The 144,179-nt window shown below is 37.7% G+C and overlaps 1 protein-coding gene across 1 annotated transcript; it reads right to left on the bottom strand.

Moving 5' to 3' along the window:
- Positions 1-16,360: 16,360 nt before the first annotated feature.
- Positions 16,361-72,961, bottom strand: LOC141963383 (uncharacterized). The gene is made up of 7 exons (XM_074912673.1): positions 72,888-72,961; positions 56,694-56,782; positions 51,756-51,969; positions 42,776-43,004; positions 27,240-27,320; positions 17,578-17,605; positions 16,361-16,559 (listed from the first exon to the last, which is right to left on the bottom strand). Exons 3-7 carry the CDS (start codon positions 51,962-51,964, stop codon positions 16,390-16,392), a joined length of 717 nt encoding a protein of 238 aa, XP_074768774.1. The 5' UTR covers positions 51,965-51,969; positions 56,694-56,782; positions 72,888-72,961; the 3' UTR covers positions 16,361-16,389.
- Positions 72,962-144,179: the final 71,218 nt, after the last annotated feature.

Here is a 144,179-nt window from a genome sequence, read left to right on the forward strand (position 1 = left end):
CTACCTTTCCATTTCCTAAAAGTAGAACCAAGGTGTAAGTACCCTCATTTCCAATTGCCCTTTATTTTTCTATTTCCCCCCATGACAACTTTTTTCCTGAAGACCATCAAGATAGTTATCAGTAAGTTGCACATTCCTACACCCCCTGTACAGTGTTGGGGGAGATTCCTTCAGGCTTAGGAGCTTAATTTGAAAAGGGGATCCCCTTCTTCAGCAATTAGGGGGCAGTATGGTTGACAAGTAAAAAGATAAACCTGCCATATGCCTTCATCCTAGGGTGGCAGCCTCTTTTCTGGTTGCTTTTCTCCCCAAGTTTTGAAACATATGAGAAGTGAGTCTCTTGCTGTCAATGAATATTGTCTTTGGAATGTCACAGCTTTATGTATTACCAATTTGTCTGTAAATGTTTGAAATTTGAAGTAATTGTAGAAAATTGAGGCAAGCAAAGTGGGAGCCACTCAGAACAAAAGGGCATTTTTCAGGCTAGCAAACTGACATGTACACATCCCAGTGTTCCTTTCTTCATGACAGAGGTTGGCTGGGACAGATGTGCTTCATGCTGTAAGTTCCTGGATGCTGACAAACAAATCAACTTCCAGTAGGCTCTGAGTTCTCATCTGCAATTGAACTAATTTACCATCTTCATCTGCTATGTGAATGAAATACAGTAATTGATTTCAAAAGACACCAGCATGCTAACAAATATGGGCTGTTGAATGCCAGTCTTTTTCAATGAAAAATTAGCTTACCCTTAGCAGTGTCTCAGTTCACTGATTTCTTTTTGTTTGGTATGGTTTTTTTTTTTTTCATAGAATGCTTAAATTCACAATGCTTTACACAAAAGAAAATCTGCACTGTAATCTCTAATCACTGCGGAAAAGGCAGGGTCATTTGACTTCATCTTGGCTTGACATTAGAAGTAAACTTACAGCACACAATAAAACTAAAGCTACAGACAGGAAGAGTTAAATGGAATGTTCTGGTTATGGCTTTAACAGTGATATCAACATAGAAATGGAGCAATTAAATATTTTAAAAGTTTAATAATACGTGGAAAGTAAGTTCAGCATCAGAGCTGAGACAAGAAAAATGGAATCATCCAATTAAACATGAAAAAACCCCATGAATGTGAGTGTCTGAGATGCTGTGGTTTATTTAAAATGCTGTTGTATGCTGCATATTTTAGATTGAGCTCAACGATTATTGCAAAATGTTTTGTCTTCACTCAAAAAAAATGTTTAGCTGGAAATACAAAGGCAAAATGTAGCAGAAGGAACTGTGGACCCAGGGTGGTGTGTACATTGCCTCCAGACGAGGCAGCTGCTGTGGCAGGGCTACCTATCTATCAGTGCAACTTCTGCAGCTGACACAGCTTCTGGAATCCATCCCCACCTTCAGGAGGAAATTCTCTGAAGTGAGACATGAACAAGGGCTCTAACTCCTAGGGACATTCTGTGTTTGGGGAAATCTCCTCAGAGCCTTTCCAGCCCTATCTGTGTTTTTTCTGAGATCCCATTGCAGCCCCAAGGAACTCATCAAGGCTTCAAGAAAACGCTATGGTGGAAGCTGACCTTTTATTAGTAGAACAGAAAAATTTGCACTGAATAGTGTTCCCGGGTGCTGCTGTGGTCCCTCAATTTTAGTCAGATGTTATTCAACCCCCTATTCATCTCAGAAGCTAATCAGTGCCACAAAGTCTATGCTATCCCTCCTTTGGAAGCTGAAAATTACATCACTGAAATGATAACAAAATCAAGGTGTGACTTTTTACACAAGAGTAAAATTCATGAGCCCACATATGTATTGCTACTTATCTGATGATTTATCTAGTGTAGTAGCTGCTGTGCTCTGCTGTTGCTGTTTCTCCTTCCTGTAAATGCAAACTCATGTAGCAGAACTCATAAGGCTTTTTAAGTGTAAATAACATCTTTCACCAATGAGCATTCTTGGTTCTATGCCCCAGTTTCAGAAATACACACAACTAGGATTCAACAAAACTTTCCCAACCACAAAAAGTACCAGGAGAGGGGCAGAAAAGCCACATTTTCTTTTTTAAAGCTCAGACTATGGGTAGTTTGAGTCTTTGTTCTCTTTTATTCTGATCATCAGAGGTCGAGAAAAATCACATTTTTCCTCAGTTCAGAAAAAGGTTTTATTTTTGTCATTTCTATTATGAGCAAACTGGGATGAATACGATTTTGAGTTGGGCTTAGAAATAGCTCATAAGTTAAGTTTTGGTTTTGCAGAACAAAATCTGAGCTTGTGTTGGATAGAACACACTTTTTATTATCAAAATCATTAGCTTGTATAGATGTGTATAAAAATAAGATTTAACCTTTTTAATCTTTCCTGACAACCCAGGGTACCTGAACTTTTTGCCTTCTCTCTGAACCATGACTTGGTTGAGATTTCCAAAAGAGGGAAACAGGATTAAATTTGATTAAGGGTTGCAGTGGTTCAATGTAGAGTAAATTATTTTTAGTCACTCTGATTTGATCTTGTATTGAGAAACTAAGCTGATCTTGTACTTCAGCTACCCATCTTTTCAACAATGAATTTCTCTATACAAAATTTATACAGATGACATGCACCACTCCTTTATCAACTGTTCAGCAAATTATTATAAAACCTTGGAACACTAATTTATCTTTGACCTTAATTTTTCTTGAATATACTGGAGTAAAAATCTAAACCAAAATCAAACCTACCTTGAATGTCATTATACAGCCAAAACTTGCCCCCCAAAACCTCTGTGCATCTTTTAGTGGCCTTCGATTTAGATTGATTATGTCTTTATCCTGGGAAGAGGGCCTGCCTGATAAAAGAATGGCTTAATCTTTATTTGCCTAGAGCAGTTAGAAAAATAAGTGAAGCAAGCAGCCTCCTGTGACTGATTTCTGCTCACTTAAGGCAATTCACCCTTGAAACAGAGAATGATTGTTCTCTGTCTTTTTTCAGATATTGTCTTCCCTTTCATGTATTATATCCAAATAATCTTTAAGATTTTGAACATTAAACGAATACAGGGTGAATCAAAACCATACACCAGGCTAAATTCCTCCTTGAGAGGCATACCCACAGTTTTCATAAAAGCCAGTGGAAGCCATGCACACATCTAGAAGCAAAATTTGGTCCCTAGTCTCCTTAAATTCTGAATTAAAAAAAAAAAAAAAGGGAAAAGAAAGAAAAAAAAGGTAACCTGTTTCAAGCAACAGGATATGAATGTGTGGGCTTTGATCAAACTACTGGTTGTAAACAACATGATAATCTTCAGAATTTTACATTATAAAGGAATTTAATTCCTAGATGGTACTCATCTGGACAAGAACCATGGGTTTGACTCTGGAAATTCCTTACCTGAGGTACCTTTTGCTTCTGTACATCAATTTTGTGTGGAAAAGGTAGCAAATGTTTCCCTTCAGCACCCACAGAGAAGGTGGACCATACCACCTTTCTTTCATTTAGCTCTATTTTTAATAAGAACATTTCTTTCCTTTCTACAGCTGGTCAAGTAGTTGGCAATGACCAACAAGTTATATGCCTTCTCTTATTCAGAAGGAACCTAGCAAGCCTTTTCATCTAGTTTAAAACTAGCCATCATGTCCTTATCATGTCAGGCTGGTCTTGAGACTGAAAAAGCTCCTAGCAATCCCAAGATTAGGAATCCGTATTATAAATATTTCTCTTTAATTGTATGTACATTAAATTATTGGTATCCAGTAACAAAGGAAGCTTGTAATTCACTCTGAAACTTTTTTTTCAATGATTTCTTCCTTAGACCTGCATCTTACAAATTCCTTTCTATCAGAGGAACTGAGGACACTGTGATACTGCAAACTAAATGTTAAGAACTGTTTTTGAACTGCAAAGGTTCATCAAGCTCTATAAGAATGCTTAATTTTAGGGTTAAAGTATGACACAAGGCAAAAGTAAACTTTCTGATAAGCAAATAATTAAAAAAAACCAGTTATAATCTAAACTTTGGAAAGGAATGTTTTTACATAGCTATCCTTAGTAAGTGAAGGCTGAGCACCTGCAAATGTATTTGTTATAAATGTGTAACTAAAACTAGGAACAGCAAACTGTTCAGAATTATTCAGCTGTGATTCTTCAAAAGCTGTATTTATACATCCTGAAACTCACTCTTCTCTACTGCTTGGTAGTTCAGTTGGTTATACTCAATCAAAAAATGGAACGCTTGAGCTTTTCACAGGAAGGGTCTCCCAGTGTCTCCTTTGAAAGGAAGACCTGTATTTAGGAAGGGATCTACTTCCACAGGGGATGTATACCCAAAGCTGAAATTGTAAACACCAAAATGGAGCGAAGATAAACTGCTGACCTTATAAAAATTATGGAAGTTTCAATAGGATAAGGATTTCAGTTGTGTCTTCCCTTTATTCAGTCATACCCACTGTGCCGGACAAATTTGTGTCAGCTAATACAGTTCTCTACAGATGATTTACAATGTATGTGTTTACTACAGATTTTGCACTGGGAACTACTGACAGCTGAATTTTGCTATGTCATGCAAGGTTCTTTCAAATGCAGAGACCCACAGTGAGCTACCAGGGACCAATTCTTTACCAGCTGATGCTGAGGAGATGTTTGTAAGAGAAATCACTGTTTCACGTATGTAGGTATGTTATCAAGGAGACATTGAGTTTTTGTATAATGATGTTGAAAGACAGAAATTTTACCAAAGCTTAAATTAGAGAAAATACAAAGTTAAATATTTGTCTCTGCATGAGTCCAGACCTGCAAAATGACTGCATGTGCACATAAGACTCTGAGCAGATTAGAAATAGGTGTCATTAATCTTAATTTATAATATAAATTCAATTTCTAATTTTTTAGGAGTACCGAATCAAATACTTTTGACTTTTCAGACAATCAAACTTCCCACTACAATAAAACATGCAACATTTCTGTAAGGGGTGGTGAGTAAGGGCATCATCTGCTATGCTCCCAAGTTGCACCAGTACTTGCAACTGTGCTATTTGCGGTTCTTACTTTTGCAAGTATTTCCCTGACACAGAATTTCTAAAACATTATGTAATTTTAAAAAGTAACGGTTTAAGAAACAGACACAAATGAGTACGTAGTTTTTAAAAAATCCAGCTTGCTAGCAGTTCATCCTTTCTTAGCCTCTACGGTTAGAAACGAGACGTAGTTTTACTGTGACACACTGTGAGAATCTGTATCTCATTGTTGCTTAGATCATGGATGAGCAACAATGGCTTTTTTCAAAGTTTCACAGACTAGCAAACTTAAAGTAGCTCCTTTTAATTGAAACCCAGACATACTTTTAGGTAAAAACAAAACTGAGCTGGCTTGAGTTTTTCCCAAGCCAAACAAAAGAGATTGGAACTTTCCATTGTTTTTGTCTGCCAACCATGCATTGTTAAAGGAATCGAAATAAAGAGGGAAAGGGGTCAAGGGTTATAGAGCTCATATTTCCACTCTACATGACCCCATCTCAGCAATAGTGGGACCCTCGTGATCAGTTCCTGTTGGTCTAATGGAACAGCCATTTCTTAAGAAAAGGAATTACTGCGTACAGTACCTTTGTGACTAACAGAAGAATACACTAGCTCTTCAAAGGTCCTTTCATTACAGCCTCTGAAGAGGACTCTGACATTACTTTCTTGAGATTATAATGAAAACAGCTGTACTTGTACCAATTCCCCTTTTTATTATTTTTTGTAACAAAACAAGATTGATGTTATGCCACTTTCTGTTCTGTCATGAGAATAAGGTATCACAAATGCTAATAACTACCACAGTAGCAATATGCACTACTTTGATCTTTTCACTATTCTTTAATTTGGGCAGCTGGCCACTGAATTCCTTCCTAAAAATCTGTGCTGCCTATAAACAAAGGGGAAAATGGCCAACAAAATCAAATGTGCACATTTAAAACTGTTCATCTAACTAGTCCAATTCAAAGCCTACATGAGTAATGCAAATACGATACTTTGATTTTGTGATTCTAGGCACAGAAATCTTAATACACATTCTTCTGATGATGGATTGTGGCAGAATGAGAAATACCACAAACAACCAATTCTCATTAAAATCTAAAGCTTGTAATCCCTTCATTCTTATTGGTTGCTTTGCCAAAGACTTCTTAAGAGATTATTAAGCTTATTAATGAAAATCCAGAAGTGATTTTCCCCCTTATGTTTATAAGACAGTAAAATTAAACATGCTGTGGTTGTTATTTTTTCCAGCATCAAAATGAATGCAAGAAGGCAGGATTTGGCAATAGCAGCTGTCAAGATTCCAAAACCAAGAAATTCAAACACCTACTCTTCAAATTATTGCTGTACTGGTAGAAACAGGGTAGTAATCTTTAGTGTTTCTGCTAATAAGCCAGAACAGAACTGTGTTTTGCCAGTTAAATTTATTTTTCACCGAGTCAACTTTTCACAATGAATCAGATGCACAACTTTTCTATTCTCTGCATTTCAGTTCAATCCTCCATCTATCTTCACAACAAGCAGCACTGGCCTCTTGACATGAACACCGCATTGAAAATGATAAGGTGCCTGATAGTGCTCAGAATTTGTGAGTAAAGCTCTCTAAATGAGGATTTTGGATTCTCAGTTCCAGCCATCAACAATGATTTAAATACTTAAGAACTTTGCTGGAAGTCAGAAGACAAGGTTTCCAAAAGCCAAATAAGTGCCTTGTGGGAAATTCAGAATCAGCTGAAGACATAATTTTATTGCATAAATGCTTCTGAAAATATAACTATTCTGTTCATTACTAAATGAAATGTAATAATTTCAGAAAATTTTAAGTTTAGTAAAAGTCATATGAAATGGAATATGAGGAACAAAGTTCTCCAAATACAAAGTGAAAGCATCATGAAAGAACATCTACATGTCAAAGTTAATTCACTGTTCGGAGTGTTTTCATTCTTGGTTTCATTTAAAACAGAAACATTAAAATAATATGTAAGGAAGTAACAGAGAAAACTGAGTTGTTATGTTTGTGAGTAATTGGGAGACCAGTCCCTGCTTAAGAGCCTTCTGAAATGTTCAAAAAGACAAGAATATTGTATATGCTATAAGAAGAAATGATAAAGGAACAAAAAATGTTTAAGATGCTTAATACAAGAGGCATAAAATGGGAAGAAGATCCTAGAACCTCTGATCTTTTGAGAAATAAAACACGGACAGGACAGGAGGTTTAGGTTTGCTATATTGCATCTGAAGTGGTTGCATATATGCTTATGCATATGTTTATACTCAGATACACATAACCCAGCGTATCTTGCACATTTGTGGACATATATTAACCAAAATCCTCTGCAGGCTGGGGAAATTTTGTTTGTACTGATATACTAGCAACTGTGGTGGTTCTGCAGCCATGGATATTGCATGCAGTTACACTTAGGAAGGGGAAGGAGAGAATGCAGCAGAGTGAATGGTGCATTGTAAACAAGCGATTACAGGAATTTATTTCTGTTGTATTGCAGGGGTATTCATTGTTCCTTTCTGATTTCTGTGCAGATAATGTATTTTTTGACTACTGGTAAAGCTTTGAATATGCATACTTGTTACTTTTGTCTGAGCACTATTTTGTGCTGTAGACCTGGTTGTGCTGCATAAGCAATTGCTTCCTGCAGGTGGTTTGGTCATGCAGCAGAGTAGCTGCTTGGCTAGGTATGTTTGACATTCAGAGCAGGTGGTTATGACTGTGAAAGCCTTCCAGAGGCCACACACCACTGGGCATCTATACTGAATGGTGCAGCTGTTTTCCAGAGCTTGCAGTGCAAGAAAACCAGCAAAATGAGAAGGGGACACAATTGTACAGACTTGAAATGGCCACAATCGTTCTACAAATTCAACGTAATGAATTAGGAGTGGAGCTCCTTGTGGTTCCAGCATGAGAAAATTCAGTTCATGGAGCTATTCTCACTAACAAATTTCTTGAAACTGTCTTGTGGAGACCTCCTACCCCAGGTTTTGCATCAGTGATTCAAGCCCAGAAACTTGTCAATGAACTTCAGAGATCAAAGTGTTGGTATAGATTTAGTACTAACTCTTTGCAGCCAATAATCTCCTTCTAAATAGCAGAGGAGACAAATGTGTGATGAACATCCCAAAATACTCAAATTTGCAAAAGCTTATTCATTATATTCTGTAGATACATCTTATCAAGACAGGCACTGCAGCAATGGCAGCTAGCAGAAACTAGGTATAAGAATACACAAAACAGAGGCTACAATAGAAGCAAAGAAACAAATTGCATGACTGAAGAATATTGAATAGAAGGACATAGATATGGGGCAATAACTCAAAAGGTAAGCAGGGTAACAGGACCTGTACAGAAAATAGTATCTGCATAGTGCCAAGAGTAGAAGAAAGCCAGCTGGGCAAGAGAGGTTCAAATGTAAACTCAGAGGATGTTGTAAGATAGCAGCTGGTAGGGAAAAGGATGTAGTACAGAAAAAGAGCATTACTGGGACATTCTCAAGCCCAGTGATTGGCTGAAATGGAAGGATATAACCAGAGGACAGCATTAAAGACAACAATGGTAGAGTATCAGAAAACTCAGTTACCTTAGGCTGAAAAGTAAAAAGACACATGCAGAACCTCCCTGATCATTCCAGAATTTGAGAACAGATTTAACACTCCGGTTTTTTTTTTTAAATAATATGTTATCTCCATATTAACAGCTTTTTCTTACAACAGTTTATTTACTCCTATCAAGATGTGTACACATGCGTATGTACACACTGCCTCACACTCCTCTACAGCTAAGAATGATCCAGCAGTACACCATCATCTTCTGCATTTGTTCAGATTCTTGGAAAAATGCTCAAGGGAGGCAATGCAGATCTGATATATGGATGCCAATTTGTCCCTCTGTTTTAACAACACAGTCAAGGTCTGACCTTCTTCAGCTTCCAGTGGTTTCTGAGTAGAGGAAGGAAAAAAAAAATCACCAGACTATTACAGATGAAAAGAGCTCTGAAAATGGAAAGAGCTTAATTAATATGTCATATATTTGTAATATATTTGGATTTTTAGTTACCTTGACAGTTTAAGATTTTGGATGAGACACTGGGATTTTATATGCTTATAAAGAAAGGTGTATACATACCTGTAAAGGAAGTTGCAGCATATGTTTTTTCTAATCAGAAGAGATTTAAATGATTTTTAATATCTTTTGTGAATCACTACTAAACTGGCAACTTCTCAAGCTTTAGGAGAAAAGGAAACAAAAGAGAAGCCTTTAGATGCCCACAGTAGGTGGCATCAGCTACTGACCTATCTACTAATAAGGCAAATGAAAGGAAAACAGCCTGAGAGGAACTAAATAGCAGAGAGCTGAAGTCTTGAGGGGAGAACAGGCAAGGGAGGCATACAGTGCTAAATTCACCCTGACTATAAAGCTCTGTCAAACCACAAGTTGAAGATGCTACCATATATAACAGCATTACAACAGGAAAAAAATATTTAATTGTGTTATAGTCCTTTGACTTGAATACAGCTGATATTGAATTGCTGAACATGGCTGTAACTAGGAAGTCTAATAAGAGTTTTTAAGAAAATAACATATAGCCTGGGAGCAATCACTAGGGCTAGTCAGGCTTCTGCTTGCTGTTATAGGATCTCAGTCCTAGTGGATGATCTATGGGAAATAGCTCTGAAATCAAATTAAGCTAGCTGGTCTGGCTTCAAAATCAGCACCTTATGCAGTAAATAGGAACATGGGACAGAATAAATTAAACAGAAAAGTCAGAATCATAATTATAAATGTCTTCCTTAGCTGCTTTGGAAATGTGTAATGCTTATTATAGTTTCTATACATGTTTCTGTCCCTTAAAGACTCCTTAGAATATTTAGAAGACAGATTTCCTTAGAACCCGAATACTTTTCTGACATTTACTTTTAACCAAATAGATACTTTTAATTTGTTTTAAAAAATAATAAACTTTTTTCCTAAGAAGTTCATTGTTCCTTTTTTACATTTACCATAAGATCAGCATTAAGGGTTAAACTAATCTAGTTATATGTTTAATACCTGGGTTGATATATTTTGGATAATTATAAATTATTAAATTTAATCTATAGGTAATGGCCGGCTAACACACTATTCTGATAAGTCTTTTTAAGAACTTCCTCAGCTATTGGACAGTTATGCTACTACTGGTACAGCCCCATGTTGTTTCTGGTTGTTTATTTTTCATGGTAATGTTGTAGTGCAGAAATTAATCCCGGTTACTTTGGCATTTGACTCATTTTACATTTATAACAAGCATAATTTGGTTTGGTTTTAACTCTGAAATAATATAGGAAACACAATGAAAATATTTTAAAAACATGCATGTATTTTTGTATTTTTTTATTGGCTTAGGGGACAAGAGGATTAAAGCATCAGTGTTTTTTTGCAAGTTCCATAGCAAAAAAATAAAAAGAAACATCTATATAGAATTCTTGCCTTTTTGTTTGGACAGATTCCTGCAATTTCTTCCCATGGCTTTAGTGACTCCTGGAAATTGCTCATATAGTCCATACCGTCAGCAGGATTCTTTCCCAGATTTCTCACCCTTTTTAATTTGTATCCCTTAGTTACCTGCTCCATCCTTTCCTTCCCCCTCCCTTCTACTTCAACACTAATAGGCCCAATGGAATCCACCTTCTAAATGAAATCAGTCAAGTCACCTCAGCTTTGATTGCTTTATTCCCATGCTGTAGAACGAAAGCACTTTGTTGAATCAAAAATGTTCTACATTCAATTGTCATAAATAACAATGTACAACAAAGAACTTAAGCTATCAACATAAACAATACAATATGAAAGTGTGCTTCAAACCAGATGCTGCTTTATTTCTGCCCAAACAGTTTGAAGAGCCTGTTAAAATGCTTCAAGTTGCTGTTTACAGAGGGTCAAATGAACATTTTTCAATGAAATGTGTCCCTTCTGGTTCCTTAATGATTAAATACAGTGGAACAATAGCCATTTAAAATAGCAAAAGAATATCCGATGATTTTTTATTGTTAGGATTGTTAAAATAGGAAGAGTTGAAAAGCTTTGTGTGAGGTGAGAGAAAAATGCTCTGACAGCATCAGAGCCACCTCAAAGATTTTGACAATTTGTCAGAAATCACTGCACTTTCCAAGTAGCCTTTTGCAGGACTCCTGGGAAAATAAACAGCATCTTCCCTTCACTCAGACTGGCAAACAGTTTTTCCCACAATCCCCTCAAAATGTTGTGCCACGTTCCCCCCGCCCTGAAACGAGCATTTCCAAACACAGATCTTCCCTCTTGGAGGAAACAACCTATCTAATTAAATTCTGCATACTTGTGCTTTTGGAAAAGGGTTCTCTCTAACTCCCAAGGCTCCAAATTTGCCTCCTGGATCTTACTCCTTCTCTCCCCACCCACCCATGTCAGGATTCAGCCTACTCTAGGTATTCCATTTGATTGCATGTCATTAAAATTGCAGTTGTTTTGAGTTTTGTTGGTAGAATTTCAACCTTTAGAATCCACTTTCATCTATAAAATAGAGATGATTTTCATTGAAAAATAGTCTGCTTTTGTGCAAAGACACTCATGTTTTTGGAATGTCAAATGTTGACCTAAGACTGAAGCTGCTCTTGTCTGATAAGAAACCCACCATTTAAAAAATAAAAAAAATAGGGAAAAAGAAGTAAACAATGCTTTTTTTTTTTCTAAATGGTCTGGGACAAAATTGTATTTCTTTTCATGTTTGCTGAAAACCTCAGTAACTTGTCAGGATTTTGAAAATCAGAGTTATCCAGCTACTGCACCTCTGTTGAACTCTATGGAGGAATACCACTTGGCATTTGTGACTTTTACTCCATCCAGCTATCCATACTTAAACCTTGCAGAGCAGGATTTTGCTCTATAGTGGAAATGAAGTCAGCAACATTTCTGTTAAATTCACATTGTGTTGGAGAGTCTGACTTTTTGTGTAAACATACCCAGTATGCAACCACCAAAACAGTCAAGGAACAGCAATAACAAGTAGTAAGTTTTTGCTATGTGTACGTCTGTACTTAGTTGTAACTTCCTCATGTGCCAGGACCTTTATAAGACGTATAATTAATAAATGAGATTTTTGTTAAACTGGTCCATTTAGATCAGTCATATAATTGTTTTCCTTACGAAACTGCAAGTTTATGATGAAGTATGGTAAATTTCACAGTGCTTCTTTCTAGATAGAATGCTTGTTTCAAGAGATAAGTCCTTAAAACTTCTTGCCTCTACTGAGGTATCTAAGTTGATCCTGTTTGGCCTTTATATACATGTGCAGTGGGGCAAGAAAATATAGGGAGCCTTCCCCACATTGAACTCTTATTAGGCAGGACAGAGCTCCAGATGTCCCTATTTCTGGTGAGAACAAGTTCTTCTTTCCTATGCTTGATGTCCTAAAAGAACCATAAAGGTGCTGGGGGATATTAACTATAAATCAGTCTGAAAATCTGGCAAGAGCTGAAGTGGTTGGTGGTATATGGGCGGGGTTATTCTCAGGTGGATTTGACTGCTGGAGTGTTGCAGTACGTGTGGTACTGATGTGGGACAGGTAGGCACAGTGGGGAAAGGTTTTCACTCTGTGTAGTGTCAGACAGCATGTAAAGGTCTATGCTAGCCTATTAGCAGATTTACAGGAGTTTCTGGTTATTTGGGAGAGAAATAAGCAAAGTGTAGAAAGTGCTATATGTATATATGCGTACATATATGTATATATAGAAAGCTGTATGTATGTATAAAAAGCTATATAAAAATGTGGGTGCTGCTTGGCTGCATAGGTTTTTCAGCAGCAGTCCTCACTCCCCAGCCTCAGCTTTATGTTTGTAGACTCCCCCTCTTCTCCCTCCTGCTTCTTACTAAACTCTCACCAATGGGCTTAGACTGCACAATATGGGGTTGGGTGGACCAGTCAGATGATGGCTTTTATTGGACGAAAATTCATCAAAATGAGTAAGAAAAGGTCACTAGTGTGTTGAAAAACCCACTAGCCATCACAGATAGGTACGGTAGCCAGGCTGCCTCTAACATACTCCATTTCTGCAGATAACAACTGATGTCCATTAGGCCTAGCTCAGCTGCACACATTAAGCTCTTTGCACTGCATGAACTCCCATGCTAAGTGAAGTGCATCACTGTAACTGATTTTCTACACCTCTACCTTAGCTTCCTTCAAGAACTATGGCAAAAAATAATTACTGCTTTAGCTCTCTTTAGCTATATATAATGTATATATATAATATAGATACGTATTTATCCATCCCTGCCTTTCTGCCTTCAAGAACAAATTTTTAAAGTACACAGGAGACAAAAATACATTGGTTTTACATTATAGCAAAAGTTTCCTGTTCTCAGGTACTGTATTCCACCTTCAGTGGAAATGTGGAGTAAAATCCTTGCCTTCCAAGAAGTTATGCCAAGTTTACACTGTTAAAGTGAACAGAAATCTTGGCCTGGATCCTTTGATATGTAGGGTACAAGCCATTTAATTTTAGTTAGGTTTCTTTCCAAACTCCAAAAAGGATCTAAGGAAAGAAGAAAGCATATTAAGGCTGTGATGGACCTCCAGTATTTGGCTCGTATTAGTTCTAGCTTAATGATGTCATTCAAGTGTGCAGAAATAGTAGCTAAACTCTGGAATGGATTGTTTAGAGGATAGTAACAGGTGCCACTACTATGAAAAATAATTGAATAATTAAAAAAATAGAGTGACAGAAGGCTATCAGAATTTACTTAGCTGAAGTTAATCCTGCCTTCAGGCAAAACAGTGGGCCACATGATCCCCCTTTCTGACCATTTTATTATGATACATTCTATGATTTTCTGATCCACTTTCCTCGATTTCTTTTGGGTATTCATCATGTATCCATCTATGAATATGTACAGGGCACTAAAGAAGTTTCCGCACAACTTTCTGAACCTTCCATGAGGAAGACAGAAGTGATGGACTATTAGTCTTCCCCTTGCACAGAAGGATGTACAGTTAAGGAACAGATAAAACGTGGTGTTAGCTTCTTTCACCCATCCTTCTTTTGACCCTATGCCACCCTACACAGACCTACTAGTCACCCACTAGCTCAAAGGAGAGGCTCAGTGGAAAAGAAAGGGACAGTATGTTTTGCTTCTCTTTAGGAAGGTTACAGTTCAGCCATTGCATGCACACCCACCTTTCTCCACTTAAACTGAAAGTCATTCCTGTATGAATTCACATCCAGCAACATTTCAGCTATCCACAAAATCACCTTTCTCCTTGATGTTATTTGGACTCATGGACTTTTTTTTTAAAGATATCTTTAGTACAGAGCTGATAATTACCTCTCCCTCGTAAGTTTATATGAGAACTACACCAATCCTTTCTGTGGATGCCCAGAAGGTTTGTACTATTCTGCACTGTATAAATCTCTGTCAATTATTTTTCCCTATGTTTCATAGAACTTCTAGCGAGATCATAAGTGGTGGCTTGTTGCCTCAGAAGTTTGAAAACACTGTCATCAGTTGAGTTTTGGACTGCATTAGCTTAGTTCGAGAGTCATGAGTTTCTGCTGCCAGCAGTCAGTTATTGTCTTCAGGATGTTCACATAAGAGCATCCTGAAGATGCATCAAAATCAAATCCCCCAAACTGCCAATATTAAATAATAATTTCATAGCTTTTTGAGATATTTATGTAAGAATGGTTGGCCTACCCACACACTGTACAGAAAAAACAGCACACATCACTCACTTTGCCTGAATTGGCTGAGCTTGTGAATGAGCTACACATGCATGTACTCAAAAGATCTTCTATACACACAAACTCAACCAATATCTTTAGCAGCTCCAATGGAGCATGGAATACGAGCCTGAACTGAAAAACTTGCATATACAAGGAGGATTCTAGTTCTTCTTTTGCGAACACAGATGTAAATCAGGAGTATGCCTCTGACAGCCAGTGGTTCTACACTGCACAGGCAGTGTTACTGAGCAGGGAATCGGGGCCAGGACAAAGATCTGGAATATTGCCAAGTTGAAGCAATATTAGGTTGATACCTGCTCTGAAATTCTATAGAAACCCTCATCTCCAAGTTTATTAACCCACAACTACAGATGCTTAAATAATAAAAAAAAAAAAAAGCCCCTGTGTGTTTGTAAAATCTGGCCTTTATTTTATATCACTTTCATGATAAAAAGTGTTAGAAAAATGTCTTAAACCACTACTTGGGGATTTCCTCCAAGCACTATGCCAGCTGCTCTCAGCCTCCATTGTGAAATGACGGGCTGCTGGCATAGCCAAAGTACTTTACACTCCAGCAACCACTGGATGCATAACAGCCCTTTGGGAGTCATTACCAACTGGTGTAATTTAGGGCAGCCCTGAGGCAGCTCTAAGTCACAGTCTCCAGGAACTGGAGGCTATAAAGGTGGCATAACACCTCTCTTCTAGGTCTATAATCTGCAATAACATTTACAATACAGCCTGCATCATATTATTTCCATGTTTAATTAGAGTAAAGAATATCAAACCTTTTAGTTTAACACTACCCCGTGTACTGTTACCAGCTCTGTATGTGATTTAATGGGTGATCAATCATTCACATATCAGTGGTGATGTAAACCTGATGTTCATTTGCTCTTTTTCACTTCATGCATGGATCTCATGTAACAAGAAAAGAAATATCTACCAGGAATGTGGTAGTTCTGCATTGCTGTTAAATCTCAGCAAGCTCTCCTAGGATCCAAGAAAAAAGGTAGCATCAGTTTACAGACTGACTTTTCAGTGGCATTGTTCCAAATCTGTGCTATTGGCCAGCATGGCTTATACTTTGCTTTCATGGCCAAATATGTGATGCATGACATGTCAAGTCAGCTGCTATTTTTTTTAAGACAGTAGATATTGTTGATACAGCTGTGAAAGGATACTTTCTCCTTTCCAAAGAATTATCGCTAAATTACATTAACCAGAGACCCTCTTCATTGCCTAACAAACACTCTGAAATGAAAAGGTTGAAAATGTTGGGATATTTTTGCCCCATCATCATTTTCCTTTCAGCCTCTTCTCACTACCCATCTGATCTGATGCTGCTGTCCACTTATATTTCTAATGGGTATTATCCTGCCATTCGTCTTCAGATACAATTTCTGTTGGAATGAACAGGAAAATCGCTTTCATTAAATCTGAAGGATTAGACCTCTTAAAGAAAAAAATTGAGATTTATTCCACTGTTTTAGGCCAGAAAACTGAGTCCAGCTGAGCTCAGGAGGAGATAGGACCAGGGTCAGTCAGGGATGGTGGTGTCCCGTGCCAGAGGAGGGAGAGCTGCAGTGTGTGAGGGAAGATGGGTGCCTTGCAGAACTGTCCTAGGGAACCCAGGAGCTGGCATAGTGTGCAAGTGTCTGTGTGCTCAGGGGCTGAGGAAGAGTCTGGGGTGTCCCAGATAGATACCCCAGTCACAAAGAACACACAGATACCGTTCCGACCTCTGTGCTGCTCTGCAAGTGCTTCCATGTAGCTCTGAAGGACAGCTTCCAAATGCTTCTCTCCAGGAACAAGAGCAGGAAAGCAACCTGAAACCTGCCAGGGAAAAGGGAGGAATTATTTTGCCAGTGATAGCAATGCAACTTTGTTGTAATCATAGTAATAAAACAAAAGCTGACAAGTGATGACTTCTCTGAGGTGCTTTTAACCTTAATAAGAGCTCCATTAATTTTTCATATTATTGATAAAGCAAATTAATACATATCTCAAAACAAGCAAAACATTAAAAGGCATCAAAACCAAACTGAAATAAGTGAATCTTATTTGTAGAGAATATAATTAAAATAATGTAAATCTTCTTCTGTAAATTAACTTCATGCATAACTAGAAATGATTAGCATGTATAGATACCAACCTCTGTGTTTGTAATTTTAACACACATCCTAATAAACTCAGAGGTTTTTATTCACTTACACTCTGAAAATACTACTCTGTATAAACGCACAGTGACTCTGAGAAAGAACTAGTGGGAAGAAGTGAGGCTGGTAGAAGAGCGGTCACTGTGCCTCCCAGGCCGTAAGGGAGAATCTCCTCCCCATGGCAGGGACAAGTGGGGAGAGACCAGCCAAATAATAACTGTTCCACATACCTGTGGGTACCTGGGCACGCCTGAAAGCATGGGCAGTGCATATTTTAGTACAATGTTTAGTACAAACAACGCTTTTAGACATCTATAACAGTGGAGTTCATACCCTAATCCCATGGCAGCAGGGAATTTTCCTAAATTCAAAGAGGGAATAATACTTTTTAACCAGTATTAGGGCGGGTGGAATAGGAGACAGTCTCCACAGCAAAACCCATTATCTTCTTTAGTTTTACTTTGTGAGGGACAGTGTGGAGCAATGACTGCAAATAAATATCACTAAATATACATGTATATTTTCTTGGGTCAGTTTTCAAGACCATTCAAGCAGGTATCTAAAGGCTGTGTTTGGATGATTAGTGGGAGGTTGATAAGAAAGTGGTAATAATCAGGTTAAATTTTTCAGAGTTTTACAGTAGATTCTTAAGGAAATGAAATAAAAACATCCCCAGTTTGTGTAACAGCTCTTACCTGAATCCACAGATGTGTTATCTGCTTCCTGGAACAAAGACAAACAAAATTCTAAGTTCTGTTATTAATATATTAGTCTCAACAGGAATACAGCACCCCAAAAGAATTAAACTTTAACAAAATATTTTGTATTAATTAGTTAATTAAAATAATCTACTTGTTTAATATATAGAGCCTTAGAAGTTCACAAATGCACATCTGAATGCCATGATAAGTGGCTGGGAAGAAAGGCTATCTACTTTGAATACTTGAAAATGTCAGAGGAGGAACCTAGACCGAGATCCCATTCACCAGTATCTACCTGCTTTGCTGACTTCAGGTAGTCAGAGTAGATGTGAACCCAGCCTAAGCTCAGGCCTACCACGCACCAGGGAATTTAGCCAGCTCTCTGGACATATTTCTTTCAAAATCAGGACTAAAAGACATTGCTAAAAACCTCTGTCAAGCTCTTGGAGTCTTAAGAGCCTGAAAGAATCAAATCCTCCCTCAAATGTGTTCATGACAGACTGTTTTATTTCTTGTTCTTGTACCCTCTGTAAACAATAATGTTTATGAGCTAGGAATGGGCATTTGGGAATAAAAGGATAAACAAACAGGAATATTCAATACTTCGAATTTATTTATTTATTTCTCAGATACAGAGATAAAGTCTTATTTTAATTAAGCATTTTCTACTTCTGCCTGCATCAGTATTAAAGTTGCAAATTTATACAGGGCAATTTAATGTTTGAGCATAGAGATAATAATCCACATTTTCTGAAACTAGCCAAGAGGATAGGCTCCTGCCTAGAATTATTTACATTCGTTGACCCTTTAGGCTCAACTCTTTATCCAACCAAATTTATCTAGCAGAATTTGTAGCCTAACTTGTTTGTATTTTATACATTTGGCATTAAGACTGCAGCAGAATTTTACAAGTATCTGGCATATTCTTGATGGCACATCTGGTGAGTATGGACACCGTTCATTAGAACAGTTTTGTAAACGAATAACATGCCAGAGCTTTGACAAAAGTACTTATGGTAGATGTCAATCATTTTTCTTTGCCAGTTTAAACATGCACCCTTCTGGGAATAATTTTTATCTATTCTGGCACATAAAACATTTTGAACAATATCTCCAGGCTTTTAAAATGAATGCAGGTTACCATAGTATGTATGCTACATGTGAATCACTAAACAAATATAACAGAGGAAGGATGATCCTTACATATATTATCAGCAAAAATCTGTGAGAAACAGCAGGCAAAATAAGTAAATCTCTGGCAGATAATGACTGTATGAAGGACAGGGAGGACCGTGGTCATACAATACAGCAGTCTTTAGCATCACCCACATCTGGTGGTGCCATTGGACAGGTTTCTTCTTCCCTTGCCAAAGCATGAACTTTTTTTCTATTACAAAAAGATAATAATTATCATAGATAAGGAAGGACAATATCAAAAAAATTAACAAAAATTAGAGGAACTGAATTTGTGCAGAAAAGAGATAAAGCAATGAAATAATCATAACCTAATTTCTGACACTCATAGAGTCTTGCATTATTCCTCAATTTGTTCTTGTCTTCTCCAAGGAGAAGGGACTCCTAGTGTGAGTGAGGGAGCCAGAAATGGGCCCTCCAGGAAGGATGAGACATCACACTGAGGGATTACATGTGGGATAGACTTAGTATAGATTCTGCTCCCTTCATTCCTGTTCTTTGCCTGTAGATTTTCACTCATGAATTTCCTAAGCTACGTTTCAATAGTGATGACATGTTAATAATGAAGTGGGAATAAACAAGAATTCAAAAAGAGCTATAAATCTTACTTTTGTTCACTAAGTTGCACAAACAAAGTCCAGACCATTTTGGTCTTTCACACAAACACATCGAGTCTCTTTTAAACATGTACTGGTAGAACATTTCAGATCTGCTGAATACAGTAGGTATTTATGCTTTTATTTTAAATGGGGATTACAAATTATTCGCCTTTTGTCATGCACAATATGCATATTATGGTGTGGATATTGTGTTACCAATTCACTGTAACTAAGTACTTCGGCACTTAAAAAAAAAGCCATTTTTGACCCAATAGACCATAATAGAGCCTTTCAAAGTTGTTTGAGGCAGCTGCCATGAACTGAAAAAGTCATACAAAACGTGCTGTATGTAGAGCAATTTAATATGTAGAAACGTGCATTTTCAGTAAGATACAATGGCTGGTTCAGACTCTTTTAAACAAACAAAAGTACTGGTTGTCATCATCTTCTGATGGTGAGGAAGGCTTCACATCAGCCCTGTCAATAGCTACTAACCAGCAGGTGAAATTACCAAACTACCTCCCCTCCTTACTGGTGAGGGTGGTACCGCATATGCCCAATGAGAGCTTCTATGGGCGTGTTAAAGAAATGCCGTAGCACTGAGAAACTGTAAGAGAACTAGACAATTCAGCCAAAAATGTATATTAAAAGTATTTTTAGTGTTTAAATAAAAACACATTCTTGTTTTTTAATGTGGTTTTCAGTATGTTCCATCTTTTTAAATTTAGCCTATTGCGTCAATATTTTATACGCCATCATGAATGCTGTCCTCTTGTTAATGAAATAATGATTCAAGCCACAAAATTAAAACCAGTTGGTTTGTCAAATTCTGATCTTAAAAGAAAGTCTGTAAGATGACTACGGAGAAAATATACAGAATCTTGATAATCCATTTTTGGTAATTAACTACTGAGATTAAGGGTTCCTTTCAGTTGCCTTAAACCAGGACCTGATGCCATCTGACAAGACCTGGGGATGCCACCAGGCCTTCTACTGCCAGTTCAAAAGAAAAAATTACTCTTACAGACCCTGTGTCATGTTTGCCAATCCCACACGGGTGTCACAGATACCATGCAGCACCATAGACGCCACTGGACACTCCTGTTTTGGCCAGTGTATCAATCCCTAGAGGTTTATATCTTAAATTCTTAAAATTATTTGTATTAGCATGGAGGGTGTGTGTGAGTGTGTGTTTGTATGTATTATGCAAGTTTGTGTGATTCCCTATAAATGTTCATAAATGTGTGTGTGTTGCTGTACATATGCATTAAATAGCAGAGTAATTTAAACTTGCTATATAAACTAGCATTTTTCCCCTAAAAAATTATTTCCTTAGAGATTTAATTTTATTTTTAGCAAGAGGACTGCAGCACCCAAAGCTCACAGTATTGCCTCTTCCACTGAGTAATCATTAGAAGGTCTAAATAAAGAATCAAGTGTTGGAGCCAAAGCACACTGAAGTCAATAGGAGTCTTTTCATTGACTTCAATGGGCTTTGAATCAGAGTCTAAATTCTAACTGTTGCTGAACATATTTGCAACCACAACATTTTGTGTGGTACTCTCTGTGACACAATGGTGGAATTTACTTGGGAAAACAAATGGAAACATATTCTTAGATGGTGTGACCAATATTATTACACACAAAAACTAGGCCTTGCGAATCTCAGTTTTATCACTAAAAAAATAATTAAATGATTCAGCTGTGCATGCGAGGATGTATAGCTAGATAATGTCTCTCCAGGCCAGAAAACAACTCGTGCTGATGCTTCTGAAACCACTGCCAAAGAGGAAGAGATGTTGTCAGTGTCAGTGTATTCACATATCAAAATTAGAAGCAGTATTATTTTAAGCATGTTCTTATAAATCATAGTTGCTGCAAAATTTCTAAACAGAGTGAATTGGTGTTTGTTGTTTCCAACACTAATTAATCAGCAGTAGTCACACTGGACTTACATAGAGCATGCTAGTATTGGTATGCCTGATTTCAATTTTAGAAACTACTGTGAACTTATTAAGTAATTTGCCATTTTGTAATATAGCGTGTCTAAGGAATATGCAGAGTATTTCCAGCTAAAAGCTATCTGATGCTTGTGCTTTGTAGGTAAACTGGGGAGGTTTTTCCTCATTCCCTTCCTCAGATATGTAATACAATAACAGACATTGCACATTACAGTGACATTCCATTATGTTGCACAGCGTCATATATTCTTAGCTCCTGAGGGAAAAAATGACCAGTGGAAACTGAAGCTAACCAGTGGACTTAGTCAATAATTCACTGGATCTCAGCCAGGTTTCTCAGCCAGATACATACATACATACACATACCTACATAACTCTGAGTTTTAGTGATTTTTAGTAGATCAGCGCTGAATTAAAATTTGATCCTGTTGCAATAACGTAACCAAAAATTAGTTACATAGTACCCATTAAAAAAAGAGACTAATTTCAATGGGCGTCCTTTGAAACCTTTGAAGACATTACCAGCTCTCCAAGCATGTTGACTATCCGGAGAATGAATTATATCCTTGTCAAATTTTAAATATCATGCTGTTAAAAATATTAGTCACAGGAGCTGTTTGACAACAGTGTCACAGTAAAGTTATCTTCTCTATATGAACCTGATAGATAAAACCACGTCTCGGTGTATGGCATCCAGTGGTAAAGGCTGAGCACTGAAAGTTTCCTTGGAGCATTGGCAATACCCTGCCAATAGCTGTACTGTACATGCCATTTAAGCCAGCTGAGTACTGCTTTTCCTCTCCCTCCCTCCAGTTTTTCCATTCCCCAAGGGGCAATCCTTTGGCGAACAATCCATTTAAGTCAAACAGCTATCATGTAAAAGTGAAAATGAGCAACAAAGCACATCCAAGGGAAGCAAGTTAAGATCTAGGCCCCCAGGTTCGAGGGGGGGGGGCTAAAGAAACCGAGCCAAAGAAATTCTAAAAAGGCACTTTTTTAGCTTAAAAAAATAAGATTAGAAACTGGCTTGTATGAGCCCAACTGTGATTAAAAAAATAAACCTTTTATACTTAAGACAGGATTTTTTTTCTTTTTGTTCTTTGACTTTTCCTTGCAGAGAAAGAGGCTATCTTCACTTAATCAGAGCAAAGAAAGAGTGGCTGAGGCAGAAGCAGCATCATGTGGGTGAAGGTCAGGCCAATTTTCACCCATGTGATGCTGCTTTATCACTCATGGAACAAAGATTAAGGCCTTTCTTTTCTTTATCCTTTTGTGCTTTCCCCCATTACTTTAACAGATCTGAACAAATCCCAGGCAGTTCATCCAAAAGTTCCTTTTAGCTACATTTAGTTCAGATCCTCTAAATTCCACATAAGACTTCATGCTATACCAACATGAAGAGGATATAAAACCCACATGTGTAGGGAGAAAAATGTTATAGAAAAACACAAAAATCATTGCAGAACATGATGACAGAAAAGGCCTTTTCAGCTGCAAGAAACTAGGCACATCCAGGAATCAGAATTATCCGTATTACTATTCCCTTATTTTTAAAGGAATATGCTTTCCTGCTACACCAAAATGATGTATGAATATTGATGTCTGCTTAAGATGATGTTAATATGACAAAGCTCTAGTTGAGCTCTGAGGTTCTGAAAAAAAACCCACTAGAAATGCCACTTCATCGCTGCCCATGAGTAACCGCCAAAATGTTATATCACAAAAAACTAGCTTACATTGCATATATTTACACATCTTGTTGGTATCCAGCTTAATCAAACATATTATTCCAGAACAGCATCAACTGCAGAAATAGGACAGGATGTAATTTTTACACAAAGTACCCAGAGGACTGATTGAAAGGGCAGTTGTTGGATTTGGTTTTATTCAGGTAGGGGCAAGCAGCCCTTCATAGCTTGCTCTTTATCCCTGTTTCAAACCGGCTTAAGGAATGCCTGTTGATTAGTGCATTTATTTAATTTATCAATCTCATGATATTTTGAAGTACTTAGTACAATATGTTGAAATGAAATAATAGCAATCAATTACATAATCATAATGACAAGAAGGTGTATTTCTGGGACGGGTCACAGCTATCCATAACATTTACAGTTTCACATATACTTACTCCATAACATGTAATGTATTAAAAGATATGGAAAATAAAGCACTTAAGCATTTAATAAGTGAGACAGCTATCTTAATATGGTTCCTAGTGTGATGCCATTGGTGCTAGCACCAGGGCAGTTATCAGTGTCCTTCCAGAGTTCAGATTCCCTGTTTTCCCACCACGAGTGTAAATGCTGCTCTTCCCATAATGTGTTTTAAAGGGGTAGGAGAAACCCTGCATAAAGCATCAGCTGAAGCACGGGATCACTGCAGTTTTTCATACAAGGCACCAAAAAAATGGGCTTATTGTCCTGTACCATATATTAACATGTATCAGAATGGTTCTCAAATTGGTGTTTTGTAAGATTCATGTCTACCAGACTATGGTCTGGGACTCAGTGAAGTGAACAGAAATGTTATCGTTGACTCCAGTGAGCCCTGGCTTCATCCAGTGTGTTTGAGGGAAATGTTTCAAATGTGGGTCCTTTTTACTTCAAGTACTTTTGAGATGTGTAAGTGTATTTATTTTGTATATGTATTATGTATAATTTATATCAATTCTCACACTAATGTAGGTGTGAGAAGTCAGTATGTAAAAACTGCTTGCTGAGACTAATAGGTTAATAAATGTTGTTAACCATACATTTCCTAAGAGCATCATATTCATATTGCTCATACCTGAAAACATCTTCCTATGCATAGTCAGGATTTCTGATGCAGCCCAAAGCATTCTCATCATATGATAAAAACAGAAGATATCAGCACTTTTCTTGGACCATCTGGAGATTTAGACAGAAAGTGCAACAAGTCCAGGAGATATGTTTCATGCTCTCTGAAACACAATTTGGGTAACAAAAGCTGCAAGAACCTCTTCTGTGCCAACCTAAATCCTACCTCCTTTCTTCAGAAAAGAGCTCTGAAAATGTGTTTCCTCTGGCTGTTTTGGTAGGCTATAATTATGTTGCTTTTATCAGGTGACAATATATCACTCTCGTTGAGATTCCTTTAGATATTTGTAACAAAGATTAAATATCTTTCAGTGTAGGTAAACCCAGATGGAAAATTCTAGATATTTCTTAGTTTTTAAACCCTCTGATTTTCAAGCAATGTATTTTGTCTCAACACAAGTGAAGGGCTAAGAGCAATGGCTACAGTCAATAAGACATGACAAACTGGGAGTGAGGCTTAGCTGCTCTAAAGATGCTTCTGCCCTCAATCCACCCATTTGCTGTACGCTTTTCATTCTCTATTGGAGGAATATGAATTTGAGTAAATGCCATGTGACAGTGTGGCTGCTGTGGAATTTATTCATTTTTCTTGAGTAGGAGATCAATTAGTAATTACTTAAGGGCAGTCCTTATAGGCCATCTAGGTTGGCCCTTAATTAAGCAACAAGACATGACAGGCAATGTATTTCTGGGCAATTTAGCACATCTCTTAGGGAGTTTTTAAAGCATGAGGCCGAAGGTCAAGTGACTTTAACCACCTGAGAAGTGCAAAAATCCCTTAGAAATGCACTGTCTAGAGTGACTTATTGCTGTTATTAAATGGAATTTGTGAATAAAAATAAGAAAGACTGTCAGCCCCAGGCATGAATAGGGCATTATTAACATAGATATGACATTGTTGACAGCTAATCTAAAGCTCCATTTGTGTCCTGAGCTCTAGAGCTATTTCTTTATACTGTATATTAATACAAGGAAGATATATTACATTCTTCATACACTTTTACCAGAGCCATCCAATAAGAATGAGGGATACAGTTTTTTGAAATTTGTATTGCACATTACTTTTGGGGGGCTGAAATACAGCAATTAAACCTTGTATGCCTAAAGTCCTGTTTTTGTATTATAATGTAGAAGTCTCCTGAAAGAACAAAATATCCTGAGTTGTAAAATCTCTATCCCTGACACACTCTCCCCTGCCATCCTGAGATCTGCCCTGAATTTGTGTCCCTGGCTCAGCTGCTTCCCCTGTCCCCCACTGCTGGGCTCAGTGTGCCTGATGGTCTGTACATGTCAGTGTGTCCAGGTTGAAGAAGTGCACCAGCAAAATCAGTGTGTAGAGATGAATAAACAGAGCCAATTCCAGTACCATCTTACCTGTGTCTTTCTTTCTATTTTTTCTTTCTCTTCTTTTTTAATGCCCCCTCCCCAACATGAATGCTTTCTAAATACCTTGCATTAAACATGTACAGTAACACTGACAAAGCAATTCTTGTCTCCTGAAATTCTGAATTGCAGAAAATGGATGAGAAGCTGAACATCTGTTGTAAATATTATCTTTCTCCAGAGTGATTGTGTATAGATGTTGATATTTTCGCTTTGCTTGTTTCTATTGGCTTAATTCATTCTTGGATTTCTTGATATGTTTGTTATTATCCTTACACTGATGCATGTTCTACCCTTTGTTGGTTCTGTTTGTTGATCTATGGTAACACCCAATTCCGAAGACCGAAGTCTTCTCTTGAGAGAAAAAGTGGCTGGGTCAGATCCTAACGTTACTCTGATCAGTATAGCTCCATCATTTCTACGGGAATTGCCAGAAGGCTGCGCGCGTGTGATCTTGCATTGCCATGGGGTTTCTACCTGCCCAGGGGTCTTCCTGTTGCCACTCTTCAGTCCCGAAACGCAGTGCCTGGTGGCACTGAGGAGGCATTCTCTTTCTGAGGTGTAGTGCAGCCTATGTAAGTAAGTGCGCTGTATGTGAGCGCTGTGCTGGGAAGAGCAGGTTCACTGTCCTGTGGGACAGCGGTGCTGCCTTAAGTCGGATGACTCCAGAAAGTACTAGATTGCGCTGCCAGGCAGTTCTGACACTCACAGTATATCTGTATTTTCCAGGAGGCATAACAGCTACTGAGCATGTGGTGTTCAGTTCTTCTGCACATTCACAAGTATGTCTGACATGTTATGAAAGTAGTGGATTTACTGTGCATACTTCAAATATTTTAAGGATATGTGAACACTTATTTGTGTCTGGGAAATCCTGGGCAGAAATATGGAAGTACTGATGTGGATTCTTTGTTTAGGCTCATAGGAACTAAAGTAGGTAAATCTAGAGCTCGTCATGCATGCAGATAATTTGGGGGAATTGTTGTAGGTTTACAATGCAGAAATATTGTGTATATTCCCTGAATCAGTTCTAATTACAAGGGAATGTATTAGTTTGTCTTGATATGCCTGATGCATGGAAAGGTAAAATACTCACAAGAAAGGTCTTGAAAGAGACATTTTGAAAATAATATTTTTAATAGCAGTGATCCATAAAGCTGTATTAAATTAGCTTCTTTAGTGGGCTGAGTGCACTGCAGTTTGTGAAGTGTTCCACATGCTGCAGTTTGAACCAAGTAACCTGAAATCTAAAAGCAGCCTGACTTGTCTAGTACCACTGCACAAAGAGAAAATTTCTTAAAATTGCTAATAGCAAAAAATGTTGATATCATCTAGCGACAAGGCTATCCTATTAAGTCTGAGCTGAAGAATCCTTTTTATTGCAACTTTGAAAGCAAGTTGGCCTGACATTCTGACTGTCCTGAAACTGGTGATTTACTGTAAAACAGCAAGAGACATTATGGCATCACATACATGTGATGATATATATGCAGATATTTCTGTGTTATAGAAAAATTGAAATAGCAACAACAACAAAAACTATATATCACGTTCAGGTATCAAAGACGAATGTATTTTGCTTTTTGTGCACCTGATAAAACAAGCAAGAAAAAATACAAACAATAAAAACTGTAAAAATGCTTGATTCTAATGAAACAAAGGAAAGATAATTAGTGACTCACATTTGTGGTTTGGATCATGCTGAAGGTGATATTGAGCCACAAGGAATGACTAATGAGTTGTGCTCCACAGTCCAAGATTTCCTGGAAAACAAAGTAAACCATTAGCCCTGATGGTAGCAAACCTCGCCCCCCGCCCAAGTCTGTACCTAGAGCAACCCTTATCATCCCACATGTCCTAATACATATAGGAACTGCTGCCATTTATCTGGATTCAGCATTAACTGGCAGTTCTCAACTATTCCAGAAATTATCAGAAGCATGCAAAACAAAAAAAAAAAAAAAAAAGGAGGAATAAAGAAGAACATACACTTCAGAGCTCCTCATATTTTACTGTGCATTGTTTCCCTGCTGTGTGATTTCTGTGTTTGAGCTTCAGTACTGTTGTGGCTGCTGCCTATCTTGATGTAAAGGTTTATAGGTTTGACTAGTCTTGTATCCAAACCTGCTTCTGCCTATATTTGATCAACCACACCTGACTCTGAGATGTATAAATGCCCTCGGCAGGCATAATGACTGCTTAATCAAGCAGAAATATCCAAAACACGTTTATATCCAAATGTTTTCTTTTACATCTAAATATTTTCTTTAGTGGGACTCACAGCTATTGCTGACCACTGGCCCTGCAATCTCAGCTGTTGACTCCTCTCCTTGTCTGTTTTGGCACTGGATGGACACAGCACCTAAACTAAGTCTGGCAGTTAGCTACTGCCAATGTGGGCAAAGCCAGATGACTTTCTGCTATTTTTCACAACAGAAACGAGTGTTAACATAATACAGCTGTTCTCATTAAAGGACATTACTCATAGGTACTTATTTAAAAGAAAAGATCTTAATAAGGGGTTGAAGTATTTCAGACCGTGGTGTTTACAGTTAAGCTCAGCTGTTGTTTTTGATATAAGATCTAATGTAAATCCTCCCCCTTCACTTGTACCATCATCCATTCTTTTCAAAAGTAAAATACAGAATTATGGTAGACAGAACTATTGAAAAAGAAAAGAAAGGGGAAAAAAAGTAGAAAAATCCATTACAATGAGGAAAGATATTATGGTCATCTGTTAAAAGAGAGAAATAAATTAATAAATGCTGTGGAAAACAAAATCAAGAAAAATATAACAGAAAAGCAGAGAGAGGAAGGAAATTAGAGAGCAGTGAAGAGCAGGTTAAAAATACTTTGTAATTCTGACAAATTTGGAGAAATGAAAACATAATGATTATTTCTATTACATGAGAAAATGAAGTCTTCTTTCAATTATTTGGCCTTGCAAAATTAGACTTCATGCTATCAGTAAAGATGTTCAGTATGAGTATCTGCTACGTGTTTCAGTATCGACACATCTACATTTAGAAACTTTCAGTTATAATGCATCCATACTAGAATCCAGATAATAATAAAAGAGGCTTAGCACATGGTATCAATCCTAGTTTATGTTAATTTCCTTAGGAAAGGCCTATTCTAGTTCGTTTCTTAGAAGAAAAACAGAATTACTTGCAGTCTTAGAGGGAGGACTGGGTAAAACATAAGCTAAATATCAATACCCTTGGAGTAAAGGGCACAAACCCTTGTTTGATGGCAGCTTAATGCAAAGGTTTAAAAGAGCATACACACACAGAGACAATGCTATATATTTGATATATATTGTCCTAGGTAGTGTGCTGGCATATCTACTATAGCATAGCAATTTTTCTGTGAAAGTCTTTCCATTAAAGTAACATGGGCTGTACTGTCGCCATAGAAGGTACTTCAATATTTTCTTTCACCTGCCATAGCCAGATCACTGAATACCGGATATACTTGCAGGAAGGCAAGTATATGTGATAGGAATGTGCATGTGAGCACTGGCGTGAAGGTTAGGGAGGATGTACAATTGAAACTAAAGGCCACTCATTATGCCTATTTCCTTATTCATTACTTATTTGAATTAATTTTAAGGCCATGCTGCTAGGTTTGTTTCTTTGCACTGGATTAAAGTGTTAGAGAGAAATCTGTTCATTACTGTGTGAAGAAAGAAAAAAGCCCCAGCAATCAAAGATGGTTGTTGCCATCAATTTTTGCTAAATGATGTGAAAGACATAAATCTTTGAACTTGTATTTAGCTACAGAGAGTTTACACAGCTTTTAAAGACCTTTTTTTTTTTTTTTTAAATAAAACAGCTCACGCTCCTCAGAATTCAACGTGCACCAATTATTTGTACTAACCCTATTTACCCTTTGAAACACGAGCTGCATTCAGGAAAATTTCCTGTCTCTAAAGACAGCTTCCTAAAAAACAATAGAAATGCACTGAAATTAGTTATTTGACACTTCCTGATATCTTGCAAAGAGTAGTAATAGCCATATGTGCTCTAACACATCTCTAAAACAATTTTTACCAAGAGATGTAGTTTTGTACGTTAACAACTATGTATTTTAATGAAGTAATCATTACCAATAAAGAAAAGGTCTACATTTTTCAGGGAGCATTTGAGCATCTTGCCCTTTATTTCATTTAGAATTTCTGAAGATTTGCCATTGAGGTAACATTTACTTTTGAGATGCGTAATTGGGGCTCAGCATGTTCCATGCTGTATTCCTTGATGTTCACCAGTACTGTTTAAGAAATGAATTAGAACGCGTGGTCTGGTATCGGCTAGGGAAATTCTTAAACTCACAGGATGACTGCCTATTTTTTCCTTCTCCTTTTCTGTGTATTAGAGCCCTTTTCCTTAGGATTCCTGAACGGACATGATATAAGCAGGGTCCCAATTAGCTGGATAAGCAAGTCAGGTTTTTTTGTGAATTAAAACCATATAATAAAGCCAGGCAACCAGTCGGTTAAATTCGTACTCAGAGGAACTGTGGTGGTTTTGGTTTGGGGTTTTTTGTCATTTTTTAGCTTCATCCCCCCCCCCCCCCCCCCCCCTCCTTTTTTTTTTTTTATTTTTTTGTTGCTTAACTCAAAGTGTCTGATGAGATACTGATACCTCAGGGAATAATACCACATTATTTTTCCTCCTCTGGTATAATCATTTGTCTCTTTAAATTGACATCAGCCGAGGCCACTAAGACCCTCACACCAAAAAAACTTGTGACCCCCTGCACTGCCTTCAAGGCTTATTTTATACTTCTTGGTCTGGTTGTTTTTCATGTGAGTCACAGTACATATTTTGGAGGCAATTTCACATATGGCAACCTAGTCATCTCAGTTCCTTCTATTGGCCCCCTTTAAAGTGCTAAGATGAGTCCTTTTTGGACCGTAAGTTTTCCTCTGAGTAAGTCTTTCATTACCATAGAAGAAAATGATGCCGTCCAGAAGCAGTAAGTTGGCAATGGTTTTCAGTCAGGCTTCTTAGCTGCTGTTTTCATTCTAGGTGAGGTTTCTTAAGCTGTATTTCTGTATTCAGTTCTTCTGCTTTATCTCATCCCAGGATTGTCTACCATATAGCTTGGACTATTCCTCTAATAGCAGTCTTCAGGGAATCATCTTCTGGCTTTATCTCACTTACTTAGCTTCTACTCAAGACTACTGTGCGTTGTAAGTTATCCCACAAAATCTACATTCTTCCTCTGCAAAACATGTGCTTTTGCTCCTGCATCAAAATCAATCACAGATCTGGGGCCCCTGACAGATATGTCTTTTCAGAATACTCAGAAAATGATGGGAGGAGACTGCAGATGAAGATCACCTTATCCATCTGTTTTACACAGATGTTCTCACAAGGGATGGAGGCCCAATACAACAGAAACACAGTGGTGAACTTGGCAAGAAGCATCCCTAGGAACTTCTTCAGGAAGCAACATTTAGAGAGTGCTGTTTCGCAGAGTAAAGTTGCAGTCACACGTTAAATAGGAGATGGTCATCACTGAAATGGGGTTATCACGTCCATGCTTGGGCACAAAAACATAGCTATCTAATTTCTTCTTTTTTTGGTGATAACTCACCTAACCTAATTGAGATAGTCTCTCCAACGCCATCATAAAGACTTATTTCATGTCAAGAAGCAAAGAGACCTTATACCCTTATCCCTTGAAAGGATGATATACTTAAACACTGACACATACTAGTCTTAAGAGTTAAGTTTGGCAGCTATTGTGCTGATGAAACAATATAGAAATGGTAAAGTAAGTATTTAGATAGAGGTAAAAAAACTGTACACAAAATATGTGGATCCAATTCCATCTCAGACACTGTTCCAGGAGGCTGTATGGTGCATGGCATCCCACTGTGTCCCTACTGGAGTGCATTTGGCTGCAGGACTGGTATTTCTTGCAGCTGGAGGAATGGCTACTTCTGTGGCATTCATCAAGGGACAGAATGCAAAATGTCTCCCAGGTAATTTTCATAGCCAGTCAGTGATGTGCCTGAGCAAAACTTTATGGGAGACCTACTTACACAGAGGAATAGATTCAAATCTGTGTACTCTGCTTGGCCTCCTCTGTGTATCAACATGGTATCTCTGAACATGTCTTTTCACCCTTGTTCTTTATAGGTAGTGAACACATATTCACCACTCTCACAGTCTTCAGTTAACGGGAACACTTCAGTCTTCTCTTAGTCATCACAAGGATTGCTTTCCACGGACAAAATTATCCAAGAATCTCCCCATCACTTTCAGGATTCTGTTATAAAGAAATGGTGCCTGGTAGGTGGATCTACTCTCCCCAGGTCTATACCTTATAATTTATTTTGCATTTGGAAGCACTTAAAAATCAATTTATATAGTATTTAGTGCAGTGTTCTATATAAGAGTTAATGGTATATTAGTTCTGTTATACAAGTTATAGCACTTATTACAGTGTCATACATTGTATAAGACTAAATGATCTACTGGAGTCTACTAGCTGCAGTGTGGACAGCCCCATACCACATAAAATGTGGTGAATGTTATGGTTAAATCTGCAAGGAGTTACCATTTTAAAAAAGGGTTTTTTTAAATGGCCGTAACTTTCTAAAATGTTCCCCATTTTTGGTTGTAGGTCTGGCCTGCCCAGCTGGGAATATTTATGAAAATTTGAACAAAAACAGCTTAGCTGCTAATAGATGAAATATAAGTAAAAAATATGCTTCCTGCTTCTTTAGAAAATGCAGCTTTTGGTAAAAATAGAAATTCAGCTGACGTGACTCTGGTATGAAAGCTCTGTTTGGAAAGGAAATAGTCTTCACCAAGGGGTGTGAACAGTCTCATTCCAAAGGAAATGGTTTTGATTTGTCTGAGGTTTTAAAAAAAATGTTCAGGACCTGATCTGAAGCCCATTGACGTCAAAGGAAAGATTCACAGTGACTTCAATGGGCTTGGGATCAAGTGTGAACTGAGCATGGGCAGCTGTTTGGGGCCTTTACATCACCACCATCCATTTAGCATCTGATTCTCAGGATGATTTTTGATTTGGCCTGTGGCTTGGGGGTAGTGCATAAAATTGCATCTCCAAAAGTAACTGCAGGTGTAAATTGGTGATGAATTATTTTTTGTACCTAGATCAAAAGTTCCATCTCAAAATTAAGCTTTGGTGACAACTTCTGTTATGTCAGAGAATTCAGACAATGGGATTTAGGGGTTACTTCAGATTCTTATTGGTGCCCTAGATAATTCCAGATTATTAATTTTCGTAGCAACTGCAGGTCCTTCAGCCAACTAAGATATCATCTGGGCAAAAGCTTTGACGAGACAAGGGCTGCTGAACTGGACTTCTAAGTTGCTGCATTCAGTACTTGTAGAATTCATTTAGATGAGCTGAAGAGGGCATTCCCACATGAGGAATGAAGGGCATTATACTTTAGATGACTGTTTATGAATGTGTGAGATGGTAGCCGGAATAAGTAGGGATGCGTTCTACGAAGAAAAAATAAAGACAGACGGACATAAATGCCTACTTTTACTGCCTGTTAATGAGTACAATTGATGCTTTGCTGTGAACACTTAATCCCCAGTCTAAAGTGGTGTCAATGTAGATTAATAAAATTACATATACACTCTGCTGGCCAAATGTGAGTAAAAAGGACTGCAGAAATATCTGTTGGGCTATATATTTTGGTATCTAAATGTTTTTCAGGTGGAGAGTGTAAAAACACTAGAATCTCCACCTGGGATAAAGCTGTGTGTTCAAGTGCAGGAATTTCCAGAGACCATGTTGACTGGATGAGAGTGGACAGGGAATAGACTGTTGACTGAGATTCAGCATGAATTTTTCCATGCTACTATGTGGTCTGGGGATGATAGTCAGCTCTCCTAAATTTGATCAGCCAGTTAGCTGCTCTGGTTGACTTGTGAGTCTGGGTGCTGGAGGGAGAGTAAGACAAGAGAAGGAAACTGATTTTCTCTATGATGGAAAAATGTTTCTTGTGCTGAGTATATCTTGTCAGTAAAAGACATAAGAAAGACATAGAAAAAATCCTCACCCCATCCCATTGTGATTACTACTTTTTTTCCAATTGACTGTCTAAACTATTTAGTTTCCTTCAAAATCTCTATAGCGCACTGGCACTAACAACAACCACACTTAACTGGTTGCTGGAAAGAATGTGCTAAATCTCTCTTAAATAAAATAAACATTATCCAACTGACCAGAAAGACAAATAGAACATTTTCATTTTCTTCCAGTCAAGCTCTGATGCATTAAGAGAGCAGTTAAATATTCTAGATTAATTACTGGTGATGTTGAAGCAAAAAATTTATAAAATTAAATACTACTGGACACTTGCTCATTTTGAAACTAATAATGATTTATTTGGCTTTTTAGTACTGAAATATGGGACTGAACCACAGATAAAAAAATGCATCTGCTGAGTACTACAGATCTAAGTTATGAAAAGTTTCTAAGTGTGTATTTCATATATTATTAGACTTGTCAATCTCATTGTTCAAATAAATACTTCTTGCAAAGCTTACTTTTATAACATTTTCTTAATCCTGCCTGCTTATTTTATTTTACTTTGTGCAAATGTTGAGCCTCTACAAAGGACCTTGGTTCTGCACTTTTTCCAAATCAAATATACACAATTAAATGTTGTTTCTTGTATAGTAACAGTGAACAGCTTCTTGTGAAACAAACACCTGCTGGTAAGGAAAGAATGCTCAATAGCTGGTTTAAAAAAAAAATATTCTATTCTTCTATTTTCTTTATTTTCATCAACTCTTAACAACTGATCTACTTTCTCTTGGGACCAATAATGACAATGAATTACCAAAAATTTTTGGCATGATTTTTAAATTTTCCTTTTAGACATACCTTGGTAGCAGTTTCCTTTAAGTGGACGCAATCCACAGATCTGTTTTGGATTGTGGACTGAGAGTGATTCTGTTTTCATTTTGCATATGTGGATAGTCTAAAGCACTATGTGTGGTCACATTTTGTTGTACAAATATGCAAATTTAGGTCACAAGTTCTACTTGAACTGCATCATATAATGTGCAGTTGTTCCAGATCCACTAACAAATTTAAAATTTAAGGTTAATACATCACATTAGTAATATCATACTGCCTATGGAATCATTTGTCAATGTTACCATAAAAGACTGATGATTTGATAACTGAAGAGTATTCATTATAGTGGCAATTTGTACTATTATACTATAAATAAGAATGTCTTGGCACTTCTATAATAAATCCTATTTTCAGTGGTCTATTACTTGGTCATAAAAAATCACCCTGGGCTGAATTAGATACATTGGATGTATGATAACAATAATATATTACCAAAATGTACATTTAATCCAGTGAGTAATAGGGCCTTGAAAAACTCTTAAATGTGCATTAAATTAATCACAGGCATTATTTACATAGAGATTGGAATATGTCCTTTGGATACTGTCAATATTTTAAACCAAGGGCCTATGGGTCTGATGCTGATCTTATTTGCACAGGGGTAAATCATGTCTAAAACTTCATTGGTGTCACGAGAGCTACCTCAGGGAAAAATGATCCCTGATGAAAAATATCAAGGAGAACAAAATCAGACACTGGATATAGAATTATTAAAAATCAGCTATATAGGATAGGCTCAGGAAAGATGTAAGAAGCTGTCAAACATCATGCACCCTGTCAGACTTTAAAAGACCTGTCTTGGAGTAAAAAGAAAAACTATATCTAGGGAATGACATTTGGCAATTTCTGTTTATCCTTGGCCAGGTTGCATCCAGACTCTGGATAGTTATCAGCAATGATAAGGATGTCAGCACCACCTCTCCCTTGGCATGCAGGCACTGGTCAGGAGAGCCAAGACTGCATCTTCCCATTGCCCCCTGGGTCTGAGCCCCAGGAAAGTGGATGAGGAGGTGTGGGAAGGAGATGGGCCCACAGAGATGCTGAGCAACATCAATGCGGGTGGTGCACAGCATGTGCATTTTACTTACATGCTGTGGTGCACTGGAGGCATTGTGCCTCTCTAAGGTATAATCCCTTCCAGAGTTCCCCTCAGAGTGGTACGAATCCACATCATCCTTTAATTAACACTGTGCCTAGGAGGCACAACTGAGCCTTAGTATAGCCACAGGCTTTACATACACCTTAACTTGCAAATTGCAGATAAAAGTAGTTAATTTAAGTATAAACTGCCTCTTTTTTTGAGGAAGACCTTGATTTACACATGGAAGAGAAAGTAATTACATTTAACAGATTTCACAGCTCTTAAAGAATATTTGATAATAACTAATCACTAAGAAAAAAAATAAAAAGGAAATTCAACTTAGTTCAGAGTTGTGGTGAAAACCCCAACTTCTGAAAGGAAATTTTACCCTGTTCTGTTCTACTCTATTCTGTTCTATTCTTTCCCAGGTTTAACACTACTCATATCATTGTAACACTGGAGTACCTTTCCAGCATACTACATTAAACAATGTGATTACATTCCAATGACTGTTCCATCAGCTATATTCCATTAAGTCAATCAGAGCTGTGATTGCTCAGCATCTTTCAGGACTGCCAAGTGACTGGATTTTTTTTTTTTTTAATGTAGACTTCATCAGAGTTTCTTCTAATTTTAACGTTCAGGGAGTGAATCCTAAACAGATCTAATCCTGACATGCCCTCCACCATCAGCATGCCAGAGCACTGGGCTTCTGTACTTATAAATGGCATTTACCCTCCTATCCATTTTTCTTAACTATCCTTTCTGCAGAGTGCAGAGAAGCAGAAGCAGGATGCTCACAACAAAACCTCTGCTTGAATATCCTGCTCATAATCATAGACAGACACCAGGACGTAAATGATGTTTTTATGCTATATCAGTGCATATCATGTGTGCCTACATTCATAATCCAGACAGTATGGTATTTCCAGGAGTTTGAAAAGTGTCTGTTTAGTTGTTATTAATTTTTTTTCCCCCAACATTTTATTCTTCTACATTTTCTTCTCTTTCATCTAATAGCTATTAGCAAGTTTTGGTTTAAATGGGATTGTGGCATGAAACACAAAATATTCTTACTCTGCTATTCGATGTTTTTCATCTTTTAAAACACGTATATCCAAAGATGAAAATGTCTTTTTTTGGAGTCCACATCAAAAGAATGTTAGAAGTCATCAAAGAAAGTGGAGAGCAGAGCATATGCTGTACTAAGGATGGCTTCAATCCTCTTAAAAATTAGGGGTCAGATTCTGCTGTCATGATATCAGTGGGAAAATTTCCACTGACTCCAGAAAGTGAACAATCAGGCCCTGAATATTAAAACACGATTGCTAAGGAAAATGTGCATGACATTTTTAATAGGTGTCAAAGTATAAATGCACACATCGTAAGCCTAAAGGACACGTGATTATGTTTTCTTCTTTTCTGACAAGAGAATAATGAATTAATCAGACTCTGTAAAGATCATACCATTAGCTCTTTAACCTTTCTGAGTATCAAGATGCATTTTGTTGCTTTGCTTTTATCACAGGAAGGTTTCAGCTGTAACATTGCTACAGATGCCCAAGTTACATGGCATTTTTTAACTCCATTTATGGAGTTGTACTAAATGCTAGCTCTTTTTGCTGTTTTTTATAGCTTGTTTATTATAAACTACAATGCAGTAGAAGAGGTATTTCACTCAGAAAGTGCGAAGAGGTATGGGGTTGCTAACTCAGCTTTCTCTTTCAAATCATGATGTCAGCAAAGAAAGTAGGCAGCCCAGTTTCTCTCCCTCTCCCTCAGAAAGGCCAGGTAATGCATCTTGGTTGTCTCTGAAGTTAACACAAGTTAACTGTCATTCCTCAATGTGCAAGAAATCATCTATAAGCACAACTTTGGTCACTACATACATCCCAGTCTGTGACAGAGGCGGCAGTGATGTAGTCAGGCTGTTGGGCTGTTTCATTGCACGTGACACAGTTCTTGATTTCCTTTAACAGCAGCAACAGACAAACTTGTACGTTCAGAGCATAGTTCCAGTCTACCTTCCACATAATTTAATTTTATTTGCTCTTCTAATGCAAAAGGTAATCTTGTTTTAAAGAAGTTTCTGAGACCAGGTAATGATGGACATTGGATGGTAAAGCCAGGTTTTCTTTCCTATAACAGCCTACCCAGAAGATCAGTCACAACACCAGTCCAAACACTCAGCAGCGTACTGGAATAACTCCCCCTCTGCCTCTCAGGAGGCATCCTCTCTCAAGGATGGGTCAGAACCAGCAATCACACTCTTCCTGCAAATACATGTGATGATCTATGAGTGCATGTTGTCCCACCTTAACCAATGGGAAGCTCAAGGTGAACTTGTATCTAATGGAGTTGCAAGTTAATGCGTAGCTGCCTTAGGGCAGCCCATCAGCTGAAGTTGAATCAGTCATTAATAGCTTAGAAACCACAACCAAGCAAGCAAAGATTAAATGAGCATAAGAACAAAGAACAGAAAAATGAGCCATTGAAAGCAGGACTTTCTGAAGTTCATGGGCCACTGGTTTGACACATTTTCCATCTTGGGCCCCAGATGACTGGGTAAGATTGTGTATGTTCAAAACCATGAGGGTCACACATTCATTCAAAACTGAGTAGAAAAAATGAAATCAGATTATTTCACTGATGCCTCTGACTAATGAGACTCCACGTATTTGCAAGGGGAATATTTTAATCTTCCATAAAAAAAAAAAAAAAGATCTCTCATGGCACGTCTGATAATTTAGAGTCTTAGGTTTTTGAATTATGCTGCTGTATGTAGCTGAAAATTGTTTGATAAGCATCACTAAGTGGTCTGGCTTTAAACCAAGCCTGTCATCTAGTGGAGTGCTATGCTATTCCAACTTTAATCTAGATAACTGGCACACATAAAATAAGGAAACACAAATGTGACACAGCTGCAGCTAGTCTGGTGGAGCTAAAATGCTTAGCAGTGTTTTATGCCTGTAATATAAGACTGCTTACTAATGGGAGAATCCTATATGCAAGAGAGTGACAATCAGATTGCCTTTGATATAACTGGTTATAAAAATGTTGGAGATTTAGTATTTATGGTGCCTGCAGGTTACAATAAAATGCTTCTTGTGTTCTGACTTTAGCAGACATTAAAACCACTGTATAACTATGGCCAAACTTCACAAATTACTGCCCAACACACGTGGAGCAAGTGAGGTTTACAGCAGAGAATGGGTTAATGATCAACAGTTTACACAAAGACTCGTGACATAACAGAGACATTAGAGTGGTTTGTTGTGCAATCCATGTGCCCTTTCTGAATAATGTATCTGAATGTGCCAGCAAAACACAGTATATGTATTAAGTTTATTAAATGAGAGTCAGTGTAGTAAATTAAATAAATAGTGTGTGATTCAAGTGCTTTTGTCAATAGTGCATTGATTATAATGCCACATACTGTACTAAAAATCTAATAAATACAGAATGTCAGCTGGATAACTAGAGCATAAGTACGTTAAGTTCTGACACTTGAGGCAAATACAAACAACCTTATTTGTGCTCTAGGAGTAAAGGATTTTCCCCTCAGGAAAAAAATATACACTATCACTTACCCTACATTTCAAAACAGGAAACAGGTGCTCAGAAAAAAAAACAAAACAGAGAGATCTGCTCCTTTAATTATGAACCAAGAGACTAATACAGGGAAAAATAAATTATAGTAGTATAAGAGAAGATGAACAGACATGTAAACCAGAAATTATTTGTTCAGTCAAGACATATTATACACATCAACCTGTTACGTACTAGGACAATATGATACACTTTGTGTCTCGAAAAGTATCTCTGCGCAGGTGTAACATGCAGTTGCGATAAGAACACTGCTTGGAAAGTGCTGAAGTAGCTGCCTAATTTAGTGTGGCATGTCACTGGGATGCTAACAGACAGTGGCTTTGGCTCCTTGCTTTGCACTAAACTTAATATTGTACACAGTTGAGTAAATACTTGTGCACAGACTTGCTTTCTTGGGACAGTAGCACCCTATTGTCTCTGAAATACTTGTAGAGGTTATCTGAGACTAATAGTCTAACCTGGAGGCTGATGTAACCTCTCCAGTTCACACCAGACTGCAGAGAAAAACTCAAGCTGGGTAGACCTTGTGCCACCAGCAGATGAGAAAGATTTTTCCCTGCCTGTGCAAATCAAAACTGCATAATATACTCAAAATACTAATAGCTGGCACAGAGCTGTGAGCTAATGAAGACAACAAGGCAAAAATATTGAGGGTGAATGCTGACAATGACAGTAGATTTCAGTGCTATAGATCAACTAACAGACTTGTTCTTGAAAAGATTGTAACTTTACAGAGAAATTCTCCATGATGTTTTCTTTTAGCTGCTATGCAGTGTCACCAGATATAGTAAAAGCTGGCATGTTTTGTTTTTTCTTGGGCCTCTAAGATAACCCTCATAAAAACTCGTATATTTTCAAACTATGTCAGGATTTTAGGGCTCAATTGGTAATCATTTGTGACTAATCTGATTTAGTAAAGGATGGCAGGCAATTTGGCTGATGATTGGCTTGCAGTTTGTGACCGCTAAGTCTCTACGAAGATGGCATTCTCATTTTTATGACCTGATCACCCAAAAAAAGTCCAAGAAGCTGTGGGCCCAATTATTCACAAGAGCCTGATCCAGAAAATGAAGCATTTGAGAAAGTGTGAAATTTTAAGGATTTGAATAGTTCTGCCAACTTCAGTCTACTCATGTGTTATGCTGGATCAGTCTCAGACTAGAGCGAGATATCTGTGAGAATGCAACTGCCAAGTATTCTGCATCCACTCCTCCAGTTGAGCTGTGCAGTGGTTTCTGTTGCACCTGAGTGTAATGAGGTGATCATCTGTTTGGAAGCTTGAGTGCTAATGTAGAAGAGTGACATTTTCTCTTAATTAGATATATGTAGTAAATGTTTGTTGGATGTTTCTAAAGGTAAAGCATTCTTCCTCTATTGTATGTATGTTCACCCAGAAAAGATGTGTTCCTCACATCTAGAATAAGAAACAGTGCAGAGTTTGATGAAAGTGTCTCTTTGCACACAGACATGAATGTATTTTATGTTTAAGCTAAGTACATATTGTAGAACACAGACCAAAACTGATTACTTGCAAGGATGGGTAACAGTATGTGGCTAAAGTTTAGGCAAGCATGTAATTGTGTAATGAAATCACTTAAATGCATTGGGAAATCCATTTTCCTTTCACCCTCGGAAAAAACGATCCACACAGGAAGAACTGGCATTTTATAGTGAGGTTTTAACTCCTGTTTCCCCAGCCTTCTTGCATACCCTCCCGCCCTTTCTCCTGGGTCTACAGCTTTTACATGTCTCTCCGTGACTCTCTTCCTTTTGTCTGCCTCCTCAATGGCTCCAGAGTCCTAAAGAAATGTTCGGCTTTGAAGATTGGCCTAAAAAAATGGTAATTTTCCAGACAAAGGCCAGGTGTTACTTCCGATTCATTCAGTATCCATACCCATTATCCTGCGGGTCAGCTCCTGCCGAGCACGCTCCATGGGTGTCCTGACTGCGTAAGGCCTGTGAGATTTGCCCCGTGTGACTGAACTGCAGATGGTACTTTCATATCTCTTATTTTAGCAACAGTCAATTTGCTAAACTTTCTTAATAGCAAGCTACAAGGTGATTTCTGTGTCACAGCCTCACAGCTTTCTCACGCCAAACAGAGGAGGAAACATAGCGTCCATCGTGACAGAACGGGGTCAGACATGAAATCTCCAGCCCCATGGACAGGGAGCCCATCGGCACAGCTCCCACCTGCCCAGGCGCTGTGCTGAGGTAGGCTGTGCCACTACAGGGGGCATGGATTTTGTCACATTGTGCCTTTCCCTACTCCCTTTGGAGAGAGACAATATCGGTTCCTCTCAGAAGAACTTCAGTAGGAGGAGACGTGGGCCAGGCTTTGCAGAGTAGACTTCCCCAGGCACACTGCTTGCCTATCAGGGCTGCACAGCTTCTGATCAGAGCAAGAACAAAGAGCCGTACAACTGCTTGCACAGGCGTTGAGTCACTTGCCAGAATTCCCTAACTACTTCTGGAGGCATGATCATCTGTGTGGATACATCTTCCTAGCAAGGTCAGCCATTTCAAGCAAACAGTGAGTTTGGATCATTGTTTGCTCTCAGGACAGATTATTTTTTCTCTATCTCCCCAATCAGGTTTAGATAAAAAGGGAAAACAACCCACCCTTTGTCAATACACTGTATCCAAACCAAACTAACACGTTTGATTTCTGCAAGAAAACAAAGTCATTTCAGTTTCTAAATAAACCACTTTTTGAGTCATCGCTCTGGAATTTTGCTTTCCTTTCCTGCGTTGTAACGGCTCCTCTTGGAGAGAAAATTCATCTTAGACAAGTAACACAGTCTGCAGCTTCTTATCTCCAGTTAAATCCAAATTACTTTTAAAGAAATGCTGAATGCTCCTGAAATTCCCAGAAGTTAGAAGCTTAGATGTCATTCCAAACCTTCTTTATGAATTCTCACTGCCCCAGATTCAGCCATTCATTTTTATCTGTATGGTGATAATTAGGCATTGATCCCCCCTACACCGTATTGCCAGAAAACCTTGTATCAGCTTCAGTGATGGTTAGATCAGGCCCAGGGTACTTTACAGAAATTTCTTGGCCAAATCAAATGTCTTATTACACAGCGGATGAATTTAAAACACTATGTGTTTATGTGACCAATAGAATACTTGATTTTAACAGTTTCATACTTCTTCCCTGAAATTTCTAGAATAGGGTAAAAATTGTGCATTAGTAATTTCTTAATTTTGAATTAGTTGATTTATTACTGCCTTTATATATTTTTATTTTGTGCTTTTGTGAAACATGTATATGCTGACACAAGGCTGAGTAAAAAAAATAAGGAAAAAGAGAAAAAAGATCTTAAACCAAGATTGTGACGTCAGAAATAAATAACTTATTGCATTAGAAAGAGAAAACGAGAAACCAAATTCCTCCGAAAGGCACCCTAAACCAGCCATGTTCTGTGGAGGATCAAGGCAAGGTAACAAAGGTGTTGGAGAAGTAAAATGGGCAGCAAATGTGACTAAATTCAGAGATTAAATAAAACCTAACGGTTATAATTAAGCATAAAACCCAACAAACCCATGCTTTGAATGTGAGACAGCTGATGGCCATGAACTGCTTTGAATGTGGCTACTCACAGCTTTTTCTGAAGAGGGTGAGGAGAGATGAGCAGCTGAGCACAGGACAGCAAACCACAAATTCATCTCAGTTTGATGCAACACTTGGACTGTTGGTTCTTTAAGACCTTGTTCAGATTTCATTACAGTCAAGAAAGCTAGCAGGTGCCTTTGCATAAAAGTGTTGAGCAGGACAGAAATAGACTTAATCATGGGCTTGGATGCTCTTCTGTGTTTCAAGTTGATAGTGCTGAAAATGAAGGTGATACAAGGCCTGTAGTTACAAGGTTTTGAACGTCTAAACATTATTTCACAACCTTTTTTTCCCTATCCAGAGTGAGTTTTTATAGTTTAGCCATTAATCTCATGAAGCAGGAATTTAACATGTCAGTGCTGACAGACTGTTAACTATAGCAGCAATGATGAAGCTTCTATAATATTAACCTTTCAAAAAATAAAACTGCAATAATGATGTTGTTTCCATTAGACCTTTCAGATCACTTACAAATTATCTGGAACTCCTACTGTTTATTTGTTTTTACTTTAGATTGTTGCCCCAAGCACTTAAATAATTGTAATAAAATAATAATAGAATTAAGATTAGATAAATTAAGTGGAAATGAAACTGAATACATTTTCCGTGACAGCTGGCAAGTCCCATTCTGTGACTGCTCAGAAACAAAACTGGAATTTTTATGACAGTAGACAATAAGGCGATCGTGTACAGGATGTAACCCAATGCTCAAGAGGAGCAGTGTGTAAGTGACACATCAACAAAACCAAACTTGTTTCATTTATGTACTGTTAATTACCATAACTTCCATAATCATGGACATCTGTTCTCCCTTTCTCATACATGTACCTATACACAGATAATTGCCACTATCTATTGGTCAGAAAAGCATAGAGATAGATGAGTTATAGCATATAATTATATATATGTATAGATATTTTTACTTATATATAGATATGCCCATCTCTGTCTCATTTATTCCTGTATCACTTTGCAAGTAATATTTATTTCTTAAACTTCACATCCAAACTATAACTAGGCGTCCTTGCATAGATGGAGGGACATTATACAAAAGAACGAGCAGACAATTTTTAACTAATCAAAAATTAAGTCTGACAATATTAGTGTAGTATCTTTTGTCATGATTTTTCCGAAACATTGTTTCAAAGGACTTTTTTTTTTTTTTTTTTTTTTCCCAACCAGACTGTAAAGGATTATCAGCTTTAAAAGAGTTGCATAGTTCCAAGAGAAATAGCCATTGGTTTATTGCATTATTCAGTTACAAGAGAGAAACAACCAATACACAAATTACAACCCTTAATAGAATTTTTTTTCTGTTCAGTCTTGAGTACTTAAGGGTGATATTTCTTCCATGAAACACTTTCTGATTGCCCCTTTTCAATTACTATATTTTTGGAACTTTATGAAAGAAGCCAAGAAAGTTAACTGATTTGCTTGAATTTCATATCATTTCAGTGTTTATTTTTGTGCCTTAAGTCTGACAGTCACATGTCTTGTATATATAAATTAAGGATTATTCAAGAGCATAGCTCTGTTTGAAGTAACATTTTATCATAAAGAAATGGAAATACCTGCATATGTAAGGTTAATAAACATCCTTTATATTGACAAATATGTAATATTGTGAGATAGGTAAAATCAAATACAGTCTTTAAAATATATTTTTAGAAGCTTGGAGATCTTTGAAGGCTATTGATACTATTATTTTTTTACTAACGTTATAAATTTTGAAATGAACATGAAATTGTACACCAGAAATTAATTTAAAATTTCATCATACCTAGTCAACGGGCCTAACTTTGTTTGCATTTCTGTTAACTGCTCTTGGATGACAAGTCCAAAAAATTGTTATGATCTTTTTTCTGTACGTGTCCTGGATAACACATCCTGGGTTAAATAACACTAAACTGCAGGTACTGTATTACTGCTCCCAGTTTTGAGAAGGATAATTCATTAAATCAATCTACTTGTCCCTTGATTAGAGGAATTCCTGCAGGTCACAGAGAATTGCTGCTCCATGTTCAGTCATTTCTAGAAAGACTATTAATTGTACATTATTGAGATCTAGATATTTACTCTATTTTCCCATTCTCCACCCTTTTAGTTAGTGTTCTGGGATTGTGCCACCAGCTGGAAGGACCTGGGGAGATCAAGATGGCAAGCAGAGCTTGCCTTATTGAAAGTAGAAGAAACTATTTCCAGACTGCCAAATGCTTATTAGGAAAAATGAGTATTATTTTCATACTCTCATTCATCAGTGTTAACATTATTCTGATTTTGCCTTTCTATGTGTTTCTATTTGTCTTTCATCTATAGGATCTTAACAGAAGCATATCTGGGGGACAATATAGTGCATTGAATTGTTAGATAAAATAGTGCATAAATGAGCTGTCCCACACAGAAGAAAACAAAAATTTAGCAACCATTCTCAGTTAATGAATTTGGGAATTATTCTACTTTACAAAATGCCTCTACATGATCAGGAACAAAATAATTTTCAATCTGAAACTTTTTATTAATTATTTTCACCAAAAAATCATTAATTTATTTCATTTAATGTTTTTAAAGTATTTAAAGGATCTTCTTATTTGGGACAAACAAACTTTAAAGTCACATTTTTTTCTATCTGTGTAATAATAAATGCATTTATTTATTTATTTATTTTCAGCCTATATGGAAATAAACTTTAAAAAATGGTTATTCATATTGACTCACCTACAATTCAGTTTGACAAATGGCTTACAAGCCTTGATAATGAATATAACTGCATCTGTATACAGTTCAAAGGAGAAGGCATTTATAGCTTTTCACTTCGGTTCTCAGTACAACATTTTAGCTTTGATAATAAAATTCCACATCGAAGCTTTGCATTGCTAAGGCACCATTGCTTCTACAAAGCAGGCATCGTGAGTTAAGTAATGACTTAAAATTCTAGCACTAGACTATTCTTTTGAGTGCTTTAGGAAAACAGACTTCTGAATCTGGTAGTCTTGCTTTCTACTATCAAGCCATAGATCAGTACCCTTGCAAGGTGCTGAGCACTCTCACTTCCCTCCATACATCCAGGGAAACTGAAAACTTACAGCACCAGGACCCTCACTGTCAAAACGGCAAGCCCAGTATAAACTCCAGATTCATCTTTACACCTGAGCAAGACACAGACCATAAAAATCCTGCAACTGTTGGCCATTCAGTCTTTTGTTCTGTGACAGTCATCACGTGGTGCTGGATATTACAAAGAAAAAAAAGAACAAAACCTCTACTGTGGAGTGTATGATAACCTACTGGATATTTCTTCCCTGTTAGCCAGTTAAGCAGAAGATTAGTCTGTACCCTGAGGCCTGAGGATTTAGATCACATCCACACTTTTTTTTTTTTTTCCTTTCTAATCTGTATCTGTTTTCAATCTCTAGTGTAATAATCTAGTAATGTATTCATTCAAATCCTGTGAAACTATTTATATACTGTACTTCTGTTGTATTTCGTTGGAGATAAGAAAACTCAAAGGACCACCACTCAGAAAGTCAAGTCATCATTTCATGGTCCCACTGTGCCCATGGAGTTAAGGGGCAAATTCTCTGCTATTGTACACTGGTCCATAAGGAGGTTGATGACAACAGGGAAGGAGAGAATGATTGGGAAATAATGACATAGTATACTGGTTTATGTGTCCTGAGGAACAGGCCCACTGTTTTAAAACAGTAAATTGTTGCTCAGCCTTTACACCTCCACATCAAGAGTCTGATATACACTGGAAATAAATAGAAGACAATATTTGAGGTGATTCTGTGGTCTCTAAAAGCCAAAGGAGACACAGACATAGATATGTAAATAAAGCTATAGATATAGATGAAACAGATCCACACATTTAATGTTTCTGCTGAGTCAAACAAAGGAGACTGAATTTGGTTCATACTAATCCATGTACCACAACTTTGGAGGGGAGCAGAGGGCTTTGATTTTATTTCTGAGTTGGCTTGTCCTCTACTGCAAAGGAGAAAAAAATCTGAAGCTAATTTACTGAGCTGCAAAGCCTCCCTCCTCCTCCCACTAACTGAAAGTGTGCTAAAGTAAGGGCTGGTAGAACAAGACAGATATGACTGGGTATGAGTGGTCTCTGACCTCGTTAAAACTAATGCTCTGATATATCCTGTATGCTGCACACTTTACACCCATTAAAATCCAGATTAACTCCAGGGAAATCAATGTCGCTTTAGGGTGACTGAAACAGAATATGTTTTTTTTCTAATAAAACTTTTGCCAAGTAATATTAGTATTAAATATAGTGTAAGCTCATTCCTTTCAAAATGTAGTGCCTCCTATGAACACTTTTCTGAATAAAAATATTTTATCTTTTCCTTAAAAATTGCTGTATTGGAAAGAATTATTTTTTTCCTAGCACCTGCTTAATCTTTTGTTCCATAGATAATTTCTCATTACCCAGGTGTCCTCTTATGGAACCACAGAAAGATTGGGCCTAGTTTAAGTGTGAAATAATCCTGTTGCTTCTATCTGAGAATGAATGAGTCCAGGATTAGATCAGATAAAACACACTTGAGGTAAAGTGCACAAGGTGGATTATATGGGAAAAGAGGATTTAGTGAAGAACATATCCACAACTTTTTGTTAACATAGAGAATGGTAGCTTTTGTAAGCAACATTTATGGAAACTCAACTGGAGGTTTAAAAGCTATGTCTTTTGTTGTACATTTCTCTGCATACATTTGCTTTGTAGTTGGTAGCTTTAACTTTGGAAGCCATGCTGGGCCTTGACTCATGTTCATTTTGTTTAATGAAAAGCTAAGGATGTACTTTTACTCATAGATTCTTGTTTTGTTTTCTTTGAAGTTTATTAAGCCATCCAGTAAGATGGGAGGTTCATTAGGTTGTTATTATCATGGCCACAAATTAAGCATCTGTTCCCTGGGGAGTTATAAGCTTCAAGTGGATGTCAGGGCCATACTTATTACAATATTTACTTAATTACCAACTTACTGCTTCTTGTCATATAAAATACAAACATGGACTCTGCTGTCCACGTTAGACACATACTCTCCACCTGCTGAATGTTTAAGATCCACTCATTCCATTTAAGCTCTGTTTTAAAGTATGCACCATTTTTTTTGTAAAACAATAATTAAAAAAGGTAAACCAAGAACAATTAAGCACAAAAGTGAATTTAAGATATCATCAAGAATATTCAAAAATCATATGCTATCTGACATTACCACTGATTTTGGTTTCATATCTCAGGATGTTGGAAGCTTCCAGTACCAACAAATGCATAAAAAAATTAGCTAATCATAATTTGTCAAAGCACCTCAAAAGTCATCATGTAAGGGTGTTTTGTCATGTAGCTGGTTGGAGATCACTGGAGTTGATAGCTCTCCTCTGTAATAAAATCAGGCTTTTCAAGGCTGTAGCACATATCTTTTATGAAAACTCAGGGAATTTCACATGAGAGGCAAATGTGCCATAACAAATGTCTGAAAGTCACTCTTCATCATAATTTTGTTAGTTTTTTTCCTCCTCTTCAGTGCTTTAATTATCTAATGTTGTAAATAACAGAATTACCAGATCTTCCCCTGTCTAGTCTTCCAAAAATGTCAAGCCATATAAAACTGAAAATGTTATTCCCTCCACTCAGACATGACTTGTGTAAACAGATGTGACTGTTGGAAGAATGTCAACACCACCCAACAATGTCTCTATTTTTGGAAAATTCATGTCCTTTTTTACTTCAGATGTTACATTTGGACTTTACGTTTATTGTCTGTCAAACTCATCACTGGAATGCTATCTACCATGTAACTAACACTTCACTGCAAGGCCTTTCCATATCTTATAGACATAACTCCAAATCTTTTCATATTTCATAGACATAACTCTCACTCTTCTAGTAGTATACTGTTTGACATGGTCCATTCTAGCAGCCCTTTTCCCTGTAAAGAAATCCTGTAATTATTTAACTTTGACAAATCCTTCCCTGGAGATGCCTGTGTCTTCCCCAACTATGGAAGGAACACAGGCGTCTAAATCCTGGTCCCTCAAACCACAGCACATGAATAGCCTCCATCATTTCTATAAATTCTACTTAATATAAGAACACTATTTTAAAATCTAGGTTTATGCAACCCCCAATTTTAAAGGAATAATGATTACATCCAAGCCTTAATGCTTTTCTGGTTTTCTCATCAGAATAAAAGGCCAGCTTAATGAGATAGTCACCTACCAATGAACATGACTTCTGAAATAAAAAATATTACTAACTTGTTTTGAAATTGTCAACATGAAAGATTTAGCTTAATAAAAGAAGCCATTTTCCAGCTTAAATGCTGCAAGGAAACTTTCGATAGTTCTGGTAGATCCATATAACCATTTTCAAGTAAAATACTGAGATTTTGAGCTCCAGTGTAGAAGAAAGATGAAAAACTTTTAGGTTCCATCTTTTGTAGAAAATATCCTAGAAATAAGTCTTGCCTAGGAAACTATATACGCTAAATACAAAATCTAATACTAAAGTGCTTGATGTGCATTCTTGATGTTTATATTAATTAGCAAGAATTTTGAGAACTTTTCCTTAAAAAAGTAAAAATTAATATAAATATCTGAAAATATGATGATATCAATATTTTGGTGACCAATGAATCTCAGCTATTTTAGGCTAGTGTAAAATTCAAACCATCATCCAAAAAAACCCCCCAACAACCCAGCCTTTACATCTCTTAATCTTCCTTGTGGGTTTTTTTAGAGTTTTTTAAAAACTTATACTCTTTGCAAAGATGACCTTAATCCATTTGCCATTCAGTTCTGCAAAACAAAGATTACAAAACATTTACAAAATTATCTTACAAAGCATTAAAAAATTTGTTAATAATTTCATTCTCTTTTGAAGGATGAAATGATTTGAAAAGTTTAAATAAACTGATTAGTTTCCATCTTGTCATGCAACAATAATTAAAATGAAAAAACCAACAATGTCAGTCATTATTTCAGCCATCAGGGACTCCATTATAATTTTGCGTAGGACCAGACATTAGTGAAGTTATTTACAGTTATATTAATGTCATCAGAATATGACTCTTCCTCTGAAGTGTCTGGGATTTCTCAAATCTACTCAAATACTGGGAAATAAACCAACATTTTATATAATCTATTAATGATTATAGTAAAATAATAACGAAAATATTCTCTGGTGAATTTTATTTTTTTACATTTTCTTAAAAATAGGTTTGTGATTAAAAATAATAATCTATAATTATATCCACAGAGCTGTTTTTTTATCCATGCTAACAAAAATATGGCCATGCTTTCTATGAAAAGTGTATTTCGCCATATGATGTGCTGTAAACAACATGTCTTTAGGCTATTTTTGACCTTTAACCAATGGGAAAGGTCTGTCTAGTTGATCTCATCTAACTACACAGCAGGTACAAGGAATTAAACCAATTTAGATTGAGCCCTGGTACAATATCAAGTATCAGACAATGTTTTCCAAAAGGAAATACTTAACAAGTTTGTAATCCATTATTATACTTATCTAGTGAAAGAGGTAAAAGAAAAAAAAAATCTGAGCTGTGTTCCACAGAGTGGAATCCCAAGTAAAAAATTATGATATCACATTGTTTGTAAAAGTTGGCAAGGAAGGCTGTTATGAGCAAATTAAAAATAAACAATCTACTCCGGTCCTACACTGTGTCAGACTGCTTATAAGGTCACACAAGAAAAGTAAAACATTAAGTAGTTGGCTCCAGCAGCCTTAAGATATTTGCCTGACTTTCAAACAAAACTGTGTTTTTCACTGTGAGAGCATAGAACGTAACAATAGTGTAATAACTCAGGGTTTTTTTGTTTAAATGAAGTGGGTTTTGATACTAATTATGTCCTGAACAACACAAGCATAATCTAAGGGGACAACTTTGGTTTTGGTAACAATGCAGGCCCCAAACTGACAATTCTGGCTGCGATAGAGCCTGATGCCTCTCCAGGGCGCTGCAGAAAGAGTTGAGCTGCTTCATCAAGGGACTGGGAACATGGGATACACACTGCTTTCTCAGCAAGCAGGAAAACCAACAAAATGATTCAGGAGGATATGGTGTCATCACGTGAGGAAAGGGTGTATATATTTGGGGAATATTCAAACGTTTAAAACTGGAAATGGAGCATAATGCAAGCCACTATAGAGCAGATGCTAAGCTTGAAGGGCTCTTAGGAATGCATATACCACATTTTAATTTCACCTCCTATTATTATACTAACTAGTCACAAAATGGCTTCTTATTTATGCAATATGTTATCTGTAATGTCACTTAAATTGAATAGATGAGTGCCTTCTAATAATGTATGTTTACTTCATGAACTTGTGGGCAATTACATTGTAATTATGTCTTTTGTAGGTCTTTTTTTGCTGACACATAGTGCACCAGTGCATTTTAAGTGTAATTGCAGTTCTCCCTACCATTTAGGAAAGCTGAACATTGTTAAAGGTTTGTAAATTACCTACACTTAGACCATAGGCAACTAGGCAAATTAAATGGCAGTGTCAGTAATATTACAATGTAAATTGGTGCCAAGCATAATCCAAGGTAGAAGCATTTTTACAGAATAATGTTTACCTAGCACCTCAAAAAAATGCAACAGAAAAAACAGATACTCCCAAACTTGCAGAAGTGCCTATTTCTGATACCAGAATAAACAGATACAGTATACATACCTATCAACTATCAAAAAAAAAAAAAAAATAGTTACATACACATATTCTGTACAACACAGTCATCTTATAGAAAAGTATGCCCAAATGCCAGTATATCAGAATGCCATCCTTCCCACACCTCAGGAATAGTGCTTCACCAGCAAAGCAAGCAAATATATTCCTAGCAGCCTGTAATGCCTGGGAGGGAGGGAGACCATCCTTTGCAGTGGAAACTAGATCTTGACTACTCCCTTATTGTGAGACCTTGTACTCACCTGCACAAAGGAAAGAAGCAACCAACCTCACTGACTGTGTTTGTTCTTCCCCCTTTCCTTAGGGTAAAAGTATAGCACTGTGGGGACTTGCGGGAGCACGTGGCAAGGGGATATCTGTGTGTCATCATCACCATTTCAGCTTCTCGACAAATCCATGGAGCAGATCCACAGGTAAACTCAAAATTGGGGGTCCAGTGATATTTAACCATGATCCCTGCAGCAGGAGGAACATTTTAAGCCTAATGAAGAGAGAAGAATCCTTTATCCCTGTCCTTACTCCTGCTGAGCAGTGAGCTGAATCCCCTGGGTGACTTGAAGAGCAGAGGTAGAAAGAAAACTGTCTCTTGTCATGAGCATGAGGCCATATCTTCTACAGATGGGACACCAGGACTGCTTGACTGGCGCATAGAATTCTAAAATTAGGTTAATACATTTTCAGTCTGATGCTTTAAACCTATTCTCTGTGTGCTGTATCATGATTCACCTCAACATCTGGATCACAAGATTGCATTTCGGTTTAATTTTTTATCTACTTTGAGGATAAGCCTGAAAGCAAAGAATATTTTTATTTGCCCAGCTTTTGTAATAATTCATGAAGCACAATTACAAAAATACAATTTTTTTACTAGAGACATGACATACTGGTGTTGTTTTCAAGAATAGAAATTTGGAGAGTTGCTGGTGTTTTTACTATAGGAACATGAACTATCATATGCATGGACATGTCACTACAGAATTTTTTTAAAGTAGATTTATGTCGCCCTATGGGGCTTAAGGGGATAGTGATTATTATACACTGAGAAATGTGCATTTAGCTTACAAAATCAATGTCCCACAGAGGTGACCACTCTAGAAAGACCAGCAACATCACTTAAGTAAATTAATTTTGAAGTACTGTCCTGTCACTTCATGCCTCTAGGCCAATCACTCACTGGTGGAGACATCCTAGTTTTGGATGAAACCAGCTCAACCATGCAAACTGTAGCTACTGCATGGGAATGAGCATCTGGGATTGACAGCTCACAGATCTTGGCAATAGAGGCCACAAGTCCAATGACATAATTTTTATTTAGAGCAAAATCCTACTGGCGTTTCGGTAGCATTCAATCTTCAGTAAGTATTTATCAGAATAAACCCAGGAGGACAGATACTGATCTCAGTTGTCTTCCTTGCAACTTGGAAGTAGCAATGGAATTACACCGGTGCAAATCAGAATCATATCCTATGGCTGAATGCAAAAATTGGTATGATAAAATGGAAACAATCACATTGCAAGCATGTGCATCGTAAGGTCTCTCCTGTCCATTCAGAGTTGCCAGGAACTTTGAATTCCTCTTTCTATTGGTGTTTCTAACCAAAAGCAAGAAAAGCAAAATACAGAAAGTGAAACAAAACTGCGGAGTGGCTGGTAGCCACTTCCCCATGATTAGCTTGGTCAGAAAGAAAGAGGCTTGCAGAGCAATGGCGTGACATGGACATGCCTGGCTTTACAAGGGGCAGTATGCAAAAGGCAAAACACACAGTCATTTTTAGCTACTGCGCATCTCTTGTCTTCTTTTTGGTTTTCTAAATCCATGATAATCAGCAGGACATACTGCTTAAATTAAAGGCTCCTTACTACAGTCTTACTAGGAGCTTTCTGTGTGACCAACTGAGATGGTTCAACCACTCCTGGCACCATCTCTAGTAACCTCTCTTTGGCTGGAATATACCTACTCATGCCATAATTTAAAGAAGTCAATTGACTTGTTGAAGACTGATGATTTGCACAGGCACAATAATAATCTCATGTTCACAGGCCTCTCTGTACCTCTTCTGCACCACTTTTGTTTTCACCTTTTTACACTAAACACAAAAAGGTTTTCAGTAAACACCAGTGCTAAGTGCTATTCCCTTTAAATGGACATAAATTATTCAACTACTGCAATTATTGCAAAAATGTAACTTTTAATTTGGGGAGGAAAAAACCCTTAATTGCTACATTCAGTAACTATTCTTCCATCCTCACAATGGATTTAGAAGAGAACAGCAAAGAAGTGAGGAATCCTGTTGCCAAACACAGCCCTTAAATTACCAGCTTGTCTATGGAGCTTTCTACTTTAATGCACTTAGGGGGAATAGCTCATCACTAATGATTTGGAAATACAGGTCACATAGATCCTCAACTCAAAGTTGAACAGTAACCTGAGTTTTAAAAAACATGTTATGTCTCCTTCCTCTAATACATATACAGATTTAAAAAGAGTCATATTAATAACACCAAAATACCATGCCAAGCGCAGTGGTTTCCCTACAAACTCTATCACCTGTTTATCTCTCACCCTCAGTACTAACACTAAATTGGGCCTCATGAATTATTCATGGGGGCCCTCTAATGGGATAATTTTTCCTGGCTAGCACTGACACTAATGCTAAGAAAAATCTCTTGACATTAATCTTGGGTTGAAGAAAGCCCCAAATACCTAGTTTTCTTCTGAATGTTCCCTTTCCTCCTATTTAACACATTGCAGAAACCAGTCATTCTGTGGTGCTGTTAAGCATGAGTGTGGGCATGGGAGGGTAGAAGGGAAGCTATGAGGTCAGAGAGGGAATTTGTAACATTAGGATTTTCACATTGGGAACTCTGGGTCTGGTCCGGCTCACATTAAATTTAAACGAAAGTTTCTCATTGCCATTCCTGGATAGCTGAATCAAGTCCCAAGCCTTGCTTTTTTTTTTTGCACATATGCATAATCTCTGAGGGAAACAGGAATATCTGCTTGAAAAAGATGAGAAAACTATGAATCTGTAACTGCATTATTTTAGTTAAACTGCCTGGAGTTGATTAAAACCTTTTTTTTTTCTTTTTTTTTTTTTTCTCGTCCTCATTTGTTTATAGCTATTCTGATGATGAAGTGATTCAGGGTATTTTCGAGGGCTGATTACAGGAGTAATGGGCTTTGGTCTTGCAATCGCAAATACGACCATTGATAGAAGCATAAGAAGCGCAAAGTAGGTTTTGGTATGTCCTAAAGACAGAGTTGTTTTTAATTTATGCACAAAGAAGACTCCTACAAAATATTATCCAAATTACAATCCCTCCCTTAAAGAAAAATCTCTTTAAGATGTCCTGATATAAAAAAGTATCTATCTCAGAGAACGTGAATTACAGTCTAAACTGTAGCTTGTTAGCTAGTACTGTATGATAGGGATCCCTCCTCCCTCAGCATACACACTCCTTTGGTCATAGTGATAAAACTACTCACTTTCCTCATTTTTCTAAAATAAAATACCTAAAAAGCAATACATTTATTTTTTCAATTGTAGCTTTTTGACATCTATAATGGTTTTGTGTCTAAATCTGACAACATTTGTAACAAACTGAAGTGACTGTTACTGCTGGAATGTGTCCTGAAGGCTTTTTCTGTCGGAGGAGATGACAGTAACTTTTCCCATGCAGATTAAGCTGGTGTTTACAGATTTGCCCTGGGTGTGCATTTTTATCCAGCTGTGATCAAGTAACACTGCCTGATGAGTGCCAGACAGATCTCCTGATACGCAGGGCTTGCATGCCCATCACTTCTGCACAGAACGTGGTTCTAATCTGGACACCATGGCAAAGATCAGCTATTATTTGGTTTTTATTTTCCCTTCATTTATATACTAAGGCAGATTACTCACATGAGAATGCAAAAAGCTTAATAATTTTAAAATCTCGCTGCCATTTTACAGAAAATAGCACTATGTGGATTTAAAAACATTTTTGTTCAGCCTTCCTGTTCCCTACACAGAGCCCTAACTGAGGGTTTTAAAACAATAAGCAGTAGGGTGGGTGTTTTCATAATTTAGAATGTAGGATTTTTTTAAATTGTTTTTTCCTGATAAATATCTTTACCTTACATGCTGTAATAATCTGTGATATGGCAAAATATAGCCTCAGTAACATATAACCTTTTTCTCATCAATGAAAATGTGAGGTCAAGAGCTTGTTTGCCTTTGCAGGACCTGAATATACACATTAAAGAGATACTTTGAAAGTATCAGTGGTTGAATATTGCTTTCTCAGAACTCCTGGCTATTCAAGCTGGGAGGGAAGAAGTTCTGTTTCCTAACATCTGATTTCCTGTTCAGAATCTAATTCATGAAAAGATAAGGAAAAAAACCCCACACTATCCTTTTAATTTGAACCTAAAACATATTTCTAAATATTAACAAAATTAGCATTGCCTGAAGTACTAGTGACTTATTTCACATCCACTGTGTGGTTTGAAGATCTTACTCTGGCATATCTGTGTGTTTTTAGTAACACCTGTAAAAGGACTGCTTAAACTAGTGGGTCAGATTCTGCTGTTTCATCAGCATTTCTACTGCTTTCAAAGACCAGTTGATCCATATTTATGTTGGTTTACGCAAAAATAACTCTTGCCATTCAGTTTCCTGTTTGCTTCAAAATCCCATGCAATTTGTAGAACTTTCCTGCTCTAGTTCTAATTCCACTACAGGCAAGTATTAAGAAACTGATCCTCCATTCCATGCAGCAGTCAGCTCTGTATCATCTAATTATCCTTACAAATTGCAAGGAGGCTTTTTCCAGAAGCCAGCAGTGAGAAGGCACACATTAAATATAAAAATTAAAAATTAAAAATCAATGGTTTCTACCAAGAGCTGGTGTAGATAATTTTTATATTGGCTATACAATTTATATTTGTGCTGATGTCACTGAAGCTGCAGAAAAAACAGAGGAAAAACTGATTCCAGAGTCTGGTACATAAAATGTCTGCAGAGTGTTTTTATTCTTTTCTGACTGTATTCATCAAAGTGTGAACTGGTGAGGTACTGGTGAGCTCAGGGGAACACGGAGTTGTAGAAAGCCTTTCACCTCTGAGTCAGAGGCTGAAATCTGGACAGGCCCTTGGTGACTGAAAGTCATTACTACGTGATGGTTGTCTCGTGACTTACATGGAACATGTTGGTGGGCTTATCCAGATTCAGTGGGCAGATGTCCACATCACAACAGACACCACTAGAGTTTGCTCTCTTCTTGGCAGCTGTAGCAGAGAAACCAAGGAATAAATAGGCATAGCCCTCCTCTCCCCGCCCCTCCCCATTACTTTCATTCAAATGGCAGGCTATTACAGAGGAACCTGCACTTGGAAACTGCAAGAATAGAGAATACACAACAATTTTACTCACCGCTGAGTTCATAAATTACAATATAAGCAGTAGGCCATGACAGTTGCAAGTTGCTATTTGGAAGGCACAGTTTGAAGCCAAACCATCCCAGGGGGGTGACAAGAGGCTTGCAGTCTCCCAAATAACTTCCCTGTACGGAAGAAAAGTGCTACTAGTACTTCTGCAAATTCAAGCATTCAGTTGTGAAGGCCATTGGCTAAGGATGAAGTCCATGGCTCTTCTCCCATTGCTCACTCACCCCTGGGGACCCTCTGCTCTGAAGGGTGCAGAACCAGCAGAGCACAGGAACAGGGGAGGTTCTCTGCAGTGCATCTGCACCCGTGTCATAGGATGGGGGAAGAGGTACCGCCCCAGGAACCTGTTGGAGCATTTTTCCATCACCAGCTAAAGCTGAGTCTACTTTATAAATGTTATCTATATAATGTGAATGTATTTTACATGTTCATATACAGATGTTTATATGTATATATGTGGAACCTCATTGGCTGACAATAATTTAGCTATTCCATAAAACCTGAAACTATGTTCTCATCTTTTTAAAGCAGCTTATTAATATGTCACCCAACAATTAGCTCACAGAAAGCCTATCAATTTTTGATATTCTGTTTTAACTTACCAAGTTCATAAGCATTAAACCTATAAGGAGAAAATAAAAAATTCTAACCAGATTTTGAAAAACACTAATTAAGTTGCTCTTTGAGTACATTTAAAAATACAGAAAGTTGGAAGATTGTTTTCCTGAGAATTGCTTCTCCGGGTGCACTGAAAATTCCGTATAATGTGATTGTATGATTGTGGGTAATTCTTTAAATTGACAATTACACTTACAGGCCAGATTTCAAATGAACTGTGGCTGGTTACCTAAATACAGTAAAGGCTGGTTTTAAACCACATCAGTATCAAATTTTATTCTACCTGAGGGCAATGAAGTCTAGAAAGCTGCTCAAGCAGCCTTACATTCATTATAGTTTTTCTGCTACAACTGTACCCATTTGGATCCCAATTCATGTTAAAATGTAGGTGAATATTTTTGAGCCATTTTCCCAGCTGATAATACCCGGAACTCAATTAATGACAGTTTGAGCTCTGAAAAATAGTTATATGGTTATATATTACTACCTGATTTACCAAAAAATCCACCTATTGGAGCTAATCAGATGTGTCATTCAGCTAAGGATCAGGTCCAGAATCATTATTTTTTAAAAAGTGGCAGAAGCAGCACAGACAAACATATATTTAACTAATTTATTTGTTCTTCCATCTCAATGAACATTGAATTTTATCCTTTTGTGCACAAAAATAAGTGTCCACAGAGATTTTTATAGCACTTATTGATTTAGAAGGACTTGCTCTACTATTGAATTTTGATTTGCCAGGGAAGATGTGTTTTTTAGCAGTCACCTGTCTATTATTCATTTAGCTAGGTTCTTGTATGAGCTTTGCACTTTTTAAAATCCCTTTCAGGAGACTTAATTTTCACCTGCATATACACTAGTTGACAGCTCCCTGTTCTTCTTCACTGTACTGACAAGTAAACCAAGAATCCCTGTACTCATTTCATTATAAACATTTTATAAGCATCACATAAAGATTACTTCTGAGCACAATGGTCAAGGCTAGACATGAGCTGCTATTCCCTGTGATGAAAGGCCAGTGTCCGATCAAATGAGCCATCCAGGCCCTAAAATGGCTTAAAAAAAATAGTTTTAATCTCTTCATTGTCTGACTTCACGGCATGGTAGTGCTGCCCTTAAATAAAACTTACATAAAAATGGTTAGTACAGCTGGACAGAAAATGTGCTTGAAGTTTAGAATCACATATCATTGTTTATACAGATGACTATTTGGGATAGACTTCAATAGAATCTGACTTTACTAGCAAAGGAGAAGGCTTTGGCAATAGCACAGGGTGATCAGCAACAGCAACTCATATTTTCCAACTGAGATCAATGTGGACTTTAATCCATTAATGCAGACCTAAATATCACCAGACAGATATGAATAGATGACAGTGAAAATGTGAAGAAGAAAAGTCTGGAGTAGTCAGATTTAAGAGAGTTGTTTCATATTCCAATTCATTTTAGTACTCTACAGGAAAGCAGGCTGTTTCTAGATTTTCAATTAGCATACCCTAGATATGAACTGAAAACACTTCTTTTCTGCTAACACAGATGCTTTTTTGTTCACCCATTTTGAGCCTGTGTTCACAGAATTGGATTTTTACAAAATCCTTGGACGTATGTTAGCAATACATCTTTTTGAAATGTCAAGGAACAGGTTTGTTTGGAATGGAAAGTTGCCGACAATCATGCCAAGTCATTCAGATGCCAATTTAGATATTTAAATACTAACGCCAGGCTGGGGGAAGGGGAGAGGACAACCCCAAAAAACCAAAAACACCACCCGAAATGAAAGAGCTCCCAGCTCTGTGCCTATTAAACTAAAAATAAAGATGACGGCAGTATCTGCAAGCAATTTGGGTGGTCAAAAAACAATGGTGCCCTCTGGTTTGAAAACAGTGTTTAGTGTTTGCACTGTTCTTACTTGTCACAATAAATTTGGACAGGGTTCCTATTTTCTGAATTGACTGAAGCTTTTCATTCTTTAAATTTCTAATGTGTTATGTCACGTCTTATTGTATTGCATGGTGTCACATTGCATTATTTTGCATCGTTGTCTCTGAAGTTGATGAAACACAACACAACAGCACATGAAAAAAAGGAATAAGCTGTTGGTTACACAGACTAAGTGTTGTAATTCTATATTTGTCAGATGCAGTAGTCACTGCAAATAATCTCAAACTTTTAATAGTCATATCTCCTCAATCAGATAGTGAGAAACCTGTTCAGTTTACTGGTTTATCATAAAGGAAGGACCCTCCCCTAGGAAACACACGGTTGTCATTATTTACTCAGTATCAGAGTATGCTGCTGCTGCTGCTGCTTTTCAGCCTCTGCATTGCTAATTTATAATGACTAGAATGAGATTTGAGGCATACTAGGTAGAGAATTTCTCAGAATACAATAATGAGAGTATCTATTTGAGACAGTATTAAAGGCACAATATGACTGTTTTGATTTTACACCACAAATACATATCCTTGGGACTATTTCTATTCATTATGATTAAGCCACGTCATTCAACAGAGAACTAAGGGCTTCTCCCTATGCCCAATTGCTTTTGTTGATAACAATCCCATAAAACTAAGGAATTATAACCTAACAATAATGGTCCCATGAAGAAAAGAGAATATTTATATTCTGAGAAATAAACCAACTAATTGTTATAAAATAATATAGAGTCTGTAGTCCTCACAGAAGAAAATTCCTGTTGATATTGCAAGTGTAATACTTGTCTGAGATGGAACTGCGTGAATATAAGAACTTAATAACAATAGCATCGGGTCATTACAAAAATTGTTTAGTCTATGTACTGACTTTAAATTTGGAAAATACTCGAGGAACTTCCAAAAATATGTACAAATATACAGAATGGAAACAAAACCTCCCAAATCAGAGACTGGCTTTCAGTGCAGTTGTTCTTATTTCTGAATGTCTTTTTTGAGTGGATGTGGCTCAAAGTGGTTTTATTCTGAACTACTTTATTTTGATTTTAGATTTTTTTGCTGCAATACAACAAATTTGTTATAAAGAAACAGCAGTTTTATTTCTGTTTCATTCCATTGTTCTGGTCATTGCAAAATGTCGAGTGTTGCTGCTTGCCTCTCAGCAAACAAGAAAATAGATAAACTAAAGATATCATGTAATATTTGCATTATATCAAGGAGGTTAAAATAATAAAATATATCCACAAGCACAACCAAGAATGTGCCGGAAAATATAATATGCCAAACTAAGGATTGTGAAGCAAAGCTGCCTGAAAAACAGGGCATAGGACTGACCAGGAGTCATCAAGTTCAAGTGTATGTCAGCACATGAATCACATCACATATACCCAGTTAATAAATCTGCCTAGCTCTGTGTTTACTCCCACACCCGTGTATTATGGCTCTGGTGTCTAGAAAGCTTTTCTCCATTTCTTGTCCAAATGTACCCATAGCCAATTTATGTCTATTTGTTCTCATGTCAAAATTATCATGTGAATTCAAGAGCTTTTGTTTCTCCCCAGTGTTTACCTCATCATCTATTTATAGACAGCAATCACTTCTCCCTCTCAACCCCTGTTTTCCTGGGTACAGCTTCTTTTCAGACAGGCCATCATTTCCTCTGATCACCATACTAGTCACTCTGTGCACCTGTTAAAAATACCCCAAACATTTGCACCCCAACTATAGGGATTCAGAATTTCAGGTGATATCAGACAAGCACCTTGGTCAATGGCATGAATACTCTCTTTGCTTCACTAAAAATATTTTCCTCAATATATCTCTAAATTGCATTTTCCCTTTCTGTGGTCTAAGTGCACTGGTGGTTCATAGTAATTCTGTGATTGACTGTTACAACTAGGTATTTTTTCTCTCCTGTCATTTCCCACTGATGAGCCTACAGTTCATAGCAGATACTTTTCATTAGTCCCTAAGTGCATGACCTTGCAGCACATGACCTTAAATTTCATTCCATTTCTATTACCCCAGTCTTCAAGGTCATTTAATTCTTCCTGTATAATATTCCAATCCTCCTCTGTATTCATGACATCTACCAGTTTTGTATCATCAGCAAATTAATTAGTACACTCCTACTTTTTCTGCCTAGGTCATTAAGGAAAATATTAAATAAAATTAATCCCCAGACCAATCCTAAAGTAACTCCACTAGTAACTTTCCTCCAGGGAAAGAGAGAAATCCTTTCAACTCTAGTTTCCTCTTCAGTCACTTCTTTAGTTATCTTACAGTCCTGATACTTGCCCTTATCTTTTCCAATTTAACTAATAATTCCCCATGTAGTAATGCATCACATGCTTTACTGAAAGGCAAAAAAGTTGAATCTACTGTATTTGCTTTATCTCAACAATCACAGTCATTAAAATAAAGGGAGTGTGATCACAAGTTTACCTGCGTGATTTTTTAAATAAATAAATTTATGTTTTACTTGATCCCATTTTCCTATGTTAATCTTTTTTTAATTCTCAAAGTCTTAATCTAGTTTTTGGGTCACACCTAGGTTATCTTTAATTTCTATTCTGCCCTCAGTGCACAGTTATTCTCTTGGTTATTTTCCCATCATATGACTTAGAAAGGTTTTGCCATATGTTTAATTTGGTTTGCAAGGTCTGACTCTGCTTGACTTTCATCAGTTCCTTATGAAGTGACAAGATGTCCCTTTTTCTGCTAAACTGTCTTTCCCCAACCTCCATTCCTTGTCAGACTTTTATTATTTCTTGTATACTGTCTGAGGTTGTAATTTATCTGCTAAGGCATACAGTGTCACATTTAGTCCTCCTGATTTGACACATCACCTTGTTGGTCCAGTAATTACCTAGTAGAGAAATAACTTGAGTGAGAAATAACTGGACCTTCCCATTTTTGGCATTCATTGTGTTGGCTAGACTGGGCAAAAAAGTCTTCCACAAAAATAAAGAATAGACTTTATCATATATTTCTGGGACTGCCCTGCCTATTTAAGTGCATCCCTGGTGCTCCTTTGCACTTGTCCCAGTACATTCTCTTCTGCCTCTCCTTGTGATACCAAACCATTCGGTTTTACCTGCTATAATTACTTCATAGTTCACTGCAACCTTGCTGCATGTTGCTACCGTATTGTGTCTTTCTTTGCTCCTAGCTTTTCACAGAGATTGAAAACCAGCAACCCAGCAAAGCCTGAGTGCCAAAAATGGCAAAGGGCTTGTCAGCAGGCAATGTTGCTGCAGCATTGGCAGCTCTCCCAGTGTGCACCCAAAGCTCTCTTTAGCGAGGGAGATCCAGCTTCGTTGCTGTGGGGATGCAAGCACAATCACAAGATTATCAGTTATGCCTTTGACTTACCTTTCTCTTGCTCAGGAAATTAATTTTATATCTCTATCTATCTATCTAAAAAATGTGTATATGTGTGTGTATGTATATACATGCATATGCACAGTTGTCTACAAATTTAAAACACATTTACTGAGATGTATTAGTAAAGAGATTAGCAGATATTACAGTAGAAATGAATCATGATTGCCCTTAGGAAATAGTCTTATCAAATATTAGGAGCCTACTTTATTCTATTACTTGTTTGTTTATGGTTCACATTAGAATTTTGGCTGTAACCATTACATTACCTTGAGTTGTAACAATTTCTAAGTTGAACACTCTTCATGTGTACTCTGTGGCTAAACAGAGCTGCATCTCTAAAGGTTGTCAGTGGGTGTCACTTGTCCTTGCAAAGAGCAGTGCATTTAACTGGACAGGCAAAAGCTCGGAACAATCCCAGATGGCAGGAAACATGTAGCAGGCACATCAGAGAAAGATGACTTCTCATAAAGCGTTCCTAGTGGCATTTGATTTGACATGAACACCGTAGAGCTCCTTCAGTGAGTCAGATTCACAGAATCACAGAATCATCTAGGTTGGAAAAGACCTTGAAGATCACCTAATCCAACCATTAACCATTAAGATTGCAGAGATGCTTCCTCCAGTGCATTTTTGAATATACCAGAATTGAGTATAACTGCATTATGCGAGTATGAACAAGCTTTAGGTGCCTTTGCTTGAATGGAAAAGGCTTTGGAGAACCTATAAGAGGGACAAGCACAACACTTCAGAGCGGAGTGCGGAAGTGTTTTTGCATGGGGGTTTCTGGTGCCAACCAGAAATAGGAGCTATGGAATCAACAACTAGTAGCTGTGGTAATTAAAACCCATGAAGATTTTGACCTTTGGAATTATTTTTCCCGTGTTTCTGTTTCTCCCCATAGTGGTGTTATCCCTACTCTTTTTACTCCTGCATGTCTGAATTCAGCATGTGCACCTACCATTCTCCAGAATTTCCCTTACACAGCTGCTTTTCTGAATGGTTGTGTAAAGTCTCTGTAACTGCTCAAAAGCTGTTCTCTTCCAGCAGTATCTCTAACTCTTTGATGATTTCAGGCTGTTTGTGCAGTCAGAACTGTCAGTACAACGTGCATTACATATGTTCAAAGTTAATATAGCCAAATATGAGACAATGAATTTTTGGGGGGGAGCCTCCTGAAAGTTCATTTCTTTCTCTTAGCATGTTCTGTTTTTTAAAAATTTATTCTTGGCTTTCAGTGGTATATATGTAGAAGAAGAGACCTTTACTCCGTGTTCTTAAGCTACAGATAAGCTAGTGCACTACAGGTCAAAGGCAGGGATTTCATAATAAAAGTGCAGAATCAGTCATGCTGGATAGACCAAATTTTCCATAACTGTTTCTTGGCTTCAGCACTGGTGGTTGATTGTCTAGAGAAAACCAGACAGTGGCATATATAAAATGATTTTTCCCTTCAGTTTCTTTTCCTGCACTCTGGATATTAATGTCTTATGAACATACTAAGCTCGGTGTTGCCTCCAGGTCATCTTGTTTAAGAACCACTCATGAACCAAAACTACATAACTCTTACTGATTTTTCAGCCCATCTATACTTTTACCTCCATAGTTTTCTGTAGATGTGAAGTCCACAACTGCCAGCATTTTCTCCATTTTAAACCTAAACCCCTCATTTTGCTGTCTTTGGAGTCTTGCATCTCATACTGTGAGAAATAGTGAATGATGATTGCCTGTTCACATTCTGATATAATTCATAGTTTTTCATAGTTTTCTGTCTTATCTCACTTCTGACATGGCTTTTGCAAGATGTAGAGTCCTAAGCTACTCAAACTCATATGAAAGCAGTTACATTCTTCCCATCTTCCTTGTAATCCTTTCCCCGTTTTCCTATATCTTTTTGGAGATGGGAAAATCCATACTGAACACAGTATTCATTACATGGGTTTATAGCAGGTTTATGCAGGAGCACATTAATTTTGATTTCTCTTCTTACTTTTTTTGCTAATATTGCTTAACAATCAATTTGCAATTTTGACCATTACTGATGTTTCCAGAGAATCACACACATTGGCTCCAAGACCTGAACATTTTGCAAGCCATTTTTGTATAAGCCTAAGATTGTTTTTCTCCATAAGTATTACAATATATTAACAGGCACTAAGGATGGGATTCAGTTCCCCAAACATAGGCATTTAAGGTCACAATCAAGGACAGGCTATGTGTTGAACTTCTGTCACCGTCATGTGGATTTGTCAAGTATCCTCTCAGATGACTCCAGGTGTCTATTTTCAAGGAACTAGAACACACCCTGAATGTCCCATACCATTCTGTCCCTCACTTGGCTAAGAAATCTTATTCCAAACCTTCACATCAACCTTAAATAATCTTGTATCATATGTAAACAGCAGGAACTTCTGAATCATCCCCCTCCTTTGTAAAAGTTATTTATGAATATACAGACTGTACAAGTCCTCTGTGCTTCCATCAGCAACCTCTCTTTGTTGAGAAAATAGTTATTTTATTCCTGCCCATTGTCTCCTATTTTTATTCAGTTATTAATCCAAGCCATTTTGTTATTTCTTAAGAACTTAGTTTCTTAAAGTTCTTTTGAGTTAGGGATCCTTTACAAGGCTTTTTGATCATACAATCTTATCTCACATTGTTCATTAAGCCCCTACAAAATTGAATTTGTTCTCATAGAAAATGTATTCGTACTTAACTAATTTGGTAACTTAACTAACTTGATATCAGAGTTAATCTTCAGCAATTTCCCCACTGAATTCTATTTAGAGAAATACTGTCAGATCCTTACAATTAGATCCTGTTGATTTTCTCCTATTTGTTCCAAAATCTCTTCTATTGACTCTTCAGTTCAAAACAGATTCTTACATTCACGTCCTGTAAGAGTGAACCTGGAAGAGTCTCCTGATAACCTTAGTGCTAAATGCTGATTACAAAGTTTAATTTATCCTTTCTACTGTGACCTGATGTTAATTAAATGTTCCATTTCTACTTTCAACACCGAGTTCCAGGAAATCCTTTCAGGACTTCCAGCAAACTCTGCTGCACCCCTTGCATTGATTCTGAAGATGAACAGATAATAAACCAGGTTTAACACACTTACTCAATACCACACCCAGGTCACAACCCTCCAGACAGATCATTCTTCTTTACAAACCACTCCCAGTATACACTTACTATTGGTACTAAATTTTATTCAGGAAAAATTAAATCAAAACAGATTAGTGGATAACAAGGGAACATTTTTTTTATTGACAGAGAGAATCCTACTCATTCTTAATATAAGACAGAAGTAGATATTAATTTTCAGTATGTCACCAACCTTTGATCCAACCCTCTGTAAAAGATTTTTTTCCTTACTCATATAATTCTATCATTCTTACATACATATTCAGTGCTAGTCATCCACTGTCTGTATCACAAATTAAAAACAAACCCACAACTGTACACATTTCTGCTCTTCAGAAGGATACAAAATGCCTATTTATTATATATCAACTATGCGTATGCGACCGTATACAAAGAGTTTTATGATAGACATACCATTTACTGAACTGAATGGATATTTAAATCCCGGTTGTCTGAAGAAGGGGGAATTGAGTTTCTAGTGTCTGTCTGTAGTATCTCATCGAAATGAACAATACTGTGCACTTATAGAAGGAGAAAGAAAATTGCTTGGACAGGTAATATGAATTCCAGACATGTTAGTGATTGCTTTGCTTTGCCATTTCTGGAGTGTCAGGTTTTTGAATCAGCATTATTCACCTCTAATTAATATCAATACCCTGAACCCAAATTTTTCTGTAATTGCTTTTTCATGTATTTTTTCCATATATTCTCACCCTAAGACAGTATGTAGGCTTGAGAGGCCTAAACCATTTATAGTTCAGCAAAGACCTTAAGCTGTGCTTTTCAAGTTTTATTAACAACAAGTTCCAGTTCTGTACTGATTTTCCTGCTGTGCATACAAAAATGCCATGAGCATTTTTGGTGGATATTAACAAATTTCAACAGTACAAAACCAATCCTACATTTTGCAGATAATTAGACCATCTGAAATAATTTTGAAAAGGTGGTTTCTTTTGTGATCTGTGAGTAATTCACTTTCATGGACACATATCCCTTCTTAGAACTGGCTAGGGTAATTTACACATTACAAGGCTTCTAGACATAGTTGGCCACTTATCCAGTGCTAATAAATTGAAAATGTGTGTGCATGATTTAACAGAAAAAGGAAGATGTGAATGTAATGCAGGTAATTGCTGAACTACAGTTCTCCTTCTGACAGCTAAAGAATACATGAATAGAGCTATCTGGAGGACACAAGTTACTTTGCATCAACTTCCAAAATGTTGATTTTTCTTCTAACTATTTGAGAACAATGATATGACAATTTCGGGGAAAATGTGTTGTGTCAAAACATCTGATCGCAGGCAAAATTATTCTAGATGTTCAAGTGTGACTCTGCATGTGGGGAGAGGATGCAGGACCACATTCCTCCTCCTTCAGCATCCATATGGGACTTTAGAGTAAAAGCAAGCCTTCCTGTAAAAAATAGGATGATTTTGTTGCACAGTGTTTCACTTTCAACAAAAGACTGTTTTCTTTTAAAAATCATTTCTGGTATAGCTCATTTCTGCCAGGCTTTTCAAGTCACCATTCACTGGCGCAACTGGTGTGTCATTTCCAATGCCTAACATTACAAATTGGATCTTCTAGATTTGATTCCTGGTTACTGGAGATGAACTTCTGCAGGTTCATAAAGACCTTCAGTTTTGAAGAGCTCTCTACTTCAAAGGATGAACCTTCCTTTTCTTTAGCAAGGTCTCATTCCTGCCTCTGCCAGTACCAGGTATTTTGCAAGGTTTGCTACAAAGTCTTATGGGGAAAACAAGAAGTCTAAGAATTCTTAACAGAGGTGGAAATTGGGGAGAAAAAAAGGAACAGGGTTGGAAGTGTATAGGAGTGCTGTACCCTGACACATTGGTGATGCAGCAAAATTTCCTCTTTTTTTTAAATGCATTTTTTCTTTCCTTTTACGATCCCTCTATTTTGTTGTTGTTGTTGTTGTTGTACTATTTGATGCTGGTTTTGTCCCATCCCAATCAGTTTTTAAACAAAGATGTATGAAAAAATATAAGCTCAGAATTAAAACTCTTAAGCAGAAAAACAGAGAAAGAAATTGAGATGCGAGGGGCAAATGTCACAATTAAAGTAGTAAAATGTTGTAAATTCCATAACACTGATATCAACTTGAAATTGTGTCACAGCTACTAGCACAGATATTGAGTTGTAATTACTGAAAGACTCAGCAAATACAAGCATTGTGGTTCTTACTAAAACAAGCAACATTAGCACAGTACAGAGAAAGAAAAAAAAAAAACAACAAAAAAAAGGAAAGGCAAAATGCATACACATTCTTATCTCTAGGTTTTTTTTTTAAATAAGAAATTTCTTTAAGTATGAGCCCAGGATTCAGTCTCCACTCAAATTATGGAAATTAGGAGAAACGTCCATGAGGTTGGGTCCTGTTACAAAGGCATGAAACAAGTGTAAAGAGTTGGAGAATTAACAGGAGTTTATATAGTCCTATTTAAAGGAAAATATTTATCAGAAGAAACACTTTTTTGTTTGTTTGTTTGCTGTCTAAAACCACTCACTCTCGTTAAGAATTGTAGAGCTAAAATTTTCAGCTCATTTTAATTTTTGAGGCACTAGTAGCTGAAACGGTGTACAATTACTTGATACTGAGCTGACAAAGTATTTCAAACGTAGCTCAACCTCTCCTGCCTTCCTTCTTAATTCAGACATTCTGGAAATGGTGTCATTCTTACCACTCCTCCTATTATTTCTGCTCCACATCTCTGGTGGCTTCAGATCTTCCTGCCGCCCATCCAACATGGTCTTTGAATATCCCTCAACAACTCACACCAGCCACTGACATCAGAATCAGCCCTCAGCAGCCCAGCACTACCTTGGAAAGTGGATGTCATTATTACCATTGATCACCAATGGAGCAGGGGATCTGTGTCAGCTGAAAAGACGCTTAACTCTTCAGTATTGCCTCAGTTCACGGCGGTTCCTTTTCTGTCTCCTGATATTTTATTACAGCAGAATCATTTTAATTGGCACATGCTGGTGGAAACAAAACTGCATCTGTTGAGGGCCAGATTCTAGCACTCCTGCTCAGGTGGTACAAGTCCCTTGTTCTGGAGGGTGTCCATTGAAATCAAGGGATCTGCCCAATTGTTAGAGGTTCATAGGAACACATTGTTCTGATAGGTATTCACTTTTATTCCATAATATGCTTTAAAAATACACACAGTACAAACCATTAAAAAAACTCCTATTAAAGTAAGTTTTGCCATAATAGAGAAGGGAAGCAGCAGGAAGGGAACAAAGGGCTACCCAGCACGACACTTATGCTAGCAAACACCAATTCACACCTGTTAACTACTGTGAATAAAATCTTTGGAATCAGTTCCTCAAAAAAGTCAAAGAAAGAAAGAAAAACTGTTCACCATGAAAGAAAATGGGAACCTCAGGTGTGCTGCTGAAAGCTTACAGAGTCAGATCAGCATTTATAATCAGTCACTTCTGAGACTACCTGAAGGAATGGAAGGAGAGGACTTGGCAGGTATACAAAGTATACACAAGCACAGAAGAATTGGTCCTTGTAATTTTGAAGTGAAATGGAGGATAACCCCACCAGGTCCCAGCAAAGATACAATGTTCTGAACTAAAAGTTCAGCCAGAGCTTTGGTCCTGGGAGATAATTATAAGGCTGCATGACCTAACTGACCCAACTTAATGAAATGAGTATGGCTGAACTGAGGACAAAAGAAAAATATACAGTGAGCATCAAAATAGGGTTCCTGATCTGTCACTGCTATTCAGATTCTTGCAAAAAGAGATGTGTCATTGTCAAAGGCTTTTCCATTAATAGATGTCAGCCTTCTCGGCTATAGGCAACCAAGCAGAGTATAGAAACATAAGTGGACAAATTCTTATCTTATATTTATATCCACAGACATGACGACAGTTGCCTGAAAACTGTCACTAAAGACTGAAGTGTTTGTATTCAGGACATCTGCTCAAGATGAGTGTTTAATCGTTATTGTTACTTATCAGTCTAAAGTCCAATTACACATCCTTACCTTTGTGAGGATTGCGCACTTGGGCGATATTTCATCAACATGAGTAAGCATTACAAATCCATCCCCTCATTATTAATAATAATATTTCATTATTTGGAACAGAATGACCCTGCAGAGAGACCTAAGATTATTGGAGAACCTAGGGATTTATATCTTACACATGTTAAATCTGCTTTACATTTGCCCTGGTCCCAGAGTAAGCTTAAACTAGAAAAATCCAGCTGGGGGAAGTTGGGCTTGGTGAATTTTCTAGTGGTATGGGGCTGCCTTCCCAATCACGTTGCAGGAGCACACCACTGAGAAAGGACGATATGGTTTGCATATCCACAACCCAGCAATAACTCTTGGCTCCCCACACAGCCCAAAGGGCCTGTTCACAGATGACACAGCATAAATCCTGAGGTTGTATCCCATTTTCCTTTATTTACACATACAAGTAGTCTTAAACAAGGGATGCTTTAGCAGGCAAGAGCAAGGTACAGTACTTAATGTGCAAATTCAGTTCAGCAGAACTCCAACTAAAGCATGTCAGCCTCAAGGGCTTTTCTCTCAAACAGTGCTCCTAAGTTCTCCACAGAAGGAAACTTGCTGAACTACATCTTTCTGAACTTTAAAGAAAAAAGTCCTGATTCTAAACTGAATGAAGGAGGAAATGAATGAGTAACTTCACTGAAGGAAAGGAGAGGCCCTGGACAATTGGTAGAACAACTATAGGGAATCCAGACAACACAGTCATGACGGGAAAATGTTCCTACTTCTTTTTTTTTTTTTAAAAAAATCTCTTTTGTTGTAAGAATATTATCCATCTCAGTGGCTTTATTCTCAGCAGCAAACCTGAGACTGATCTTTGAGGACTCTCTTAAATAATCTCTGGTATGGATATATAAACGAGAACAATCAAACCTAAGGTTTATTTTTTAATATGTTTCTGAGCTATCTTTTTATTCTCAGCCCCCCCCCCCCCCCCCACCCACCCTTTTCTCAAGTCACTTTTATTCCCATCTTTTTCTCCCTCGTTGATTCCCTCACAGCGGGCAGAGAGGCACCACTTCCAGGCAACTCCTGCTGTGTGTCAGTTGTTCCCCTGTAGTTTTTTTTCTCCTTTGCATGGCTCAGCCTCCCCAGACCTAAAATTTACTCCTGCCACAACTACTTGTGCCTTAATTTCCATGCTTCTGTGTCCTTTAGTGGTTGGCCACAGTGAAAGATCATTTGGTTGGAGGCCGATCTGCTGCCTTTTCTCAATAATTAGACTCAGTCCTGGGATTTGACTGGTATTCTGTGTTTTAAGATTCCTTCCTTTCTTCCCTGGGGATTAATAAACCTTTTCAGATTGCTTCATGTGGTATAACATCATGAGGTCCCTTAGTTTTGCCAAAAAAATATCCAGAAGAATTAGTATTTAGCTGTTAAATATCTGCCGGTTTTCTTATTACTTCTTTGAAACTACAAGCATCTGGGAAATTCTGCTGTTCCCATTCTGGTACAGCAGACCCTTGATGGACTGACTCATATAATCTCACAAATTTGGATTCATACTTATGTTCAAATTGGAAACTCATGAGAGCTCTTGGCTCTGGTAAATAAATAAGCCCAAAAATCTGTGGAAAACTCCTGGTCTTTATAGAACTTCAGTTGTCACTACACACTTTTGCAGATAACTTGAGGGACTGCAGGTGAGGAAGGAATGAAATTCAGCGGTTACTTATCAGGTATGAGGCTGTTGTTTTGTTGTTTACTGGATACTCCAGACTAGTAGACTAGTCATGTACTAGTTTTGGGTCAGTTCCTTTAAGCCAACATAATTTTAAATCTCTGCTGCATTCAGTTTCTAATTGTTTCTGGCTACACCCACATGCTGTACAAATTTTTGCTGAGGAAGAATTAAACTTATTTTTGAGACAGTGGTGAGATAGGAGAGGAGTAGAAGAAGTCCCATTCTGAATAGGGATGAAAGGAATATTAGTCACACATCTGTGACTTGATCATGCAGCAGAGGAGCCATGCCAGTATTGGTGGTGGAAACTGGACAGAGTTTCCTCAGGCTCTACTTAGATGGAGTGCCTAGATTGGGTTTCCTAAGACACTGGCCTGTCACTAGTGCAATGCATCTACAACACAGAACTGAACCGTTGTCTTTGACCTTGATGTAATCAGGATTTTGTCTTTGAGGTGAGATTTATCAATATCATCTGGTTTCTTTCATTTAGCAGGTTAAAATGCCTCCTAACACACACGGAGATATTTTCCTTTTTCCCCCAGTCCCTTCACATGACTGCTTAATTATGTCCTTAGTTAACAGTTTTCTTGAGTACTTATAAGTATCATAAGCTGTTTCTAGGTAGACCACTCTTTCTTTGGTCTTCACAACACTTTCACAGGTGTTAACATTTTTTCTCGGGAAATATTAAAAAACTAGTTGCTGAGATTGTATAAAGTAAATGAGTCGGGACAACTAAGCTAAAGCAATTTAAGAAAGAACGTAAAAAATTACCTTCAAGAGCACTTTCAAAAAAATTCCTTGCCTAAGTGTTTAAATAAACTGCCAGTATTTCCCTTCTGTACTGGAAGATTAAAAAGGCAAATATAACCATAGCAAACTTCAATAGTATACACAGTAAGGCTGAATATCCTGCATTGTCATCACAATATTAATGTTATCTTGTGTTATTAATTTAAAATAGTCTAAGAGAATTATCATTACATATTTACTAGCAGATTGCTCAAATGATTTATAATCTCAGAGATCCCTGTAGTACTGCTGAAAATTTTTCCATTTGTTTTACTGGGCACAACAGCATAAAATGACACAAAGTGCTTCTCTTGTTTACTTACACTTCTCTCAAGGTTGTGTAATCTTTTCATTCTGCCACCAGATAGATCTCCTTTCTTTTTGTCCTTAGGACTCCTCTACACAATTTCTTGAATATGCTTGTCTGAAGAAGGAAAAGGGAAAAAGCATCAATATCATTAGTTCAGATTTTGAAAATACCTTACACTTGCAAATCTTTTTCACATTAAAAACCCCATTGTTTTGGGGAAAATTCTTTTTCTGTAACGTCTCAAAAATAAGAACTTCCAGGCTCAAAACCTAAAGAAGACACTCTCACAGTGCAAAGATACTGCTGAAAGTTTTTATCAGGACTGGAAACGGAATTGGCAAATTGATTTAAATTAGTCAGGCCCGGCTACATATTGGGGAGTCTATGCTTGCATATCCATTTTTTTTACGCCATTGCTTCTTTTGGATTCTTAGATAAAAGAGTATAAAGTGGGCATTCTCCACTTGATGCAATTTCACTATACAGTGATTCCCATCAATGTATAATTAAAAGTGGATTTCCTTTTCCCTGTTTGGTTGAGGTGGGGGAGGGTCTGCCTAAACCTGGTTGATGTGAAGTGAACAAAGAGAACTTTCATGAGTTCTCCTGCAAACAGTCTATCAGTTACAATTCCTAGTGTTCACACTGCTGCACTGTTCAAAAGGAGCTCTAAAAAAAAAGTCAAGCAGGGGGTCCAAGAAAAATTCAACCCGCATGCCAACTAAGGGAAAGAAAGAGAAGGCAGGAAAAAAAACCTAGCTTTTGTTGTAAAAAGAACTAATGAAGCTGCTCTTAGAACTGTCCATGGTGACACAACAAGCCTGTGCACCCACACACATTGTGAGAATGCCAGTCACCCACGGTAATGAGAAAAGGAAACACTGTGGGCAAAGGAAATATATGAATACATTGCTTTTATGGTTTAACTGTAGGGAATCACAACGCTGGCCCACAATATCTTGTGCCAACTGCCAAAAGTGGTAAAGTAATACATAACGTCTGCTTAAATTTTTCTTACAGACAAGATGGACTGGTGGGGGGTAAAATCCCATTATCATTATAAATTGCTAATTAAATAATTATCAATTAGATGGGCAGACAGAACTCATTCCAATGAATTCCTTGGAGGGCTTTCAGTAAAGAAAAACAGTAATTTTGATTATTTTTTTTATCCATACTTCCTGCCTAGGGGCTCTAAATAGAGATGATATATGGTGTATCCCATGTTAGACTTTCACACAGTATATCCCATGTTAGAGCTCAGGGACAAACACTGAACTTTGGAGCATATATAGATCTTTTTTCAGTTTTTCAGATAAATGGCCTTAATTTCACGATATTAATTAGAAACCCAGGGTTATTTCCTAAGGAATAAAAAGAATACTTTCCAGACTTTTATGTGGCTTTGAGAAATCATTTTTTTCCAAGTAACTGATAATATTTTCTAATATGTCATTGCATTTTCTTTTACGTTCTTTTCATAACCCAGAATTTTATTTGAAATAAATTATTAGAATATGTAATATAGATAAATATATAGATGTTAGGCATGACTGAACACAGTACTAGGAGTACTTTTAATGAACTTTGCTTTATTCATTAACACAAAAACCAATGCAAATCTAAACTCTATGCCTGTAGGTTTTAGCTGTCAAGTTTTCAGATCAGACTCTTGAGCAAAAATACTGTTGTCGTAGTGTTGAGCTACAGAAATGATCCTGTCCCTTCCTGTACCCCTTACTTGTGTGAGTAAACTTTCCTGAGGAGAGCTGTCCCACTGGCTTTAGTAAAATTTACTCACCAGTCATTACTCACATGTGCACAGAGTGGTTGTACCCACATTTTTCTTGTCCTAAATGAATTTTCCACAACAATTAAAAGCTATAATGATGCACAACTGCTAGTTAAAGCCTCAGTTGTCTGTGACAAGAAGTATTTTCTAGGAACAGAAGTTTTGCTGACTGAAGAGTCACAGTAATGTTTGGGACGTAGTTTTCATTGCCGGCAAACACCAACAAAAAAGTAAGGAACGGAAATGGTAACATGAAAGATGGACTTTTAATTCCAAAGCCAGGAACATTTAAATATGAATGGAGCTTGCTGCAGTCCTCTATCCTTTGTCAGGAAATATGAAGCTCTGGAACTCCTTTTGTTGGCTTCTTTGTTAACTGTATGAGGCTGAAAGGAGCTAGATGGCTTGTTTCATTTTCAAGCCCCATCACAATGAGGCTCTCAAAAATAAATGCTGATAAATACATGAAAATGCTGAAGGGTTCATAAAGGAGAGAAAACTTTCTTTTTCAGAATTGTCTGTCACTGGATGACTTACCAGGGACAATCATTATTAAAACGCAAGTAGCAAGTTAGATTTTTAAGGTTTAGAAAGGGGAACTGAGTTACAGTATAAAATTAAAATATCATTATAGGAAGATATCTGAGAACAAAATCAAGTGATATAAAGTACCTTTAGCAATATGCACATCTTTTCTTTCCTATTTTGCTATTTTTCAGTTAGTTTCTGGGAGATCACAGAATCCCAGGGGAAGGTCCTCATGGTGATGTTCTCTAATGTGATTTACTTTGAGGAATACTTAATGGAGAAAGGTCCCTACTACATTTTGTTAGTGAGTTTTTGTTCATGGTTCAGGATTGATCCACTTGAGTCTTTCAGCGGGGAGTAGTTTTCCAGTGTGGCACAGCATGACTCCAAATCAATAAGGTTAATAGATGTGGTGGCCACACAGTCAGAGGTGATGTGCCTGGCATTTTCTGTGCCAGTGAAGAAAATTTCTGATGACGAGATGTCATTTTTGTGCCGGCAGTAATGTCACCCTGATTACCTAGAGCACATAGCCAGTTAGTAAGTTAGCAAGACTGTAAATGGCCCATTAATCTGAATTATCTTTACAGGAACTGTTTCAAAAATTTTGCTCAAACCCAAATTACTGGCCTCTCTGTGATTCTTGAAATGCCAACAGTACACTTGCTATAGAAAAATAGCATTGCTGTGTAAAAGTGACTAAATGGGAATAGCCAGCCTGGAACTTCACTGTATATTTTTAAACTCTCAACAACACACTATAAAACATGCAAAATGTCAGTATTAAAAAAAAAAAAAAAAAAAAAAAAAGTTGCAAGTTGTTTTAAAAAAGAAACACATGAGCAGAAGGAAAAAAATACAATGCAAAATACCACTGGAAAAGAGGTAATAACGTTAATGTCAAATCTACTGATGTAATGAGAATGTGAATGTGTTGGTCTTCCTGCAGTTCTAATTTTCTCCGGCTTTTTAAAATATGCAAACTCTTAACAGTGACTCCCAGAGCATTAATGGGTACACATTCCCAGATGGCCTGCATTGTGAACAAAGTGTTGGACTGGACTGGAAAGAGAAATCTGCTTAATATTCCAATATCTAAATGTCAGGAAGGTGTAATTCAGAGTGCCACTGAAAGATGAGCTGAACAGAATACAATTGATGGTGACTTTAGTTAACAAATGGCATTAAGGGAAAGATTTCCATAATTAAATCATTAACTAATATGAAATATTGATTTCCTCTCTGATATTACTGTATTACCACTTGTCAGAGTTACAGATACCCAAAGAGCACTCAGTGTAGTCCCTACCAGCAACAGGAATTTGCATTATGATAATACTGTTGAGCGCTATCAAGCATAGAACAAGGTATCATGTGTACTAAACCATTCCTGCCCCAAAGAATTCACAGATAAAATTTTAAAGAAAATAATAGGATGGCTGCAAGGGAAGTCTGTCCAAACAGACCGGATCAAGTGATGATTTGTATTAGGAGGCTCATTCCACACTGGCTTCTTACCTCTCTCTACTGCTTGGTATGAATTGGAGCTTTTCCTAGCCATCTTTACAGTGCTTCTAGATAGCTGCTTATCTGAAGAGCTAAATTCTATTGCAATTTACATCAAGAATTCTCCTTTTCTAACAGCAAGAGATTGAATTTTTTTTGGTTGCTCTTTAGATGTTAGTGTTGTCCAAGAGAAGTTGAGTACACACCATGGAAGCAATAAATGATGAATTTACTCATAGGCCAGTATGCTCATTAAACATGTTAAATAGTGAAACGTATTAAGTTAACGTGAAATTGCAGAAGGACTGGAAGAGGCAAGATTTAAAAAAAAAAAAAATTTACAGTGAAAAGATCCTCCTTAATTGAGTTGTAATCAGTTAGTATTGATCGTTAGTCCCTTCTTTTATCAGCATGATGAAGATAATGATGATAATGATGACAATGATGCAATGTGCAGCATTTGGATCATAAAGAAAAGATGAAAAATCGTTTAAATATTTGATGATAATTCTGTCTTGAAGGTGACATAGGCTGCACAATATCACATACTATTCTCAAATTCTTGATAGAGCTTGAAAATAATTTGAATAAACAAAATTTCCTTTTTTTGGTATACTTTTCCAGATCTACTTTTAAAGAACTGGTCCACTCTACTAAAATGAAAAGGGGCTATATTTTGGAGAAATGTTTTTTAAAAAATGTTATTTTTTTACCTCAGTCTTTCAGCAGGAAAGCAGTTCTTTTGCCAGTTAAACATTCAAAAATCATGTCTCATTTGAATAAATTAACATATTTTGTGGCAAAAATTAATTCCAAGGAAGGAACAATAAATAGGAAAGCAATTTAAATTGTGTATTTTACAGAGGAGGAAAAAAAAAAAAAAAAGAAAACCCAACATTGTCATGCGTATGACAGCTCAGCTAATTTGATGGGCTTTGATGTTAATTTAGGGTTTACTTTAATTTCAAAACATATTTTTTCACTTAATAAGGGAAACAAAAGAAACTTTCAACCAGTTTGTTATCTGGGAATGTTTTGGCTTCTCAAATGTGAGAACATGATTGTTTTTATTTCCAGGAGGAGATAATAACACTGAAGCAATAAAAAAGAGTCAAGGCAGCTTGCACAGCACAGGAAGTTCACAGCCAGAGACTTAATTTCCCACACAATGTACTGTGCAATGGGCCCATTAACATAGATGAATAGGCTCTTTAAAGGGTTTTTTTTCCAGATATGCAGCTGCCGCTGAATGGTGCTATGTTAATAAGGTACTCACATGCCTATTCTTCAGGTACTCTGGCATTCTCTACCTAGGTAATCTCCATATAGGAAAAGCTATTAGGGGTTGTATCTCCTACCACACCTTCAATTATTTTAACACCTGCACTGATAATCCAGGCAAGGTAAACTAGTAGGGGGCCGAGGGTCTAAGTCCATCCTCTTCCCCCCCAAAGTCACATCTCGGGAGGAGGGGCTGAGGGAGAGAGGGGAAGAAAAAAAAGTAAAGTCACTTTTATTACACATCAGTGGGAACATTCTGAAAAAGCTTTCATGCCTAGGAAATTGTTATTTCTTCAAACAACTGACAGCCTGCAGAGGAAACTCTAATGGAAATCCAGCTCATGCATTGTTATGCATGGCCCTCATGTAGATACATGGGGGTGGATTAAGTTAGCTTCCAAAGGGTCTATTGTGTGCAGCATTAATTTGCAGTGCTCTTGATATTTGAGTTTGAAGGTTTTACAACCTTTGTGTTTACTTAGATGCACTATATCCTAGGTTTGTTTATTTCCTTCTACAATCTCTTATTACCCAGTAAATGTAACATTTATCTTTATTAACTTTCAATATGTGGCTGTAAGTCACAGAGAAGGAAATAATTACAGCCTCCTTGAGATATATTCGTTTTAGAAGAGGTGGGTGGGGTTTTTTTGCTTCCTGGTCAGTTCTGATTTATCCATCTGTTAAAACACTGGCCTTCCTTATAAAGCCAGTGGAGTAAAAGTGTAAGAACTGTGTAATTTATTATTATTATATGACTATTACATTATAAAGAAATAAGTTATATTTCCCTTGTCATATATGTACAAATAAGCAAACTAATCAATGGTCTTCCAAAAGAATCTGGTGCAATTGCCTCTTACTACACAGGGATATAAGAAAAATTGCACATACCACTCTTGATGATAAAAACAATCTTTCCACCATTCCCTCAGAATCCGTTACAAACTTGCTGTAACATACAGTTCTTCTCCCAATGTTAAGATGCAAAATGCAATAAGACCTTTCCTGTGCTGCCTTAACTTGTATTCTTCTTTTCCTGTAAAGATTCATATGCACTGGTGATAGGCATTTTTGTAAATTCAACTTTCCAGTGAGATTTAAATTCAGAAGATCCTAATGGATTTTTATTTGAACTTGTCAAGGATATCTAGAATGTTAGTTTTTCAACACTGAACTAAGAACTAAGAACTCAAAGTAACTTGTACACTCACAGGAAGCTATGATCCTAATCTGAACTAAAGGGCTCAACTGAATAAAAATAATTTATGCTCAAGTAACTGAAGTTATGTGTGACTTCTTCCCCTCCCCCTTTATATGGAAGTCAGTCAGTTAGACATTTTTGTATTTTAATAACACAAAAGTGTTTCCCGTAGAAAGGACTAGTGCCTGATTTACAGTAATTAGGGTCTGAGTAGTATCAGGTGTACAGTTTACTCAAAAATCCCAGCACTAAGGGAAGATCTCTTAAAACTACAGAAAGTTTTGAATTCAGGTTTTGATGCTACATAATGGAAAAGAAATTACCCTCTTTAGGGCTCACTCATTAGGGGCACAACAGCAGAAACAGCTGCCTCTAAGACCTGCTTGCTTGTTAGGTTGGGGGAGTCTATTAGTAACCTGTCTCAGACTGAGTAAGAAGTGGAAACCAAATGACAGGAGCCACTGACCTCAGCTGTTGAAGAAGTGAAGATCTTAATCCAACCTTTTGGGCTCAGGATCTTTTCTAATGTCCTAGGAAATGATAACAGCGGGAATAGAAGGAACTGCATTTCACAGAACTGTTTGAAGTACTGTGGTACTACTGGCATTGTATAAAACAATAGCACAGCTTCCTCTGGAACATGATAAAAAGTATGTGAAACAGTCTCTGGTTTAGAGAATATAGATCTAGTGCTTCTGTTCTCCTTGCTTTGTAACACAAGGACAAGGAGTGATAATAGAGAGATGCAAATTCAAAACCAATAAAAGGAAACCCTTTTTTTCCCCCCTCAGTTTGGATATTTAGGCTGCCAATATGCAATACCATGATATTTCACCAAAGTCAGATTAAACCAAACAGAATAAAAGAGAAATATCCAATGTTTGCATAATACAAGGATCTCCAGCATCACAACAGTTAACTTAAATCACTGGTAAAAAAAGAGATACCTGGGTTTGGAAGAGTGTAGTCCTCATTTGCTGTCATAAAATTCTGTGTCTTCAACTGAATACTCAGACCCTGGCTCCTGCCAGAGATATGGTGCTGCAGTATATGGACCACTTCCCTAGTGGTCTCTATAGCAATTCACACCTTTAATCATTGCTGGGTTGTGTTCAAAGATATCTTTTTAACCAAAACTACAAGATCTAGGGAGCAGAGGTGGTGGGGTTTTGTTTCGTTTTGTTTCATTTTTAAATGATAACTCCAAAGATTTTCAAAAAAAGAGCAAAGAACTGAGTAAACATCATAAAGCCCATTTTGCTCTCATAAGAGCTGGTAAAACTCTTCTGGTCATAGCGTCCATGAAAGACTCCCACTGAAGACAACCCACAAGTTATCAAAGACTATATTAAGACAAAAAATACTCCTATCCACCCATCTCCATTAAAAGGGAGAGTGGGGGTCAGGAGTTACTGCTGCAATCAAGCAGAGACTGCAGGCTCTTCTTTATTACTTTTGCAACTGTGAAAACATTTTTGATCCCTGATCTCATTTCTGGAAGGACAGATATTATTCTGTGGGTCTACTGACAACAAAGTCTTTACAGGCACATGAAACTGCCTCATATCTGTATATTTTTTGAACGTTAACATATACCCTGTGTGTATGTACTTCTCTAGAAGAGTGGCTATTTATTTAATATATGAGGTATGAACTTACTTATCTTACTGCATGTTAATTCTGTGCAGTTTTTTTACAACCTCCTCATATTCCACAAGAGGAGTCATATACAAAGAGTACATTATACACCTGGACTCCTCTATTTTTTGTCTGTGCCTTCTTTAAGCAGTCATTCCAAGAAATATGTGATCTGAAATGTGGTGATGAATACTCAGCATATTAAAGAAGGAGACTGATTTGTCTTTGGTTTCAAAGTGTGCACAGTACTTTGATTGACTAGATCTCCACCAAGCCCTTGACAAACCAGGGAAGGACAATCTACGCCAATGCTCACAGTAACGCAAGCCTATCCATTCACTGCACTCACAGCATCACAGGGAGGTGCAGGACACACAAGACCAATCCCTTCTCATTACTGAAATCTTCCAAGAAGGTATGGAGGTGTCTATATCACCACTTTCTGACCTCTCTGGAGACAGTGAGGAGCAGGCAAAATGAAAAGCATTTACCATTTTGTGCACCTTTTAAAGACAAGAAATAGTCTATCTCATAATTTCCTTCTGACTCATAGAATGTTGAATATTGAATGAATATCTGGAGCTAACTGTGGTAGGGAGGAGATGAAACTTGGCAGTTTTCTGTTCAGGAAATGAGCAGGTAGCATGAACCTTCAAAGCAGGTTACCCTTCCAGGGTCTCCGAATATGACCAGCTGACCTGTGGAAACCAGGAGGGGTTAGAGGAAGTGTATGATGGAAGATGAAGATAAATTAAGGTACACAATCTGTACTAGCTGAGATGGTAAAAGACACTCTTCAAAGCTGAGGAGTGGTCAATCAGAGGTTTGTTACTAGCCCAGGAAAATTATAGGCACTCTCTAGAGGGTAAAAATGATTTGAAAGGAGCTAGTCAAGTGGAAGAAAAAGTTTAATAAGAGAAGCATTGTAAAGAAAAAAGTAAACATAAAGAGAGAGAAGCAGAGAAAATAAGATCTCAAAGTAGAGGAAACAAGTAGAGAATAGAAAATATCTGCTCAAAGTAGAGCACAAATTGTGGGAACGGGGTGCATGGGTGACAATGAAGAGCAAATGGGGTGCAGTAAAAGGATGCCTACCTCACTGGGAGAATGACATTACTCTGTCAAGAGAAAGGAAAACCTATTTTCTTTAGACTGATATGAAATATAAAAATGTAAGTAAACCTCTGCCTCTGATTACTCTCTTTGGTGTTCATATGCCCATTGCTCAGGGTCATCAGCACCTTATTAACCAGGATACATCAACTTAGAAGCCTGTCAGGAATGGACTGTTGATCACAACCCTCTTCTGCGTGTACCATGTTGCAGTCACACCATCCTGCAAGCTGGGGCTATTTGTGATTTCATAAAAAAAAAAAAAATAAAAAAATGGAAGAACAACATAGTGAAAACAGCTGAGCAAGGATCCTCTGCTCACCAAGGACATTAAAGCTGTCTCACATTCTGTTTTGTATGGAATGTGGATATTACAGCACTCACAAGAAAGGACCAGGCTCTTTTCCCTGTGTGCTAGTGATCATTTTGCTCTGAAGGGCTGAGCATCGCTGGCATGTACAACTAAAGGCTTAACTGCAGTCCTGCCTTCTCCAGTCTTTGTAACAGCATGGTCTGAAGCACAAGTTGTTATTAATCAGATGGGAAGAAGATGGGACCATGATTCCCTAATTATTTGTAATGGCTAAAGAATGAATAGCGTATCTGCTGCCTTTCCTGGTGCACTGAAGAGCCCTGCTCCCCTCCATAAAGGTTTCACTGTCATGAGGCTCCTGTTGTATAGCATACGACTGATAAATCAGCCCAATTTAGATTATTTTTTGGTTGTTTAATGGAAAGCTGCCTTTACCTGGTAACATTGAAGTTAATTAACTATGAAACTACATATATTTTTTTAAAAAAGTGTTTTTTGGTGTTTTAAAGGGCAAACAACGCAGCCTCAGACTTGAAGGACTAGCAGTTTTGGGGGTATATTCTAGTAAGAAAACTCAATAGGTCACTGCTCATTTTTTGCACCCTGAAAATTTGGTGTCTATATATGCAAAATGGGCCTGTGCTTGTTTCCAAAGTCAGGACTGTTTCCACACACAGGCCAGGACCAGTCACCTTAAAATGAAAGCTCACTTCCCCATCACTGTACTACATATAATAGAATATTGGCCCCAATTCACCTTGGTTTCTAATTGTACCTGACACAGCAAAGGCCACCAGTGAGAGGCAGTCCCAGCCCCATGCACCTTAAAATGCAGTACAGGCAAAATTCATACAAAATCCTTGCATAAGAGGAAGCCTAGACAACTCATTTTCTTCCCTACTGAAGAATGCTTCTATAACTTGATTTCTTGGGGACTGATGAAAATTACAGGATCACGGGTGGTTTTTTACTTTATTTCTCTGTAAATACAGACTTACTCGTCTAACAGGAGAAGGAAGAGAGTGATCCCAGCAGTCTGCATCTTTAACACTAGAGTCTGTATCTCTGTCGCTCTGCTGCTCCTGGAGGCAGCTCTTAACTGCAAACTGCGGCGTGATGTGGCTCAGAGACAACCAGCCTCGTTGCTGAGCACCGTGATTTTTTTGCAGCAACCAGGCAGCTTGTTTAAACCACCACAGAGCAGGGGCAGCGCCTGCAAGAGCTGAGGTAATAATTTTTACATTCAATATCTGGCAAAGATGTGGGATATGGACAGGGAGAAGGGACAGGGAGGGAGGGAGGAGCTGCAGAAAATGACAGTGAAGAATGAAGAAACAGTCTTTTAAAATAAATCCACTGTTTCTCAGGAATGTGTGACACTGCAAGCAAGACTGGAGATAGAGTGGGGAAGGCAGGAAGACTGCACATCTGCATTCTGCACATTTTGTTCTAATATGCTCTTTTGCCTTAATCTTTTTGTTGTTTTTCAGGCTGTCTGCAAAGTTTTGCAAAAGTCTCCCGCTGCCAAAGTCAACCAAAAAGACAGGGTACTGTGATGGTGCTTCTTATCTAGAGACTTTTTTTTCTATTTTGTTTTTTCTGAGATGGGCTGCTAAGGAAATAAATCCCCATGTAATTTCCAGCAATGACAACTGAATCAGTTCTTTTGCTTAAAAAAAAATCCCTCATTTTCATATTTCCATATTTAATTTTTGCACTTGCATGTACGTTTCTGTTATCTTCTAGCCACATGTTGCTATTTGTCTCTGTAGTGGAGAATTTCTTTTTTTTTCTTTTTTTTTTTTTTTTTGACTGTGGGCTATGTGAAGCCTGACTTGCATGTAAAAGATCCACAGGGAAAAAAAACCCTCCAGTCCTCACTGAACTAAAGAGGGCTGGCATGCTGCATGCTTTGTGAGAATACTCCACACTCACCACCACCTTGGGTAGCACGTGGTGCATACGTGCAGCACCAGACACCTACAGACCAACATCTTGTGGCCAGTACAAGGCCCCAGAAAAAATCAACAGGCATAGGCAAAGAAGGGATGATGGGAGGCTGAAAAAAATTAGCAGTCACTGGCTGTTCCAAAAATCAGCCAGATTTGGCCAACTAAACACTCTCTAACCCTCAGCCAGCCACTATGCAACTTCCACAGAGTACAACTGCCAAAACTTGGGTAGAAGGAGAGCTCTGGGATTTATGAGACCATTCCAAGCAATCTTGCTGCATTTAGACTGTTTATGTTAGTCACCCTTCAGCTATCTGACTTTCAGTGAGATTCAGGCTCCTAAGATATTTGGGTGCTTTTGAAAAGGTTACATGCAGTCGCAAGCAGGCAGCCAAGACTCCTGCGTTCAGTTAGAATTAGTGAGGCGGCTGTTGTTATGATACATCTTAACTCAGTGGCAGCAGTGCTTGGACAGACATAATTTCTGTGGTGCTTGCAGGCAGACAAGATTTCAGACAGACTCTGGTTATGATTTAGTTTCGGTCTACATGTTCAGGGCTCAGTCAAACTCCTTCTGCAGCCAACACAGAGACTGTCTTCAACAGGAGAGAGAGTAAATGCAATCAGTTTTCTGTTTGAATAATATTTTGGTGGTTGTTTTGTCAGTGGACCACAGCTACTCATGTTCTGCTCTGATCTGCTCCCAGACTGCAGACAACTCTGGTTTGTTCACATAAGATGTATTCAGTGAATCTGTCCTCTGAGTTTTTCTTCTGCAGAGGAGACATACCCCCAGCTCCAGCATCTTACTGCTGCTTCTGGTGCCATTGTGGGGCTGCCAAACCCACCAGCGTTCCTGCTCTCCAACAGGCATGCTCTGTCCCTACAGCAGAAAAGAATGTTTAATACAAGGGTTTTTTTCCCCCTGATGACAGAGTTGGCAAGTGATACTCAAGAAATACAACAGTCCATGGCGTGTACTTGCCTGGTGTTGATCTCTCTCCCATCTCAATTTAGTTTTCTGTATCTCCATATTTACAAGTCTTCCCTCCGTGGCATCCAGATGCCAGCCAAGTCACTGAACTGTAGTTCCCAGTGTTTGTGAAGTGATTGTTGATAATTTATGAAGACTATGCTATCTTGTATGGCAATTGCCAGGTTTTGAACTTAAATAGGTTATAAGTAAAACAAGTGTGAAAGTAAGACTCTGGAAAATACTTGAAAATTCAGGAAAAATTAATGGGCTTTCGTGCAGTTTCTTCAACTTGTAAATGTGAATCTACCTGCAACTAATATTGAATTGCCACTATAAACATGAGATATGATAAAGTCCTTAGATGACTATTTCTATTAAATATAATTACTAATGGGAAGAAAAAAAAAAGTGGGTTGTTTTTGTTTTGTTTGGGTTTTTTTTTGAGAGGGTGTGTGTGTGTGTGTGTGTAATTTGGGAGTTTAAACTAGCCCGTTCCTATGAAAGTCCTGAAAATCAGCCAAAAATATCATGGTATTACACACTTTCCTCCTGCATCTCTATTCATGTTATGGCAAATGCAGCATTTTCCTCCTGGAGCAGTTAACATCAAAGATCTTGGTTAAGAGAAGCTTTTCTTCTGGAAAAGATAATCTGCCTTCAAAGTTATAAATTAAACAATCCAGTGGTCTAATTGACTGAACATTTACAAATAATAATTGAATTTGTGCCAAACTATGTGAAAAAGATTTATGTTCCGGTTCCCCAAACTGTTTCTCCCTCATTTTTTTTTGTGTGTGTGTGCATGTGTGAACTGAATCTTTGGGAACTCCTTCCAGTTGATGCATCATTCAGGTGGTTAAACACATTGCATTATGGCAGTCTGTCACATCAGTGTTTCACACTGAAATACTGGACTTGACACATCACTGGAAAGGGAACTCATACAATCCAAAATCCAGAGTTATGTTTCTTTTTAAACTTGATTCTGAAGACAGAATTTTCACCTACTTAACTCAAATTGCAGAAAAAAAAGAAAAAAAAAAAGAAAAAAAAAAAAGAAGAGGTTTAAGTAATTATGATACAGCTTTTTAAACATTAAAAATAATTTGCATGAAAATAATATCATCTTGATGGTCCTGCCATTGAGTGGAAGCAGACAATGCTCTGTAAATACTCCTGTTTATTTTGGTGAACATTTTAAAAGTAGTTACAGAAGGACAATACAGGGGACAGAATCTAAATCTGCAGCAAACAAAATGTAATGCATTGCCATATTTTTATGCAACAATTTCTTGAATATAAGGAGTCCTTAAAGCTTTCAGTAGTAGATGAACTCCTACCTTAACCCTTGACGTTGACAGAAATTTAGCCTATGAACAACCTTCCTTAAGACAATGTTTCATTCAACAGCCGTGTGATCTACTATTCAGATGAAGACCTGCAGTAGATGGTTTCAGGGCTGTATCTTGTATTTCCAAAGGAAGAATTGCAAATCCATTGAAATGCAAAGCTTAACTTCAAGAGTTGTGCTGAATATTTGCCATTCCAATGGCATCACAGTAAAGGAGGCAAAGGCAGAAAATCTCTGACTTTGTAAAATGGCAGTTTTCTTATATCTACAAAAAACCCCACAAACAAAAAAATCTTTTACCGCATTCTGCAACTTTATCTGTTTGCACGTGGTAACCTGCCACATTGGCCAAACAAGTGTGCACTGAACATACACCAGATTGAATGTAATCACCATTAACTTTAACTACAGCGTATCAGAATATCTTTGTGGTAATTTCACCATGAAAAAAAAATGTCAAGATTATGAACAACCATGTTTCAGCACTGTAGTGCAAAAGAGTTAGGAATAGGACCTGGAAATTCTAGGTTTTTAGCTTTAATCAGCATACAATAATGTGGATGAGTAATTAATATGGAAACAAGGGTGAAGATGGATTGCCACAGTTTGGAGGAAAAAGACTGCCATCTGGACAATATTGCCAGCTCAAGATTGTATGCAAGTCTCAGTTATTTAGTGTTTGTCTGTGACAATGGAGGACATGCAATATATTGTCTAATGATAAAAAGACAACATTTGTAACCCTTAATAATATTGGGGAATGCTTGAAAAATTGACACATTATCTTTTGTTATATGCATTGCATGTATTGTTTCTATTATTTTCATCTAAAGTTTTTCAGAACTCAAGTAACGATTTTTAAGCACTTTTGGGTTAACAATAGCATTTGTTGAAATTTTTAAAATTTCCTACACTTTGTCATGCTTTACAAAGCTCTAATGCAAGGAATGAGAAGTGTTAAAATAATCTTAAACCTTCAGTGAGTTCTAAAGAATATCTGTTGCTTGAATACCCCATGGCATCCTAGATCCAAATCTCATGCCAGTTCTTTCTCTGCTTCCTTCCTTCTATCTCAGAATCATCTGCAAATGACTCTCTCTTGCCATCCACGGATTTCTTGTGATAAAAGTCCTGCCTCTTACAATAGTCCACCTCAGATCTTCTGAGTTTATCCTATGGATGCAAGGCCTCAGAGGTTTCTCTAAGATTTACACAGCTGTGGCAAGCAGCTTCAATATTAACCACATGACCTTCCCCAAAATGCTCAAAGAGCTCACATTCCTTAGTGCAGACAAAAGAATCAAATGCATTTGAAGGCCCTAGGGCCATGATTGTTTTTAGCTATCAGGCATAAAAATCCCTCCCTCTACTTTTTCAGAGGACTCCATTTCACCAGTGCCTTTTTATCTGCTCTCTGCATTCTACCCCATTTTCCATCTCCATGAAGAAACCATCTCTACCAGAGAGGCAATAAATATGAACATTGAGGAAAGAGTGTTCACGTTTATCCAGAAGAAACAGAGCTGATAAATTAATACCAAATTCACAGCTGAGAGCAGAATACCGACTACAATCTTTTATGAGCTCCCATGAAGTTGCAAATATCCCTCATATCCTTCTAACTTCAGTCTAATTGATAGGCCACTACAGGATAAGGCCTAAACCTTTATAATATTAGGCTTACTATTCTGATTTATAATTAATTATTACAGTGAAGACCTTCATTACCTTCTATCTCATCTCAAGATTCATTCTGCATGAATGAAATTCCTGGGGAAAAAGTACTTTTTCTACAGAAATTTCATTCTGCATGAATTAAATTCCTGGGGAAAAAGTACTTTTTCTACAGAAATTTACATTTAAGATGGATGTTTAACTGAAGAGTAGGACAAACATACTTGGAGTGTGCCAGGGAGCAGCTCTAGGGCTGTTCTGGGTACATACCTCTCCCTAGAAGAGTGCAGGTGCTTGATATAGATCCTTGTCAGCTTAGTCATGTTCCATGTAAGCTAAAATACAGCAAATTCATATGATGGGGTTTTGTCCCTTGACGGATATGAAGTCCTTGTCCAACTCTCATTGGCTCAGTAAAATAGGACTGGTTTCTTGGCCAAATTGCCTTATAAGGCCACAGCAGGGTCTGGATTTACCCATTACCACAGGGTTTAATGACCTTAAGCACAACACTGAATTACACCTCCAATTGCTATTTCCATCTGATTAAGCACTGAAAAATGCAGAAGGCTGGGTACATACGTACAGCACTGGTAAAAGAACTAACACACTGAGCAATAGCATACAGTATTTAACCCTTGTTCAACACAATTCATGATTATTTACTGAAGCATTCAGAAAGGGATGTGTTACTACAAAGCTACAGAACAGAAAAAGCTGTTCTGTTTAAAAAAAAAAAAAATTGAATTACTTAGCAATAAACTTTTACAAAATCTATCACTGAAGTGATCTCATGAAGCCACTACTCTCACTACCCATACTAAAAACTCACCAAAGTCATGACTGTGCAAATAACTATTCAGGAATGAGAGAAATGGGTTCAAAGCTTTGCTCTTGGCCATAACATAAAGCAAATTAAATGAAAATTTCACAGAACTCAATGTGCAAAATAATTGTCAGTTTTACCATTGTGGCATAACAGGCTGAAGTTCATTCAAATGGTCATCAACTAGTCTAGAAGTTTATCTAAACTGGGCATCACAGCCATTAAGAAATTCAGTGAAAGTGAAAGGTAGGGTATGAATGTAGAACAATACCACCATTTTTAAATTACTAAAATAGAGCTTTGAGTTATAATAAGAACCAGAGCTAAAAGTTGAATGCCAGCTTTTTTTTTGTTTTGTTTTAAGCTTTCATGTTGACCTCTGCTCTACACAAACTTAAATCTGTTTTACATCAGAAGCTTCAGGGACAGGAGAGTACATGGGAAAAGAACATGTCTGGGAGTTTAGAGAGGACTGGCTAAATTTTTTGAGCTCCAGTGGGATTGGTGACATAACTAAAAAGCAACAAACAGCAGGTGAGGGGAAAGATTTAAATATAAATAAGGACACTTTGAAGGGTTTTGTTGATCACATTCACATTTACAAATCAAAGTCCCCATTTTTAGAAAAATATGTAACTAAGAAAGAATCCAAACCCCATGAAATACCAAGCAGGGCAAGAAAAGATATTAGAGAAGAGTAAAGGCATGGAATCATGTTGATAAATATTCCCGAGCCTAAAAAAAAAAATCAGCTAAATACCCTATTTTCTTTAATTAAAAATAACTGAATTATTTAAGGATATCTGACAGAATTAAATATTGAAGACACATCAAGATCTGCCTAGTGGTGTGATTAGTGGTTTATACAGTTATCAGGATCTGCCCATTTGGACCTGAATTCAACCTCCAATTAAAAAAGTTATTAGAAATTCAGTCTCACAAACAACTCAGCACATACACACTCCATGCTTTAAAATAGTTAAATATTTTAATTCACACAATTCAGCCATTAGTAGAAGACCAGAGTTTATTTTCTTTTTTCAGTGGTCAGTGTATACAAAGAAACTATGACCATTTAAAAGGCCGTGGTTTAACATACAGCGTTTGTCATCCTACTAAAGGTGCTGTTCACGCTATATCCATGGGATCAGAGTTCAAATAGCAGCACACTGAATCTGGAAAAAAGTGGTGGTTACCATAGCGTAGTAATAACAGTTGCAGATAACATCTGAAAAGCTGAAACCACTGAAACATGATGGTTTGCAGTTAGAAAATATTTGTGCATTTTACCAGAATGTAGCCCATTACACTGCTGACTGGGAGAAATAAAAATCCAGTGGGAAGACACAAAATTAGATCAGAGCTTTCTCAAATGAAAAGGAAGACAGTGTTGCTGAACTGAAATGTAATAATTTGGATGGTATTTCTATCAGCTTGTCTGTTTAAAACTCTATTTAATGCTGTGTTAGGAATTTACCTTAACAAATGCTAATGCATATGTGCAACTTGGCTTGCAGGAGCAGGCCTGTTAGCAGGTCTGAACAAACCTTCCTCTGTGGGGAACCCAGAGCCATACACTTCAAATGGAGGCAGATTCACTCCACCATCTTTAGGCAGATAGCTGAGGTACTGAAGACTATAAAAAGTGTTTTACCAGCTTCTGCAAGATGTGCATTCAGCCCAGTTGTCCTTGGCAGTGACCAAAAGTAAATGCCTGGGAATTAGTGCAAGAAAGAAGCAAACATTTAGGGATATTTACCCAGAGAACTGCCAGCCTCCAAAAATTTGCATCTTAGAGGCTTCCTGTTAGCAGTTCTTGCTGGATTTTTCTCCAGTGAGCTTCTCCAGCTGTCCACTGAACCCACAGCATGTGGGCTCACGATAGGTAATATCTGGCTACACATTGTTTGCAGAACCGCCATGGTCTCCTCTGAGGCTCTGCATGTTGCCTTTATTTAATGCCCACACTTCTGGTATCACAAAAAATAGTGGGCACTTCCTCCTCTCCATGGCAATCATGATCTTCTGACCCTTCTTCATATCATCTCTGCATTACTTTTTTGGCAGGCTGAATAATACAGCCTATGTAGATGTTCCTTCTGTAAAGGACGCGAAGTCAGGACCCCAGGCGTCCAAGGCTGCTCCCCTGCTCCATGGAGAGTGTTCACATGCCTTCTTCACCTTGTATTTAAGGATTCACCTTGTATGGACTGAATCATTCTCCAAATATTTCTGTTTTTTCCTAGAAGAAAGAGGGAGTCTTGAAGATGACTGTTCTAATCTAAGACCCAATTTAGAGTCCAGACTGGTATTTTGAAGGAGACAGATCAAATTTTACTAAATTTATCAGATGAAGATTTGAATGTTTCTGTTTAGGGAGATGGAGAAATTCATGCTATTAAGGGTTGCTATTTGACAGTGGTTTCTTTTCATTACATGAAATGAGAAAACAGAGCCAGTTCGTTATGAAGATAGTGAAAGTTATAATAAGGCCAGTATAGGCTGAAACCTACAGGTGCAGGTGGGGAATGTAATGTATGAAAATGCAACATCAAAGACAGATGAGCAGTGAATGGAGAGCAGAGAAACATGTAATGAGCCAAGTCAGACTGAAGTCTAAGATAATTGGTTTAAGGATTACAGCACTTGGGAAATGCTATCCTACAGCAGAAGTAGGAAATGGATTGAAAGGAATGGGACCCAGTCAATCTGTAACCACATTATAAGGACCAGAATAATTTCCCCCATTTTTCAGGCAGAGAAGCTGCGGCTCTGACAGAGCTAGCAGTGACTCTCACCTGGAACAGCTCACCCTGATTTGGGACCAGACCTGGCCCTACTTGTTCTTTGCCCAGAAGCCTCTTCTAAATATTTTTCATATTAACTCTGGGGCTAGAGAGAACTTAATAACCTGTCAGTGTGAAATTATTAACTCTCTTAATGGCAAAGGCATGGAATGGGGTTTGTGGTCCAGTATAAGTTCTTACTGTTTGTGCAGTGTTAAATAAGTCAGTTGATCAATGGTGCTCTGATGATTTATTAATGTCATGCTGCCAATGAGAACTCATGCTGAAACTTAAGATGGATCAAACTTAATTTTAAAATACTGAAATGAATATCATATCTTTCAAGGACTCAGAGAACTGACTGTATATTTATCATATATTAACACAGAAAGCAAAATACATCTGAATAAGGAATGTATCTCTTTCACTAGTTGAAAGTACTGCCAACAGCACTAATAGCAAATTGTGTTTTATCATGTTTTCTTGCAATTCCGCAAAAATGGCTTGATATCCCAGTGTTATAAACATTTCCTATGTTGTGTACCAAGTACCTCTGTTTTTCAAAAAGGTAAAAACCCCTAAATCTAATTTCACTTGGATACGAGTGCATGGCTTTCACATTTCAATGAAAACAATCCAAGTGGCATGAAGTCCTCAGTGAACAAAACTTGAGTATTATTAAAATGGTTGAAATAAAACACTACAGAACTGATTCTTCATTTTTTCATGAAATAGTGACAATGCCACACTGCCCTAGTTAGTATAATTATTTCTAAAATTTGATTTATGATTTATGCCTCATTTAGGGTGACACTGTACCTGTCTAGTACAGATTTATTTAGCAACTGTCTGCTATACCAAGAGATGCTGCTGTTCTGCTTTCCATTCATATATACATATATAAGCATCACTTCAGGGTAAACTAGTCCATAAATGGTAACCAGGCACTGAAAATCATATGGGAGACCAAACAGAGCTTATATTTGATTTGATTTGCACTGCCATCAGCTTCGGTGTATTTTTACAGTTCAGATACATAACTTTAAAATATATGTATATATTAAAGATAATTGTATGAGGATCCTGGAGCCATAGTAAGAGTTAAAATATTTATTAGTACACTTTGGATTTACTCGGGCTTTCATCTGAGATGTGTATTGATAAAGGTGGTAAAGTATTATCTTCCCTATTTCACTCTTTCAGAACCTGAACCACAGACAGACTGAGCATCTTCTGAAGCTACCAGAAAGATCTTTTTACACTGCAAAAAATGCTCACTTGAACCTTAAGGTTACATCCACACTGTCAAATAGCGCAGACCAGCAGAAGCAGATCTGCATAGCAAAATAGTTGGCAGTGAGGACCAGAAATCTACATTACAAACACTATTTATTTATTTATTTATTTATTTATTTATTTAAGGTTTACTTTGGACAATCTCGTGTTTAACCCCACAGACTGAGTACCTGTTTCTAGCTGGAGTGCGTCAGATGTAGTCCTAGAGCACATCTTCTGGTTTACTTTTATCCAAAATTAATTCCAGTTCATGACTCAAGACAGCTCCTCAACATGAATGAAAATGCGAGCAGCAGAAATGGTCACAAGATTTGCTTTAGAAGTGCACTCTGATCCAAGCTAAAATGCAAAGACAAGCTCAGTCTTCACAACATCAGCTGGACAGAGCTTGATTCAAAGCCCTGTGGAGCCAGCAGTGAGGTGAGGAGATGGGGCATTTCCAGAAGCTCCAGTAGAATCAGGTTTTGGGCCACCAGGAGCCATTGATTGTTTGCCAGGTCCCCTTAGCTGTTTCTGCACAGATATGCTGTCTGAAAAGATGCAAAACTTCCTTCATACTACACATCATATTGTGCACTAGAACTGTCCACACGACAGGTAGTTTTCCAGAAATAACAATATTCTTCAGATGATGCCAACAATTTGTACTTACTGGATGTATGCAGTGCTCTGCTGAGCCTAGCCACTCAACACAGTCTTCTGAGAAAAAAAGTCTCTAGTTCTGCTATGCTCTGTCAGCTTTCCTAACTGCTTCAAGAAATTAGTTCTGGGGACTTTGGTAATACATTTACATGAAAAGACAATGTACTCTTCAGCTCCCTGATTATATACACATAGCATATTCTGTGAGACAACATGCATGTCTCGGACATCAGGGAGTCTTCCATGCTTCCAGATACAGAAGTCTACGAAGGCAGCAACATTTAGACTTCCCAAGTCAGCTCCGATGGATTTTCATGCTTGTGTGATGAAAATGAACACTGAGCTATGGTTTGTCATCAGAGACCTGCTCTATCTGTGACGCAAAAAGGATAATTTTTCCACTGTTAGTTTTGCTTTGAATAGATAGACAAGAAGAAAAGAAATTTAAAGATGGAGAAAAAAAGAGAGGTCAAAACATACCAGAAAAGCTCTAGAAAAATTTCTGGAAGAATTTGGGTTTTATATAAAATTTTGAGGCAATAGATTAGTCTGTTTACACTGTTTTGGCTTGAGGGATGAACATGTGAACAAAGCATGCCCCTGCTGAGGATTTTGGACGCAGCTAATTTTTAAGTCTAATACAGACCAGGAGAACTCTGTCCCTGAGCACTGTCTCAATATCCCAGAATTCCCAAGGTCTGGAATATGGAGATCCATTCCAAAGCAGGTTAAGGTACCTTCTTACTATGTAGACTTAGCTGTTAAGGCTTTTTTTAAAAAAATCTAAGAATACAGTAGTATCATTTAAAAGTTGAAAAGGATTTAGTACAAAATCTTTAGCCCCTTATGCAACCAATTGCTACCTTGTACCTCATAAAATATAGCAGAGCAGTTCAAGTTGATCTGCAGGCACTATAACTTGTACTTCAAATCTACCTAAATATAAAAGGTAATAAATTGCAGTGAGTGATCCTAGCTTTTTAACTGGCATTCCAAGTCCATTTGCCTTTCGAATGCATTTTAAAAAAGATAAATGCTCAACATTTAAGCTGCACATAAGCTTCTTGCTCCTTTGTATTATTTCCTATAAATAAAAATATAAATGCTTTTCGTCATGCAATTTGATCTTTGAGTACACAGCACCATAAATCTAGTCATGATCCATTTCACTTGAAAATAAATATCACCTTTTCTTTTACAACGCAGGACAAAAACGTTTTCTTAAGGACATAAACACCTAATAATCCGAATAGCCACTTCGCCCAAAAACTAAAGACATTGCTCCTGAACATGAGTACTCACTGGATACATGCTCTTCATGCCAGGGAGAAAGCAAGCTCTTAGACAGGAAATTTTTTGGGACAGTCCAGAGCACCACACCAGCATCGGCTGGTGCCTTGTGTTTATTACAGGTAAATTTGCCCTCTGTACATCTTTCTTCGTATTTTCTTGTGGTTCCTATTCTTCTTCCTGTAGCTTTTCTTGTCTTCTGCATTTACCTCTTCTATCACACTAACATCAAATCTCCATCTTTTATCTGCCAATGTCTCTGCTACCTTGCAAACTGACTCCCTTAAAGTTCTTTTAACTCACTGCACACTGGCAGTGTTCTCACTCAGGTGGCCCCTTTATCTCCAATGCTGTCATCTCCAGTAGTAAACCCCAAGGGAAACTACAGATTTCCTACATATGCCATAGGAAAGGTGTCTGGTCCCTTTGCCTTTTTTTTGTATGTACCATAGTATATGGCTCTGACAATATTAGTATATATGCTATGGAATCACCACATCACAAGAAATTCCTTAAGGTGTAACCAGCACCTACCTATTTTTTCCTCCATAACATTAAAATGACATAAGTTCTTTGAGTTTATACATGCCGTTCTGAGTGATTAATGTTAAACATATTAACACTGCCTGCTGCCTAAGCACTCGTACACAGAGATATTTACTTTCCATGCACAGATGTGTCTAAGGTAAAAGTAAGTAAAAGAAAAATTAAGAATGAAAAAGATAAGAAAGAATTTTTATGAAAGGGATCAACTAGATATTATATAAAGGAATGTCTGTATTCTGTGTCAATTACTTTATTTTGAACTTATGTCCTTTACTTCGCAATTGAAACTATCCTTTTCCTTTAACTGAAGTTGCCAAAATATAGTCTTCATCAACATTGATTCAACACATCATCATCATCTAAACCAAGGTGATAAAACTGGTATTTATATCTATCAGGGGACTGATTACAGATGATGGCAACGACCATCTCAAAGGGTATAATTCTCTGCCACAGTGTATATCAGTATTTTTCTTAATTATTTCTGACATTTTACCTATTACTCCAAGGACTTTCTCAGAGGGCGGAAATAAAGGGGAAAAATGGGTTTTGTGCCACAGATGAAGAAATACATCTTCTGTAAGTAATTCCCAGAAGAAATCTTGGAAATCTTATGGGGTCAGAAAAGAGGCAAGAAAGTAGCATTTGTCACCCTTGCTGAATTGGTCATCTAAACTTACAGTAGCAGTAAAGCTCAGTGACTTATCTGGCACCCCTTAGGGAGAAAGAAAAGTGAGGATAAAGAAGTATAGGGGAAAAAAAAAAAAGCGCGCATTGTGAAAGTAAGTATCATCTAGAAAGCTGCCTAAAGATTTTGATCTTCCGGCTACTTATCTCCCATTTCCCCATAGCTGATGTGCATTCACTTCTGTTATTAGAAATCACACATAGCAAAAATGAAGAACCATACCGCTAAGGTTATGGCAAGAATAAAAGTTCACCAAGTTTAGGACCAGCAAATAATGTCTGAGAGTGGCTGGGAGAAAAATTTTCCAGCTGAAGAGCTGTACAGATGCAACAAGAGTGGCCAATGATCACCATCTACGAAGAATACTAAGGTAGGATGAGTGACAGGCAGCCCACAAAACCAAAAGATGCCTTGAAAAAAGTGTATGAAAAAGACTGTTACAAGTTGCCACTTTTGACATGAGCTGGATACAGAATGGACAACTGGGTTATGAAGAGCAACTTATCATATAGCCCTAGAGAAAGTTCAAGCACAGTTGGCTGCTCAGTTTAATGACACCATTATTAAACTCAAGGTAAGTGAAACAGGCTATAGCAGACAGGAGCTTCCTGTTCTTATCTTAAAAACCTACAAACACTGCAGCTGTCCCAGAACAACCCACAAAGAACTCATCATCTGTTTCCCAGCCTTGTAACTACTTTCTGTACACACTCTGAATCCTCCAGCATCCCATGTTGACGACCCACCAGCATGAGCGTGGCGAGGAAAACATAAGTTTCACATAGTTATTGAACGTAATTTATCTTATCACAGATACAAATTAAGCTAACAGCACTCCATGGAAGCTCATATGTATAGAAATGCACTCTAGGTATAACAGCATTTCTAACACTGGTTACTTAGGACATACCAAGAGCATGTGAACTATTCTGTATTTTACAGAATGAAACATTTATCTTTCAGATATTCACTAGTCAGGTGGTTTGTCTCACTCAATCAGAAATGAAAATGGCTTTTTTCCTCTACTTCTAGCGTTGGCTACATGGTGGCCTGCCTTTAAGAAGGCATTTACTGCCTAACTCTGAGAGATAGAAGAGGAAGGGTGAGTGATTTTCATGCTCTGGCACTCATTGTAGGCTGTTTAATTTGTCAGGACTACTAGGCCATGGTTTTGTGCTTTGACAGGTTTTTGTTATTCCTGCTAATCCCATTTCTGTTGTGTAATGTGCGTGGCAGCATCTGGTGACAACAGAATAGAACACCTAATTGTGAATGAATACAGAGCGCCCTGTTCTGCCACATTGCCTGTTGCACTATTTTTGCATTTTTATGGCTGAGGGTGGGCTTCCAGGAGCTGCAAAGCAGACAGCCCATCGTTGTAATCAAATTTGCCATTTGCATGTGTGTGTTCTCAGCAGCCTTCGTATTTCTGTGGCCCCTAGGATTCCCTGAGTTTGACTTTCTGGCTCCCTCTTCTGAGTGGAGAGGATGATCTTGCATATTTATTAAACAACCTCCCTTTACTTGAAGTCACAATGTGAAACTGGTCATTTTAAGTACGTTTGGGTGTTATTAAAAGGAGGAGAATGTGAGGAGGGCCAGTGCAGTACCCGCACAACTGTTGCTGCCCTCGCCCATAGCATGGCTTCATTCACATGCTGGACACGAGGACTAGCAGCTGCTGGGAGATCTCCTCTCCGTCTGAGCATCTTTTTGCTGCTCCACTCCCTTATGATTTATCAGTGGCTCACTGACTCTAGATTCTATTTCGCTTCGCCACTTGGTGTGTACTAGGCATAGTGAGCAAGTCTGGGAGCTACAGGTTTTGCTCAGCATTGCTCATATAGACAAGCTTAGCACCTTGCATGAAAAAAAATGGCACAGTGACCATAAGTGCTCCCAACATTCAAAACTAGGATATCTATTTTTAAATAGTGGTCTTGTGGATTTGGGGGGAAGGAGTTCAGTTCCATGTCTTTAAAAGTCCCTGAGAATAGATTACTGATTTAATAAAAAGTTTATACAAACACTCTCCTAGTAGGATACTGATCATGTAGCTTTATCTATGTGTAACTTAAACTGGTTTCAGCTAATGGCAGTGTTGCAACTTAATGCCCTCACTTACAATGAGAAGTGTTGAAAAATACCCTTTTGCAAGAAGCTTGTTTCACTGCCAGCAGTTGGTGTAACAGCTACCCAAAATACTAATAGATCAGAGTAGTATTGAATTTGACAAAATAGACCAATAAGCCTTTCTGACAAGAGGACTTCATGTAATTTCAGCTTAGATTCTTGTCAGCCACAAGCACTGGTACTGCAAAATAAGACTGACAAAATTCACTGCCCACATCAATCTTGCAAAAATTTTCAAAAGCTTAATTAAAACAAAGCTCTAAAAACCCAGAGATCTGAAGTATGTGAATGACAACATCAGAAAGAAAATCTTTAAGGAGGGTGTCCAGAATTTTCAAGTAAAATGCAAGCTTTAGTTTTCTCCTGGGAACACTTGGTACAATTTTCCTCCCAGTAGCCAACACAGCTCTTCTGTATTTACCACAATAATATAGAATCAAAACATGAAACCTGTTGGATATGGCAACCAAAAAAAGATCTAAAGCTGGTATAAAATTTAACAGATTACTCATACATTTTTCTAACTCCTCTGTATTATAGGATGTTGAATTTACTAAGTTTAAAAAAGGTGGTCAAATAATACAGGAAATACGAAAGCGGTTTCAGGACTGAACCATGAAGCAGCATACAATTCACATATGAAACTAAAATCTTGTCTTACGCTTTCTCTTATCTGCTACAGTTCAATTTTAAACTGAGTTCTAAGGAAAAATAAGATAGTGTGAGAGCAAAAATATTTATGTACGCTATGCATACAAAATAGACAACCAAGGAAGAAATGTTCCTCCTTATCAAAGACTTGTATTAGATGTATCCTTCTTCTAAGCATCTGTGGACAAGTTCCCCAGAAAAGATGCCTTTCATCAACTATGGGAGCTGTTATTCGTTATCATCATCTGTTTATAATCAATGAGAACAGTTGGATGCTCAGCACTCTTGAAAATTGAACCAGTTATTTAGGTCACTAGTTTTTAACCTTTTTCTATTTGTGGACTCTTAAGCATTTTCCAGTGCATGTGAGGTGCTGTTAGAAATTTTGCTCATGTAGATAGCTGTCACTTTCTTTGGCACTTACAACAAACTGTCTAGAATTTATCCCTTCCCTTTCATCCCCTTATGAAAATATCCTCAGACTCCAAGCTGAAAAAAACCCAAACCACATTAGTCAAATATATACATTTTTGGCTAAATTAAAAAAAGAAGACACCTGAATCCAAGCACCTTCATTAACTACGCAAGTAAAACTTTCTCAGTTTGAGTCAAAAAGTTTATGTTATTTTGATTACAACCCAGGAAAGGTGCAGTTCTGCACACATTACTCTCTGCTGGCACAAGCGGTTGCTGCTCTGCAACTACTCTGCTCTGCCCTACAGATTCCTGCCTGTCCCTGGCTGCCATGCCCTGGTCTCCCTCATGTGTGAGCACAAGTTTCTTTTTGATCAATGAGCTGTGTGCTGTGGGACCAAGAGCGATCAGGTAGGGACAAGCACCTTTAACTCAAAATTGTTACCAAAAAGTACTTGAGTGACACTGTAGCTGAATAGGATTTTTCATGCTACAATCAATCCTCAAGAAAAATTTGAACATAGTTTTGAACAGAGAGGAAGGGAGAAGAGCAGAAACAAGCAAGGGATGGCATGAACACCCTAATTCGGTCATAATAGCACAAATTAAAATGTCCCAGTTCCATTCAGTGTTTGACTTCACATTGCCAAGTGTGCATTACAATGAACGTAGGATGGACTGAGGCTGCCTTGGGAAGGAGCTCTGACTGAGGTCTGACCACAGCTAGCTTCTGGAGTCCCAGGTGAAGGTAGCTTCCGCTATCACTGGTGACTCATAGCAGCAGAAACGGCTCCTGGCACATACACCACATGTGAGGATTGTTTGGCCCACATACATGACATCTTGTGTCAAAGGGGAGTTGCTACAGCAAATCCAACTGCTTATGATCACACACTGAGCAAAGATATGTTTGTAAGACCTTAAAATATTTCTAATGTCACTTTACTGTTTCTTATAATTATTATAGTTACTGGGATATACAGCATTTACATATATGTCACCATAATTCCATTAGACTACTGTACTGCAGATATATTTGTACAGCCACTATGCTGAACATAGAAGGAGTCAATTTAACAGAGCAGGCTCTTAAGTTTCCAAAGTAGCTCAACCTCTGGCCTCATCTTAGGCGACCAAACAGTGTACCTAGGTCAGCCTTATGGAGGCTTTGGTAATCCTTAATGCAAACCCTCCGGGAAATTCTCTGAACCAACAAACTCATTTCACATGTTGGAAGCCACCAAACAACTGACAAAATACTTAAACAAAGTAACTGCTGAAAGGTTGCCTAAAATAAAAGAAGGGTGGGGAGAAGGGAAGACCCTTCGTAGTTATAATGAAAAAAACTTTAGGCTTGACTACTGTATTTAAATGAAATCTATTTGCTTTTTACACAGTTTGAATAGATGCTTTTTAATTATTGCTAATTGTTTAAGATATTGTTGTATGCCCCTGAAGATTTAAACTGAATAAATTTAATTCCTTTAAAATCTCCTTCAGCTACAGGCAATACAGTAAGAAGCCCCATAGGTATGGCAGTAAAAATAACCATAAAGGCATAAGCATTTAAATGAGGAGAGCATGGAATACTTCCCACTAGACAAAAAAAAAAAAAAAAAAAAAAAAAAAGAAGAAGAAAAGAAAAGAAAGAATGAAAGAAAGAAAAAAGCTATGTGTTTTGGAGACACAAGAACCAAACCATGAAACACACAGTTGAAACATTTAGGATGACTATGAAAAAGGTCTATGTTCACTTGTTAAGGAATGCGCTAAGGCAGACTAAAGCATATGAATGGCCCTTTCACAGGTCACAGATTCTATTCAGTTCTTGGACATTGTTATTATCCGACAGAAATAGATGGGCCTAATTAATATTCTGAACATACCTGAGAGAACATTCTTAAGGAAATCATCCTCTGGTGGTTTAGGTTTGTTGTGTTTTGGGGGTTTTGTATTTTGTTGGGGTTTCTTGGGTGCTATGTGCTTTTTGGTTTTGTTTTTAACAAAGAGCTGACATTACCAATAGTGTCTGGTTAATAAACTATAAACATAATTTTGGTTTTAAAAGTTTAATAAAGAGTCTACTTCTGAATATATTTGTTTATGGAAAGACTTGTTTGGGGTTTTTTTTAATTTTAGTGAACAGTTTTGCTGTGTAGATTAAAGCTGAACTGCACAGTCATTTTGCAAGCAATTATATTCTTGGCACTTTTCTGAACATAATATAACAATTACCACAGCAACTGCATTTTTATCAGAGCACTCCAAGCATGCAGCAGGTTAATATCAGTGTTCAGCAACTTCAGATAATATTTCTAAGTTGCTAATGTTTAGACAATTTCAAATGAGAAAACAGCTTCTGGTATGAACTGAGTTCTGGTCTTTTAAGATAATGTGGTTATATAGGCCCTGATCTTATATGTAGTTGGGCTACTGTCCCCCCTACAAAATCGTGTTAAACTTGATGGGAGTCTGTCCAATCCGAATGCTGGGCCAGCTCCAGGGCAAGAAAGACGAACTCTGGTTACAGAGTCACTTTCCAAGGAGCACAACGAACTGCACAGCTTGGTTAGGATCTCGACTTTTCTGTTGCCTGATATGCCTTCCCCTCGTACAGCTTGTCCATTTACATCACAACGTTTGGAAAGCTTGAGATATTCACTGAGTCTCTGCCTGATACCAGCCACTGCCCTAAACCAATGTTGTTATTAAACTAATCTACGCTGGATTTTAAAGATAAACAGTTTGGTTTTGGTATTTGTCTCCTACTGAGCAATCTCAAAAAGAATAACCTCATTTTCTGAGGCTTGGTTCCCCTCACTGCTGACCCTTGGGGGAGTTTTGCTGTTGACTTTACAGAGAACAGAAGCAGGCCCAGAAAATGGATAATGGCCCAAAGTCATCTGAGCTGTATCGCTGCATTTGGAATTCAGGACACTGCCTCAGTACAGCGACTTGTTCTCATCTTAAATGTCTGGATGGCATACAAATATAGATAAAAGTAGATGACTAATTATCATGTCTATTCTCAAGGCATGCATGGAGGGAGGCAGTAAAGAGGAGGGGAAGTTTGTGGGTTACTCCCACACATAAATCCTCTATGTGTCAATGGGTGAATAGACACTACTTTAATCTATTGTGCAAAGCTGTTTTATAACAACAATAAGCTGAAACAGAGGAGAAACTATATTAGAAAGGCAAATATCAAAATACATCACTACTAAAATGCCTTTCAGGTAATCATGTAATTCAGTCCCATAGTACACCCAGAAACCAGAGTCAAGTGTTTCATACTCAAAGCTTAATATAGCATATGTGGAAAAAAAAAAAAAAATCCCATTGAAATAAATAGACCTATTCATTTCAGAGACAGTGAAAAAGAGACGAAGTTTCTTTGTCTTGCCACTTTAGAGCCCCTTGATAGCATTTTCCTTTTTTATTGTCTTTTAGATATAGATGCCCCTCTGCTTAAGTATCACCAAAGCTACTAGTAACAAATACCTAAATATATAACAGATGCATAAGTGCGTCTTGGGATAAATACATTATGGACAATTAACTGTCATCATACCCCTCAATTACATTTTCACCCGCTCCTGTAGTGTACACCTGTGGCTTGTTAGTAATGCAATAAGTGTTGTAAAGCAACTCTAAGGTTCAAAGGTAGCTCTGCAAAAATCTGTTTTCCTCTTTTCTTAGATGTGCTTTACATAAATGTATAAACCAAGAAACAAACACAGGAAAAAAAGACTACCTTTTCTTTCACCACCAAGCACTGTTGATCAAGTGAAAATCATTGTGTAGGAAAGACCATTTGCATGAAATACTGGGCCTGATTCTGATTTCACTAGTGTAGAAATTAACCCAGAGAAGCACCAACCAAGACTCACTTTAGAACAATTTGTAACATTATTTTAAATGCCACATTTCTCATCTGTGTGTGGATAATATAATAATCATAAACACTATTTGAGAAAATTTTGTAATGCACATCATTTTTAGTCAAATGTAAAAGAACTTGTTAGAAGCCCAACTAAAACGGATACATATCTAGGCTATAGTATAATTAAGTCTGCAGCTTTGAAAAATGGATATTTGTATAAGTTAAAGTAGCTATTGGATATCCTTACTATAATCACACTTAAATCCATAATAGTTCCTGGAAGGATTATTTGTTATTAAATATATGAGTGGCATAATTCACTAAGCTCTGTATATGACATTGATGGAGTGACTGTAAAGGAAAATATTAAACAAAAATATACTGTACAAATGGTCTTATAATTGTAGCTAGAGGCAAATCCAGCACAGAAATACCCCTCTCGGTTAATATCCCAATGGCATTAACACATTTGCGTTACTGCTGTGTTTGTATTAGTCTTATATTGTCAACATTAAGATTTTTTTATTCCTATCCTGCATTTTTCCAACCTTAGTACTCCCTCCCTATGGAGTACTGGACTACTGAATACCTCTGGACTACTGCATTACTTGTTCAGGGAGGGAAACATAGACAAGCAGACTTTCCTCAGCTTCAGGATGAACAATGGGGTAATCTTTACAAAGGTAACATTGACTGCTCCACTGACTTCCACTCATCGCCTCACCAACACACAAGGAAACTCCTCAAAACCTCACATGCTGGAGTCCAGATGATGCACAATGGGGCTGGCTGAAGCACCCAGGCTGTGTCAGGCTAGGATACCTGTCCCAGCTGGCTCCTTGTGTTGCAGACTCCACCTCACACTCACTGCTGCCATCCCTTCTGGATGGTGCATCCAGCAAGTCCTGTACCCAAGCCATGGTCCACTGAGCAAAGCTACTCTCACAGAATTAATTCATCAACCAGGAGAAGGAAATACCATGATTCTTTCTGGTTCAAGAATTTCTGTGTATACAGGACATAAATGGTCATAGCTCTGGTACTGATCCAAGAAAAACCAGGCTATTAGGACTTGCCAGCTACATTGTCACTGTTATCCATCTAACCTTGGTAGTGATGGGTTGAATCAACTGAGTAAAGCTAATCTCACTCCTAGAGTGGGATTTCTTTTTGGCTCAGGGCCAGTAAGATGTTTATCTGCTCACCAATAAATTTCAGCAGAGTTTCTTAATACTTTTGTTTTCCTTCTTCCTTTTGACAAAATAAAGCCTTTTTTCCAAGTCTTTACATAGCTTTTCAGATAATTTATATAGGTAAAAGTCAACAACTTCATCTATATAATGAGCAGTGGTGCCAGCTTTTGGCAGCTTCCTTTAATTGTGGTGTTTGTTCTTTGCTTGTCTTTTAAATGCTCTATGAAACCAAGTCGAAGGACAGGACACTGAGGTATCTGAGGATAACATTCAAGAGCTGCATTTTGTTCTACATCCCAAGTGACTTACCTGAGAGACACTGAGAGGCTGGAAGTTGGCCTGCACAATTAATGAAAAATATTCCAGGTACTTATTTATAGTGAGAAACAAATATGCATGGCTTGAGCAACAGTGACTCAGGGATTGTCAAATGACAATATTTCAATATGTTCAAGCAGTCCTGTGAAGAACTGGGTCAGCTGACTAAATGATAACGGTGACTGGGCAGTCAGCATAAGCTGTGATGAGTTATATCATCTTACTTTACTAAATCCATGGTCTCCAAAGAGTTTAATCACAGTTGGATGACACAAAGCCAAATAGAGATTGCCTTGCTTAGCAATGACTCTCAGCTAACTTGCCTTTTTGCAACGATGTATGAACAAAATATAAAGCAGACCTTAAATGGGTAGAAAGAACAAGAAAAGAGACCTAAACACAAATGTTTGAAAACTAACTATGCACTAACTATGAGGAAAATACAGCAGAAACAATTGTTAAAAAAAATAAAAATGTTAAATTCAGGAAAACCCTTCTGATGTATGCTGTACACAAATCCTCTAACATTTGGATGTCTCATTGCATGTGTAAAAACCCTAGAGAGGACCAAAGAGGAGAAAAATGCATTACAAGGAATAATCCTGCACGATCAAGGAACTGGACTGGATGATCTAATAGGACACTCATTTCTAGCATTTTTTTCCTTGGAAGTGTTTTACTACTTTTGTGAAAATATAGCTCCATTAAAAAAAAAACAAAAACAAAACCAACATTGCCTGTCTTTCCTGCCTCAGCTCTTTTTAACATTATTATTAGAAAACTTATCAAAAAGCATCTAAAAACAAAGAAAAAAAAAACCCCTTTGCCTTCAGACATTGAACTGCAGTATCCAAACTGCAATGTCTTAGGATTCTAACTTTTTAAATGATGACAGGAAATATTCTAGTGTCTATTGTCTAAGCACTTGTATTGACCAGCCAGGGCAAAATTAGTATCAGTAGCATTTACATTGTTCTATAAATGGCCTGAACAAAATCTCATAACAAATCTGCAGTGTAGTTGGAACTCATCTGTTGTTTGCACTTCCTATTTTGCAGATGAGACAGTCTCAAAAGACAGGGTAGGCTGAAGACTGGTTGGACAACTCTATAAGTGAAGTCTCAAGACTCTTGTCATTCTAGCTGTCTAAATTACTTAAACAGGACTCAGAGGGATTTAAAGGGGAGAAACGACATGACAAACAATTATATTCTAACACACTATTTATAACAATGCCCTTTCAGATTATTGTTCCACTCAGACTGACACATTACTGTAATCCCAGGGATGAATCAAGGGACTTAGAGTTAGATCATGCACAGCTTGTAGGCATAAAAAAAATACAAATAAAGAACTGACATTCAGGAAATATAGAGCGTCTCAAGGATAAATTCTGCTGGGATGAGCTTAATTTATCAATGTCAATAACAACGGTGAACACATCGCAAGAATACATGCATATTAATTGAAAATAACTCAGATTAAATCACTGCAGTTTGACATTTTGAGATAGGCACTTTATCTTTTCAAGAAAGAGAGCACTATAAAATCTTTAATCTGAAAACACATCTTAATTGCATGTTATCACCTCCTAATTGCTTCTATATTATATTAAACATTTTGCTAATTACTAGCCTGATCATGGTGTAAATAGCTTGAGGCTAGAGCTCATAACCAGCTGAAGACAACTGGGCACAATGAGGGCCACAAAGAAGTTTATCACTTCGGTGTATTATCGCGGACTTCCATCATTATCGGTGTCTATCACTCTTTATCTCTGCTTCCCTTGTGAGATAAAGAAGAGAGGCAATAATGTAGATCAGAGGTTGGGTTGCATTTCAGTTAATCCATCTATTTCTAGCTCTAGATTTCTAATACTCCCTGGGGACAAAAGTTGTCTGCCTACTGCTGTCACTAATCTACTGCTTGAAGACTGAGGCCAGAATGCTATTTGCTCTACCACAAGGCTGGGTAATGGAGGTGCTCCTGGACAGCTGGAAGTGCACACTGCAGCCGAAGCCAAAGGACATGGATGAAATGCGTTGCTGTGAGCAATCTATCCACTTAGCTTCAGACCCTGAGTAATACACAGATGATGCATAGGGAGAATCTGAGGTAGCAGCTTGTGAATTCATCAGGAAAGAAAATTATTTATGTATAGGCAATAAAAATGCTCACACAAAACTGCCAGGTGAGCCAGCAATGCAGGCAATCATCTGGGCAGCAACTAATAATTTAGGTACAGTAATTGTGTAAACAATTACTATTACCTGAAATGAGCCCACCAAAACAGCATTTTTAGGGTTTTTTGAAAGAAAAACAATTTTATCCATCACCACACTCGGGAATTAAGTGACTTTGTGGGTTCCAAACTGCAAGGCAAAACACAGCTTTATGAAACATTACTTGCATTTCACAAGAAACAAACCCTAAGTAGGAGTAAATCAGGACACAGGTAAACCAGCTTTTCTCACTGTCCCCTCAGCAGAACAAAAGTTTGGCCAGTGCAAAGAGGAGGTGGCGATATGTGGTCTATGAATTTTGCTCTCTGTGTTTAAAATTAGACTTTGACTATGGCTACTTTGTCAGAATTTGCTGTAAGATGCCAGAGGCCCAAGTTTGTCTCGGTTAATAAAAGCTTACTTTTTTATCTGTCTTTGCACTGTTGCAGTGGCAAAGGATCTACACCTGAAGCTTCACTCGCTAGATGGAAAAACTTCACAACTCTTACTGATCAGAAAGTTCACAAGTCAGGCAGAAAGAGAGTGGACTGCAAATGAGGGAATATGAAACGTGGATGAATTTAGGCCTGAGTCATGAATGCAAAAGCAAAGCATTCTCCACTCCAAACTGTTTTTCTGTCAAAAGACAATGTTTAATGAAATGTTACAAGATTAATTAATCAGAAAATAATGCTTAAATCTGAAGAAAACTTCTACCCTCCCCACAGAGACTGACTCCTCAGTGATGGGTTAAGTGATGCTTTCTCCAGCAAGACAAGAGGCACCATTCCTGCTTTGCCTTTCCCCTTCCAGATTCTGCCTCTTACACCTCCCGGACTCAGCTATGGGTTGTTTTTTTCCACTCCTAAGGCTATATCACTCTCTCTTTAACTAAATTTCTGTTTTTCAGGAGCCTCATAAAGTAAGTTAGAGAAGTGCAGTGAAATAAGAAGTGCTAACACTGGTCCTTTACACTATCGGTGCCCCACTTGTGCTTGCTACCCACAGGCTGCCCACCTCCCAGGTTCCATCTCTCTCTCCTCCCCTGTGGCTGCTGTAACTCTCTGGACCATCCCATCTCTGTGCTACTCTCCCGTGGCAGCACGATCGCTTCAGTGACATGAGCTGCAGTGTGACATTGATGGGAATCTAGGGCTGTGAAAGACTTTGTGTCAAAGCTTCAGAAACTGGGCTCCTTGTCAGAATTTCTTTGCTGTGAGCATGCAGAGGAATGAAATACAGCAGAGATAACCTGAAGGAAGCAATGATGCACAGCTGTTTTATTGCCTGGTACAAGTAAGACATTTTTAGGGAATATATTCCATTTTTTAATGAGCCCACAGCAGAAGGCCCTGGATTTATCTCAGCTGCCAGAATCCTCTCACTTTTTCAGGTTCTTATTATCTTTCTCTGTTTCCTTCTCTCTTTGTTTCTAGGCTGTGCCTGTTTTAAAGCATCTCAGCCCCCTTCTTCAGCTCCTAAGAAGTCTTTATAGGTGCATGTGTTCTCCCCAAGAATTCCTTAATTTGCCATCTCCGCTTCCTCTTACAGTTACGGGAAAGCTGTGCTGTATTCTCACTTTCCTTTGTACCCAAAGCAAGGAGAGGGAGACACTTCCCTGCGGAAGAGATATTCTGCCACAACAGGCAAGGATGGGCCCCCTATGTGGTGGTAAGTGATTTCAAGGATACCTTGCATTTAAACACAGGGGTACACACAGATTAAAGGAAAGTCTGGACCACACAACACACAACTCTTCCAAGGGTTCATTTCTGCGGCTGTATTTTAAGTCTGTGCTACAGATTAGTTTTATGATATTTGCTTGTTTGTGTTTTCTCCTCTGTATTCACATATATTATCTCCACAGCCACTAATTCTTGATATAAATGATGCTAAGCAGTAAAGTATGGTCCATTAACTTGATTTTTAAAAGTATCTAAAATTTACGCAGTGATTTAAATAATAATATAAATTATATTAAGTATGTGCAGCAGCAGAGGGTACGGCCTCCTAAACAGAATGAATTTCTCCTTGGAGAGCACTGATTAGTTCATTTTTCCTAATGAATCTTTTGTTATAGTCAGAAGTTCCTTTTTTTCCCCCTCACTATCTCACTTATGAAGCATGCATATGTATATATGTATGTTCCATTTATATATTTGATAGCTAGATTAAGTAATATCCTACTTCACCTCCAGAAAGGGCACAGCACTTCTCAAGGAGGCAGCTGCATTTCTTAGGTGGGGGAAACTGAGGCCAAGGCAGCCCATCCATGGTTCCTCAACCTGCTCAATCTATGGGCCAGCCACCTCCTGCTAAAATACAGTCTGCAGAAAAGTGGATCACTACTGCTGCTTCTCACAGCAAAATTTATTGTTGAGGCCAATTAGAAGGTGTTACTCATTAAGACCGATGTAGCTATTATTGTTCCCGTTCTGTCAAAAAAGTGCAGCAGATGGCTTTCCACTGCCTTCTCCAGCGTCTAGCGGTGCCCCTCTGCTTCAGCTCTCCCCTCACTCCACATATTCACACCGTTCTTCCCCAGGGCAGGGTGAAGGAGAGAGAAGTCCCCCTATTGCCTCACACGTGCCTTACGTGCTCCTAGAAGACAGGCTGCCATCTGGCCTAATGAGCTGTGAAACAAACTACCTTTAAGATAACTTTCCGTTACCTGCCATGACGCTCCTTTGGCGGTTGTTTACCAGCACCCTGGTCATTTAGGCTGTAGTTTAAGATGCATCACAGTTGTTGGTTTTTTTCCCCTAGAAATATCAATGTAGGTAGTGCTTTCCAATAAGTGGACATTAATTCATGCTAAATTACAGTGGGATTCCCAAGAAATTACATATTACATCCACATGAATACTGAAAGAAATCATTATGATTAATGGTATAATTTATATGTGCATGTTGATGAAAGAATCATAATCTAGAGTAAATTAGTAGAGATTTATGTACTAATAATTTTGTTGTGCTCTAAGGTCCAGATGAAAACCAACTAAGTGATGTTGTATTGACAGCCAGTTCATATTAGCATATCTTAAAGGGACAGTATAACAGTATCAAATAAACAATTTCTAATGTGTATTAACTCCATTTCACCTTTTTTCTTCTCCAGAATCCATATTTATGGCATTGCTAGGATTAAGGTTTCATCCCTTTCATCTTCACATATGTGCCAAAGAGTCAGTGTGGATAAGATGAATGAAAATATTTAAACACAAAATAACTGACTTTTAAGAGAGGAAAGTAAATGAACTGACCTGCTGCATCCATGTGCTTCTGAGTGGGTGAAGGCCATGTGCCTGCATGCAGGGAAGAGGAATTTCATGCTTTCCAAGACAGCTGGTGCAGCTCTCCCCAAAGCTCACGGTGCCCCAGGTCATTGCCCAGGATGGCTGTAACAGCACCCTGTGTACTCTGTGGCTACCCACAGTGCCGCAGACAGTCCCACTGCATCCCAGTCCCTTGCTGGCCATCATAATCACGGCACAGTGCAATCTTTACTATCTTAAATGCAGTCTTTATTGCTTACTGCAGATAGTGCAGCTATGGCATTTGGGGAGCCCAGAGGCCATGAACTAAATTCATGTTTGATTTTCCATATAGGGAAATACCAAGAGAAGCACCTTTCTTATTGGCAATACTTTTTAAGTGCTTGTTGCTTAAGATGAAGCACAATTGAAGCTGAGAGTAGTGCAGGCCTTTTCAAAACTCAGTCTGTGTTGCAGAGACCATGTACCAGTGTCACACAGTCACCTTGTGGGGTTTTAAGAGCTGGCTGATGGTAAACACATGAACTAAAGTGCATTACTTAATATTCTAAAGAGATGGTTGTGAATAGTTTTACATTAATCACAAAAGCAAATGTTTATAAAATGCATCTCTGTGTATAATCACTAACTGATCTTACCTCTGAAATTCTTATGGGAAATAGAAAGTGGAAGGTAGGTTAAATTGTCTATCCCAATTTATTTTTAAAAATAAGGATAAACTGCTGACCTAGCAAGATTTGCAATAATTTTTTCCTAGGGTGTTCTTAGTGCATTGACTTTTTCAAATATTTTTTAAAGAAATGGTATAATCTAGTCAAAATAGTCTCATGTTTTTGTAATAAGCTACTTTATCAATCCATAGCAACTCAGATAGGACTCCTCCCCAAGGAGTTTAGAGCTTAAACTGTTTGCAATTTCCATGAAGAAAACACCTCCCGAGCTATGTGTCCGAGACTGTAGTGATGTGAGCTAACAGCAGCACTACTAATGTACATTAGTAATTTAAACAAGATCCAGAATGTTTTTCCCCTGTATTTTCCCTTTTAAGTTAGATATTTTAACTTTTTGCTGATGGGGACATACTTTCTTTGTAGCACAAACCAGAATATTAGAGCCAGTGTTTTACATTTTATACAAGCTTGGATATATTTGCTCATAACAAAGCCTGTTGGAGGATTAACTCTCTTCTTCAGGGAACTCAATGTCAGTTTTACAAAGGAGAAATTCCCAATAACAACATTTCTAATGACAGCTAGCCTGTGTCTATGCATTTTACCTAGGTACAACTTATGGAACCTGTAGCCACCACTATACATTATGCAGAATGCCTAACTAACTTTCAAAATCCTCACATAAACCTTAATTCAAGGGAAAGACCTCTTGATCTTACAAAAGGCATTATTGCCGGAGATTAAACTGCTTGATGCTATGTATTGTTCTAGCTGTAGTCAAGAGGGAATATTAATTGAGATGTTCCATGGATTACAGTGTGTATTCCACAGTGGTTCACATGTTTCCTGGTGGTCTTTCCAACAGGAATAGCACAAATGAGGGGAATAAGACGGATCATTTTGAACCTTAGTTGTTAAGCCATTGTTCTGTTGTGCACAAAAGGTAATGCTTGGTTGATTTGCTTTATTTCTGAGCTGTTCTGATTTTTCCCCTGTGCACCTAATCTCTGCTACTTCCTCTGTGAGTCATCAGCAGCTGGACCCAGTGAAACCACAGGAACTAGCTCCTGGTAAAGAGCTCTAATGGTGCTATTACTCAAGTTCAATTCTCTGTAAGCCTAGTAAAGAAGCATCATGAGTCATATGGTACAGACAAGAGTTCTTTTGCATTTGCTTCTTTAGGAAAATCAAAACCCATGCTTTGCTTTTTCAGTGATTACAATGGGTGTCTCCTGTACCTATCTCACCCTGCTTGTCCTTTGCAGCAAGGATGAAATGTCATTTTCCTTTCAATTCCTCATTATTTTTTCCTCATACTTACCCGCTGTACTGTCTATAATTTAAAGCAAGTTCTTAAAAATAAAGCAAAACAAAAATTCACAACCATTTAGCTCTTTCCTTTCTGCTCATTTTCATCGCACAGAAGTGCAATGTGATTCACACCTCCGATTCAGCTGATTTGATTAGTTGTTGCTGCCATACACCTGCTGCTGTCACGGCAGTAGTCTGTATTTGTGGCATACATTCCTGCTGTCTGACAGAACAGGTGGATATTGTATAGTAGATTGAAAAGAATGGTTTGAATGGTAATTGTTCTGCATCCCTGCTTACACAAACCCAGCAAAAGTTGGGTCTATAAAATAAGTCTCATGATTTGCCTTCAGTAAATAGGACAGTCAGGTATCTTGTTTTAAACTAAAGCCAAATTTGTAATTGCAGAAGAGAATAACCTCATCAGATGAACTTTACAGTAAGATGGTTTCAAATTTTTCATAACCTTTGTTCATTTTTGATTCTCAGGCATTTCTATATCAGACAATTTGAAGACTTCGGAGAGCTCTGGGAGATCTCTTTGACTCTTGGTAGGAGTTCCTTTCCTCTCCTTCAATTAAAACAAGTCATTCTTAACATTTAAAAATGGTCCTTATTAAAAGAATGTCTCATAGTTATTATCCTCTCAGACTAGCATTTTGCCTTCTGATGAAGTCTTGCATGCTGGTTGTAGAAGCTTTCCTGAATTGTAATGCAGTGCTGCTCAGGGACTGATAGTCTGTGACAGTCTGTAACACCGGACAGCAGAAAAAGAAACTGAGTTTATTGTTCAGCTTATTGAACAGAGTGAACTATATGGCAGTTGTCAAAGATCCTTTTGCAAAGTGGAGGGGTATACCTCTGACCATACAGGTCTTTGGATTATCTTTAAAACATGAAATAGGGAGACCCCAAAAACCCACATGCTTCCCAAGTCAAAAGTATTTCAGTGAAAAACTGAGGGACAGTACAAGTAGCCTTTAACTGGTAGGAAGAACTGGAGAAACCAAATATAGAAAATATGAAACCTCCTAAAGAGAGGTAAAATGAAACTGTAGTCTCTAAATCAGATCCTTTATTTATTAGCTCAGTTGTATTTAAATGGATTAAGAGCTCCAACACAGGCATTCCCAAATTGCAATCCACATACCACAAGTGGTACGCAAGTGTCTGCACCGTGACATGTGAGCCTGCGTAGAGCTGCTGGCTGAGGCTGCTGATGGCGGTACTTGGCAAGAAAAAGTTTGAAAATCATAGTCCTGAGAGATGAACAGTTTTCCCTTTCATGTAATGTATTCATTTTTAGGCAAGTAGTGTGTCTCGTCTAAAGTACACACATTATTCCTCTGGTTTGAACAAAACCAAATGTTTTGATGTTTCCATACGATAAATGCAATCTAAATACCAATTTACCAGCAGTGCCAAGATTTCGAATTGATTACTTCTGCCTAAACAAAGATAGTGCTATTTCTCTTGATGTATTTCTCCAGCTAGCTATTAAATTAGTGGCAGATTGTAAATCAGGGTTCTGTAGAAGAAAAATCCAACAAATATTTGAAGCCAATATTGTGCACATTTTTAAGGTGCACTTTTTCAAATATACACATCTGAGCTGCTGTGTACTGAAAGAATTTATTTGTCTAAAAGCAGGAGAAAAGCATAAGAAGATAAAATTTTATGCAGACTGTGATTCTACATTTTGGAAGTTTTCACAAAGTTTTATGGCATCTATTTCAAATTAATATTTCATTAAAGTACTTTCATGTGCAATCTTTAGGATGATTAATTTGATACTTTTGTTCAGGTTTTACCATTTATCTACACAGCTCACATTAGTGCTTTAAAATTGCGCTACTGCTGATTTTTCAACCTCCAGGTACATAAGAGGGTAGGATGGAAACAAAGAGCTTTCCATTTTCATCCAGTTCTAACAGATGTATTTGATATATAGTAGAAGCTGGTTTCACATTCTTAAAAATGTTGTAAACAATTTGCAGCTGCTTGATTTTTTGATGCCATCATAAATATTCATGATTATTTTCCAAGATCTACAAATATAAGGTGACCTTAGACAAAAAATTCAGACTTGGGTGGTATAGAGTGTTAAGTCATTGCTTTTTCACCTAAGAATTATAGAGACAGCTGCAAAGCCTGTGCTCTACATCACATGCAGGGCTTCTGGCAAATGTTTTTCCATGTATTTTAAATAGAACCAATGAAAAGCCATTGCACTAAAGATGTGCTAGTGGAGAGTCTGATAACAGTTTGGCACGAATATAGTGGCCCTGCAAGAAGTCACTGGATGTGTAATCAATAGCTCTGAACATGACTTTTAATCACCTAAGTACACATTTGTCAGTGTGCACTAGCACAGTTTTCTGGCCATAAGACTAGAAAGGAAAGGGACTGTCAGCAAGAAAATGGATGGAAGAAGAAAAAAAAAAAAAAAAAGCAAAACTGGCAAAGCTATTCTGTTTGCATACCTATTGATGTTTCAGCAAATAAAACTGACACTAAAGCATACAAAAGATATGTTGCGTGATATTTTATTACATGATAGGATCCTGTATTATCAGAACAGGTAGATTTTGCTCACCCTTCAGCAAAGTTCTCTCTTTTTATTTTTCCCCCTGAGATTTTCTTCTTCTGTATTTCCACACACTATTTATAATGTTTGTGTTTCAGGTGAAATTTTTAAGACTAATAATAGAGTGTATACGGATACAGTAATTGAATCAGTGCCACAAGCCAGTCAGAAAATCCAGGGATGGGAAGGTAGGGGGTCCTGACTAATATGAGAAGATGTAAGAAAAGACTTGAGAAGGTGAAGTAATTCCACTCAGGAAGATGCAGGACTTTGAGGGTGTTGATCTTCAGTGGCATAAATTGCTTACAGTGATGCTGAATTACACCAGCTTGCCTTAAACATTTGGGTTATCTAATATGTAATTTAAACATGGCCTGTGTGACCCAGATTTCTAATGCTACAGCTCAGCAAGTCATGACTGAAATGACACATTAGTGATAAAAACCAGGATTTGTCCCAAAATTCATAGAACACATTTTCTAGTAAAAGCACTATATCCACAACACACCTTTTCCCTGGGGTATTCACAAGGTTTAAACAAAATACAGTAATATTTTCATAAGTACACAACTGATTTAGAAATCCATGCTCCATTTTTTAAATTGAAGGAAAATTTTTCAAAGGGGCTGAGGTGATGAAACACTATAAAAAAAACCCCCAAACCTACTAGGCTCCTTTTACATTCAGTATCTGACCATAAATGCTTCGATGTCCCTTTGAAGGTCAGTGAGATCTAATATAATAAGCATCCAAGCTGCTTTCAGAACTGTGAATCAGACCCCTAAGTAACATAAGTGATTTTGAAAATGAGATCTAGCAAAATCCTGTAGACGTATTGGTTCTAGTAAGGGTATCTGAAAGACTTACCTATAAGTTTTAACATCTTTGGAAGTCCCTGACAAAATCCATATTCTTCATATAACAACATCAGAATGTAAACTGAGTATGATCCTGAAACAGAAAGAGCAATGTAAGTTGATCTGTTTTTTAATGTTTATTCCCAAATTACCATGCAGCCCAAAAGAAAAGGTAAGAGAAATCCAAATATTTTCAAAATAATTCCCACATACTCAGCAACGTCAGTGTCATCCGGCCAGCTTGAAACCAAGCAGCACAGTGAAAACTGCACGACCAGCCAACACGACAGACCTCATCACTACTTCCTCTAGTTTCAAGTTTTAGAAAACAAGTATTGAGCCTAGCACTTTCAAAACTTTCACTCCAAATAAACAGATGGAGAATAATCTACTAAGAAGAACTGAAACAAAGTTATATTTTTATGTATTTCTATATTACTTTCTGTTGTGAAGTCTTTTAAGAGAAGACAGTGACATATGTCTTATACAAGCAACTGATTATTCATCTTTATAGGGTACAATACTCCAGTATGCAAAGTCTAAATTTCCTTTTTTCTCCCCATGGCTTTAATACAGTTTGTCTTATGCCTATAAATCCTGGAAAACTACTGCAGTAAATTAAGGAAACAAACTTGACCACTAGGTACGTATTTTCCAAGTCAATTTAAAAAATATGGTTATGGGAATTCTTCATGACAGCAAACGCTATCTAGACAACAGGATGATCTAAAGAAAGTATTTGTTGTTGAAAGTAAAGGAGTACACATCTGCCTGATTTTCCATGAACATATTAGTTAGGTGAGCCCTATGTAGTGTTGAGGGTGCTCTAGATGGATGGATGTATCATTTATTAATGCTTTCTTTACCATATGCAGGCAACATGAAATGCTTGGGTAGATATACAGTTAATATGAAACCATGCCTGGGTACTTTTATGATTTTTTCCCCTTAAAGCACCTAAACAATACTTTTAGGAAAACTATTTTTGGAAATGGACAAACTGTACAGAGTGATTTTATTTTAAAATTTAAAAAAGCATTTTCAAGCCTGATTCTCAGCAAATCACATCCCTTTTACATTTCACAGACATGACATGTCATTAGGAAACGGTGCTACTCTTGGTTACGTTGGCATGTCATGTTACAGTACATTAGAAAACATGATGTGGTAACATAACCGTGCATGACCATTATCCAAATGACACGTTGAATCCTGACAGTTCAGAAAGAGGCATATTTGGTTCTCAGTATGCATATTCTGCATATATTGTAATCTACACGTGCAAAGTGCAAATGATTAGAAAAAACACAAAGGAAACTGTGCAATCATGAAGTCAAATCATGCTTTATTCAGTGTTCATCCAAATTCACATCTCAGTCTCCCCTTATATTGCACATGCAGAGTATTCAGCACAATCCCTGATTGATCATTTATGCAAAACAAACCTCAAACAAATACAAATAATTATCTTTGAATACGAGAAGAAAACAGAATCACTTTTTATTACCTCCATAGCTGTTACAGTTAATCTTTATATTTTATTCTTTCTTGACTTTTGGTGTGTGTTAACATCTGGGACTCATCATGCTGTCCGACATTTCAACAAAGATGATGTCACTGGTGCCAAATATTTCGACAAACATGGCTACTGCATAAATCTAAAGAACTGAAACACCAGACAAATTATGTTTACGATTAGAAACAAAATGAATCGTCTGTACTGTGAGTTTAAGTACAAAGTTAAACACAAACTTTCTTTCCAGAGGGAAGACATTGACTGAAAACTCTAACAGCAAGCAATTCTTTTTTTTTTTTTTTTTTTTTTCTCTTTGAGAGTTTGGAGGAGCTTTTGATCTTCCAGTGTCTGTTACAACCTTGGGGAAGGTTAAGTTAACCCTTTGAACAAACATTCCTAGCAGCATCCAATTCACTTGAACAAAGTAACTTAATCACCAGCTAAATTGAATTCAAGCTGCTCTAGAGAACACAAACTGACATAACTTAGCTATGATGACAAGGAAATGAAAAAGAGTGAATTTGCTGCTGACATGCACTGAGGGGCCCAAACTCTTGATTCCAATTTTGGAGGCACCAGGCAGCGTGACTTCATTGCACAGAAGTAGTCTTGGTGCATGGCCGGCCAAGGAGCAAGTTGTGTGCCAGTGGTGCAGAGACCCACGACGTTGACCTCCTCGTGCAGTGCTGTTCAGAGGGCAGCGTGGGGCAGGACTGTGTGGCAGAGGACAACACTGTGCAGGTCTGTCCTTTCCCACCCTGCTGAGGCAGCAGAGGCAGCAACCATGGGAAGCACTTCAAGTACCGTCTCTTCTCCAGCCATGCATTGGAGGAGGAATTTCTTTCTTACCCTTTTCTTCCTGTGCACCCATCCGAAACCTAGCAGGCCTTTTCAAGGATTCGTTTGTTAAAAGATATAATTCAAAAGGGAATTATTCAATTCAGTATTGACCACTCCCACTAAGAATTCATAAAAGCAGCATGACTTTACCAGTCTGACAGGGAAGGGATGCAGGAGACTTCAAGGACACAGGTTTATCAAGTGGAATAGCACTACAAGCTCGGCATTTCTCTGCTGCCAGTATGTACCTACTGTTACAGGAATTGTGATCAGTGATTTCTCCAGTAAGAGTGGATGATTAAAGGGGGCACAGAAGCACCAGTTCTCGCTATCAGGCCTAAACCTGGCACTGCAGCAGTTCCAAAGGGTGATAATTGCATGGGGAATTTCTGTGACGTAGACCCTAATTCACATTACAGCCAGCTTAATCATGTAACCACCAAACAATTATAAGTGATATGGAATGTACTTACCAAGATATGCGTAATAACTAAAAAGACAGATAATTATCTTAGCTGAGACTCTTCAATCTCTATTTACAATGTAAAATATTCAACAGAAAGATGTATTTCAGCTAACATACAAAAGGAAAAGTGAAATTCTAGATTACATATAAAATGGCACATAAGCAAACAAATCACAACACAGCAAGTGTCAGATAAGGATTTGATTCCTTTAATCACACTGCTAATACAGTTTGAATAAAATTAAGTCATCCATCATTTATTATACCACACAGAGTACAAGTTCAAATATTAAGTTAAAATATGATTAACTCAGCTTTCAGCTGGCTCCAAAAACATTCATCTGCACTTGATATTAGTGAATACTTTCACACCAGCAACTATAACTTTCAGCCCTCGGGTATAACATCTTGCACCCAGAAGTAGCAGGAACACACTGATATTTTTTCCCACACAGAGGAATATTAGCCTTGATACAAATACAATATCTCTTTACGCTTAGCCGTGTCAATATTTTCCTTTTGCTTACTACCACATGCCCTAGTGTAAAATCTCTCTGATAAAACTAAAAGGACAGGGAGTTTTATAAAACAGAATAATCCTACTGAACACGCAATCAATTAACTGAAACATGGAGATGGATATTTTCTGAAAGCTCCTTACAGGCTCTAGACAAACACAGTGAGATAACAATGGCAAATTGTTTGGCTTACTAATTGCAACCAAATGTATGCCATTCTATCAAAACATTCTCAGGAGGATGTCAAAGACTCTTTTTTAAGTAAACATCTTGTGTCATCCTTTTACTGAAGTGGAATGAGGGTCTCCAGTAAAAATAGTACATATCAAGGACCCTCAAAGAGGTTTATATATATATTACGGATCTTTGAAAATGCAGCCTGAGAGGTACATTAATAATTTCACCCAGCTGGGCAATAAACATTCCTGCCAAAAGAATTATGTAAAATTACATAAACCCTTTTTAAAGACAATATGCTTCAAGGAGACTTAAAGTATAGACTGAGTTACTTCACTTTTTTTTTTTTTTTTTTTTTTCCCACAGCTGTGTTCTATGGAAAGCATTTTAGTGTGTAAAATCTCTCTCCTTGTAAAATACTGCAAAGAGAAGCCAAAGTTCAAACCTGACTGTAATGCATAATACCAAAGTGGCATATGGTGAAACCTACAGAAAAGTTTAGCAGTGAGAAATAAACAAACCTCAACCAGATAAAAAAGCTTTTCACATCTGAAGCAATTGATAAAATAGCAACAAACAGCTAAAGGCAAATACTTTCTAATCAAGGCATACTTTAACCTTTAAATACAACACCTATCCAAGGGGAACTACCAAATTGTTAAAGCATTTGATCATTCTTAAAATGTGGATTGCAGTGCTGGACTTCTCTGCTGAAAAAGGGAAAACAGTTAAAATCTCTAATTTTAAAAAAGAATCCATACATTATACCAATGGATCCAATCCTGGACTTTACATTAACAACACATTCAAGCATGTTCCTATCCAAACTTTGTGGGAGAGCACTGTGCTTAAGCAAGTAAATGAAAATTAAGGAAATTAAGGATAAACACAAGATTTGTCCTCAATAATAAATAAATCATTTCTTCAAGTTTGCCCAAGATGCCCAAAGATAAGTTAATTTCATTCAAATAAACAGTAAATTTTGCATTCATTTCAGTCACACAGAATAAATATTCAAATAGAAAAGCACATCCTGCCATAGGGCCTTAACAAGTGCCAAGCATAGAGCTACAGGGAATTTCAGCCTTGTAGAATGCTGCAATAAGTCTTGGCTGGGATTTCTGAGAATTCCCAGTATAAATACAGCTTAAGAAAAGACTGCTCCATTATAACTTCATTTTCAGAATCAGAAAGGAGGTCCCTCAAACAGATTTTTAATGGAGGTTCTTCTAATGAACCTGCAAAATGTTTTTCTTCTAACTTGCTTAAAGAAACTGTCTTTATGGGAACCACGAAATATTTTCAAAATTCTGGAAAAAATTATGAGAGATTGCTAGTTACCAAATAATTTCCCATAGTTCTCTATCAGCTCTGACATCTGAGAGCCAAGGCTGCAGGAAATACTGCTAAAACCGCTGGGAAAGCTGATCTATAATGGGCTGAGACTGTGACTGGCTGGATTACCAGCCTCAGGAAGGCAGGGATGCCATAATATTTGTTCTCCTCTTCTTCATTTTCTTTCCTCCTTTCAGGCAGTGAACAGATTGTAAACTGAGAAGTACAGAAGCGTGAAAAGAAATAGGGAACTTTATTCTGGTCCTTTTATCCTTTAGAAATCTAACTTCTACGGAAAACAGAAGAAAAATCAAAGCACAACATAAAAGTTTTAGCATAAGACTAACCAGGCTGGATGAGACCAAAGGTCTCTCAAGCAGACACCTGCCTCCAGCAGTGGCTAGTAGCAGAAGGATGGGGAAGAGCAGAGGAACCAGGCTTGTACTTAGAGATCCCTCTGCTTGATTATACCTCTCCAACCACCCTGCTGGCAGCACGCCTGTGACTTCCTTCAGAGGAGCTGCTGGAAGCGAGAGTGTTTGGTAGCTCATGGCCCTCTCTTTATGCTCACTAGCCTGTCACTATTGCCAAAGGATAGCATAGGACAAACCAGACATGATCATCAATGAGAATAAAGAGTAGGAAGAAATTCTCTAAAAGAGCGGTCATTGTGCTGTGCTGGCTCAAGGACCAAACCAGAGGAGAGTTCTTAACTCCACATAGGGAATTGCAAAGCCCCATGCAATTGTTCAGTCACTGAAGGCTGATCTAAAGGTCACATAGGTTTAGTTGCATGGTGCCAAAGCATAACTAATTGTAATGTAGTTCAAATAGCGATTTTTTAAAAAAATTATTATTTTTTTAATATTACTTTGTATCCAGAAGTTTGTTGATCTTGCAGAATCACAGGCAGATGCAATTTCTATAGAAAACTGAGCAGATTGTACAATGGGCAATTCAAAACATGGCACTAAAACATAGTAATGAGGAATTAAACTATAGTTAAGGGCATGACATTCCTAGATGAAAGGTAACAAACAGAATTTTGAAAATAGATTTCTTTAAAATTTCATTTAAAAAAATCAACAACAAATGCAAGTGAGCCCCAGAGTTTCTTTAGTTTCATCTGAGCTCTGGTATAACTGATATGACTGAAAGATAATATGAAATGGGTAGCTGAAATATCAGAGAGAAGGCATTTTTTGAAATTTCTGCTAGCAGTATCCACTAATAAATTTAATGATCCACTACCTAAAATAGCCTTTTGGTTCCTCACAGATATTTTTTTAAGATCTGCTATTTGCTCTTACTACTTATAGACCTGGTGTTTCCTTTCAGACTATCCACCTAGATCAGAGCTATACAAGACTCATAGGTTCAGAGGGACTATGCAAACACTGATCTAAGTTCCAGTGTAACTGATTTTACCACCTGAGATTTCACTATGCATTTCAACTTTATAACCAACAGCAAAACTCTAAGCAAAACATCATCAGAACACGTAAAATTATTAAAGTTTCTGAAAGAAAACAACACAGCACAACACCCCCTTCCCCCAGTGTTGTGAAACAACAGGTTACTTCTGCTGTACTTAAATACTGAATTGGAAACAATTCACTTTTCCACTATTCTTAGGGGATTTTTATTGTTGACATGGCAAACCTGTTGTATAAACGTAAAATCCATATACAGTTTTTTAGAAAATGAAACCCCTTTACTATAATACACAGAACTATACAGATTTACCAGAATTGTCTACAGAAACCAAGTATTTACAGGCACACAGATACATACATGGATACACTCTCACATATTTATATTTCCTTCTGGCTCCAAACTTTATTCTTTCACAGTGGAATTACTGCAACAATTTTGCGATCAGACAGGACTTGATTACCAAGCAAGGGCAGAATTTATTGCCTCCTGATTTTATATTCCTACAATCTGAGCACATACATCAACTTTAGTTTAAAAAATGTTACTGGTTACCATCACATTGTATCTGTTAGCTAAGCTTTGCAGGAGACAGGGGAGAAGGTATATTTAAAAAAAAAAAAAAAAAGTATTTCAGCTAGTAAGGGGATCATAATAATGAATACCACATCGATTTGCATAAAAGTATATCTATTCTATAGATTCAAAAGGAATCCAGAAGATGTAAACACACACAAAAAGATATGTATATACCCACATATCAGTAAAACACAGCCATGCTACAATTAGGACTTGCAGCTACTGAGACCAAAACCAAAATTTATAAACTTTTAAGAGGGAGTTAAGATCAGTTTCTACAAAAGCTGAAATAAATACTTTTTGTGAAGTTGTTCTGGGCTGCTCCATGATGAAGAACATTCATGGGCTCTATCTCATACTCTATGGGAGACATATCAATCTTCCAGCATTTCATAGGCTCCCACCAAGGCTTTGTGTTTCCAAACTATCCATAGCTGAAGTAAGGCATGATACAATGCAACAGCCAAAATATTATTAGAAGCAGAATATTATCTAACCTGACACGGGGAGATGCTTCAGTGTGATCTTCTACCATAACTTTCTACATAAAATCGTTCAAGTCACTGTTTGGAAAGTCAAGCTTCTGGTGCTAGATTCAAGCTGCTCTTTGGATGAGAAAAAACTTGGGAACTACCATGTGATAAAATAAAAAGTTTTGACAAGGGGAACTGATTACTTAAGAAGGTACTGTATTTTCATTATGTACTGATAAAAATCTAACTGCCAACAAGAAAATCTACCTTTTCTTAGGTGGGATTCTTATATGCCTCCACATCACCATAATGGCAGCATTGGAATTGCTCAGGTAGATAGCAAGCAATCTGAAATTATTCATTAAGACAAATGACTGCAGCATTCTGCCTAAGTTCATTACAGTTTCATTCCTTACTACAGAACTTATTTGACTGTTGCAATTAATCAGAGTCAGTTATCAGCCAGTATGAGTGAAAATGTCGTAGTCAGGCCCAATGCAGCCGACAGGAGGTAGATTTTTAAAAGTTGCTCTAAGCATACTTTTGACCTCTTTGCCAAAGTTTGGCAGCAATCTTTCAGTGTATTTCTTTTGCAATCTTTCAGTGTATTTCTTTTGAGATATTTTATATGAATGAGATACAGAATTTTCTGGCTCACAGTCTGGAATCTCCCCCACTAAATCTTGGAAGAAATTAACACAATGATCAATCAATGCTTTCCAATTTTAGTTTATGTCATTAAAACAGCCTGCTATAATGAACCAATCTTTGGGTTCATTTTTAATTTTATCTGAGTGACAAACTATATTCTGACTTCAGGATTCCAGGGTATGCTTGCAAAATTGTGGTGGGTTGACCCTGTGTGGATGTCAGGTGCCCACCAAAGCTGCTCTACCAATCCCCCCTTCCTCAGCTGGACAGAGTAGAGAAAATATAATGAAAGGCTCATGGGTCAAGATAAGAACAGGGAGAGATAAATTACTGTCACAGGCAAAACGGAAGTGACCTGGGGAAATTAGTTTAATTTATTACCAATCAAATCAGAGTAGGTTAATAAGAAATAAAGCCAAATTTTTAAACACTTTCTCCCCACCCATCCCTTCTTCCCGGCCCTAACTTTAATCCCGATTTCTCTACCTCCTCCCCCCAAGCAGTGCAGTGCTATGAGCAATGGGAGTTGTGGCCAGTCCATCATACACTGGTTTTGCAGCTCCTCCTCCCTGAAATTGAGGACACCTCACACTCTTCCACTGCTCCAGCATGGAGTCACTCCCACGGGAGGCCTCCACAAACTTCTCCAAAGTGAGTCTTTCCCACGGGCTGCAGTTCTTCAAGAACTGCTCCAGCGTGGGTCCCTCCCACAGGGTCACAACTTCTGCCAGCAAACCTGCTCCAGCGCGGGCTCCTCTCTCCACGGGGCCAGGGGTCCTGCCAGGAGTCTGCTCCAGCGTGGACTTCCAACAGGGTCACAGCATTCTCCGGGCACCCGCCTGCTCCCCCGCGGACCCCCCTGGGTGCGGGGCACAGCTGCCTCCCCACGGGCTGCCCCACGGGCTGCAGGGGAACCTCTGCCCCGGGCCTGGAGCGCCTCCTGCCCTCCACCTGCACTGACCTGGGGCTCTGCAGAGCTGGTTCTCTCCATATTCTCACTCCTCATTCTGGTTGCAGTTGCTCACCTGTTCCCTCCCCCCTCCCCACTTCTTAAATGTGTTATTCCAGAGGCACTACCACCGTTGTGGATGGGCTTGGCCTTGGCCAGCGTTGGGTATGTCTTGGAGCCGGCTGGCATTGGCAGCTTCTTGTGGAAGCCACCCCTGTAGCTCCCTGCTACTAAAACCTTGCCATGCAAACCCAATAAAGCTCAAGATCCAGACATAATTTTCTGCCTTTTCCGTCTTCTCCTCCACATCCACTATATTTTGTTGTCCTCAAAAGAGATTTTCTCCTTTTGTTATTGTCCCTTTATGTGCAGTCCTTCACTCAGCCTGAAGTTCAGAATACAGTCCTCTCTTCACATTGAAATTAAATACAATTGAATAAATTAAGCAAGAATCGAAATGCTTTAACAATGTCTTCAGATGTTTCTTTCTTTATTAAGGAAAAAAAAAAATCTAGCCAGAAACTGCACTCTTTTGCCATTGTGAAGAACTCCACCCTCTCCCTGATTTGCTAGGCTGTGTGTGTGTGACTGCTACAGCAGCCTTTTGCTCCCTGTTGTATTTTGGAACAGGTGAAATATTTCAGTTACACTGTATGGCCAGATTGAAGTAACCTGCCAGGACATGAAGGAGTGGCATAGCTTGGGGGCAGGTTTCCCTAGGCATGTAATGGGGTACCCAGTGCAGTTCTAAGTGGTCAATCTCTCTTAATAAACCAGTCGCGTGTTACATATGGGATTATGGATCTATTTTGCAGGGACTTCAGAAATGGCAAAAAGAAATGGATTCAGCAGGAGATAATGGGCTTTATGACTTTTCCCAAATTATTCCCCTTTTTAGTAGCCATCATCTTGTCGTGTGACATCTAGAATGATTAGAGGATGATATTTTAGACTGACAACTGGGCTGTCATTCACACTGTCAGTCAGCAAACATCCAGGTTGCCCAGGGTTACAAAGCTAGTTTATGCCTTTGTCCTGTAGTATTTAGTGCTGCTGATTCTTTACCTTGATTTCAGAGGAAGCGGTTCTGACAGCTAGCACCAGAGGCAGGCAGAGAAGCTCACGTTGATGGTGGGAGTCCCGTGGTGCCTTTGTGTGTGACAGTTTTAGTGTTTCTGTGGCAGCCCATCAGGCAGGACGTAACCCTGCAATATTAGGGTGGGTCTAGTAAGTTCATCTGCTTTCAGAAAATAGAAGACCAATGTTTATCTATGCCCCAGGAACACATCTAATTATTTTAGACTTATGTACCAGAATGGGAGCTTTCTTACAGAACCCAGTTGTCTGAAGAATTATTATCCTAAAGCAGACCAGAAAACAAACCAGCCCAAAGCAGCCTTGGGCTCCAAGGATGAGCAGTCCCTGTGCTTTCCTCAGCATGCAAGAGCAACCCCACCAAATTATTAGCAAGAATAAATGTGCTCCACAGGAATAACTTCACATTGCTCAACAGTCCCTTGATAAGCAGTCTAAATTCCTTCCCACTCACTCACTGCCTGTGTGCATCCCTGATCAAAACAAAGGCCTTTGCTTTTAAATGTTTCAGTTTGGGAACCAAGCTTTGGGCACCAAAAGCCTAATTTTCAAAGGGAAAAATAACCTGCAGTTCCAAGAAACTCAAAGCAATGTTGTGAGCATGTACCACTCTGATACTCAAGACCTAGAACACAATAATTAGGAACACAAGAACTGAAGTACCAAAGGCAGTTTTCCTGCAGCTTCCCTTCATTTCTCTTTGCCTCAATGTATTCTTCTTCTAACACAAGAATAACGTTTCTTTCAGACAAACTGAGCAAATTGTATACTCACAAAACCTAATAATTTTTAACTAATAGCTGATATATAAAGAATGACTACCAGCCAGTTTGGTATCAGTGAGCAGGTAACTTGCTGTTGTTTTGTTTCCAGACAAGCCATCCTAGTGCATTGTGTTTCACAGACCAGTTTAAAACTCACAACATGTGTCTGTGACATCTGCCTTCTGCAAACAGGCTTGCAGCCTTGTCCTCAGAAAACGTAAAATGAAAGAGTGTGCTTAAAGCAAATTTGCTTAAAAATTCCATAAAAATGCCTTAAAACACTGGCAGAAGTTGCATAGCCTGAAGGCAAGGAACTCCTTCAGTAATGTTTCTAGCTAATGTTTCTGAAACATGCAAAAAAGTAATAAAATTTCATAAACAAGCTGGAGAAAAAGGATGACTATTTTTGCCTGTTGTATGCATCTGAAACCATAATGACTCTAATGCAGGTTTTCTGCCTCCTGTTACCTCATTCCCGGGGCTTCACCAGAAGTTGCTTACCAATTACAGCTGCAGAGAAGCTGAAACTAGAGAGGAAGAGGCATGTAGATATGTGTGGACATGGTGTTAAAACAAAAGGAGAAAAAAAGCTGCTTGAAGCATACTTTGGTAGCATTGTTCTGAAGCTCAAACCAACACCCTTCTAAAGAGCAACAGGAAAACACATAAATCAGTAAAATTTATTTATAGTAACTTTTTTAATAGTTCACTCTGATTCTTTTTGAGTAGCATCTCACAAATCTGGTTGTTAAGTATAAATTAAAACTATTCAGGAGGTAATATTTGTAAAGCACTTTTGCATCCACAGATGAATACTGCCGTATAATATGAACATTGACATATTTGACAAGGCAACAGAGTTAAGTGTGATACAGAGTCAGACTAAAGATTTTCTTCTTGTCTGAAAAGCCCTTGTTTTGTTACTAATATTAGAGCTACAGAGGCCTATTTGACAAAAAGCACCTCCTAATTTGAGAGCTGTAGCTCTTAAGCTCCATAGTAGCAGCTATTTACCTGGTTGGCTCACTCTTCACAAAATGTGCCCATTAAGCTCAGGGTATAAAGCCAAAAAAAAACCCAAGCCACTCTACTGAGCATGACTGAACAAGTGACTGTGCTGGTATGTGTTTGATAAGAGACAGCAAAGGAAAAGGAGATAAACCTTCGGGTGTAAGAGAGGAGTTTATATATTCCATTTAGAACAATAGGGAAAGCTATTACTGACTTTAGTAGGAATAACTCATAGTAGCACAAATTCTCTCTGGTTGCAGGTGTTTGGAGGATTTTCCCCAAGGGAAGCTTAATGATATATATACATACATACATATACAACACCAGTTTATGTCAAGGGAATTTATGCATGCATTCTCAACCAAGAGTAAATTTTAGCCCTTTTCTTGTTCACTGATGTTATACAAGCATTTTCCCAGCTTGGCAGGGCTAAATTAAATTGGGCAACGTTCTGTGTGTGTTTGATGTCTGCTAAATGAAGTGAGCTTCCAATTCGTCATATTTACTCAAGCTCACTCAACTCTAGTAAAAATTAAAATGTTCCAGTTAATTTAACGAGATAATTTAGCTCTCAAATCTTTCTTGCTCAACATTTGTTGCTGTTTAGAAGTCGGGGGTATGTGCTGCCATGTAATTCTTTGGACAGCTCTGAGGACTTAATAGTGAACAGCAGACATTTTAGACACTGGACTGACACTCTGTTTAATCTCAAGCAAGTCCCTGAGCTGCCATTGTAGAGGGGAAGTCTAGGATCAGGCCCTTTGGATTCATTATTTAAAGAAAAGGGATCACACATAAAAAAAAAAAAAGCCATAAAATATTTAGGAAAGAATCAGGTTGACAAAGGTAGCAGTTGGAAGACGAGAAGTAAAAAATTGCCATGTTGAGTAACTCGGATACAAACAGAAAGTAGGCAAGGGCTCCAAGAACCAAAATAATCAAAGTATCCACACATAAAGCTCTTCATGTTTGATACTTGGAAATAACAGCTGTCTTGAGATGAACGTCTGCCTTAATCTTGCAACTCTATATATGTCAATACAGACAAGGAAGCCAAAACATCATGCAATATTAGTGGTACAAACATTATAAGGTCCACTGAAATTTATACTTAATGAAATGAACCAAGACCGAGAATTTAAAATTGGCCATACCTGTTACACTGAGTTTTACTCACATGAACTTGTAATATTGTCTCTCTGCAAAGTGGGATCATTAAACTTTATCTGTGGGCTCAAGCACTAAAAGACAAAAAGGCATAGTAACTACCAATATCAGAAGTCCCCTCATTACCAAAGGGCAGGTCACTCAGCAGCTCGAGTGATGGATGGCAGCACTGAAACATCTGCTCTAGAATAGGTCTGCAAAGATCCAATGTACCAGATTGCAGACAATATCAAAAAATCTCTTTTCCCATTCATTTGGGGCTACTCCAAGAATCAGGGGCAGAATGAGGGTTACTTTCACTGGCTGGTTGTACTGAATCACAGCCAGATACTGGTGATACCACTCTACAAATGACAAGGAATTCTACAAACATCTCACAGGCCTTTGCAAAGATTTATAGGGGCTGAAGTGATAGAGCAGGGGATTATACATAGCATTTCTTCTCCCCAGACGAGACAGGCTGATAATAACCTGGATCACATCTCCTTCTGCAGAAGCTGGAAGGCCGGGGATGCCACAGACACAAGACATTGGTGCATTTGATACTGCTTAGTTCTTCAGTGCTAGTCTTTCTCTTCATGGAGGATATAAGAAACCTAGAGAGATCAGCCTTCTAATAGAACTGGATGCCTAAAGCTAAGCAAAACTATTCCAAGTCTCGCATACAGTTGCCTTCAAACACTCTGCTTTTAGTCTTTCTGCCATTTCCTGTGAGACTGCCAAAGACACATTCACATTTTGATAAGAATTCATCTTAGGAGCCTGGCAATACTCAGTGTACCCTAGAGAACATGCAGACAGGTGAACTGCAAAAACCTAGTACACAAATGCAGAGCAATTTAAGCAAAATGGTGCTGGGGACTTGAGTAAAATTACAGCTATGTGCCACTCTTGCTGTAGAATCAAAAGCAATGCAGAGTGCACCTGGTTTCGTTATACAAACCTTGGCATAGGTTTGTCAAAAGGTTTGCAGACTTGTCAAAAAAACCTGGGAAGAGCTTAGGATTTTAAAATAAAACCAGGAGCTGCTAAGTATCTCCAACAGCCAAGGATGGCTATGGTTCACCCATGGAGAGATGTAAGCTAGATGGGTGAAGAAGTGCAAATATATGTGTGTTTTTCATTCTTTCAACTTTTTTTTTTTTCCTTCTACGGTGAACCTTAAAATGTTTTCACTTAACATCCATCCAGGAAGACACAACACAAACATCGATAATCATAGTAGTGAAAAAACAGCAATTATGATGCAAGAATATGATGGCAAAAATAGAAACATCATTAAATGACTATACCAATGATAAAACCATTTCAAAAATACAGCATTATTTCTGAGCACTTTCTATCAAAAGGGACAATGGAGAGACAAATGGGGTTCTGATAAAAAAGATAATTAAGAATAGCCAAAAACCTAGAAAAACCCCAAAACCCTCACCTGAAGAGAAGTTGAAAGCACAGGGTTATTTACATTAGAAAGAAGACACATAAGAAGGGCATTATCCAAGTATGAAAACTGAATAGCTGGGAAAGGTTAGGAGCTTCACTTAAGAACAAGAGATGTACTGAAAAGGAAAGATGGCAAATACAACAATGATAAAATAAACTTGTTGTATTCATTTCATAATTAAACTATGGTAGAGAGCTCAATAAAATTTTTTCAGCTTTCCATTAAATAGTACAATCCATAAAAATTGAAGCATTATAAATAAAGTATAAGAATATCTACAAATGTTATAAATCTGACAAATATTTTTCATAGAAAGCAAAAGATTTCATTTAAACTTTAATGTGTTAATTCAAATTTTTTCATTGCATCATATATTAGATAAAAGTTAAGAAATAATCAAATGCTATCAAAGTGTTTCAGTGATCATGAATTAACATTTTCCACCAAAAAAAAACAGGAACTGGGAATTCTTGAGATTTTTTTATTTTAATTTTTCTATTTAATTTCTTGCAGAATGGAAATTCTCACTTCTAACTACTCTGGAGCTCACCAACAGTGGATTTCTTTGAAAGCAAGAATTTACCACAATTAAACTTTCTACAAACTAAAACCTATCCACACTGAATAGATAAAATAAGAATTAATACTTTGTAAAAAATGTGAAATCTTCAGGACTTTCCCTAGTCAGACACTCTGACTGGGTTCCTGGGGTGGTACATTGTATTTAGCTTCCACAAGGTTTTCCAACCCTCTTCTGTAGCATCTGGTACAGGTCCCTGTAGGAGGAAGGACACAGGACTGGAGGGAGCTCCAGGTGGTGGGGTTTCTGCATTAAGAGTGCCAAGAGCTCAAGGCCCAGTTAGACCAGTTCCTCAGCCATGCACTGCTGATGGGAATTCATGAGATCAGGATTTGAACCTGCCTTTTCTGTCAGCCATAGGGAAACGGCTTCCTGGGATGCTGCTGAAGCCTCCCAGCTCTCTTGTGAATGGAGGAGAGAACTGATATCAGAGAAATTTGGCAAATGCTATCCTTTTGTACCCAGGAACTCAAATCTGGTAACAAAATGAGAGAATGAAACTGGAGCCAGAAGTAGAGATAGCAGAATGAAATACATTTTCAATTCCTTTCAGGCTGAAAAAACCCATTGTTCAGCCCCTATACTGAGGATGGAAAAAGCACACATGTGCACTGAGTTCACAGACTGAGCATCACTTGCAGCTCTTTCAGATGATGAAAAATGCAGATGAGGTTGATAAGACGACTCAGGGGTTTCTGCTGGGTGCTGCAGCATGAAGAGGTTGCCTTTCATACAGGACAGAAAGTCAAATTAGGTCCATGTAACTGTTCAAAATTCATTAGAATGACCTTAGTTAAGCTTTGCTTCCATGCACACTATGGTATATGATAATATAGCCTGGAGCAAGAGCAGTAGTGGTGGTGGCACTTTCTGAAATATTTCCACTACTTGAAAGCCGTTGGATTTGTTAAAATTTCTAAAAGGATTATAACAGGATGAACTGGGTTTTTTCCTTTTACTTTCTCCAAGCCAGTATAATAATATTACACAGAGCTTTTCATCTTCAAAGATCTTTACAAATCTTAGCAATTCACAGTAACTGAACAGTTCTAAAAATATAATAAAACTCCTTTTTACTGTCTTGCTAATTTTTTCTTATTATTTGTAAGAATTAACTTTATATAGCAGTAACTTCTTTAACTGGGCTGGTTCTGTAAATGTAACATTAAACTCATTACTAAGGGAATTTGAACAGTCACATGTCCCATACAACCCTCAGTCATTATAATAATAAAAATGAAGTATCTTCTGACTCCCTGCTATTCCAATAGAAGATGGCAGCACTTTTCTCCTTCTAGTGTAGATAGTTAATTCATTGCTCTTTTATTATTTAAACGACAAGCAGGAATAACATCAAAACAAGTATTACCAAAGAAATCATCTTACCAAATATAACCATATCTAATATCTGTGGCAGACAAGAATATGAAGAAGTAATTTTATTATTCCCCTTTTTGTTTCTGAGCAGTTACTCTGATAACATATCAAATGTTCCCACAACTTTCAAGTCCCTGCTGTACAACCAGGTAATTTCTCTACTTAACACTAAAGGTCTATGCTTGCCAACTGGGCGCAAATGCCCTCTGCTCTTGTTCACTTCAATGGATGATGAAGGCACCCACCAACCGACAGGACTGACTCTTCTGGGCTTCACTTCACATCAAAAAAATACATTACACAACACGAGGTGCTTCACAGTGCAAGGAAGGGTATCTGCATCCAGGCCTTGATGAAGCAGTTCTGTGCACCTGAAGACTCACAGGCACCTTTGCCCACTTATTCCCAACAGCACGTGGGAAGCTCAAAGGCTGCTAGCTTGCTCCTGGAGACCTTACCAATGCAAAATGCCTATTGAAGCTGGAGCACTTTCTGCTCCCGGCACTATTACGAGTGTCCCAGTTTGAACAGTCTAATAATACTTAGCAATAACTTCTTTGAAGCCAGAGAAGGGGTCAGGCTTTTGATGGCCCTAAAACATTTCCTAACTGAGGCCTAATTCTGCAGCCCTTTCTCACACTGAGGAGCACTTAGCTGTCCCAGTGACGCCAAGGTGACAGCTTGCACAGATTTTTCACTGCAGAGGCAGAGAAAGAAAATGTAAAAATTAAATTTACACTTAAAAATAACTCAGCAGGGACCAAATACCTGAGTCTTAAACATCATTCGCTCATTCTTCTGTCTTAGCTTGTTCCGCAGTAAGAAGGCATTTCAATCATCAAACTGTCCTTTGCATAAGGGTCCAAAGAGGGCCCATGAACATTTAATAAACACTAGAATTCTTGCTTTAGAAAGAAGGAAACTGAGGCAACTCCTTCTCCAAAGCAAGTGGGGTTAGAGGAAGGAGGAGAGAGGCAGGATCTCCTAGCTTCTGGACCAAGACTGGTCTTTTAGATCAGTGCCAACTGTGAAGAGTAGCTGAATGAATTGTAGACTATCTACCTAAAATAATAGAAAGCAGGAGAGTGGCAGGTCATAAAGAAGTCTGCAAAGAAAAAAAACACTCATTTTTTTCTCACAACATCCTTGCAGTATGGGGGTTTTTTGCCAATTGATTCCAATACTGAACACTAAAGCCTGGGTTCTGGCCTCCTGGTAACAAGTAATTTGCAAGAGCCTGGTCACAGAGAGGTCAGAAAACCATGTAAATTGCTTGGATGGGAAAGCCTTTTTCACAGGAGAGAGCTGTAGGTGGTAGAGAGGCTCCCTGCCACAATTTTGTATTTGCCGGACATAGTGATATAGAAAGAGACAAGAGAGCAATGCTGATCCCCTCCCATCGGGCATGCCTCAGCTGCCCTCTGTGGCAGGGATGGATGCCAGGCCTCTAGCAAATAGTGAGGTTGGTTTCTATCCTTTATAGCAACAACCTTAACAGAACTTTTTAGCAATTAGGCAAGCAATTTTTTGAAACAGGGTCCTAAAGCTGAAAACGTCATAGTGAATTTTACTATATGCCCAGTTGCACATGTTTAACTTTTACTGTCACGTATCCAGAGAAGGGATAAGACAATACACCTTCCAGCACTTGACAGTTTTCTTCTGCGGTGTTTACCATGGTGTTTGCATTTAATTTCACTATGAATGCAGCCCTGTGATATGGAGAAAACAGAATCTAACAGAACATGCTCCGTGAGCTCTTCTTCAGCCAGTTACTCTCATCCATGTGCAGAACCAAGCTGATGGGTTGATCTGGGGCAGATCATTAGAGAGAAAGGTCTAATTCACTGAGAAGCAGCATGTTTTCAGCTTCTGGTCTACCCAAGAAGACAAGGAATCCCTTCCCATGGGTCATCTCTCCTCTCCCGTGACACACTGTATGCCTCCACCATTTACTCTGCAGACTTCCAGAGAAAATGGCTGGGTCAACATAATGGGAAACACTTCACTAAGGAGCTGATACTGCCGTGATGCATACAATCCACCACCAAGTTATGCAGCTTCCTTCCACATATCAAACAAACATTTCACATTGAGCATATTGCAAAATGAGCACTTAGCTTTGCCAACTCCACTGTTCAGTTGCATCTCAAATCCTGCTTGTTTGGTGTTGGAAATTTAGCAATCTTACCAAATGAGATTAAAATATTTTTACCCATCAAGATACAGGTCCTGAATATTCTACTGTAGATCTTACTAGATACACAACAAGCCACAAAATATTTCAGTCAGCATTATGCATCGTGTTACTATCCAAACACAAATGTTAGAATTAAAGGTAGTTGTAGTGCACTAAGCACCATCACTCACATCTCTCTTCTAGTGACATTTTTCAACCGACATTTGGGCTAAAATCAACATGGCTGGTCTGTGTTATTTAATTAATATCTAGGCTCAAAGATCACCCTTTGCTTTGCTTTAATTTGAAAAAAGAAAAGCCTTTTTTCTGGATTAACACAAATATTAAACGGAAAGACTGTGGAACATAAAGGCCATGGGTTGCATTTTGCACAGGATAGGTTCTGGTTGAATGAGATCTGGGATGTGTGCCAAATTAATAGAAAAAATCCTGTTCTTCCTCTCCAATAGCCACGATGTTCATTATTAAGAAAAGCATATGAACCACAGGATTTGATTTTAATAACACCAATGTCTTCATTAATCTGTACTTTCCATTTAGCCTCATTATTGAGTAAATGCTGAGTTAATGCAGCACCTATTATTGTTGGATTTTTCATGAAAAACCTCCTTTCCCTCTTCTTTTTTTATTCATTCAAGGACTATCAGGTGTGTGTGTCATGTTTTTAAACAGGCTGTCCGCTGTCAATGGCTGTTTTCTTATCTCGGGTCTATGCAGCTACTCCAGTAACGTGTGGTCTACAATGCAGATAGTAACAAAAAAAAAAACAAAACCCAAACAAACCAAGAGAACAAATCTCTGATAAAACCACTCCTAACTCAAAACCATATTTGTTTTGGTGTTGTTTTAAATGCTGTCATGTTAAGCAGCCTCTTACCATCACCTGCAACTGAGCTGATCTTTCCTGGATGCTCCATGCGGCCTCCTTCTAAATCAAGATTGCTGATGGCCAACACCGCTTTGTATCTGCCGAACAAATAGTGGCCTTTTGTCCAGCACAAGTTCCTAAACAAACTTAATCTCTCTAACACTGTGACAGATGACATTTAGATGTCCTTGTTACCCTTAAAATGAGTTTTATTGACAATCAGAGAACAAAAAGAAGGCCCAGATAAAGCCCAATGTTTTATAGGCCTGCTAACAACATCTTAGTTCTTAGTGCAGAGGGTGTAGAGAAAGCCCAGAGTTGCCCCCATTTTCCCCTGCTTTGCTATATCACCATGACAACAGATATAGAAATCACTTAGTGACTCCTAGAAAGAAAACACAGTGACACAGTACCCCTTGTATGGCGAATCAAACTAAAGCCTTCATTCAAATGGCTATTCAGCTTGGGCATTCATGTAGAGGATGGGGTGGATTTTACACAGGTAACAACAACAGAAAGGCCAGCAAGCACTCCAGCCACAGCATATGGTAAAGTCTCTGTTTAATTAATGCATCCTCAATAGAATTTATCCATTTTAAATTTGTTTTCTTTTACTTGAAACATCATTAATGTAAAGGGCAACATTAATCAACATCTTGCAACTTAAAAGGGCATTAAAAAGTGATCTTCCCCCCCCCGCCCAACGCAACAGAACCTTTTCAAGTACTTTTGCTCGCTGGGACTGATTCTAGGCAGTCAGACTCCTTAATCATAAGGCAAATCTAGAGAGGCCTCTACTGGCCAGCCTCTCCACCTGCAATTCTTCTATTTTTAAGTGACTTGGAAAAGCAAGCAGTGGAGTAACTACAAGGTTTTATCTTAAAGTTGCACACAGAACGGATTACTGATAAATATATGGTGCAAAACATAGGATAATTGTGCTTTTTTGAAGCTATCATGTACGGTATAACTTCGCTTTTTTTAAATAAAGTAAGAAGACTAGAAAGATTTATCCTGGCTGTGATGTATTTGCTCTATGACATTTTGAGACATTTTAAGATTATAGGTCTAAAAATTAACGGATAATCATTTTCCTTTGTGCACAGGGCTCCCCTTAAAGTTGGGGCTTAAATCCGTTTAAATTTGAAATTCTCATATGCATGTGGCATTTTATATATGCATTTCTCACAACTGGAGTGAAACATACATCAAAGCTCAGAGAAATTAAATGAAGAGCACAAGAAAAGGAAGTTATTGAATGATAGAGGAACTCTGCTTCTCTGGGCTTTCCACAGTGACAACATAAAGACAAAGAACTCCAAAATCCCCCATTTAGGTAAAATTTAACATATTAGGCAATGGTCAGTGTGCTCTGTGTTAATATCAGCAGTTCTGGCTGGGGAAAAAAAAAAAAAAAAAAAAAGAGTTTCTGCTGTATTCTTTAAACAAAAATATAAAGTGTGAGTTTGAAGATACTTAAAACTACATTGACTTACTTACTTTAATTCCTGTTATTCTACTTATGAACTATAAACCATGGGAATAAGTAGTATCTACTGGCAGAAAAGACAACTCACTAGATCTTACCGCTGTGTAGATAGGAAACTTCTTAACACCTAAACTCATGGAAAATGGGCAAAATGACAGATCTGATGAAACAAACCCCAATAAGACACTGATACTAGAAGTAAAGGCTGAAATAAGACACTGATACTAGAAATAAAGTGCAAAATGTTCATGGTGAATATAATTAACCAGGGAAGGAACTTACCTCAGGTTGTGGTAGGCTGCTCCAAAACCTAAGCCTAAATTTACTAAGATCTTTTTTCTGTGTAGAATACACATCATGGCAACTCCTAATCTTAAAATTAATCCTTTATTTCTTTATTTTTTTTAAAGTCTGCAGTCTCTAGTAAGTCCATAGGAAGTCACACAGATTATTTGCATTATAGTTATGGTTAGAAAACTTTCAATCCTTGGGTGATCTATAAATATATCTATATTAATAGAAAAGGATTTAGTAAATATCAAATATCTTAAGAGTATTACTTAGTAATATCTTTATATTTACACAATAAATCTCATGTCACAAAAATTCATTTGTCCTTCACCTCAAATACTATTATAATGAAAAAAAAAATATATATCATGACAATTTCTCTCTGACACAGTACAGTTCACAAGCACTGCAAGAATAGGTAAAAATCTATTTTAACAAGCCTGGATTAGCTTGTATTTCTTAAGGTACCCAGAACCCAATGCCTTTTAAAAATCTTTTTATTTGCCCATACCTCCCTATAAGCCACCAGTTAATTTTACCTGTGATTACCTTTCCCCAGAAGGGAAGGGGGCAGGGAAGGAGATGTAATACAGGTCAATTCCTACCTCATGGTCAATGTAGCCGTTAAAAAATAAACAGCAGATCTGGAGCTCACCCTGCTAGTCCCAACAGTGACACCTCCTGGGGCAAGCGGGCTCCAGACAGCTGCGAGATTTTCTCTGCTTTGAAGTACAGTGAGAGCTCCACTCCGCAAAGCTGCACCAGTTCCAGTCTGAGAGTTTCTTTGAAGAAACTTTTCAGGACTGAAGCACTGCAGGGAGGAAAATGAACAATCCTGTTTAATTACATCAGTTTAGTGAGGAAAGCACAGGAGCCAGCAGCCATGTTGATGGACAATATGACACACTAAAATTATCTTCAGGTATTTGATTAAAAAAAGGGGATTCAGTTTTGGAAGTAATGTTCCAGAATTAGTTTAGGGGTATGTCCAACAACTGTGTCCACAGCATTAGTCACTAGGGCTTTCTTGCTTTAATGTGTTTTTTTGTTTGTTTTGGTTTGGTGGAGTTTGTTTGTTTGTGGGGTTTTTGTGTGTAGTACAAGCTAACCTATGCAGAAAAGCTGGAAACACTTAAAATGACAATTTCCACTGGATTTACACCATTTCATACCAGATTTTTTTAAAGCTATGGGCCAAATAGCTCATAATCTACAGGTCCAGTCCTGAACACCCTAGGTAACAGGCATAAATCTTCAAACAGCAGGAACCCAGTATGGACTGGTCATCAGAATGAGATTTTGTAACAAGCCACAGTGTCCTGAAAGGAAATTGATAAAAATGGAGTGGAGGAAAACGGTATTCTAAATATGCCTACATTTAGAATAGCTTACTAGTCATCTGTCATGTGTTTGATTTAAAACAGGAAAAACAATGGTTGCAAATTAAAAATCAGACCTCCTCTTTGCAGGAGGAGTGATTTCTTCCTTTATATTCTTATAGAACTAATGTTGAATAAAAATATTACCAATCCATTCACAATGGCGAAGAAATCCACAGTGGTCTTTAATGTCAGCCTAATAAAAATAAATTTTAAGAATCATACATGTTTAGGAATATGGACTGTCAGCATTTCATAGAAGAATCTCTGGCATGTGGCAATTTCCTGACAGAGATAGAATTACACAGATTTGGTGACATCAAAGTGTAAAAGAGCTCACACAAATTGGTTGAGAGGGTTTTTGTTTTCTTATTTCTAGTGAGTTCATTATTTCTATTTAAAAATCCAAACAGTGTATGAATAGTCAATTAATAAACATTTTCAGTGTAAGAATTTCCAGGAAATGATTCCACAGACAAAAGTAATCTCAAAGTGATACACAATTCCAGCTGAATCTAACAAGTGATCTCACAGCTTTCTGGAAACTAGCACACTAGAAAGCACATAGATCACTCAGAGGAAAAAAATACCTCTAGAGATCTGTTTTTGCAGGTGAAGCTACAACAGAATTTTCTGCATTTTTATTGTAATCATTTGACAAATATGCAATATACTGATTATAATGAAAAATCCAGAATTAATAAACTGGAAGTTAGAAAGCCAGAAAGGAGAAGTTAATCACTACTCAATAAATGTATTTTTTTCAATTCAGCTGCAAATGAAGTAGAACACACCAGGCAAAAAAGGGAAACAGTACAAAAATACGTATAACATTACTCCCCGACTTATTAAAAAGCCCAACAGTCCTACTTATAAATCTATTTTATAAATATAATTCTTCCAGTTTTGTTCAAGAAAATAATACATATGTAAAAGAAATATTGTATGTTGGCTGCATAGCAACATATGTATCTAATAGATGGTAACGTTTAAAAACATTTTAAGATAGTTGTATCCACATGTTCAAGATAGAATATGCAGAATGACTTACAAATATTTTATGTAGTGTGGGTTTTTGTTTTTGTTTTTGTTTTTGTTTTTAAATTTTAAAGCATGATTGAGTTACAGGTAAGATGGGGGAAAATATCTGCCATTTTTGCCTGAAGTACAGAACTTGTCTTTTTTACTCTTCTAGTCATATGTGAGATACTGTATTTACTTTCTGATGGTGTGGTGCTTCTAACATATCATAAATAGGGTACAATTAAAGAGAAAATTTGCACAAGACGACAGACTACAGTAGCAAAGATAAAATACAATAAAAAAAAAACAAACAGGGGGGAACAAGGTAGGACCAACACCTGGGCTTGTACCTAGCTGTGCATTTGTGACCAATATTACAGCTTAGGGAAGCCAAAAATTGCAAAATAGACGAAGTTTCCCCTAGTACCTGAAGTAGTAATTCACCTAATGTCTACAACAGCCAGGAAACAGATTCCCTTTCTGCCACAGAAGAGCCCATTTATGCATTTCACAGGGGATTTGCAGAGTGTAAAGCCCCAGAAAGCCCATGGGCTGAGAGAGGGAAATGGCATCCAGCAGCACAGGGCAGCCCAGGCAGCCCATCAAGAGCGAAGCCACGAAACAGAGCCAGAGGCAGCTCCGAGGCTGCCAGCACAACTGCCTGCAAAAGCTGCCAACGAGTCAGAAACTGCTTGTGGGAAAATATCACTTACCCTTAGCATCTGGGTCCCGTGATTACTGTCCAAAGAAACACAGACTGGTAAGATAATGGCAGGATAAACAGCACTTCATTTCTCCTATTACACCCCCTTTACTCCCACAGATTTTTGATACATCACCCCCCACCTTGCGTACATTTAAAAAAAAAAATCTGTGGTTTTAATCTTTGTGTTACTCATGGAGTAAAATGAGTCCTCCTGTTTCATCTCTAAAAATAGCTTTTGCACACTTTCCCTGGTTCTCAATGTATGAGACATAGTGGGGCTATTTGTTACCATTATTGACATGTTTGCAGTGAACTGCAAGCATGTTTACAGTAGAAATGAAGTCCCTGCTCTCTTGGAGGTAATCCTGGGGTGTCTAAAAGACTCACGGGAGTCCTTGACATGGATTCTCTAAAACGAATTTCTGTTCCCATATAAATAAATTGTCTTGGGGCCAAATATTTATATTTTTCTTCTATTTCAGGAAAGGAGCAGATGCAGAAGTTTCTGATGTTTCTAGCAATAATGCCCTGCTCAAGCTTTCTGCTATTGGAGATGAGGAAGAGCAGGAGAAAAAAAGGAAAAGAAGGGCTTTGTGTTTACCACTCACAGTGTAATAGAATGATAAACGGGGCTTTTGCGACAAATAAATAAGGCAAAGTGAGAACTGGCTCCCTGAGGTGATGGGTGTCAAAAATGCTAGGGAACCTAAAGGCCAGAGATGCCTTATGGCTAGTGAATTTTCCCTAACTTCCCCAAATTATACCAAAGGTTGCCTAGAAAATTTTATAGTCATTAGCTTTTGGTTGGAACTGATAGATTTGCAGTATCTATTCACTGAGGGTGGAAAAATGTTTCTGTTAAAAATATACAGCATCATCATCTTGCCAGCATAGGCTGCAGGGTTTTTTTCCTGGAGAAATTCATTAAAAGAAATAAACTTTAACCAGAATTGCAGTTTGTACATTTACACCATTCTGAAACAGACCCAGACAGTTGCTCATTAAAACTGTCCAGTTATGTGTAACATATATGGGATTTTGCAACGTGCCAGGTGTTAAACAAAACATGAAGTGACATCACTCGGTAGACTGTGTTAGAGAAAATACAATCTCCTGGTGGTTTACAGGAAAAAAAAAACCAAACCCACCACTTTTTGGTGAACTGCCTAGAAAATAACGGAAGAATACAAGTTATATTGTCTCCGTACTTTGAAATTGGACAAATCTCTGTCTCTGCGTGCTCAAATTCATGTTAATAAGCAGAAGGCCTGCACTAAATCTTTCATTTAAAATATTCCTTCTAGTAAGGAATGAGGAGCTTAGAGTAAAATAAACAAAATTTATAGGAATATCTGTGGGCTGCAGATATATTTAAGTGTATAACCAGCAAGAAAATATCCAAGGGAGACTAACCAATAACATAAGAGGAAACTGTAAACTGAAGTTTCTGTATAATAAACAGAGCAATATGGATTCAATGCCACAATCTGGTTTTTGTGTTTTTAAATTCTCACAGACAGAAAGGTGTTTGATTCCAGCAATGAACTCTTTTGATTGATGGATTATTTGATCAAATGTTGCTGAGAGATTATTATTTCTATTCCTGTATAAACTAATGAATTCCAAAACCCATTCAAATTTATAGTATTATTTATATCTTCATTAAACAAATGGCAAACATTATTGCAGAACAGTTCCATCTCCTCCTTATTCATTGGATGAGGTCTATATTCAAAACCAAATGTATCTCCAGTGTGAGGCTCAGCTCTTAAAGTACTGTACATATAATTAGTATTAGCCAGCATCGTAATTGGAAACTAGAGAAAAAGAGTATGTGAAAATGCATTGCTTTCAGTGAATAAAAGTACAGAAAACTAACAAGATACTTGTGATGTGCTATGTGATCCTCGCTTTCAATATTGTGGGGAGATGAGCGTTTGACAGCTCTGATATGGTCAAAAGGAAACATACCTTGGACAAATCGCATTTATGCCAAGAGATGCTATGCTAACCCTGCTTTACATTAAGCAGAAAAGTTAATAGCTGTATAAAGACGTAATAAAAGGTTATAGCTGAAGTCAGACTTTATATGCAGGCTTTCCAGGCATTACCTTGCAGTATCATAGTGCTGTTTTTAAAGTAATTTTAAAATAAGCAAAGGAGGTTATTTATTCCTTTTACTAGGACACTGGTATGCAGAACATTTTGCTTGCTCTTTCTGTCCATATTCAGTTTGGTTACTGCTTTTTTTTTTTTTTTTCTAGTTATCTTGGTGTCTTGAATATTTAGTGGCATACAGATCTTGCTTACATTCAACATTTTCATATTTCTTTGTATTTTAATTACAACAAAACCTTATGCACAAGCCCATCATAATATTATTTGCTTCTACTCCACTGAGAATCATGTACATTTTCTTGAACATGGGAATATTTTTAATTTTTAATATGGACTTGTTTGAGAAGGCATGCAGTTTGAGCAGGTAGGCCCCATGTTCCAAATAAAACATGTCACCTACATTTCAGGACAAAAAGAAGCATTGTAGTTTACTGATTTTTAAAGAATGCCAGTGCCACTTCATCCTTCACAATCTTATAGTTCCTATATGACCAAGAAAAGAAATGCTGAAACTATCACTAGTAAAGACATTGTCACTAATATTCATCTATTTAAAATACACACACACACACCCCCCTCCCTGTTTTTCCTAAAATACATGGGTTTTTTTATATGGAAAGACACATGCTTTTATATAGGCATAATTTCTTTTAAGACATCAGCTGAAACTACAGAGAACTAGTTAGCTGCACACACACATTCCATGTTCATCCTGTATTCTTTGGAATAACTGTCCAAATTTTATTAGGATTTTCTTATAATGATGTTATATGATGTCCTTGTTGTGATACCTGCATATGTAGAGATCTTAATATTGATTTACTGTGTCTTTTGCCCATCCTTGAGCAGTGTAGATAGCAATTACAGCTGTTGGTGGTATCTATTTTGTCTTTTCATAATTGTCATTTCTGGTTCTACTTAAGATTAAAATATGAAAATTGCATCACGTGCACATGAACAGGGCATCAGCTAAGTTATCAGCAATATCATGGCAGCGTCATCATTTTAACCACTATCCTCTCCATCTTGTTTATGAAAACTGCATACTGTAACATAAACTTTTAGAAGGAATGTATCGTTGCAAGAGCTGCCCTGACAAGAAGCCCTCATTCAGACCATTAATATTTTCCCCAAAAAATTCATCAGGGACAGAGAAACACCTGTAAAGCTGCACCAGATGTTTCTGAATAGTTTTGCTTGGGTTGCTGTCTGAGATTGATCAGTTCAATGCTGATTCCTTAGCTAAATCTAAAATCACTTACAAGATCCTTATTGTCAGGGTTTTGTTTAGCTGAAGTTGCAAAGGTGGTGGCACATGTACTATCTTAATTGCACAATGGATTTTTATAAAGCAGTAAAAGTAAACACTAGAATGATAGTAAATGACTGTTCATGCTCCCCAGTAATCAAAACAAACCAGATTCCAACTGTATACTTGGAAGAGAGGTTGGCAATTTATGCAAAGAAACAGCAGAAAATATTTTCAAACTGCCCAAGTTGCTGTTTTTAGAGCAGTGATTTTCTTTAGCACTAGAAAAATAAATCCTTGTGCAGGTTTGACTTGGTGTTGGTTTCTTTATAATCTGTTCATGTACAACACACAGCTGAGATAATGGAGAGCAAACATTACATGCAACATCCTCTCAAGCATCAATGTTATCTAGCAGTCCTCCCAAGCAGGGTATTCTATCAATTGTCAATGAACTGAATCTTCTATTAAAAATGAAGCTGAACAAAGAAAAACAGTATGAGAAGGTGTTTGGTTTTGTGCCTTTTATTTTTTATTTTTTTTTAACCACACTCTGGCTGGCATTTTAAAAGATTTTTTGCACACATTTGGATACAGATGAGAACAATTAAATATCCTCTAATAATTAATGTATATGCAATCTATAGCACGCATTCTCCTCTTATTAGAGGCTGTGGGTTTTTTGTTGC

This window comes from Athene noctua, chromosome 8, assembly GCF_965140245.1.
Source record: "Athene noctua chromosome 8, bAthNoc1.hap1.1, whole genome shotgun sequence".
Classification (NCBI taxonomy): domain Eukaryota; kingdom Metazoa; phylum Chordata; class Aves; order Strigiformes; family Strigidae; genus Athene; species Athene noctua.

What these genes read in the sequence shown, in the direction of transcription:
- LOC141963383 (XM_074912673.1), bottom strand. Translation starts at nt 51,964, where the DNA reads ATGGTTAAATATCACTGGACCCCCAATTTTGAGTTTACCTGTGGATCT. An exon ending in TGCTTCTTTCCTTTGTGCAG is followed by an intron (nt 43,005 to 51,755) that starts GTGAGTACAAGG and finishes CTTCATTTTCAG; the next exon opens with CACTATCAACTTGAAACACA. An exon ending in CACCCTCTTCAGAAAAAGCT is followed by an intron (nt 27,321 to 42,775) that starts GTGAGTAGCCAC and finishes TTTGTTTTCCAG; the next exon opens with GAAATCTTGGACTGTGGAGC.